General features: G+C 44.3%; 5 protein-coding genes across 7 annotated transcripts; 3 read left to right on the forward strand and 2 right to left on the reverse strand.

The window, feature by feature from the left end:
- Nucleotides 1-18,833: 18,833 nt before the first annotated feature.
- papss1 (3'-phosphoadenosine 5'-phosphosulfate synthase 1) lies at nt 18,834-31,822 on the reverse strand. The gene is made up of 12 exons (XM_076147970.1): nt 31,621-31,822; nt 30,910-31,024; nt 30,586-30,821; nt 29,366-29,504; nt 28,320-28,438; nt 27,927-28,040; nt 27,656-27,767; nt 25,969-26,174; nt 23,484-23,619; nt 22,784-23,052; nt 21,454-21,683; nt 18,834-19,413 (listed from the first exon to the last, which is right to left on the reverse strand). The coding sequence occupies exons 1-12, from the start codon at nt 31,678-31,680 to the stop codon at nt 19,275-19,277; spliced, it is 1,875 nt and encodes a 624-aa protein (XP_076004085.1). The 5' UTR covers nt 31,681-31,822; the 3' UTR covers nt 18,834-19,274.
- A 1,555-nt stretch (nt 31,823-33,377) lies between these two features.
- sgms2a (sphingomyelin synthase 2a) lies at nt 33,378-41,830 on the forward strand. The gene is made up of 6 exons (XM_076148024.1): nt 33,378-33,451; nt 37,138-37,636; nt 38,152-38,269; nt 38,774-38,927; nt 39,397-39,563; nt 40,670-41,830. Exons 2-6 carry the CDS (start codon nt 37,188-37,190, stop codon nt 40,853-40,855), a joined length of 1,074 nt encoding a protein of 357 aa, XP_076004139.1. The 5' UTR covers nt 33,378-33,451; nt 37,138-37,187; the 3' UTR covers nt 40,856-41,830.
- A 794-nt stretch (nt 41,831-42,624) lies between these two features.
- On the forward strand, nt 42,625-46,436 carry cyp2u1 (cytochrome P450, family 2, subfamily U, polypeptide 1). 2 transcript variants are annotated; one of them, XM_076148227.1, is made up of 6 exons: nt 42,625-43,015; nt 43,118-43,162; nt 43,798-44,448; nt 44,559-44,720; nt 44,893-45,060; nt 45,149-46,436. In XM_076148227.1, the coding sequence occupies exons 1-6, from the start codon at nt 42,742-42,744 to the stop codon at nt 45,334-45,336; spliced, it is 1,488 nt and encodes a 495-aa protein (XP_076004342.1). In that variant the 5' UTR covers nt 42,625-42,741; the 3' UTR covers nt 45,337-46,436. The 2 variants fall into 2 exon arrangements, with proteins under 2 accessions (XP_076004342.1, XP_076004341.1); XM_076148226.1 differs by having other exon boundaries at nt 42,625-43,162.
- Nucleotides 46,437-46,514: 78 nt separating this feature from the next.
- Nucleotides 46,515-51,683, forward strand: hadh (hydroxyacyl-CoA dehydrogenase). Its single transcript, XM_076148010.1, has 8 exons — nt 46,515-46,718; nt 47,361-47,489; nt 47,609-47,766; nt 48,359-48,485; nt 49,608-49,697; nt 49,795-49,867; nt 49,974-50,090; nt 50,278-51,683. Exons 1-8 carry the CDS (start codon nt 46,602-46,604, stop codon nt 50,394-50,396), a joined length of 930 nt encoding a protein of 309 aa, XP_076004125.1. The 5' UTR covers nt 46,515-46,601; the 3' UTR covers nt 50,397-51,683.
- Nucleotides 51,684-52,007: 324 nt separating this feature from the next.
- On the reverse strand, nt 52,008-89,772 carry lef1 (lymphoid enhancer-binding factor 1). 2 transcript variants are annotated; one of them, XM_076148009.1, is made up of 11 exons: nt 88,825-89,772; nt 87,061-87,127; nt 85,729-85,856; nt 68,476-68,608; nt 66,351-66,441; nt 64,694-64,813; nt 63,743-63,905; nt 62,821-62,928; nt 61,153-61,201; nt 60,620-60,661; nt 52,008-52,708 (listed from the first exon to the last, which is right to left on the reverse strand). In XM_076148009.1, the coding sequence occupies exons 1-10, from the start codon at nt 89,026-89,028 to the stop codon at nt 60,627-60,629; spliced, it is 1,098 nt and encodes a 365-aa protein (XP_076004124.1). In that variant the 5' UTR covers nt 89,029-89,772; the 3' UTR covers nt 52,008-52,708; nt 60,620-60,626. The 2 variants fall into 2 exon arrangements, with proteins under 2 accessions (XP_076004124.1, XP_076004123.1); XM_076148008.1 differs by having other exon boundaries at nt 85,696-85,856.
- Nucleotides 89,773-120,500: the final 30,728 nt, after the last annotated feature.

Raw genomic sequence — 120,500 nt, forward strand, 5'->3', positions numbered from 1 at the left:
CTCAAACTGTACATGATTGTTTTTGCAGTGTTGTCTTCTGACTTTCTTTTTCCTGATTTCTGCATCAGGAGTCCATTGTGTAATATAAGTTAAAGGATGTGTAAAACGCCTTTTAACACAACGCATAAGCGGAATAATGACACAGTCTATAGACGCAGCCCCTCACATGCTGCCTGAAGCCCCTAAGTCTTCACATCATATACAAATTCTGGGAATAAGGTTAAGTCATAGCGGTTTGGGATCCTTTGATGTAATTGAAGGTAGTGTAAACCTTCTCACTGTGGCACAAAATGGTTCTTATTAATACATCACACAGTCCAGGACTGGTTTCACCCTCCTGGTTGACCACCCGCAGCCACGCATCAGTACAACACTTCAGTCAGCCCACCCTGACTCTGCCTTTGATTTGGGATCGGGCAGAAACAGGGGTGTTTATGTTCTGTGCAGAATTTGGGGTTCCCCACAGTTGGGACCCAGCAAGATGTGTGTAAATCATGCTTGTTAGTGCGGCGGAGCTCAGTGAAATGCCGTCTTGCTGACTTTCATGTGAGTCATACAGAACATGCGTACAGGCTACACCCTCACCAGACGATAAACAAATGATCCAAGAGACTGTGTGTGTGTGTGTGTGTGTGTGTGTGTCTTCTTCAGCAGATGACTCCCTCTGCAGACGGCACGTGTGAGCTGGTCGCCATGACGGCTCAGCGGGCAGGTGGCTGAGCATTAGAGCGAGTGGCCGAGAGGAAACAGGTCTGATTCCAGAGGATCAAGTGTTTGGACGTACTGTGTGAAAAACATATTTGTTGAGAATTGTTTTGATTGGAGGAGCAGAATATGCTGATGACTGTTTTCCTTTCAATGACTGGAATTTCTGGGGATGTCATTGATGATGGTTTTACTGGAAATCGTTTTCCATTAAGACTTGTTTCCAAACATTTGCTTACTTGAATGATATTTCATTATTTCCCCGTAAAATCCTAGATAAGAACGATCATTTAAAGAGATGAGCGAATAATTTAAGTGTTCTCTTTCAACTCTTTCAAATCTCTCCAACTCTCTCCGAATAAATTAGAAAAATATCCAGGGCAGATGTTTGCAATAAATGATGGGCCTTGTGGAAAATAGAAGAACGTTCTAGAAAAGTTTGGGATGAAATGATTCAGGCTCGACTATACAGACACATTGGAATGATACATTTTGGACTCTGATCACTACATGGATCTACATGGAGCTCAAACACACTACGGCTCACTTTTAAACCTCTGTAATTATTAATTGATTTCACCTTTTTGGAACTTTAACAGCAGAAAATCCATATTAGTGGGACATAGATTAACTTGTTTTTTGTTATACTTACAACCAAAGGACATAAAATACTGAAAGGTGAATGATTACAGCGATGATACGGTCCAGGAAATTATTTTGTCATTACTGCGGCATAAATTCACATTAGGTAATCTCTCCCATATGTGTGTGTTCATTGGTTATGAATTAAAGTCAAAAGCTTTAACCAAAATCTTCCAGGAGTTTAGGAATCGTTCCCTCCTGTGAATGCTGAAGTGTTGCTCCAGTGGAACTATAAAATTGAATAACTTCCTGAGAAATCAAACGGTTCATTGTTCCAGCTCAGCATGTCTATTCCCACTCGACTTCCACGTCCATGTCCCCCCGCTCTGATCTGGATCATTAACAACACCACTTTAATCAAAGGTCCAGCATGGCTTTCACAACTTCCAGCTTCTTTCAACTTTACATTCCATCCAGATGAACTGGAGGCCGGAGTGGCGGGCACGACTTTGTTTAAAGAGGAGACGTCGCTTGCCAGATAATTGTTTCTCTCCTCTTCATTTCCCAAGAAGATGGATTAGGCCATTTCCGAAGAGTCAGGCCTTCAGTTGGGAACATGAATGCACCCTGTTTCTGCCTTTAACTGACTCAGATTATTTAATCGATAACAGTGACCCTTCTTTGGCAGAATGCTGACCACATGAAAGCACGCAGGGTTCTGGTAATCAAGGGCCCAGAAGGCCATCCATGCCTCTAAATCAAACGGTGCCTTCTTTGCCTCAGGCTGTTGGAAGTGGCGACACACAGAGGCGCACTGTCACTGGTGCCTGCTATTTGAAGTCCTCTCCAAAGATGTGGCTGCCTGTCCTCCTGGAGTTTCACAACTGATACCAAAGAAAAGACATCTTTGGTGGTGGCGCATTCCACCATCGTGCCTCATGGGTGAGAACATACAGGATACCAAAAGACATCACAGCACAGGTATTACACTACGCTTTTGTTCATGCCTCACCAGCACAGCCAATGCAATAATACGGCAGTAGAGAGCATTAAATATAGTTGTCCGTGCTGAGGTTGACATATTTGAAAAGAAAATTTCAGCCTGTGGTGGTTCGGACTCGGCTGAACCATGAATAACAAGCACCAGGTACGTATTCAACAGAGCAGAATGCACTGGGGCCAGAGTCTGGCAGCTTGTGGCCGGCTCCCCAAATGAGATTTATGATGTGCCTGACCAATATAGGCTATAAATACCATGTTCTCATGATAAACTGTGATTTTCCAAATATTCCATTGAATCAATATGGTAAACCAGAAAATTAGATAATACCGTCTGTGGGATTTTAATAGCACAGTTAGAGCTCTGCAGTGCGTGGACAGCACAGATAAACGTAAGCTTAATTATTGCTGTTGAGATCCATATGAGGAGTGTTGATTAGGTCTGACAGTAATAGAGTTTTAATTGAAGCCAGCCCTGGCCACATGCATGTGAGGCTGGTGGTATACATGCTATGTCTGGCTGAAGCATGGACTCAGCAGTTTACCCTGAAGTGCTGCTTTCAAATGTCTACAGCAATTACGGTGGCGGACCATTTTGAGTCTTTTAACACGCAGAGCCGTCTGTCTACAGCCACACAGCAACAGTGTTTGTGGGCACTGTGACTGAATAGCTGTCTCAGAATGGCTGTTAATTTATATCACTGAAATGACATATTTTGTAAATTGTAGTCACACTCTCTGGCCTTAAAACCTGCAAAAGAGTTCAGATACAAGCAACAGAAATCTACAAAAGTTAAAGGTGCTTCAGCTCATTTTTTGACTCCAGCCTGTATTATTTTATTCTTGATTTCTTGCCTTTATTGAAGTTTACCTATATTAACTGCTGAATCTCCTTTAGCTGCAATATCCTTCACCAAACATTCCCTGTAGCTGCTGATCAGACCAGCACAACAGCCTGGAGGAAGTTTAGAGCATTCCTCTGTATTTCTGGGATCTCTTCAGGTCATGCCACAATTTCTCTCTTTGGTCTGGACTCTAAGTCTGGTCGGTCCAAAATACAGATTTCCTTTGTTTTAAATCATTCTTTGCAGATTAACTTGTGTATTTTCTGGGGTTACTGGCTGTTTCAGGTGCCCAACTGACACCCTGATCTTCCCCTGAAACATCAGATTTTTCAACCCATTGTTCCCTCAATGGCTGCAAGCTGTTCAGGAAGCAAAGCCGTCCCAAACCATGATGCTCCCTGCACTGTGCTTAGTCTCCGGGACTTTTGGTGTGCAGGCTAAAAAGTTCAGCCTCTGTCTCGTCTGGAGTTAAAACATTGTGCCATTGTTTTGTTTTGTTTTGCGAACTTGAGACGTGCAGAGATATTTTCAGTGCGTATTGATGAACTCTCAGATCTTCATAGACCAATGCATCACTACACTGCACTTCACTCCTCTGGCGACGGTTCACACACTGGCAGGGCACTTTTACAATCCATTGATCAATTGGCATATTCAATAATGACAAGAGCAAGCACAATTGTTTCATTTTTTTTTTTTTACACTCATTTGATGATGCAAGAGAAACCAAGACCGGAAAAGTGTGTTTCTCGGTTCACAACTTCTGAGAAATTCCCTCTCCAGCTCTGTTCAATCAGTGTGTGTGTGTGTGTCCGTGTGTGTGTGTGTGTGTATGTGTGTGTGTGTGTTATTTGGGGCTTTACAAACTGCCTTTAATCTGACTTCAGATCTGCCCATCCTAAGGTACTTCTTTGTTGTTCCTACAAGCAGCTGTGGTGACATCATTTTTCTGTGATCACTCGCTATCAGTGTTACTGCGTAGTACGAGATTGAATGACTGCCACACAATGCTCCATTGTCCCCAAACCTGTGATGTCGACACACAGGAAAGTGGCGGAGGTGGACCCCTTCAGATTTCAAACGTTGCTGTCTACGCGCTGTAATTCTCGCTCAGATCTTTTTATCCCTGCACATTTGTGACCACATGGCCCCTTATGCAGCGCTGCATACTTATGAAATCCAGGGCATTCCCTGCCTGCTTTGTTTTTCTAAGTGGACCACAGGATTCACTTAATCCGGGCCATTCCTCTGAAGGTAAAATTGAATTTACAGCGATTCCAGTTTATGGTTTGGAATTACCACGGTGATCTCAAGATGTCTTTGACTCTGTAGTCACTCACTGTTTTGGCAGAGCTGGAAAGTAACTGAGTACATCTGCTATTATGTATTAAGGACAGTGAATAGTCTGACATTATTATTTACTTGTATACACTCCCATAATTTTTCCCTTTATTTGTTTCTTAATTATTTCATAATCATTTTGAATGCAGAGCTTTTTTGTCACGTAAAGGATGTGAATACTTCTTCCTATGCTGTTTTGTTGTTTCAGAGGCGCAGGAAGTTGTGAGGGAGCTGCTGATGTTAACGGGTGTGTCACTGTCAAATTTAGAAAATGTAAAGAGGCACAAATTCATTCCAGAGGAGCCTCGGGTGTCGGGCGAACACACATTTCAAATCAATATTCCCAATACCACCATTCACCGCATTCCCACAGACATCTGTGAATACTCTTGTCTTAATTTTAAATGTGTTCCGGTTCAGTTATAAGTCGCTTAAATATGTTGGCAAATGTTTGAATATTTCTGGTTTGGACAAGTGTAAAGATATTGTTAAGACCTTCCCGTCGTAAAGCGATCACTCATCTCAAAACATGCAGGATCCTCAGTGTGAGATGGGACAAACTACTGCGTGAGCCAGCATTCAGTCAACACCAACACACACTTAGTCACACAGGAAAAAAACGTTCAACCCACATTTCCTGCTCCCACGTCATCCTCATTCCCTCCTGACACACACGATGATGATGTTTCAGGGCTCAATCTCTCAGGTCCCCCCCACACATGATGTAAAGAATACTGTGATTAAGAGTAGAGTCCCTGTGATGGATGGCAGATGTATGCAAGACATTTCAGACACTTGTAGCTGTAACCGCCATTTGCAAGTCTTCAAACTGCGCGTGAAGAGTTGCAAATGGCAGGGAGAGGAAATGTTAAGAGTAGGGATGGTTTTTGTTATACAGTGCAAAAATCCCCCACTAGAAACGAGCTAGACATTACGCAATCCAATGACATTTCCCAGTATCGATGTCATGTTAAGTGTCAAAAAATAGAGGCAGAAAAAAAGAACGATTTCTCAAAACTGCTATGAAAGACATCCACAATAAACGAGAAAAGTCAAATGAATACTGAGTGAAAACAGGTCATTTTAGGTGACTTTCAAAAAGGAATACCTCACTATTACAAATCAAGACCCGTTATCCTTAAAATTCATCATCTGTTGAACACTGAATGGTGCTTGTTAGGAATTCTTTTGGGGAGAAATGACTTACTTGTTAACGAGAAGGAGAACATGGTGATGACGCAACATTAACATGAATGTACTGATCACTGAAATAAAAACTTAATGTCGTGAATTTCACTCTATGGTCACTTGAATGCCAACATGTTTATACACGTTCGCCCATTAAGATGGAACAAACAATTATTCCAACTTTCTGTGCAGGAATCAAATGTGATGCGGAAATCTGACTAAAATTTTACAAAAATTCAAAAACTTTTTCAACAAACTTTTGACAAAACTATCATCAACTAGCATCATGTTAAAACACTAAAAATCTTTAAATTTATGAGTGACAGAGACAGAAGCTAAAGTGAGAAATCCCTGTCAGAAATAATACTTCCTGTTAGCCTCACTGTTTCATTTGGCCGCGTGACCCTGGATTGAAAACTGATCTCAGTTGCCATAGGACGTATGGGACCTCTGGACCGGTATGGCTCTGGGCTAACACTTATCTTAATATAATAATCCTACTGGAATTTTTGAGGGCCCTGTCCAGCTGTGGTCCCCTACAACTGTCATGACCTTTCACCCCACAAGCAGCAGCACTGTCCCACAGGCTGGGGGTTTAACCTCTGGACACCTTCCTAACTGCAACAGCACGTCCAATACCCATGCATCACTGAAAACTGAGAAGAGAAACGTCTGGGTGTTTTTTTCATGTGTCCAGGTTCAGGTGCTTTTGATGGTGCGTCGATGTGATGGATTCAGATGCCTCTAGGTGTTAACTTTGACCTGGAGAGCTTGTTTTGTCTTTGTCCAGGTTTAAAAAAAAGAAAGCTTTTATAATACAGCAAAGATGAAGCACATTCCTGTGGTATGTTTCCAATTTCTCTACAGTGAAGCTAAACCAAAGCAATTTGTATACGCTAACAGTGAGTAAGTAAAAACCTGGCAACTTTTGAAAGGCCATTTCTCAGAGAAAGGGTCCTTTCATGTGTCCTTCACCAATTATTGCAAGCTAAGTACTCAAAGACGTTTCTGGAACAACAAGAAAATAAGGGACAGTGGTCTTATTTCTAAGCCATCCACTCAATCCGTGGTAAGGTGCTGCCTCCCCATATACAATATCACAACACATCGCACCAAGTCCTCCATCCAAACACCACCCAGCTGGTCCACACATCAACCCTGGCACGGCTGCAAGATCTGGATGCCTCAAAAGATTTTCTTAATTGTACAGCATAAACCACAAGTGTCAGATTAGCCATCTTTGATCACACATAATTCATATAATTCACTGTCAAATGTGACCGGCTGCTGGTACGAATAAAAACAGGAGGTTGTTGTGGAAGATGGAAGCTGTGTTAAATGATTCTGCCGTCTCCATCTGCACTGTTGTGGGTCTGCGCTTGTCTCATCTCACTCTGTGTTTGTCCTGTGGTGCAGTAATGTGGTTTACAGGCCCAATGACCACCGCTGTTCAACTGGCACCTACAATCTTTTGTTCTTTGCAAACGGCGTGCACACACACTCCATGCGGTGCGGTTTCTGTTTTCACTTGTGGAAGTAACGGCCGGAGCACATGGCGCTTCCAGCAACACCAGTGGTTTCAAACAGCGTGTCACTGACAGAAAGACCTGATGAAAAAATTTAACCCACAGATAAAGATGAAAAGGATTGTTGACTCCACTTTAACAAATAAGATCCACGTGCGAGCAAGGAGGTTGTGACAGCTAAGACTACACACACTCTGATTCAGTGCGTGCACGCGTGTTTACGTGCCGGGTTTGTGTGAATACAGTGTGTGCTGTAATAGAAGCCAGGTGGGCAGCCGCTCTCACATAGAAGAGTGATTAAGTGTAAAGGAGCTGAGCGAGTTTACCTGGACAAATGAGGGGATAAGCCGGAGACGTGCCGGCGATGCAGGTTTGAATAAGACAGCTGCCGTGATTGCATGAGATGAGACTGCGAGAAGATGAGTTATGAAGTGGAGCCGTGTGGGGCGAGAGTATTTACATAGCAGATGTGCGGCTTCACGGAGGTCTGCTACTTGAAAGACCATCCAGTGATTTGCGCTGACTGCCTCAAAGACAAAGGAAAGACTCCAAAAAACAGCGAGTCAAACCAAATAAAATGGCAAACGGTTAGGCTGGCAAAGAGGGAAACATAATCCCATCACCCAGAAACGGGGACGTTTAAATTCTAATTGAAGAGAGTATGTCATGAATGCAAGCTAGTCTTCTGTGAGATTTGGTGAAACATCAGTTGGCCCCAATTGTTGGTGCAGAACCACATTTGACATGGTGGTTTTGACACTCATAGGCTAAAGGGGTCTTGGGAATTCTTCTGAAAGGCGTCTTGACCTGTTGCTTCCCCCAGAGAGTTGTCGGCGGTAGACGTGATGCATCGCGGGAATGCATTGTTCCTCAGTCACCGAGTGGAAGCCTCGGACATTGGTTGGAATTCTGCCTTGAGAAAGTGTCTGTGGTCAGTGGAGAAAACCGCGGCTCAGAGAGAAGGACCTATTCAGAGAGGAACAAAATGTCCCTCTGCTCCCATGGAAATGACACTCAAAACACTTCCCGGAATTATTTGCATCGACAGTTTAAAGACGTGATGTTGTAGCTGAACGTATAGCTTAAATTTTAAGCTGTACGTTATTTACTCTCAAGCCGTTTTGATGTTTGAAGCCTTAAAACGGCTTGAGCGTAAAATTTAGTAAGGAGGTTGGAATTGTTGTGGCACAGACAATCAAGTAACACGTTAAACTACCTGTTCCTGTTTCCCAGAGCAGAGGCGAGGAAGAAAAGGAACACTAAAAATACAATGTAGAGTTACCAGACATGTAACAGTGTTATGAAAACTGACTTTCATGTTATCTTAACTTACAAAGCTTGCCAGTGGAAGCGGAATTACAGGGCAGACACAATAAACATCCTTTTATGGTGCAAACACAGTAATTATGAGTGTAAGACAGTAGATGATACTGTGTCAGTGATGTTACAGGGAGGTCAACTTACTGTAAGGGTTGATTTAACTCCAGGGTTTATTGTAAACAGTGGCTGCACCGTGAGAAGATCGGTGCTGAAACAAGGCTGCTCCACTGCCGTTTGGATTCAGTTTACACCCAGCCAATACGCACGTTGTCTGGATGAAATGACATGAATGCAAAAATGTGAGTTTGTTATTCACCAAGCAGACACAAGGGTTTTTATGTCATATGTAAAATAGATGTTCGTCAGGTGAGGAAACGAATGCAGAGGTGGCTTACTGCAATTATAATGATTACATGCCTTGAGAAAATCAGTTTATATTTGCATAATCTAGGTTAGTTTCACTATAATTATGGCATTTACATGACGTTTGAAAAACACTGATTTATTCCCTTAATCCAAGTTTTAACATGCATGTAAACATAATCCCTGTAATCACTATAAAAACTGCAATGAAATGGGCCACATTCATAATGTTCATCTCTAGATTAAAGTACGTTTGAAGCTCTTTGGTATTCAATAATACTGCATAATCTCATTATTTTGATGGCAAAACAGCAGCTTTATTTATTTGAACGTCGGATTTGACAGCTCAGTGGCGCAGAGCGATGGGCTGAATGATGAGCTAACATCTTGGCGCCCTGCTGGATTTGACAAATGAGAAATGAGAGAAACCTTCTTTACATTTGGGATTCCTTGCTGCGACGCTCTCTGCAGTCTGTCAGAGCTTGGATGTGAAGAGATTAAAGATAAAGATACAGATAAAAACACAAGCGAAATGAAACTAAATGGAACTCTACAACCTGTAAGAAAAGACTTTACAACACAGGCAGCGTTTGCATGTATGAGAGGAGAGTCAGCAAACTGAATGAATACTTCATTTATGTGTCGCTGTGGTCATGTTTGTTGAAAAACGCATCAAAATGTTTGACGTTAATACTTCATGTATAAATATTGTTCAAACCTTGGCTGGAAACACTATTTTCATGAGAAATGTTGTCCTTTGGTCAAATGTGAGTGTATGTAAAATACCATAGCGTAGCAGATCCGTTTCGGAGAGGTGCAGTTGGCCAGAAGAAGAGAGAAGACTTTTATTCTTCTAAACTAATTCAAGAAAGTAATGTTGCGCCTGTATTTGATGTAAAATTTAGAAAAAAGGAATGTCACCACATTTCAGGAGCTAGAAAGAGAGTAAGCTAACAGCGGCTAACAACACTGAGTCATGGCTTTGGAGTAAATGGAACAAACTTAAATACTGAAACAATGCTGACTGACACAAAAACCTCCATTTCCTCCAGCATCCCAGCTCATGGTAAGGTCTGTTATTTGTTTCATTAAAGCTAAATGTTAAAGGTAAAGGTGCCAAATTTGCAATACACACCAAATTCGTGAATGGAAACATCTCCATCATGACTTTTTGTGGCGATAAACCAAAACTTACACAGCTTTCTCCGGGTTTGTCACCATCACACATGTCGTTATATTGATAAAAAGTCATTTTTTGATGGGAAGGAGGCAGCAAAAATAGAGGCAGCAAAATACACAAACTTTTCTTTCGCGCATTCTCATTTTGTGTCGAACAAAAAAAGCACAAAAAGTTGAACGGACTCTTGGTTATGTTGCAGATGTGCCTTGTGGGTCTGTCTATGTAGCGCCGTAGACAGTATCATAGACAGCCTGGGCTGCATGGTTTCATTGTAAATGTTGTGTGTTGCCTCGTTCCAATGATTCTGGCTGTAATGTTATTATGGTTTAACCCTCATATTACCCAGATACAACACAACAGCAGACTTTACCTGATATTCTGACACCACGTCTGAGACAAGACTGAACATTTCATCGGGCAAACCTGTGCCAGAAAAAGGGGACAAACTTAGAGGTGTGGAGGAAAATCAAACAGCTCTAGCAGCAAAACAGCGAAACAATTTAGAAAGAGAGATTTTTAACTGTATACACACTGTGTTGGGTTACTTTATATTTGCAGTTACGGTAAATCTACACCCCCAGTTAGGGTGCGAGTTTACTGGAGGTCCTTATCCGCAGGCTAATATAATAATGTTGAGGTTTAGGCTGTGATACCAGAGAGGACTGAAACAAACTCAACCTCAGGCAAAATACTCCAACCACAAGGCCATTGAGTTTGCTAAGTGCTGACTGTACAGGAAATAGCAAACAAAATTACATTTCTACATGAGGGGGGCATTAACTACACCTTGTTTGATATGCAGCATGATTAATTTGGAGGTTGTTTACGTGACAGTTGGGTTTCAGATAATACAGACAATGTGGACTGTGGATTTGGTGTGGTTTGGTTTGGTTTAGTGGATTTTATAGCGCTTGTGCCATATTTCACACACTAACTAAAAAGGGGACATGAATGCAGTTGAACACATTGCTTTGTGACTAAATATAGAAGCTAAATACAATTTTGCTTTGTTTACTGTCACCACCACTGCAAACACTTTGGCATGGTTGGAACGCTTTTGCGAAACCAAATGTGGCAAACAACCCTCAGCTGAGCCTCCATTTGAAATCAATTTTCAGGCGAAGGCAGAGTTGACCTGCAAGAACGACTCCAAATGTACCCAGCTCTGGAAATGTCAAACGCATTTATGTAGAACAGCACTTTTCACTCGCAAAAGACAGACTAAACCATTCTGAGGTAGATCATTACATGTTGGCATCTTAACACACCACATCATAAAGTAACAACCTCCCTGGGGATACACATTTGATACTGTTGGTGGGTGCATATTTCCATCGCTGATTACCAAGGATGTTTTCCAATAAGAGATGTTGTGGAAATCAACAGAAACCAAGTGTTGCTCAACTCACTCAGAGCGGGGGCTTGATTCTGAAATCACATTCAGGCTTGTTTTTGGATTCCTGGCAAAGATCTCCTCTGTCAACTCGACTGAAGCACAGCCTTTGGTCAGGATTACCCGTAATCTTTCATAGACTGGACTTTAAAGGAGTGGAGCCGACACAGAGCTGCATTCTTGAATACTTAAAATTGTCCGTTTTATCTCAAGATGACCATTTTCCAGTAGCTGTAGTGAGGTTGCAACATTAGTGAAATCCCAGTCATATCTCTGACATGAGATCAGGCTCATGGCTCATTCAGTGGCTTTGAAGTAAGTGAATCATAGATATGTGGATAGATTAGACACACGTCACCTGTTACAATTGACTTTTTAACCACCAAAATTGTCCAACATTCATCAATGGTGATTGCTTTACAAAATGTCAGAGCAGGGGTGATGACACCACACTGCAAACATCCCAGAGAAGAAACAAGATAAAGATTCATTAATCTATGCATTCGGTAATTTTGTAGTAAAATGTCAGCTCCATATAAGAAAGAAACCTTAAATAAGTTAGTGCAGTGGTTCCCAAACTTTTTTTTCGAAGTATCGCCTCATTCATTCAGGTGGTACTTATTCATATCGCTCCTCTTCCGATACCGTGCCACGCCCCCCCCCCCCCCCTGCAGTAGCTCTGCACCCTCCCTAGGGGGCGCACCCCCACTTTGGGAACCACTGATTTAGTGCTTGAAAGTTAGTGCTTGAAAATACAAGATCTTTTTATTTGTTCTTTTTCTTTGGCCCCATGACAATCAAGTCAATTCCTTATAATACTTGTTTGTTATGTAGTTATATTAATATTTCAACCATCCATCTACTTTTCAGACTTGTTTGCTCTGGCTGAGAATCGAACTCAAATACTTACTGAGACAAGTCAACACCAAGTTGTGTAGTACATATCATTTTCCTTGGATAATAATACATTTTAATCATCGTCAAGATTTGAAGATTGTGTTGTGAATTCGTGTTTTTACAGCCCAGGAACTCAGAACTAATCGTTGTTGCATGTTCCGCCATATTTGTAATGGGGCGTAGTGGAAAGTTGAGGATGATGGTCGCCCAGCGCCTGAAAGAAGTTTGATCTGTCACGACTCAATGTTTTATGGTTAAAAATAGGGGATTTCTGGAATTTCTGTCACCATATTTTTGAATTACCACACTGAGGTTCCACTGCGGCCTGATTTGTAATAATTGCCAGAGACAGAGGTTGACAATATGCAAGCCGAGTATGACAGGAATTCTAATTGCTAAATGTTATCATGGCATTCATGTTTGTTCCCTGTGGAGAGGAAACTAAAAAGACGCCATTTTAAGCACTGCAGATGAAAGCCTATGGCAACTGTGGGGTTAATTATGTGGCCCCTGTACTATTCAGTGACCAAATGAGTCACACAGCCTGTTGTTAGTCCTGATTGCCGCTGTTTTCCAGAGTCCATAATGAACAATTCCCTGCAGTCACGTCTCAGGTTCTGCTCATTTATTTATTTGTGCTTAGAGACATAAGAGGATAAAAGGCAAAGGAGCAGGTAGAACAAGATCCGGTTCAATTACAGAACACCCTGTTTCGTTAACACATCCAGACCTGAGTGATACACAGCTAAGTGGCTGCACGCTGGTAGCCAGGCAGCGAAGTGCAATGTGGATGAAAAACATAGAGGCTGCATTTAATTGGGCTATTTATTCTCTCACTGCTGCACCCACACTGGCTTCAGTGTTGGTACTTGTGTACACACTGGCTTCTCCTGTTCCACGCTTTGTTTCCAGAGGGAAGGATAAGGCCCAGGGTAATTACTGCAATTTATGATCAAAGGTAGAACAATGTCCAAGACAAATACAATCGTGGCATCGGATAGCAGTACATCTGATGATATGGGGGAACTTGAGATTGCCTGAGAGTGCTTTGCCAGGGAGAGGCTGAAACCGCATCACTACACTTTTTTGGGAGCAAAAGAAGCTGGAAGTCAATCACAGGTATTCATTATTTTTTCATCTATGAGTCTAGTGAACTCCGAGTGAACTATATCACATGATCTATGTTTCACAGAATATGATAGGGGACAATAACATACAAATGCTGTATTGTACAAAACAGATGTGCTACAGTATAAGCAGCTACAGGTACGACATATAAGTGGCAAATGTGCTGATAACAATAATGAACGTTACTCTTAATATGTTTATAGATTTGCACCAGGATAGCGTTTTCATCAACATAGTCACTCAAAAAACTTCTCCCATCTTTCATCCTCAGGCTTCATTATGCATTTGGCAACTGACTACATGCTGAATGCATTTACATAAATACTAATATTGCGTTTTTGTTGGCTTTAACTTCAGGTGCAGTGAATTTATTTGCATTAATAATGACATGAGTGTTACTAAGTGAGGCTCATATGGCTCACAGCCACACGGGTTTGGTTTCACCACCGAGGCACAGTGAAGGAAGTTGGAGACATGCAGTCCTCTCTCTGCTACACTGGGCTAATAATGACTTTTTGAAAAGAACATGGTGGTATATCTGTTGAAAAGAATGTGTCACTTGCAAAGTAAAATATTGGCATTTAACCCCACATTTTTCCATAGCCTATACCATGGATTGCAAATTGCCTCCAATTTTCAAACAAGCCCCAACAAGTCCTTTGATTCAAATGCTTTGGTTTGCAAAGGTGGTTATGATTTATGGCCAAGTTTGGGATCTGCTGTTCCCAGGGAAGGAGGCAGGGCTTTGTCTCCATCTTGAGCAGAATCGCTGCCCAAAAACTGCAATTGCAGCTCTGGTCAAATGTATGGTAACAATTAAATAAGAAAGCCTCTGATGAGTGTAAGATAAGATAAAATAAGATCAAAATCTTTCATCTGGATTATAACAGCTGGTGTGCGAGTTCAGTTAGTTCACTTTCGAGAATGACTTTACAGATTCACACAAACGTCTTAGACTAAGCTTACCAAATTAAACATCACACATCAGACGCTCACAGTGAATATGATGAGAGAATACGCTATGTTTGTATGTTGTTTTAAAGTTGGAAAGACATCTAACGTCCGGATGAAGCGGGCTATTGTTGTAGTTCATGCTCATCCTCTGGAGCTGCTTGTAGATCTCACATGCTTGCCAAACAAATAGAAACATCTTTCAGCCTTCTATGTTTTTCCTCCGATCAGAGGCCAAGGAACGCTTTCAACACGGAGGTGGGAACTACAAATTCAGAACAACCGACTTCCGACTTACAATGGAACCATTATTTGACTGAACTGTAACAAAATGAGTGCTGCATGTGTAAGTGTATGGCGTGTCAGGGACGCCACAGCTCTCCCAAATATTGTCGTCTCACACTGAGATGCTCTGCTGTTTAGAGAAAATGATTCCTTGGTCTTCTTCTTCCTGCTGTGCTTATTCTACTGGACTGCACCTGTAAACACACAGTATGAGGAAAAGTGTATGTATAATTCCTGCTTATGGCACCAGCGTCAATTTTAAATATACAAATTTAGTCCAACGGAGAAACTGGCATTCAAAAGCAGAATTTAGAAATGTTCTAATCCAGTTTTTGTTATTCAACGGCACTGTTCCAAAGATGGAACCCAGAGTAACCAAGATGACGTGTGATGCAGTCCAGAGTCAGAACCTTGAACCTCTCCATAATAATGAATCTGAGACACAGCATGAATGCTTTTCAATACAGAAATGTGTCCATATTACTTTAAAGTTACTCTAATGCCAAACTATCATCACTGTCTTCAAAGTGAATGTGTTATTCATCAGCCATTGAACAGTATGTGTGTGTGTGTGTGTGTGTGTGAGAGAGAGAGAGTTTGTGTGTATGCTCATGCAGTGATATTTGCATGTATTCCTGTATCCAATCACAACAGAAAGGTTTGCACTCATACATAGTGTTGTGAAGTCAAGTCCATTTTAGCCAGGGAGGGCTTTACAGGCTCTGACTGCAGTGAGGAAGAAAATGAACACAAAGGTTAAACACTGTTGATGTTATTCTGAGTGAGGATCACAGACACAGGATTTATATTTGTGGGTGATTTAAATGATTCATCCTATTGCTCTTATGTTATACGGTATGAATTGCTCAAACACAATAGGAAACTTATCTACCGCATGACTCATTGCAAGTAAAGCTCTGAAAGACTCAGTGTCAGAGCCTCTCCTGCTTTCTATTTACATGCTTCCACTTGTCCAGACATACGGCCATTTTGCGTAGGAATAAACTTCACTCCTGCCCACCTACAGCTCACATGAACAACCTGATCTATGGTCTATGGTTACAGCCTGTCTGGACTGGCATTTCCTCCTTTCTGGGTTTCGAAATAACGTGTGTGGCTTGTATTTGTATGAATGAAATAAATATTATGTGACCTGTTGAAAATAACCAATTCACGTGTCAATATCTCATGTATTCTCTGATTTTCTTCATCATTTCTGTTGACAATGTGGACATAAGCAGTGTTTCCTGTTGGTTGGTGACAGAGATATTGTTCTTCTCTCTCAGCGTCTGTGTCCTGTAGGTGGGACCCTCAGTGAGGAGGGCCAAGCTGTGGAGGATGTGATGGGCTCACAGCCCACCTTTTGTCCCTGACAGTTTATCTGCAGTATGAGAGTCTGGCATTCCTCCTAGGCTGAGTCGTCCACTATTGTGAAACAGATGCTTTCCTTTGATGTTCTCACACATCATCATTTGATGTATGATCTCCCTCCTTCTGTATGATCTCTTCATATTGAGCCTCTGGCTCCTGAGGTAATGTTCCCGCGGCTGTCTGGCCTCATTCTGACATGGTTCACTGACAGGGGAGTCATAAAGCACAAGGATTTATCAAGGTATAGTAATCTTGTAGTAATGAGTGTCTTTTGTGTCTAATATCAATGGCATGCCTTAGGAGGAAATACAACTTACACGATCGTGGCGTGACTAATGATTTATGACGATTCTTTGGCCACCATCATGCAATGTACATAAACATCAAGGGCTATGTAATACATCCATTCATCCCTTCCTCTCATCACATCATCACTGACATCAGGTCATTCATATACCTGAAAATATCAAATGGGTTTAACAGCTAATTCACATGAAAACAATTTAGTTGAATTGGCTTTGCACAAAAAAATGTATTTTATCTTGATTAATAATCTTGATTATCGTAAAGATGACAAGACATTTCTTACAGAAAGTGAAATTGACAATTCCTCCCACTCCTCATCACTGAGGAAGGTGTTAACACTGTATTCTTTATATTTGACCATTGGTCCTGTATCGTTGCGTTGCGTTGCGTTTTCAAAGGGAAGCCTGCTTTTATCGTGACTGGCTTTGAGCACAACTCAAACCAGATGGAAGGAAATTGGAGATAAATGCAGCTGGAGTCCATGTACAAGCAGAAACCTTTAGTGGTATGGGATGAGACAGAGATGATGTCATTGGAGGCACTATGGTCTGTGTATGCAGAACAGTCACTTTTGCAATACAGGCAGATAAGTGTTTAATTCTCAAATCTTCAATAAATGACAACAATAAAACTGACAGATTACCAAGTATGTCACAATATCAACCAGCAAGAGTAATATTAGCTTGTTTAATCAATTTAAAAATTGCGTTACATTTATCTCTACAATAATACTTAACGGTGAACTCTTGATATTTGTAAGTTGTGACCTTTAAAGTCTCTATCGTCTCCAGCGGAGTCCGACTTACGCTAAACATCCTGAAGTCTAAGTGCTTGTGACGAACAATATTTGTTAATTTAAGTTAATTCGGTGAGGTGGTGCAAGTGAGGGAAGGCCTAAGTCATGTAAACAGTAGTCAGAGCATTTCAAGGCCTCTCGCAACCCTCCACCATTTTGTTCTGGCGCTGTGCCATAATGTAACCGTATCCTCAGAGGGAGGACGAATTCAAAGCAACATCTGATTATGAGAAGGGCAATCTGAAAATGGATCTGAAACTGGAATATGAAAAGATAACATTGCAAGGTCAAGAACACACACAACAACCGACACCTACACTAACCACAGACAGTAAAAACAACACATTCTGAAAGATTCAACCCATTCCAGCCTGTTTTGATCACTTTGTGGTGTTTTTCTGAAGTCGTGTCCAGGGCCAGACTTCATTACCATTTGCGATTAAACAAGATCTGTTGAAAAGGAGAAAAATTGCTGCCGGGCAGGTCTCCTCACGACATTTTTGGAGTTGGATTAAATGAAATATCCAGCGTATTTCGGACAGAGCTACTCTTCTGGGCGTGGGATTAACCCTGTGTGTTTAATTTTCCCTGCACCACTGCATCTGGGAGCCAGCTGTAGATCTGTGTATACAGTGTGATTGGGGTCACTAGAGGGTCTGTCTCATTCAATACACAGCTGATTGACCAGGTGGGAGGTCACCAAAGTTCCAACAGGCAGGGCCCAAGAAATCAGAGACATGAAGCTCTGAAGAGTCACAAAGACATCAAGAGATTTACAACTATTGAGAGGTCAGAACACAAAGTGCATCACGGCGAGATCACAGGCAGCTCAGAGTCGATGACATCTCATCAATGTACGTTTAGTTTATGAAATACATGAAATTCAAGGCTGTCATTTTAAATTAGGTCAAATTCTTTGGAAATGTGTTGTGAGTTTAAAGATTCTTTGGTGTGGTAACAAAGGGAAGAAAGAACACTGCAGTGAAAGTGGAGTCAAAGATTAGAGAAAGGATACAAAAACAGATTGTTCTTTGTGTTAAAAATGGTTTATTGGACCAAGAAGATTACAAATCTCATCCCACGCTGGTAACCATCAAATTAATTGGACAGGCCAACACTTACAAATGGAGAACCGCACAAAATATCAGGGGACAAACGGCGGGACAACAAATATCAGAATCACAACTAAATAGAGCTAAAAAAAAATGAGGCATAAAGCTTAAAAAAAAAGGAGAAAATATCAAATGTTAGGACAGAATAAATATAAGATTTGACAAAAAAAAGAAAGATGTTATAAAATGTTGTTAAAAGTATAGGCAGCGTTAGGGTTGCATCTCGCAATAAAAACATCTCTTACAGTGCTGATCTGGTTTGCAGACCGTCCCATGATTACAAAGGAGACAAAGTGAGACAAGAAGCAGGTGTGTGTGTGTGTGTGTATGTGTGTCTTCTAATTCAAACAAGACATCATGTGAATCCACTTTCCGAAGATTTGAGAAAGACCAAAGGCACTCTGCTTTTACATCAAATACTTGTGTAAACCAAATTTTGCACCGCGCCACTTGCAGATACAACACAGCAACTGTTTGTTTGTGGTTCAAGTTATGAGTTTGTGATTTGTAACAGGTGTACCAGGTAGGAGCAACTTTCAGTCTCCGCTGTACTGCTCAACAGTACTTCTCATGATTTTGTGTTTTTTTTAAAAATCCATTCTCTTTTAAAACTTTTTTCCAACAGCTTATCAGAAATATTAGTTGGGGCGTTCATGAGAAACACAAACACCAAGTTGAAAGAAAAGCTTTTGTTGGTTTTCTTGAAATGGCGACTCTTTGCTATACTGACTCCTCCCACCACCTTTTTACACTTAAGGTTGAGGTAAATTAAGTACGTACAGTTAAAACACAGTAGTAAGTGTGGTAAGACTGAAAACGGCCCGACAGCAGAATCATCACTGAGAGCTGAATGTACATTTAAAAAGTGACGTACAGACACAAGCAGGAGCGTTTCGTTTGTAGCCGAGTGGTCCCCGCATTCGTCAATTTGACCTCCAGTAGAAACCACTGTGTTCCCCCGTGTCTTTCCTCCTGAGGCTCCAGCTTTAGGCCTTCTCCAGCGCCTTATAGTATTCTTTAAGCACCGCCCAGGCCCTGGGTGCCATGAAGCCGTCGGGAGGATTCTCTCCCTCGCGAGCCATCCGACGCATGCGGGTGCCCGAGATGAAATCGTAGTCTTGATGGCTACGATTAAAGAAAAGAGGCGAGGCGTGAGTGACAGTCAGGTCCATTACAAAGAAGACAACCAGCTTAAAACATCACGCACTCGGGTCGTATCCCACCCAATGAGACGCAATGATTGTTTGTGTTGGAGAATATTAATCTTAGCAAGCTCACTTTCATATGCTGAGCGTTGCTAGCAGCTGTTTATTAGGTGTTCCTCCCAAATCATCTAAATCGGCTTTATAAACTTGCATCTCAGTCACTTTTAATGTTTAGGAATGTGAGAAATTCGGCAGTGTTAGAAGTATAAACAAACTCTTCAAACAGAAAGCCTAAATGATTGTAAGGACGTGAGGAGGTTAAGCGTGAGGAATACATGACGACTCCATTCTTTGAAATAAGCGCTGGGCTCACGTGACGCCGCTCTCTCCCACGTTGAACTCCGGCATGGCCCAAATGAAAGCTCATCGTCGGATTCGTTCACATGTAAAGGGGCCGTCAGACCCCGCTCACGTGATTAAACGTGACTGCGCGTCTTCCTTTATTTGTAGTATTAAAGTCTCAATCTGTGATGTAAATGTAAACAAAGCACAGCCCCATAATGGAAGCCAGCTTGGACTCCAAAAAAATAGGGACTTGTAGGCAACATGTTGAGTTAAATTAGGAATGTTTGCCGATGTCGTTTACATCAAAGTTTTTTAACACGCATGTAAACGTACTAATGGCTAATCTTGGCTCTGTAAGGCGTCTTGTTTGCAGAAATAAAGCACATTTTATGGCCTCTTCCTTAAGCTTATAGTTTAGAGAGCGGAGGCCATTTGGAGCACATCTTGTTGTAGTTTTGAAATATTAAAATTGTGGGTGAGGATCACCTCGCATTTGTGGCGATGGCGTGAGGTGAAGGAGCTGCGAGCAGATTGGAATAGAGAGAAAACATTTCTCATGTAGGCGTCAAATTTGAAACAGCTTGCCGTGATTTGAGCCATTACACTTGAGAAACAGACGCAGAGGGAGATCAGCGGTGATTAGGTTAAGCATCCATATTCGACTTGGCACGATGACAGCGAGCCATTAAGCACGAGAACCGCGGAACGCCAGAAATCTAAGGGTGTGACGACTCGCGTTTCCTCCTGAGCATTAGAAAAACGATGGAATCATAGGGTTAATACGGTTCAATTTACAGATATCACTTGTTGGTTTGACGTTACTTGTTGTAAACCGGCTTTATGGATTGGTTTCAGTGTTTCTTTGCTTTCTACACTCTTAAATGTAGTTATGTCCCACAATGTTGAACAAAAGGAGAGATTCAGTGCGGACCAGTAACGACCTTGAAACAGTTCTTCCTCACCTGGCGCCGGCGTCGTTTTACAGCCAGATGAAGTTCAAGTAGTGAGATTTAAAAACACAATGGTTTTGGCAGCGCTGTTGTCCGTTTTCACTCAACTATGTGCAGGTCTTGATCAACTAAAGTGCTTTGGACTCAATATCATAAATATGCATCATGGAAAACAAAGCAGATCTGGATGATTCTGCCCATATTTAGTCAGACATTCCTCGCCAAACCCCGGCTACAGTTGCGTAACCCGATGGTGGAGAATGCTGAGAGGCGGCCAGGTCGCACGGTTTTGGTTCATCGTGTGCAGCGTCCTTACACACGCTTTAATTAATGTCAGCTCTCTGTAATTGCGGAGCGACTTCAAAGCGTGTAGAAAAAAAACCCACAAAACCTTTAACGCTATAAGAAAGACAAACTGTTCCTGTTATTCTTGGTTTGGCATTTTTTACTGTAAGATAAGAACAGAAGGGGGGAAAAATGGATGACAGGGCTTTTATTTAAACAAAACGAGGTTAATAAATGGTTAATTTAAGACCGTGCAATTCCCCCTGCGGGCTGCTGAGTGTAATTGGCGTAAATGTGAGGCATTACTCTGGACTAAATCTACAAACAAGCGACATAACATGCTGCTGTTTCACATTCAGACCATCAGTGTGTTCCATTATCATAACAAACCACCAAAGACAACAAAGAAGAAGGAATACACAACATGGACAGTCACTTACTTGGCGGGATCGTAGAAGTCCATGGCCCTTTTGACCTTGTTGTAGGCCGCCACCTTGAAGGGTACAATCTCCAAGGTGATGAGGCCCGGCGCCATGGTGAGGACCTTGGCGCCGTGCGAGGGCTCGTACAGGTCCTTACCCGTGGCCGGGTGGGGCATGCCGGCAGGGTCGCGGCCCACGATGTAGAAGTTGGCCCCGGCGACCATTCGAGCCCTGCAGTGCCACTGAACCTGCGGACGGAGGAGGAAGAAGAGGAGGAGGAGGATGAAGATGGGGGGGGAGAAACGGCGGGAAAGACTTGCGCGTTGATTCCGTAGCGGTTTAAAAAGACGGTACGGCTACGGAGCGTCAGTGATTCATACCCTGCTGCAGCTTTCTATGTAATCTAAACGACTGGGGAGCTAAATTTAAAAGTCTGTAGCTTCGATTCACTTTCTTCCACTCCCGAGCTCCGAGTTCCTCTGCAGGAGTTGAAACAGCTGCAGCCTTTTGGGAATCTGCAGTCATCACCAGCATTCAGGCTCTTTTTCTGTTTCTCATTACCAGTAATTGCTAACACTCCACATTACTGCTTTACAATTACTGATACCGCTATTAGAATAATGTTCTCACTGGTGTAGTTTATGTGTTTTAGGATTTAGGATTTTTAGATTAGATTTAGGGGGGGGGGGGGGGGGGGGGGTCGGTTGCAGCTGATGATGGAAGTAGCGATCTCTCAGTGTGTTACTCAACATCCTGGCTAAGATGAGTGCTGGCTGGCTGCACTAAGTGGAAAAGTTGGTTGTATAATCTGGGGCGTTAGGAAGGCTGAAGATGGCTGTGGATTTAACCGGTAAACAAGGTCAGAGCTGTGGCGTCCAGGCCGGGGGCCCGAGCGCCGAGGCCGCCTGAATCCACCGCTCGCCGTTACAGATTGAATTCATTCTTTGCCAAACATTCATCGGCCTCCAGTCTGCTCTTGATACATTTGCCATCAACTTCACATAATCATGAGTGAATGATTCAAAGACTGGACTCGCGGCGACGCGGCATTGCGCTCTGCGACAAGGAGAACTTTATGTCGGGCATGGAAACACTAAACAGTTCCTCCCGGCGATGCTATAGTGGCTTTGGAGCCGTGGTTCTCAAGGCTGCAACATTACTCCCACAGTACAGCAGACAGGGTAGATGACACTCCTCCTCCTCCTCCTCCTCCTCCTCCTCCTCCTCCTCCTTAGCCTGTCTGCTGTTATTGGTTCCCGTCCGTTTAAAAGAAACATGTTTGTTTTGGTTTGTGTGAGATATTTCATGCATGTAACAACAAAGACAACACCAACTTGATAATCATTACCTCAGTCGGTCCTGCATACATCATGGGTGATGGAAAGATGGCCACGATGGTGGACTCTGGATTGAGGACGCCCTCCTCCAGCACGGCGGCGTGCTGTTTCATTCTCCAGCTGAGCGGCACGTCGTCGTCCTTGGTCCATCCTCCCAGTGGGTGGAGCAGCAGCACGGGCCGGCGGTAGCCTCGCTCGATGAGCCGCTTGTGGGTGTCCTGCATCAGGAGAGCGTGGCCGTTGTGCACTGGGTTGCGGAGCTGAAAGGCAAACACGGCATCTGCACGGAGAGAGAGTGAGTGAGAGAGAGAGAGAGAGAGAGAGAGAGGGAGGGGTGTCTGTTAAACTCTGACCAAATCTAGTCAGCCATGCTTTTGCTGTACCAAGACAGAAAGACAGAAAGGCCACAATCTGCCCAGAGATGATCAAGCAGCTTCAACATCCGCCACTGGAACCACAAACCGTACGTGCCCTCAGTTGAATATTTCGAAATCTCAGACTGACTTCCCTTCTTTCTAAAGTCCTTCTCTTCCAAAGTCAAGTGGAGTGCTAGTCTCCTTTAAAGAGCTTTCAACAGTAGAACTCAACCTCTGCTCTATCATCTCCATCATCTCTCTGAGTCCTTCAAAATCCAATTTATTGCTTGAAGTTTGTTTAAAAGAAAAGTTCAGATGTCCTTATCAAAGCCCCTGCGGCACTCCAGAGCCACACCTGCATTCATTTCTTTGAACTTCTGTTTGAGCTCGGTGGGTGTGAGTCGGTACTTGTCCAGCCCGTCGTTCCAGTAGATCTTGTCCAGAACTTGCAGGTCTCCACCAACCAGCCAATCTCCACTTTCCATCACCATCTGAAAATAGGAGGAAGGACGACATGACAACGACAGCTCAAACACACTCCAGACATGAGACACTGCGGTCCGCAAAAATCATCAGAACCGTGCTGGAATAAAGCTCTCAGTTATTACACATTTACACCGGGGACACGTGGGGCAAAGCGCTGGCATGTCTGCTCCCTCACACAGGCCACATCTACTTTAGAGTTTCAATAACAGAGCGCAGAGACAAAATCCGATTGTATTCCACAATAAAAACCCGGCGATGAGCTCATGACCGCATTGTGGAGAATTTCCCCCCGCATGCTTTATTCGAATAAAGTCACCAAAGTGCTCAGGATCCAGGAAAAAGCAGCTATTGTTTCCGGCAATATCTTTCTCCCTGCCTCTCGTGGCGTTTATGAGACCGTCGCTAGAGTTACTGAACACACAAGGCCTGTGCAGCGTTAACGTGATACAGAGTGACAATCCTCTACAAGCCCGGCAATAAAGAAAGAACAACACCGGCGCCGAGTTACACGGAACCCTGAAGGCCACAGATGAAACCTCAAACGTGTCGTCATTAGGAAAAGCTGATCTGGAAGTTGCGATAAAAAAGGAAAAATCCTGCCTGTGGCTTTGATTTTTTTTTAGACGTGTCATTTATCATGTGAAGGACTCTAATGTCCATACTTTTCAGTTTAATCTGGCAAACTAACCCTTAACTATTCAAACATACTGTAAGTCAGTGTTACAAATCCAGATTGTGTCGGCTTGATGTGAGACACGCTCTCATTTGTCCCGTTTCTCTAACGTGGGCCTAATAATAGTCATGAAAGAAGCTCGACAGTCTTACTTTCTTAGCGAGATCGACAGCGCAGACGAGATGGAATTTATTTTCTTAACGTAAGCCGGGGCGTTGAAAATACGACGTGGGGTCAGAATCGATAAAGCGCCAGGAAGCGGCCGAGACGTACACATGTGCTCTGTTTAACCCATTACACACACACAGGCCCCTCCGCTTCACGTAAGACCCTGGCTAAATAAACACTCGCTACACCGTCGTTTCCGATGAAGGGGGGCCTTGTCCCGCTGACAGACAGGTAAACAGGAAAAAGTGGATTAGCTGTGTGTAATGTGGAGCGGCTCGTTCCTGGTGGGAGAGACGACATAAAAAGTTGTAGCCGGCAACACGGAGGTGCGCTGACAGACTGGCTCCAGCATGGGGGGGTGGGTTAAACACACACACTTGTGTATACACGCACACACTCCTAATGAGTGACACCTTAATCAACTCAAGCTGAGCACATTGGCAGTGTGACAGGTTAGAGTGGATAAAGGATGATAGCTAAGGTCGCGTCACGCCAGCCACTCAGCAGACGAGCATCAGGTCCCGTCTGTGTCTATTACATGTTAAAATGTGTTCACCAGACACACACACATTTGGTCGTGAATACAAAGAAGGTACGATACAAAACTAAAGCTCAAATCAAGCGGCTGCAAAATGTTCAGACAGCTGACGATTGGAGCATTAGAACCAGAAGTAAAGAGACTGAGAGTGAGTGACAGATGTTCAGCCTGAGCCCTGGCTGTTAAAATAACTGGAGCCCAAGACGGCGAATATCACCTTTTTCATTAACCGCTTCGAATCTACGAGTGTGTGGCCCGACTGCCCTAATGCTAGAGAACGATGGGATTCGATATGAAGCAGAGAATCAAATTTCATGAGCCTCAACCGGGCTGCAGAGGGTTTTTAAACTGTCGCCTCTCGGTCTGTGACGGCAGACGGTAGATTCTCCTTTTCCGGGTGCGGAGTCAGGCCACTTCAGCAGGCCGTGCGGGATCATTTCAGGGCATTATCTCACTACTAAATCCACCTGAGCCTCACAGCGGGCCCACTGGGGCAGATGGAAACATTTGTAGAGGGGCGTGTGAGCAGGAAGGTGGAAGCTAGCGAGGATTCCGCAGCCAGCTGAGCGGAGTCGTGCAGCTACGGTACAAATTTCAAACACATTTGGCGAGACTCAGCATCCAAATATAACACCTGCAACAATGAGGCTGGACCAAAGGGATCAAGTGATTACACTGGGCGCCCGGACAGACTGTGAGAAAAGCAGCACTCCTCCTATTCAGTCTTTCCGTACGCCACAGATCTGTCTTCTATCAACACAAAATCCAGAGAGGCAGTTTCCTTTCGCGTGGAGCGTGTGTTTATCAACCAGCGCACAGAGACAGACTCTCTGGAGCTCAGGCAGATGCTTCGTTATATATATATATAACCTTTCCAAAATATGAGCCCCTAGTCTAAATTCAGTTTGCAGGGAACAGACTGCTTGGCTACCGCGATGCCCGTCGAGTCCCGTCCAAGTTATTCCAGCCCCTGACCTTGATGTAGGGATGGTCCTTGCACGTGGTTCCCCACTGGCGAGCGCAGCGCTCCTCTTTGCGATGCTCGTAGAACTCCGGGTTGCGCAGGATGGCCACTCGTCTGCCCTCGTAGACCAGAGCGATGGCCGTCACGCCGTCCAAGCGCTCTTTATCGGCGGCGGACAACGGCAGCACCACAGGCACCGACAGGTTGATCACGCCACCTAAGACCAGAAAGTGACAATTCATTAAGAACAGATGTCTTATTGAAGCAGAACACGAATACCGTGTGTATTACCATCAACGCAGCTCTGTATTAGGAAGAGATGAAGCACTGAAGAGGATCCCCGGGTCCTCTAGGAGATCCTGGAAGCAAAGCTGGATTGTGACCCCCCCCCCCCAGCCCCCTCCTATTTTATGATTGAAGACTTTAGGGGCTGCTTAATGCTGGCTTGTTCACTTTGCCATGCAGTCTGACAACTAGTAAGAGAACAGCACGCTTTTCACATCGCATCAGATCAAACAGTACTGAGGTAGCAGGGGGACGCTGGCTGCTGCTGCCCCCCCCACCTCACACACACACACTCTCTGGTCCTCTCTGTGCTAGTGTGGCGCCTACAGCTGCTTCCAATAAAAACACACCGAATACTTTGTAAAGTCCGAGCGACGAAGGACTCAAAACTTCTACGATTAGTGGAAAAAGGGCCGGCTTCTACTTCCCGAATCCGGCTTTACAGGACGCCTGATCAATCCTTTTATTCGCTGCGATATCTTTTGTTTCTTCGTCAATTCCTGGAAGGAAGTTAGGACGGACAAATAGTGGTGTGTGGTGTCAATCAATACGGGAGCCTCTTCTTGTGTGTCCCTCTCCCCCAGGACAAACAGAGGAAAGTGGAGTCAAGACTTTGCACATCAACATATATTTCTGCTTCTGTCCAGCCAGTTCAAATTCTCTGGCTGTGGAACTTTCTGGGCCCGGAGGATTGGCTGACACTTTAAGCAGCACAGGATCTTTCTCCCAACTAGTAAGAATTTGATCGTTTTCTCCTTCACCGAGGACAGCAGTCTGTAATGTAAACCTGTCAAAATGTGCAAATGGAACACAGACTACATTATATGTGTCGTATTCTTTTATGTATTTTTGCGTTTTACTCGGTGGGCCGAAACAAAACGTTGGCAGCCAAACACACGGCTGAAGGATGGGTGGTGATGTGTGTCATAAAAGTTAAAAGGACGTTTTTCTTAGAAATTCAAACAAAACGTTGTAAATTGCTGCAATTAGGCAGAGACACTCTACTCCACTCTCGGTGTAAATCTTTTGTGTGTTTTCCACACGTGTCAAAAGTCCCCAGCATGTCTGAGCACCGATATGATTGAAAATACCCATTAAAATCAATTAAACTTTTGGTTTACGATCCATTTTCACATGTCAAGTTTTAGTATCACATCTTTTTTTGCAGCTTTTGTGCAAATGATATCATTCTTGTTTTTTATAAACTGTGTAAATCATTATTTCACTGCAAAAGTTATGGCGATATTATAAACTTTGAACCTGCCTGCTTCTATGATATCAAACTTAACAATAAAGTGCTTACCAACCTGACATTTGCCTTAAACAATTGGTCTTAGAATTATGTTTCCCCAAAGAGAAGCATCATAGTTTTAAGACAGAATGTAAGAGTTTTAGATTCAGACAGGATCATACCATCTAGTAAACAGTCGAAATGAAGGCACTGCAAGAATTCCCTCTCCCTCATGAAGCCGTTCAGAGGGGTCGCCCAGCCCTCAGCCAGCACCTGCACCCACTGCATGTCCACCTACACAACCAGCAACACACACACGCAAATACAAACAGAATTAATAATCAGCACTCGTCATATACCGTTTGTGTGTCACATTCAAAAGATGCAGGTAAATACATGAGTGGGTAGAAGACACAGTGTAATGTGGAGGCTTAATCAGAACTTCAGCAGCACCTTCCCAATCTGTACAGCAGGGAGGGTCTCAGCATCGGCCTTAGCCAGGTCCAGCTTGTTCTCCTGAACATACAACTCTTTAACTTCATAAGAAGCATCAACTGGAACGATATCCTGAAGAAAAACAATATTGCCAACATAATCAAGATAACATTAGAAAATGTGCTGCGCAGCTTTGGCAAAGGTTTGCTGGTTGATAAAGTACGGATTCACAATGGACAACATACTGTAGGCAAAAGTCATGATCCATAAAAAATGAGGATCCACTGCCCCCAAGTGGTGAACAGAAGAATGACAGCATAGTCTTCCAGCAGTCTAGGGGACAAAGCCTCAAAAACTGATTTGAAGGGTGTCGTACTGGTGTGTACACCTGTGAGTGTTTCTTCCCCTCACCCTCTCCTGAAGCAGGTCAATAAGCTGTTGTATGCACTCATTCACACTGCAGGAGTCCGTCTTCAGCACCAGCTCTGGGGCCTCGGGCTTCTCATACTCCGAATCAATGCCAGTGAAACCTGATCAAATAAAGACAATTAAATCCAAAGTTCGGGGTCTATCCTCTGTGTCAAACACACACGTCAACCAACCAGGGCTAAGAGTTGTTTGAGGAGTGGGAGCTCAGACGAGCAGCTGTCAAATCATGAAAACAGCTGCACAAAACAGAACCCTCATACTGTGAAATACAAGTTCCTAAACTTGAGCATCCAAACGAATTAGACTAAGAGAAAAGAGGGATTTGCTGCAATGATGGCCAAGTTAAATAGAAGATTGGAGGAGGGGGCAAACATTTCTTGGACATAAATAAGAGGAGCTGTCCAGCACTTCAGTCAAATTGAATCCCTGCAACTAACCAACATGACAACACATATTTAAATCTCCATCATTTAGCTATTTAATCTAACCCACAATTGTTGCCAAAACAAATATTCAATTCTCTTAAATCCCCCCTTGATAAATGTGCAGGTGATTCCATTTAAAACAAATAACTTGAATTACAGCGAGACTGAAACCTATTAGAGGAAACTGAATCTGTGACTCTGTTGTAGACGTGTTAGCCGTCTGGAACAGGTTAAGAAAGATGACTCAACTCAGGACTGAAGAGAGGTTCAGCTCTTAAGGCTGAAGAACCCTTACACCACAATGTGATCAAGAGATAAGAAACACTTCCTCTAATGTGAACAGAGATGAATTAGTCATCATCGCTTCATTTGACATACTCTATATTACAGACTAACAAAGAGTTCAAAGGGGGAAAGATTGTATTGATAGCAGAAGTCAGACTGCTGAAACTTTAAATCTTTGCTAGCCAAAGAATGGCTTTGAACTTGTACTTACTGTGCAATAGGTCATGTCCAGAAAACTGATGATGACATACAGAGTAGATAACAAAGGGAAGGACCTGCATCTGATGTAATGTTCAGGTAAACAATATGAAAGCATACCTCTGATCTCCCCGGCCCTGGCTCTCTTGTACAGTCCCTTTACGTCCCTCTGCTCACACACGTCCAGCGGAGCGTCCACGAACACCTCAAAGAAGGGCAGGCTGGCAGCCTCGTGGATCTTCCTGGCATTGAGGCGATCCTGGCAGACGACAAACAAAACACGTGAGTGAGACACAGACGTGACCGCACCGACAAGAGGAGGTTTTAAAACGCGGCTATTGCATATTCAGAAACGCTTCATCTCAGAACTCCTGCTGCTGCATCATCAATTTCTGCAGGATGATCACAATCAGTAAAGTCAGAATGATGAATCTTCTTCTTTTTCTGATAACGGAAGTGAATATACAGTTGAGCACAGAGAGACAAAGGGATCAGAGATGTTGCTAAAGGGTTAAAGGTGGGTTCCACTATGTTTACACATCAAATTCATTTTATTGGCCATGGGAAGCAAGACTCTGCATGTTAAAGCAGCCAGCTGCACAGCAGGCAGTATATAACAGGCACATGGGAGTCTCCCGGGACAGAATCATGCCATTACCACCATGATCCACCCTGCGTGTGGTTCAGCCACCCAGAAGAGTTACGAGTATGTGAAACCAGGCTGGTTGGTAAACACTGCGGGCTTTTCATACACAACTAAATCAAGTGTGATGTTGTTTCAGCAATGTCAAACATCATGTTCCGCTATACACACTGCTGCTAGAAGTGTATAGTGGCTGTTGTGGCTTTAGAGGGTGACAAGAGTGACTTTGTGTTTCTAGTGAAGGCTTCGTGTTTCTCTCCCTCGTCTCTGTATTGCATGCTACTTCCTAATGCATGACTCTTTGTGTGTAGTGCTTTGCATGCCTTTCCTGTACCTTTGTACAGAAAAGGCACAATTTTCCTGATCTTGTGGGTCTGTAAAGCCCTTTGGCTATACAAATAAAATAGACTTGACATGTTTGCAAACTAAAGCCACTCCTCTGGCCTTTTCACATTATGCACTAAACCTATACACACGACTTTCCTGCTATAGCACGTCACAAGTGACTTAGGAGAGGCACTTCACAGTTCTGCACAACACTAGAATGCTGTTCATTTGTTTCCAACCTAGAGTAGAACATTAAATAAACACCCCCCACAGGTAACTCCTGCTAATAACTGAATGATGCTAAATGATGATTGTGTGACTCTGCTCTCATCCCTTTCTCACTGTCAAGCTCTGACTCTTCCTCACTCACCCTGCTGTACGGGGAGATGAAGCTGGCGAGGCAGACTAGCCCCGCATCAGCAAAAAGACGGGCCACCTCAGCAATGCGCCTAATGTTTTCTTCTCGGTCCTCCGGGCTGAAACCCAGGTTCTTGTTCAGCCCTTGACGGATGTTGTCGCCATCCAAGGTGTAACATGGGATCCCGTGACACACCAGGTACTCCTCCAGAGCCATGCTCACCGTGGTCTTACCTGCTCCAGACAAACCTAGTAGGAAAGTAGGAAAACACATTATTGAGCATCATTAGAATGACAAAATATAGACGAATGGAGACCTTTAGAAGCAAAAGCATACCAGACAACCAAACAGTACATCCTCTGAATCCTCCTCTTGTGCCCACGACCTGGCCTCGCTTGTTTCGGCTGACGTGGTGGGCTTGATAGGTCACGTTGGTGGCTCGTTGCATTCCCTAAAATAATCAACACTTACTGTCAATTCAAGCAATGAGCTGCTGAAATGATGATGTAACAATAACAATGGTATAACACTGTAAATCAAGCTGTACACATTGGCAAAACAGTTATAGCTGGCAACATAGGAAGGAGGAAAATAACACGTCGTTTATTTTGAGTTAAGAGGTTTTGCATATCCTGTGAATATCTTAATAACAAGCAATTATGAGATTTTACATTGAATCTCTTGATGTAGCTTTTCTTCATTCATTTTGGGAGGGGCAGCTTTTAGTCATCAGCGTCTGCCTCGTGCTTGTTACCGTGTATGACTGTACTTTCTTTAAAAAACAAGACTATTATAAAGGAACATATCGTCCCTTTACACGACTTAGCTAACACTGGCGCTACAACCATACATTAGCTTGTTTAGCTTGTTTAGCTCGTCGTTTCACTGCGTTAGTCGGGGCTTTAAACGACGAGCTTCCGCATGTAAAACGTTAAATATCCAATATTTGTGGTCGGAACATCTGTTAGCTCGCCGGCTGGTAGGTGTGGGGGTGGGCAGACGTGGCAATACCGATGTCGTGAATACAATTTGGCAACCCAAACTCACCCAGTTCTGAGCGGCGTTGCCGAGCTTCTGTTTCTTGTTTGAGTTGCCGTAAGTCTCCATGTCTGGCAGCAGTCAGCGGCGTGCGGAACCGACTACCTCGACTTCTAAACGCCAGAAATACAGATACGAGCTGAGCTATGTGCTACAGGTATCGTTAGTTTGCGGCTCAGGTATGATACCCGCTGTGAATGGGGCAGCAAGAGCCTGGAGCAAGACCAAGTGTAACGTATTAACTAGTGTCCGTGTTATCTGGTGGCCTTCTCCGGAATGCCTCCACGGTTTCTTGGTATGATGACCGTATTATTTCAATACAAATCTTCATTCATTCTGTAAACATTCTAAGTCCGTATTTTTGGTATTGTGAAACAACACGGAGGCGTATATTGAGTTAATTAAGTGTTTTGAAAAACACTATATTTTACAGTTGAAAATATGGAGAGATCACTTAGCTGCCCACGTTACTGCCTGTCCATTTCTTGTTATGACACAGATTCATCAAAGTTTTCAAACGCTGCACAGATTGATAGTACTGACGTTTTTAAAAAAAAATACATGACAAATTAATAATAATAAAATCATTTGGTCCTGTTTGAAGTATCTGCCGTCTCTCCTGCAGCCACCGACGCTTTGCACGCTAAAGTCATCTGTTAACATGGTCACTCGTTAATGCAGCACACCTGGAAGGTTCACTCAACAGGACCGCCAGTGACGCACTTCCCCCCTTGATAAGTAACGGTACTATCTGATTTATCTCATCTGATCTTGTATTATTTATCGTAAAATACATGTTTTCCTAATGAGAACATTCCATTCCATTTTCAATTGTTCGATTTAGTTGGTAACATAATTACAAATACTAATATTGGCGTATTTGTTATGATTTGTTTCAGAAATCTCGGATCGTTTGGACTCCTTAAGCATCATAAACAACCACAAATAATTATTATTAAAGTCTCGATGTACACACTTAACCCGTGTGAATTTTTAACCTTGATGTGAAATGAGGTATGTTTTATTTTCTTGTCTTTTTATTTATTACAATGAGTTGTCTCATCATCTCCTCTATTGTTCACATAATTATCTGTCTGTCTGTTTATTTTTGTTATTTATCTTATTGTGTTCTCACCGCTTTCGTTAAATAAAGTTCAGTGTTTAAAAAAACAAACACCTGATCTGAGGTCAGTTCGGTGTCTGAATTGTCTCTGAGCTCCTCAGAGACTTAACCGACCTCTAACCAGCTGTTTTTAAGCTCCGTTTTAGCAATTATAAGGCAACATTGAGTTCTCATTAAGATGTATTATCATGTGCGTAAGATTATTTTACGTTTTGCTTTTTTAGAATGTCTCGACAATCTAATCGAATATTTTATTACCATGTTCGATATGAATATGAAAAGGCAAATATTGCGACCCATAGAACAAATACATACATTTTGCCTTAGATGTTAAATGTAAAGCTTTGGAGAGTCACCAAAAATAAACCTCAGCAGTAATCCACATACAATATAGTACAAGAATAGAGGCTGCGGGTTGAAGATTGCAGCTGAGGAGTTACTTGAGAGGCATTTACGTGGGGATGCTTACGGTGATTACAGGACAGATCTATTGGATTACAGGGGTCTGTGTGGATGCCGGGGGGGCTGGATCCTCGGGCTGAGAGTCCATCTGGGCTTTTGGGAGGAGCACTGCCTCCACACGCAGGAGGAGGAGGAGGTGGAGGAGGAGGAGAGGCATGAAAGTGAAACAGTACAGCCTGAGCACCGAGCAGACAGGACGCAGCATCTGGATCCTGCAAGTACAAGACAAGACACTAGGAGGCCGGAGCCAGGCAGGTAGGATGCTACACACACACACTGTGCAACATGTGGATGACAACATAGACGCATCATCCTCTCATCGGGGTGTTGTTCATTGTTGATGGTGTTATGAAGTGTCCTGATTAGCTCTGTACAGCCGTGTGTTTTTATAGCTGCTCCCGATGACCGTCAACTTTTTCATCAGCCCTGCGGGCAAGATGTGGACGTGAGCTCATGATGCATTTCACCTGACTGATGCTGCCGCTGCTTCCTGTTAAAGATGATAGCTTTGTATAATTCCACGTTTAAAGTTTTTCAACGTACAAGCTACTTTCTACGGTGGTGTCAGTGAACGCATCATTTCCCCTAGAACGGGATACATTAGCATCATAAACGTTATAGATGAAGGAGCATGTCAGCATTGTCAAAGTGCCACGTGTAGCCTAATGTACAAGAAAAACAAAATATACAAATCACATGTTTCTGAATTATTAATAAGCTTTAAGGCTGTTATCTATGTCTGACTGTCAGTAACACTGTATCAGCTGCTTTAATTCTAATATAATCCTCCAGTTGTCCATTTCCAACTGCAATAGCTTTGAAAGCAGCGTGGGCCTTAATTCCAAGACATAAATTAACTTGTTGCCCCACCCAGTAGCCTCAAAGGGAACATGGTGTTTAACGTTGTGTGGGGCCACTTTGCTACACCCCAAAAGTCAACCTGAAACCGTTTACATCATACCCATATATGACAGGCAGCCGCCCTGTAATATAGCAGACATGGGAGCCTCCCAGTACTGAACCTGACATTACCACCAAGATCCACCCTGCGTGTGGTTATGGCACCCACGAGAGTTACGGGCACACAGTGAGGACAGGCTGATCCATGAACACTCTGAGCTTTTATACGCTACTAAATCAGTTGTGATGTCATGTCAGTGTTGCAACCTCATGTCATGTTCACAGAGAAACTGCTAGTTTTTGGTGATTTTGAGTAGTCGGTTTGGTAACACAGTCAGTAGTATACAACAGCTGGCATGGAGTCAAAAGAGGAAGTTAACAGTGATAAGGCAGAAGAAGTTCCTTCATCTGAGCTACACAAGCACCACTTTGAACATGGCTAATTCTGCAAAAGTTACTCTACTGTAACAAAAGCAGCTTCTATTAGGAACAAGTCAAGTTAATAATGATAAGAAATAGTTTTAATAGTAATTATAATACAGCTAATAGTACTTCAATTCACTATAGATGCTCTAATTCTGTGACACTATTCAACTCAGTACCTAGTTACAAAGGCACCAAAGCTTCTGTGAGTGTCTTGTTTCCAAATCACTTTTTGCCATTAATAGATGTTAAATGACAGAAAATACAATAAAACTAAATAATGTGGAAAAGACATCAAAACTGAGAAACCTGACCAAACGCCCTTTAAAGGCGTGTTTGACTGTGTTCACCCCTTGCTGTGGTCTGCCCAGTTCCTGCAGGGCTGGACCACTTCTGGTATGGCTTATTTTTAACACACTCTTTGATCGTTACGTTTTTTTTTTACTCCGTCCAAAGAAGAAAATGAGCGGACAGCGATGTTACCATGTTATTACCAAGGCCCCAAAATGGAGTCACTGCCCTGGTTCCCCAGGAGTAAAATACAGCTTTCCAGGCAGCCGGGTGGCTTCGCTTGAAATAACTTGGCTGAATGGGGATGGCCAGGTTAGCCATTACTGTCTGTGACCATGTGGGATAGTTTTCTTTCCTGACGGTTTTCCATCCCACCCGTCCCTGCAGAGCATTGGGTGCACTGGTGGGAAAACAGAGTGCACGGTCCACCAGGGAGCAGGAGACCAATGGAAAAGTAGTCTAATGGAGATGCTTTGCTGACCTCCCATGTACAGTACACAGTCTGCTCTCATGGAGCACACTGGAAAATAACATCAGTCTCTTTTGTGCTGTAGACGTCAAACTGATTTGCTACAGACTAAGCATCGATACGACGTGGCTGTTTTCTCTGAGAGTGAAATCAGAGCGTCGAGACTTCAGGCTGTCAAAATGGATCATCTGGTGTCACCCTGTCAAATCTTTAATCTGATACATTCAAATAAGCTTTATTTCAATGCAATTTACAACTGTGGAACCACAAAATATTCCCGTATCCCTGTAAAAAACTCACGACTGGTGCTACTGTTGGTGAAGCTGCTCTTAGATCTGTCTCCAGAGGAATCATCATTACTGTCTGTCTCCTGTCTGATGCTCCGCCTAAGGACAGACTAGTTCAAAAATCACAAGCTAAAACTGTGCACAAGTTCTATTTTAGGGTGAGTGTTCCCTTTAATTACAGCCAAATGTGAAATTGGGTTTACAGGACACATTCACGATCTCACACGTATGCAACCTCTATGTCATATCAGCAAATGAGTTACTGGTCCATAAATGTCCTTGAGACGCGTAACACGGAATGACTAACCGCAGAGTGGCAGAGGAAGAAGTAACATGATCTCACTAACAACATAAGGGACATAATATTGTAATCGGCTAATGTCATTTGTCTGCTCTCATTGATCTTATTTGTCCTCTTGGTCAGTATTAATATACCTTGTAAAGCTTTAAGCTCCATCCCCAAGTCTGTCAAACTTTGTGATCTGTTGCCATCCATCAGTCACAAAACAAAGGATGAATCTATCCACGAGTGCGTCAGAGTGAATTCGACCATCATCCTCTCTGCACTGCAATGTGTCTCACCAAGACAGATTCAGGGAATGGGTACCTTCAGTGGCACCTTTGTTTAGAGCAGACATACTCTATTTCTAGCTCGTTCCGCTGGCTCTGGTGCCGGGTTTTCTCTAAACATACCATCCTGTGTGTATCCCAAATGACGTTTATTGTGATGCATTTCAGGGCTGATAGCAAATACCCTCAGATCCATTAATGGAGGGCTGTTAACGGCCTGGAAACCTTTTAAACATAAAGGAATGAAAATGGTCATTTCTGTTGTGCTCTCTGATGTGATTAACTGAAAAAGGCTCAACAGGAAAGGGGGATTACGCAAACAGCACCATAGTTCACTTCCGGCTCTGCTCATGTTCCATTTTGTCAGTTCTTTAACACAAAATGTCACTTTCCATAAAGGAGAGCAAGATTGAGTTTATTTTTGGTGTTCACAAAGAGCGACCTTTAGATTGAAGTCATCAAGAGCAGGAAGATGGCTCCGTTTTCACAACAGATGATTATTGACCATAAGTGACCATTAGAGCTCACTGCCGAGGACAGTAAACCTCTCCAGTGAGGGAGAGCAATGTGTCTCAAGGCCCAAAATACAAGTCTGACTGAGTGTTCAAACAGAAAACTGTCACAGTGGCTCTGGTGAATGTCCCCTGGAGGGAAAATGGATCACACAGGTTCAACTCATAAAACCACAGTGAAAATACAGTAGTTCACTATTATAAACGCCAAAAGAGCTATTCATTCTAAATGGACATTTTAGCCAGAAGAAACAAGAAGGTTTCATCTATAAACATTCCATCCTTTGCTTTCCAAATAGAAAGAGTGGAAACAAAAGTAAACATTTCTTCCCTGCTACTCTTCACCAAAATGTCCTAATAAGCCTGAGCCCTTGTGTTGCAACTAAGTGCAATACCTATTGACTGACGTACTTTTCTACCTTAAGCAACACGTCAATTTGGACCCGTACAGTTTGTTAGATTTCACCCTGTTGTTTTGTCCCGTGGCAGTGTGAAAGAGGCTTGACTGAGAGGAGGCGACCCGTGGATGGACAGCACCCATGGCGTCCCAGGAGCTCGTGGGTGATAGAGAATCTGCCGCTGATAACCTGAGCGCGGAAATGGAAGGTGGCGCTCAGCCAAGCACCGGTAAAAGTTGCCCGGTCCACACTCCTGGCAAGGAGGATACCAAACGAGGCTTTCGGAAAGGCATAGGGAGGCACAACGACTACGTGAAGATCTCTGTGCCCGAGTCCAAGGCCAATCGTCTGCCCATGGAATGGTGGAAGACGGTGATGGCGTTCTTTTATGCTGCCATTAACTTGGTTCTCACTACAGTTGTCATCACTATAGTCCACGAGAGGGTCCCACCCAAAGAGAGCAGCCCGCCGCTCCCTGATAAGTTCTTTGACTATATTGACAGAGTCAACTGGGCCTTTACAGTGACAGAGATCAACGGCATGGTTCTGCTGGTCATCTGGATTGTGCAACTCTTCTTCTACAGATACAAGTAGGTCTTTGGCACTGTGCTGAGTTAGCAAGAAGGTTTATTTTAGAATAAGCTTAGCTACTACAAATCGTGGAAAAAAATGGAAGTACGTTTAATGTCATTTCAGCAAAGACTTTAAATAGGATAGTGTTTCATTCAAGACACAATGTAGCACAAAAAGAATCAACCCTGCAGTATTTTGTTCATGTTTCAATGCTCCTAAAGTTTTATTGTAATGTGCCCTGTATGTCTCCATCCATTACTCTGAAATTGTTACTGCAGCCTGTAGATGAAGCAGATAAAAACCTTTCCTCCTTAGAGCTCAATTGAAACTCTGACTGAATTGAAAATGCCATCATATAACTTTTTCGTGGCTCTGCTGGAAATATTTCTATATTCAGTCATTCATATTTAGCACAAATGAGAGAATAGAAACAAATTTATAAAACATTTCCCATTGTTTTAGGGTGAATTTCTCATTTAAATTACAGCTTTACCTGCTCGACGCTGTGAGGAAATTCAATGTCTCTTTGCAGGTCCATAGCAAGCAGACGCTTCTTCTTCCTGATTGGCACCTTGTACTTGTACCGCTGTGTCACCATGTACATCACCACCCTGCCTGTACCTGGCATGCATATGACTTGTGCTCCTAAGGTAAGCAGCACTCTAAAATGAAAGGAGGCATCAGCTGTCGTTGTTCAGCCGTGCACTCTTGTGCACACTGGGACTCATTTTGCACAGCCACGTAAAAGAGGCAGCTATAAAAAAGCCATTTTGATTTTTACTGCTCCAGGACAGCAACATTATGGTGGTGCATCAGTGTTTGATCAAAAATATGAGCTCCTGGCAGAGGCTGCACAGTTTAAATGTTGTTTTGGTCCCCAAGAATCTGAAGAACCTCAGGCAGTCTGAAATTCTTGCAAGGAACAACTTTGCCCCTGTAATTTAAACACCAAAAGTACACTAAGATTTGCTGGCCTGGTTCAGGATCCCTGCTACGCTGTTTTGGTTTTCCTTCTTCCACCCCTCTTCCAATAGTTTGGTCCAAACAACTATATCTCTGTGCTTTTCCCTTTACTCACTGATTCATATTTTATCACTAATGATCCAGTCTGTTTGTATTTTACGCTTTTTCCTTCCACTGCTTTTCTCCGCCAGCTGCACGGAGACTCCCAGGCGAAAGTTCAACGCGTTCTCCGGCTGATCTCAGGTGCAGGTCTGTCCATAACAGGCTCCCATCTCATGTGTGGAGACTTCCTCTACAGTGGCCACACTGTCATGCTCACTCTCACTTACCTATTCATCAAAGAGTGTGAGTATCCTAATCAATACTTGTAAGGCATTTTGAATTAGATTTGTCTTTCATTTCTCATACTACCCTGATTATTGTATTATACAGCTACACATGGATCATTCAGTGACTCATGCAACAAGCTGACAGGCACCGACATTAGTGTCACTGTAATTACATGTTGACACTGGAGATGATGTGAAGCGAGAAGGGTGATGGTGAATTATGATGAAGTTTTTCACTGGATATGTAAAATCATGTGTTTTGGGTGACATTTTACAACCGGAGGTTCAAACCCATAAACTTGACCTTTAATGTGGTTTTTGCTGTGGCCCTGCCTGCTTATGTGCTGCAAGGCTTCTACTTGTTCTTCTCACAGTTCCTTGAGAGGCTACATAGTGCTGTTTTACTGTCAGTGAGAATTTTAACCAGAAATGGATGCCAACTTGTGTAAGTTTGTTATTTGTGTCTCTCTTATCCTCCTCTGAAGACTCTCCTCGGTCGTTCTGGTGGTACCATCTGATGTGCTGGTTGCTGAGTGCTGTGGGTGTGGTGTGCATCTTAGTGGCTCATGAGCACTACAGCGTCGATGTGGTAGTGGCCTATTTCATCACTTCTCGTCTGTTCTGGTGGTACCACACCATGGCCAACTTACAGGTTTGGATTCAGACTTAAATACTGGGTGACTGTGTGTGCGTGTGTGTTTGTGTAATCCTTGTAACAACACAGTGGTTACATGAGTCAGTTTGCATGGAGGGCTTTACTCTGCCTGGTGACACATGGCTGTGTTCAAAGGATTTGCCTCAACGACCCAAGCTGAAAAGAAATACAAGTCAACACCACAATTCATTGCAGTTTGAGCTTAAAGTAAAGTGGTCCGGCTATATATTACTGCCTTTGTAAACAGACGACACATATTTTTGGACCATGCGTCAAAACTTTGGATAATTCCCAAGAACAGGCAGAGTTTACAGGGTGGCTAGTTACTCCCTCTACTGGCCAAACTGTATAGGGTACTGTATCTTTGAAGGTAGTATTGCACCAAAAGAATGTGGTCACTGGAGATGCTGTATGTTATATATGTTATCTAGTTCCCCTTGTCAGACTACTCCAGTTAAATATCATAACGCTTGTGCTGTCTTTAGAATGTGTCCACTCACCTCGCCACATCCATTTGACGTGATGTTATATTTTGTAGAACATACTCTCTTTTCCTCTGGGAACGTCTTCGTTTCAGCAAAGCAATTAGATGCCCTTTTCTCATCCATCTAGATGCGAACGCAAACACTTTGGGTGGCTGCCAGAAGGTAGATAATGGTCAATAGCAATAAATCCTGTGGCAACTTTGCCCATCAAAGTGCCAGAATTATGAAAGGAGTTTCACGGGTAATGTTTACTTACGCCATGGTCAGGAAAGGTACTTCTTCCTGACACCTCAAAAAGTCCAGCCAACTTAAAAATCACCAGAATTATTCAGCTTAATAATAATAGTTTTTATTCAACTATAGATTCATACTAGAAGCCCACCATCTAAACTGTCTCTCTCTCTCTCTACCCATTTTGTTGTTAAACTAAACGTATACAGCCAGCAAATGAGGGACAAGAAGGCTGTAACTGTAAGACCAAACTATTTCTCTATCATTGACACCAAGAAAGGACATCATAAAATCATGAATCATGAAATACATTATGAATATTTACAATGATGGAGAATTTGATGAATTCATCTACTGTATTTCCTTTTCTTTTCTTTTTCTCGACAGACGCTGAAGTGCTCACCCAACAACTACCTCACCAACACCTGGTGGAACCCGATATTCAACTTTCTGGAGAGGAATGTGCAAACTGCAGTGCCGTGCTCCTACAGCTGGCCCATCACCTGGCCCCCTGCCTGCCTTAAAAACCCCTGTAAGAAGTACTCCATGGTACAGAGCACACGAGAGGAGTGACAGCACCCAGAGGCCCCACCAGTGTTGTTTCATCATCTACTGGATTTGTATTCATGCAGTCTGGTCTACTGTACCGGAAAATAGTTGTGTTACCCATGTGAATGAAATGATACGGATAAGTTATAAAAAAATAGTTTTACAGCAAAAATGTGCGACATGTATTCAGAAAGGATCATCCAAACTGTCTTTGTGTGTTCTTTGCAACTCTAATTTATTGCTCCTCTATTTAACGTCCTGCAAAGTCGTCAGTGTTTTTCGTAAATGGTGCTTGTGTTTGCTCCAAACGAATTTCAGACAGTAACGCATAGTTCATGCTCACTGTTTTGCAGGTTTGCTGCAGTATTGGCGAGACTTGATTTTTGATCTGTTAATCCAGGTTTACCTCAATATCATGTCAGTGTGCTCAAGTCACAAGGTGCCTTAGAAAACAGTGTTAAGTCTTAGTATGTGTAAGAATGTATACATATACAGTATATACCATATACAGTCTTGTTGTAATTTTTTTCTATAAGTTTTTTAATCGATTTTGTATTAATTTTAATAGCATTCAATGTGCATATAGCCTATACATAGCTGTAGTTTCAGCAGTAAAACTTAACAATATGGAAGTTTCAGTGTGTCTTTTTTTAAGGGGGCAGAACTGTAGGTTGTAATATAGGCATGTATATGATGCACATGATTCATGGGAGTCATTAAACCTCATGTCTGTCATTAGGCGGAGTGGCACACAGCATTACATTCAGTTCCCCTTTAGTATTAGTCAATTTAGTATTAAACCTACATTAAAGTAATACTCCTGTGATTCCACAAAATGTCCTGATTTTCGGGTCATTTACAAAAGAACTCAGTTGTTTCTATTTTTACTTTTGTAATTTCAAAAACAACATCAATGAACAGTATTTTTTGTAACTTGTAACATTCATGGAGCTGTTTTGTGTTGCCTTACCAAGTCTGCAGGCCTTTGAAGGGGCCATTATGGAACCTCGTGCTGTTACTTTAACAGTACAAAGATGGAAGCTATGAACACCACAATAAAGCTTAGAGTATCTTCTAGATTCCCCAATAGATCTGTGTCATGCTATAATGATGGAAACGCGTTGTGAAAAACATTTTCTATGGGTACTATTTCTCCTTGCAACACCCTGTTAGTCTTTCTCTGCAACACTCTCAGCTATTTCACATTACAAATACAGATGTTTCAGGGTAAATGGTCATTCTGGAGGCACAGTGAACATATTTGTATCTAAATATAACTATATAATTATAGCTTGATTGTAGCTTTTGGACTATGTTCTAGTTTTCTAGCACATGATTTCATAAGGGCCCATTTAAGACCTTCAAAACGTGGCAGTGACCTGGTTTGCACATGACCTGACAATCGTAAGGTTTTGTAAACGTTCAATAATTTGATCAAATATCTGCCTAACAAAACGACAATAGTTGAAAGACTGTTTTCTTTCCCAGAACGTAATTCCGATCCGTTTTTATAACAGAAAACAGAAAAGAAATATCTCCAATGTATTTACAATTCAATAACTGTTTTACGCCCCTTCATATTTTCCTATTTTCTCCTTTTTTACGCGTGAAGAAGGCGAGGAAGAGTCTGTAAAACAGCACAAGGAGATAATAATAGAGAAATCACGTCAAACGGTTCAAACAACGATTCCTATTCGTTGTCAAATCCGCCAATCAAACGAGACGCCACATTGCCAACCAATAGAAATCGAATCCCAGTACCACGCGGTCCTCTACAACGTCATAACAACAGGAAGCGCATGAACAGGGCTTTAAACATGTCTGTGCCTCCTGCTTATAAGAGCTGTAATTTAGCAAAACATCATTAATAAACCTAAAACTGGATGACAGACGGTTAATTTAATGACGTCATGGATCCCGAGTGGGTAGAACAGCTCTGCGGCTCTTTAAACGTGGCAGTGATCGCGTTCTTATGTGTGTGTTATTATGCTTTTATTTATATGAAACGTCGTAACTTTGGAAATATTCCTCCCGGTCCGAAACCGTGGCCGGTGGTTGGTAACGTCGGCCACTTTCTCGTCCCTTCTTTCGTCCAGAAAAGGTTCGGAGGCGGACGCGAAGCGGCCAGCAAGTCCGAGCCGGTATCTCCTCAAGTTATTTTAATGCAACGGGCCAAAGTTTATGGTAATTTGTACAGTTTCTTTGTTGGGAGTCAGCTGGTCGTTGTGTTGAATGGATATGAAGTCTTAAAGGACGCGCTGTCCAATCACGCTGACGTGTTTTCAGACAGGCCGGACGTTCCCATTATCACCATCATGACTAAACGCAAAGGTAAACAGATACTACATGTAAACAAATCAATGTGCTTAAATTCACAATGATTATTCAATGAGGATTATATTTTTTCACCTCCCACTCTCACACAAGAGGTATTGAAACTAAAATACAGAAGTAACTCTCCCACAATTTAACAGACATAAGACTTCAAACAGGAATCGTGTCTTACATTGAGGAATTAGAGACTTGTCTATTTTTCACCTAGGACCTTTGAGATCCAAGGTAGGATTCTGTAAAAATAAAAATCTGTAAAAATTTTAATGTTTATGATGTGTGATTTTTACATGAAGACAAAAACATAACTATTACTCTTGTATATCTTTAATATACATATTGTGTCTTAATGTGCAGTTAGTTAGTGTGTGAGGGATGGAGGAGCAGGATTTGGAAGAATGATTACATCCTTTATTTGTAAGACGTACCTTTAATCATGTATTTAAAGGTATGTCACAATTTAAAGTCCATGCTGGAGACAGGATTGAAAACCAGCCAAGTTGTCCATGAGGTGCAGTGTTACTTCTGTCCTTTCCCTGATTCCAGATGTATTATCATAACATTATTGTTCATTTAAGGTGTAATTGTTGATTGTTAACCTGACCCATTGTTGTTCTGTTTTGACTGAATTCCAGGAATAGTCTTTGCACCTTATGGGCCAGTCTGGAGGAAGCAGCGTAAGTTCTGCCACACCACACTCCGAAACTTTGGCCTGGGAAAATTGAGTTTAGAGCCCTGCATCCTTGAAGGCCTGTCTACCATCAAAACAGAGCTGCTCAGACTCAGTGAGGAATGTGGTGGAGCTGGTGTCGACATGGCACCGCTGATCGGCAACGCAGTGTCAAACGTCATCTGTTCAATGAGCCTGGGTCAGCGCTTCCATCACCAGGACCGTGAGTTCCGCACCTTGCTGGACCTTATGGCGCGCGGGCTGGAGATCAGCGTTAACAGCCCGGCAGTCCTCATCAACATCTTGCCACTGCTGTACCACCTCCCGTTTGGGGTCTTCAAGGAGTTACGGCAGGTGGAAGGAGACATCAGCGCATTTCTGAAGAGGATTATTGCAAGACACCGGGATACACTGCAGCCTGACAACCCCAGAGATCTTATAGACATGTACTTGGTGGAGATCCTGGCCCAGGAATCTGCTGGAAAGAAAGACAGCAGCTTCACAGAAGATTATCTCTTTTATATAATAGGGGATCTCTTCATTGCTGGCACTGACACCACCACAAATTCGGTATTGTGGATTCTGCTCTACATGGTCTTATACCCTGATGTCCAAGGTAACAGGAGCATTCACTCCATTACCCAACTGATACTAGACCAGTGTGTAATCTTAGCACTTTATGGAGTTTGCACATGGATTACATGGTTTGTACTGTTCTGATCTCAGAGACGGTCCAGGCTGAGATCGATGAGGTGGTAGGCAGACATCGTGTGCCATCTCTAACCGATAAAGGGAGGCTGCCCTACACTGAGGCCACTATCATGGAGGTGCAGAGAATGACTGCTGTGGTTCCTCTGGCTATTCCTCATATGGTGTCAGAGACAACAGGTGACAAACACTCACGATCTTTCCCCCAGTTTTTAGAGTCCACTGTTACTGTTAGACATGTTAGACTCGGTTATTTAAGGTGAGTCAATCAGTAAACCTGGACTTTGTAACATGGCTGTTCAAAGTAACATCTCAGGTTATGTCATCGTCATGTTTCTTTGTCCTCTAACAGAGTTTAGAGGCTACACTATTCCCAAGGGGACAGTTATTGTCCCCAACCTGTGGTCCGTCCACAGAGATCCCAGTGTTTGGGACAATCCAGACAGTTTTGACCCAACACGCTTCTTGGATGATGAGGGGAAATTGCAGAGGAAGGAGTGTTTCATTCCATTTGGGATTGGTATGCCATTTTTTGTCAACACGCCTGACATTTGGATGTGTGAATTTGCTTCAAAATTTGCATCTTATGATTCCCTCCTCTCCCTCAGGTCGCAGGGTCTGCATGGGCGAACAGCTGGCTAAGATGGAGCTTTTCCTGATGTTTACCAGCTTAATGCAGGCCTTCAGCTTCAGGCTGCCAGATGGGCTGCCTCCTCCTCCCATGCACGGACGCTTTGGCCTGACGCTGGCACCCTGCCCATACACTGTATGTGTGAGCCCACGCAGATCAGCGTAACACACAGATCCTCTATTAAAATCGATTGTCTACTAACAGATTTTCTATAAACAAGAGTACCAAAGGCCATTCAGGAGCATAAAGAAGTTATTCAAGGCCACCTGGAGAAATAATGTGAGGATGTGTGGAAATATATGAAAGGTTTTTGACTTCTGGTTCTCCCACATGTACAATATGCCTTTGCACTTTGAAAGATACCTCACAAATGACTCAAAATATGTATTTATTTACCGGTCATTATGTAATCAGTGGGCCAGGGGTGCTGCCCAATTACACTCTCGTGGCTTAGCATCATTTAGCTTTCAAAATCCAGTGTTAATATATCAACATGTGTTAATATGTCTCGCAATATTAGCATTTAGCACTTTATAGGACAATCACACCCAGAGCCTCCAGACTCAGCTGTGTGACTGTGAGCACAAGAAGTTGTCCATGTCATTTCCTTTAGGGCAGTAAATCTCCTCAACAAACTTGACTGTTCTGCACAGGTTATTCTCATCCAAACTCATGGCATTGTATTTTTGTGTGTTTTAACATTTCAATGTTTATTTAAGGGTCTGATATTTTAGATCTATGATCATCAGGGTACGATCGAACCTGTAAAGAAGGAATTCTAATTACTGACATTATTTTGCGTTTGTGTTGTTTTATGCTGTATGATCATTCATCTCTATCTTTGTTCGCAGCCAGTGGTGCAGAATTAAGTTTTGTCATTTCAAACAGATTCTAAATTGTCACTTTGATGTTCTGTCTCTTACGTTGTCCAGTGTTTCTTGTTGTTATACACCAGCAAAGGCATTTAAGAGGTTCATTCTTCTTTGTAAGGTACACACATTGCATATGCTGTGGAGTTATGTTACTGTATATTCAGGGTACAGGACGTGTACTGAATTAGATTTATACACATTTATTAAACTAATAAATAGATGGTTAATGCTGAGTTTGCTTTCTTCTTAGTTTCCTTCTGTCCTTACTCTTTTTTACTTCTTACTTTCATTCATTTTCTGGAATTTGAATTGTTTTTTGTTTGTACAAGCTGTAAATTATATATTTGCGCAATGTAAATCATTGTTTTTAGTAGTTTACTGAATAAACCTCATCCAAAGGAACATTTTGTCGACCTTTGAGGATGTGTGTGAAAGGTCACGGGAAACCTAAATGACTACGTCACTGTCCGACTGTCGACCTTCCGCAGTGTGTCAAGTGTCTTTGGCTCTCTCTCACACACACACACATAAACACACACATACATACACACTCACAACATGGCGTTCGTCACTCGCCAAATCTCCAGGACTTTCTCCTCGTCCGCTGTCAGGAATGTTGTAATAAAGAATGTGACCATCATCGGGGGAGGACAGATGGGCGCAGGCATTGCACAGGTGAGCGCACGAGCCTGCACGGCGCTGCGCGAGCGTCCAAGCTAACTGAAGCTAACTGTAGCTAACCGAAGCTAGCATGCTAACTGGTAGTTCTAAACTACACTAAACTAACGTACTGGCAGTTCGTCAACGTAAACGCATATTAAATAACGCGTAATGTGTAGGGGTAGTTGTAATTGTAATTCATTTTACACATTTGTCTAAGTTTCTTTCTTTTCCTCACAAGATATAAACTTAGAACAGTCAACGGAACCACACACATTTTAACACAGGGTGTCGCTCTTGCACCTCTGACCTATACAAACTGCTGTAATGAGCCGTGTAATTCATTTTGATTTGCGAGTTGAACACATTTGGATAGATAATATTCTATTTTTAACAACATGTATAATACACTAAAAATCCCAAACAACTGGACGATGTAGACGCTCCTCTAAACTGGCTAGTCAGATATTGATATGACATACTGTATATATATTTATATATTGATATTTTGCATTCAAATGTCAGTGGTAATGAGTTTTCAATTGGAGAAGGAACACATTCATGTCATGTCTTTATGATGAAATGACATGTAAAGTTTAATTTCTTATCCTAATTTCTTTATATGTTTAAATGTATCAAATTACACTTTTTTATAAGGTTGCTGCATCCACTGGCCACACTGTGACACTGGTGGACACAAATGAGGACATCCTGAAAAAGTCAGTCAAAGGAATTGAAGGGAGCCTAAAAAGAGTGGTCAAGAAGAAGTTTGCTGACAAGCCAGAGGTGAGACAGAGTCCATTGTATGTATTTGTAATCAGAGGAAATGACAAATTAGATTTGTTTAGAATTAAAGGATTCTTGGCTAATGGCAGGAATATGGGTTTGCATTTGATGTGTTTCAGGCAGGTGTGGAGTTTGTCAACAAAGTCCTGCAGAATGTTTCAACCTCAGCAGATGCTGAATCTGCAGTGCAGAGTACAGATCTTGTGCTGGAGGCCATCGTGGAAAATCTGAAAATCAAACAGGATCTCTTCGGCCGACTGGACAAGCTGGCACCAGCGTGAGTCCTGGCCGCAAATCTGAAATCTGTCCACAAGAGGTCCCTCTCCTCTGTTGCAGCATATACTGTGTGTATTAGGGGCTGTTTGCGCTCATCATTTCATTCTCATACTCACTAATTACATATATTGGTGTGACCTAAATGTGGCAGCTTTTTTCTATTACAAAAAACTAAAAACAAATGATCATCCCCATACTCGAGCTGGACATGGCGATGATGCAACGCTCACTTATGTCCTCTGGCTCACAGTGGACAGTCCTGTCCCAGCATCTGCCAAGAAGAATTACACCAGATTTCCAGTGACTTTTCCCATTTGCACTGAAACTTCCTTGCAATTTGAAAATGTATTCTTCAGACTTGGGGAATGATGATGGAAATTGACAAATCTAGCCAGAACATGAGCTATTTTTCCTCTTGGATGACCTTTTTGTTTCATCTTAGCTAGTTTAAGATGTCATCCAAGTGATTCTTCAGTGATTCTTTTTTGTTTGCGTCACATTTCACATGTTTAGTTCACAGTACTGCAAAGATTTCTTCTCGACATATTCCACAAAATGTTTTTCTCACTGCCTGTCTGCACCTCTTGTGTCAGACATACCATCTTTGCGAGCAACACGTCATCCCTGCCCATCACTGACATCGCCAGCTCCACCGGCAGGCTGGACCGCTTTGGTGGCCTTCACTTCTTCAACCCCGTGCCTATGATGAAGCTTGTGGAGGTACGTCTCTGCACCTGCTCCTGTTTCTGCTCCACTGTCACAGATCGCCTCAAACATGCTGTTCATTGGTCTGAAAAACCACAAATAAAACGGCCAAACAATCGTTTAAAAGAGACTCCTAGGATTGGATTGTGTCCCTCTGACAGAGTTTTGTCAGGTTCAGATTCAAAACTCTTGTGTTTGTCTGAGCTGGACACAGATTTGTCAGACTACAATCCGGTTAGGTTTCAGAACATAATGTTATGTGTCAGGTCGTCTCAGGCGGCACTCTGGGGTTACAGGTTTGGCTCTAATCACATTGTTATTGAACTGAGCTTTAATATGCACAACAAGACCCACCTGAGCCCCCGGGCACAGCTGCTGAAGGGGCCACTGTCATTTTTTTAAATTGCTCACATCACTTAAATTGATTATTGAATGAATTAGATTTCCTTGTTCATGAGAAAAGCACAAATATGAAATTCATTACAACTGATTACATTGGTGCCACCTGGATTCTGCATGTGATGTGTGCTGTCATAAATATTCCTCAGAGGAAATGCTACAGTTTGCCTCTGTAGCGCCTCCTACTGAAGGTGAATGTGATTTAATACCAGCATGCACCACAAGGGGAATCGCCACCTCGGTTGTCACTCAAGTCTCCAGTTCTCGGGTGGGAGGAGCGGTGGAGGAAACCTGATGTGACCCTGAGGTTTCAATAAGCTGCAGACTGACAGCCAACCAACATCGCAGCCTTTTCCCCTTTTTCTTTCTTCCTTGCTTCCATTTCCGCCTGCACACGTTTTCATCCTCTCCCAAAGCCTCGCACATGCGCAGCCGCTGCTTTCTCCCATATGGCTACGCGGACATGGAAAGCATAAATCGCTCTTTACAGGCTGCTGATTTTCAAATGTCACGGCCCTGGGTGAAATTTAGACGGGCGACGGTTCGTTTATGTGCTTGACTGAGCTGTGTCCCATTCCTGCGTTGTGTGTGTAAAGGGGTTGACACAGTGATAACACAGGCCATCAAATTTAGTGCGAAAAGCCTGTCAGGCAGATCAGCCCCGTGGTGAACCCTCATGGAAAAGGGCCCCTACCATTTAACATCACTTCCTCATGTCTTACTACATGTTTTTCACAGGTTATCGGAACCTCAGCAACAAGCCAAGACACTTTCGATTCCCTCCTGAACTTCAGCAAAGCACTTGGAAAAACACCAGTATCTTGCAAAGTGAGGTTTACTTTCTGCTCGTATCCTTCTTTGAAGTTTATTAATCACCGTTAGTTTTGTTGACAGGACACTCAGCATCCTGGATCTCTTTGTGCAGGATACACCTGGGTTCATTGTAAACCGCCTCCTTGTTCCGTACATGATGGAAGCTGTCCGGTTGCATGAGAAAGGTATGAATAACAATAAGTGTCAAGATGTGATTGTTGTTATAAGTTTTAGAAATGAGTGGCGATGTTGTGGGCCCGGCTTTCATGTTTACATTTCTACATTTCTCAGGCCACGGCTCTAAAGAGGACATCGATATAGCGATGAAACTCGGTGCTGGATATCCTATGGGACCCTTTGAACTCCTGGATTATGTAGGACTCGACACAGCAAAGTTCATTATTGACGGTGAGTAAGATATTATTCATAAAAGAAGCCAATTATAAGACTGACTTTCTTTCCTCGCCCCCCAAAAGAAAGAAAGAAACAAAGCAAGATGAAAGGAATCCACTGGAACGTTTTTAACATATTTAAACATCTTCAAAAGTTCAATCTCGAGTTCTTGTCTTCTTTGTGGTGCTGCGTCTCTCTTTAGGCTGGAGTGCGATGGAGCCGGGGAATCCACTTTTCGCCCCGAGTGAAATGCTGAACAAGTTGGTTGCAGAGGGCAAATATGGCAAGAAGACGGGAGAGGGATTCTACAAGCACAAGTAAAAGTGACGCATCCACAGAGAACAGTGAAGAAAAGGATAATATGACTGTGCTGCGTCATGACTACACAACATTATTGATCATAACAACCTGTGTGCCTTCTGCATCAAAGGCTGTTTTTTGTCTTTTGTCCATGTTGTTGTGGATATCAGTGAACTAATGTGAGAAATCTGATTAAACTGAAATATTTTCCAATTGTTTGTCTTCATTATAGGTGAATAATGTGGATTAAAGTATTGATCCGCAGCTATACTTATGCATGAATGGAATTTGATCAAATTCACACACATAAATTAAGTAAGATGCCAGTATTTGTACAGATTGTGAGAATGTTGTGGATTTGCATTCACAAGCAATTCAGGTGGATTTCCAGCCTCAGCACTTGGTTACCTGTGAAACATTATGTTTAAGGAACACAAGGTGGTGCTGTTGCACTTAAAACAGGTATTGGAGGGTTACTTTGAAGTTGCCTATAAATAGATATTTTTATATGCGTCTCTTGTGGTGAGAATGTTGTGTGGAAGCGTATTTGTAACTGTGGCGTTCAAGAATTTACTTCAATTGATCATTTTTACACTGAGGGACAAATGTGCATCTGTCTGCACGTGAAACTGTTTTTCATTTGCAAGGTTGATGGACTCTTAACCTTCTTTTTCCATCATTGCTATAACGCTGTGTGAATGCGCCCTCGGGTGCTCCAGGCTTTCGCAGTTTGAATTGCTTGTCAATATTGGAAGTTAATTTTGAAGCCTCTACTAAAGCTTCTACATTGACAGTGCCGTACGCTACCAGTAGGTGGCAGCACTGCCCATGGCATCTCCAATGATGACACACAAACTTCCATGTGGCACTTTCAGCTCTGTTCTCCCCACCACACAAGTGATCAAATGAGCCAATGGTGCCTTTTTATTTTTCTTAAAAAAACATATTGAAACAGATCAAATATGACCACTTGGGAAGCAAAATGCTATGCCAAGATGACAGTGACCCAAAATATAATAAACAATAAAAAAAGGAATTCATCAAGTAATACTAAAATAGAGCATTAAAATCAAATTGTTACAGAGATGTTTGCATGGAATAAACAACATGGCTAAAGACCACACTATTAGCTACCAGAGAGAAAAGACAAAGGTCCATTGCAATAAAAGAGACTGCCAAGTGCTGGGGTAAATATATATATATGCTTCATTTGTCATGATTTAGAACAATAAAATATAGGCCTCTGAGTTTATCACTCTTGCCTTGTCCTGATGTTGCCTGCAAAAATACCAAGAAAATTGACATATCCTGACAGTTAAAAAGTACACATTAAGCATTATAAGCATTATTTTACATTTGAGCAAGACTTGAGGTCACTATTTGTTACAAATAGTTATCAAAAGAAGCCTTAAGTTTTAATTTTCTGCAAGATGCTTCAACAAGAAAAATGGCTTTCCTGTGTCCAAAGCTTATTTTCATATATACCACTATATAAAAAAAAACAAAAAAAATCACTAAAATATACACCGAGAAATTGAAACAGGAGTTCAAGATACAAAAAAAGCATTCAAAATAAAATTCAGTCTAAAATGAAAAGCAAATCAAAATGTTGATCCTTTTTTGCACCAACTGGTCAAAGAACAAAATGGCATCTTGAGGACGTTTCTTAGACGAGATGAGATCCCTCCATCTTCCTTAGTGCAGTCTAAAAAGAGGTGTTTGGTCAGTGGTTGAAACCCCAGATGGTCTCGAATCCAGTGAGAGAGGGACGGCGGGGGGGTGGGGGTTGGTGGAGGCGTTGGGGCGAGTTGAGTGTGAGCCTGATGAACTATACAAAGGAACCAAGGTGACAAATAACTTAGAATAACTTAGAAACAGGTGTTTTGGGCGGTGCCAGGGAGGAGTTTGTGCGCATGCCAAAAGATTTTGCTGCCGTTTTTTCAGTGCAGTGCCTTGGATCACGATAAAGCTCATTGTAAAGGAAAAAAACTGAGGGAAACGGACGTCAAATTTGATGTTTTCTGGGGTCGGGCTGCATTGGGGTGCTCCTACCAATCGTGATTGTCTTGTTCAGTTCAGTGTCTTTACAGCAGGCGCCTTCAGGAAGGACGGACAGTCGGACCGGGATGGGGTCTGTGTTGGTTAATGGTGGCGAAGTGTGACTGTATGGAGAGGGGAAGGGAGTGGGGGGGGGGGGGGTCCTCTGAGAAGTGGAGGCTTCAGTTTGGGAGAATTGAGGGTCTTCATGGAATCTTAACAGGCCTCCATCTCGAGCAGAGGGCCCGTAGCTGCTGCCTTCGCTTTGCATGTGGAGAAATTATTCCGTTTTCCTCCTGCAAGACAAAAAAAAAACCAGACACGGACATTTAAACTTCTCTGCTTATACATCATCAGAAGTGGAGGTCAAATTGGGACATGTCGACAACTCACAACAAAGCAACGGTCACATCGCCGTCGACCCCAAACACACACGCAGCTACACGCAGAGAATGGTGTGACAGGGAAAACAAAACGCTCTGATTGGTTGAATTGCTCATCTACCAACCAAGTAACCAAACAAGATAGAGTGGAGGAACACTCGCTGACAAGGTTCAAACATTTATATATATATGAGGTCAAAACAATGGAGGTATGAGGGTGTTGAGGAAATGAACGTGGAGACAAATTACTCGCCATTTGTCAACATTATTCCACAGATTGGAGGAGAATCAAAGCTTTATCCCAAAGTATCCCGCCATGCAAAAGCTGACGACTGACTTCCCACTTAATCCAAAGACATTTCTCTCTCCATCCTCTCCAGTAAGTAATCAATCAGCAGATTTTCCTGATTGCGTGGACGCCTGCTGAGCCGTGTGCAGCAGTGTTGAACCGACTGAACAGTGTGCTGAAGTAGCAGGGGGGGTTACAGGTCAGTGACAGGATGTGGGCTGGCCGGCTTTGATCTCCTCTGACACGGGGGGTTGCTGTGACCCAGCTGGCAGTTGCCCTTCTCCGACTCGCTCCTCCCCCTCACCTCTATCAGGTCCAGCACCGGCACGTGCGGCTCGTCTGTTGACATTTAGGCCGTCGCTGCAGGTGGGTGATGGGAAAATAATCAAAAAACGATCTGCTCCCGCTCGCGGAGGAGGATCGCCGCATCGATCCGGCGAGTTACGCCAGCGCGGTGCCACAAAGTTGATTGGTAATTACCTGAACCGAGGCTGTTCAGATTGTGTAAAGACAACAAAAGTTACCTGACAGCTCAATTCACTTTGGCCTTGGCCCCTCTCGCTGACGGAGAAATTGCGTGTCAAACCACCAAAGTGTTCTTTCTCTCTTGTGATCTGGGCCTGAGCTCACGTAACAAGAGTTAGCTGCCGCCGTTGTTGACAAGCCAAGACGAGTTATTTTAGACCGAGCATCAAATGGAATCTGTGATCAAAGTGTAGAAGCGGGGAGACAAGAGGTGGATGGAAGCCTCCTGTGACTAAAAGATGAATGCTTGTGCAGAGGAAAAGGGGAAAAGAAATGGTACTGGATGGCTGCTCCCTTGTGGTGACGCCAGGAGTGTGTTTTTGTAGGAGACGAGTCAGCTGAGCCCTGCCGCTCGCCGCATCCTAATGCTGGAGTCTTATGCACACATACGAGCCTCCGCTTCACATGGCTCGGCCACATGTGGATAAAAGGGAACGGGACAGAGGCGCCTTTTCCCGAGGAGAGCTGACCCCCGAGAGAGAGAGAGAGAGAGAGAGAGAGAGAGAGAGAGAGAGAGAGAGCCTGTCGCTTTTATTTACCTCGACCGGCCTCCCTCTTTTCATCCCAGGATCTCAAAGCGGGCCCGCACGCTCGCTGCTGGGGAGCATTTTTCCTTCCCCCCACTACAGACATGAAAAGCGCCGGCCTTCCTGCCTGGGGAAGAGGCCTGAGGGGCTGCAGGCAAGTTCTGTGCACGTATATGTGTGTGTGTGTGTGTGTGCCAGTTTTTGGAGCAGATGAGGAGGTGGTAGGAGCAGGAGAGCAAAGGGGTGTGTGCTGCGGTGGTGTGGTTGTAGGAGGCAGCGGGCCAGCGCTTCACAAGGTCCAGCCGACACACAAAAACCCAGATTCAGGAGCAACTTGACCTCTCCTCTCGCTCTAACCTCCTCCTCCACATTAGTGCTCAGGAATGCCGGCTGGACTTATGCGCAGGAAATGAAACGCTCCTCTGTTCCGACGGATAGAGAAGGTTGAGTCCGTCCTCTCCCCATCCTCCCCCGCCCCCCCAACCCCTACCCGTCCCTCTCGCGCGCTCTCCCCCAATGCCTTTCCCTTTACGGGAGAGGAGGGGAGGGAGCGGGACAAGCTTCCCAGTGAGCGTTTGAAGTGTGGGAGGTTAAGATAACTGGCACTGCCTCACGTCTCAATCGCCGCTTTCACCTCCCAGGCCAAATCAAAGCGTCCGCAGCTGGGGCCCGCCCGCGTTAAAGCCCCCTGACCTCCCGCCCACCCTACGTGCTCGTGAGTCCCTCCCTGTGCTAAGCTCCAGGGTTTCTTTTGGTGCCATTAAAAAGGAAAACACCGCCGACAAATTACTCCAAAAATAAGCCGAGTGCAGCGAGAAGGAGAGAGAGAGAGAGAGGGGGAGAGAGAGAGAAAGAGAGAGAGAGAGAGAGAGAGAGAGAGAGAGAGAGAGAGAGAGAGAGAGGCGTCTCCAGCACAGGCCGAGGCGCAGAGACTTTACTGGCGGAGAAACAGAACGCGAGGAAAAACTAAATGTTTCGGGGAGGAAAGCAGGCTGAGATTTTTTTGGAAATGGGTTCAAAGGTGACGGGGAGCTAACGAAGACCAGAACGCAGTAAAACCAGTCGCTGAGCTTGATTCAGCTCAGTCTCGGTTCGAGTGAAGTGAAGTAAATGTCAGGACGTTTAGGCCCGTGACCCTGGAGCGTCTCGGGCTGTGACCTTGGCCCGGGAAGCACAGCTGGCTTTGGCGACACCTTCCAGAGCGGCCTCGCTTCAATAAAACGGCGGCGCTGCTGCTCCAGAGGGACATGAGGGAAGAATAAAAACGAAACGGGGCAATAAAACAACAAAAAAGCACCTGGAAGCGATGTCTGAGACGGAATGCTTTTTTTGCGTGGTCAGCACTTTCTGCTGGCGCTGAGACGCTCGACACAAAAGAGAGAAAACAGAAGGCTTTAGAGGCTTCTTAACCTCCAATCAAAAGGCAAAAGGCTCCGGGGTGTCGTATCGAAAAAACTGACAAGTTAGTCCGGAGGGAGGAGAGGGAGGAAGAGGGAGGAGAGGAGGGAGAGGGGGGGATAGGGAGAGCGGCGAAGACTCTGTGTGCAATATTGAGGTGGAAGGGCGGGGCTTTGGCTGTGGTCAATAAGGGGGAAAAGGAGAGGGGGAGATCACCCAAAACCCCAAAACCTCAGGCATGTGTGGGTGAGAAGAGGGGAGTGCAGTATGGGAAGGTCCGGGAGGTGTGTGTGTGTGTGTGTGTGTGTGTGTGTGTGTTGGGGGGGAGGAGGGGGGGCTGGGGTGGAGGGATTGCCCACATCTGAGGCGGCATCGCTGGGGGCCCAGGCAGCTGAAGTTTGGCCCGACGCGCACAGCACGGCACAGTCTGAGCTGCTGCAGGCTGGTGTGTGTGTGTGTGTGTGGGGAGAGGGGGGGAGTGTCTGCAGGGGGGGGGGATTGCGGCACATTCAAAGAGGCCTGCACAATGACTGCTCCCTCTGCTGTGGTCTCACTTCAAAAGCCCCGGCCGCCACTCGCGCTCACCATCAAGGGGCGGGAGAGGGGGGGAGAGAGAGAGGGAGAGAGGGAGAGAGGAGGGGGAGGAAAAGGGGGAGGAGCGGAAGAAGGGAGGAAAGGAAAGGAAGGAGGGGGGAGGGAGCGTACGAGGTAGAAAACGGGAAGAGAAAGAGGAGGATGAGGATGGAGGGAAGCCGGAGTTGGAAGTTTTGCACTGCATTAACAATGGCCAGACTGACACCAGTGAAGCAAAAACAAACAAAAACAAACAAACGGGAGTTCCTTTAGTCGACTTCCTGTGTCTGCCCCGTGTTACCTGGGGGGCCTTTACGTTGGGAGATACACATCTCTCTCTGCGGGTGCGGGAGGGGAGAGGAGGAGGAGGAGGAGGCGTTTTATAAGGTCACATATCTCAGCCTCCTCTGAAAAACTACAGCCCAGAGGAGAAGGAGGAGGAGGAGGAGGAGGAGGAAGTAGAAAAGACATCACAAAAAGTGGAGAGAGACTGGACCCACATACTGTTACTGCAGCTGGCCAAACCACAACACAATAGGCCTGTGACTCAATCCAAACAAATTTCCAGCCCCAGTCTAAACAATAGGAACACTATGGCTGCCTTTCTAACGCGTAAACACCGCCACTTTTGAGGGGGGCTTTAACCTCTTTAAGCATCATTAAGTCGTTATGAAGTCCAGGATCAGGCGGTATTTTCATAGTAGAAGACCGCTTGGCCTAAGCTCGCCGCACACCTGCGTGCCGGAGCGTTTGACGCACCGCCGCCCTCTGGAAGTTCACGTGCGAAGTGCTGAGACGGCCGTTTCTCCTCACAGACTGGGCTTTGTGGAGGCCGGAGGAGACGGCGAGCGGGCGGGAGGACTGTGTGGGGGTGAACGTTTCCGATTCTATTTCCTACCCGTGGTAACATTAGCCCGGGCGTCGCTCTGATTTATGCCTAAATCCTCCCTCCTTCATTCCTCATCCCCCTGCCCCCTCCCAGCCCCTTTTTTTTTGTAAAGTACAGTTTTTAAAAAACATCCCCTCACTGCCCGTTAGCAGCTGAGAGCCCAGACGGAGACGCTCGCGATCCGGATTTCATCCCCCAATTATCCCAGGTCACTTACAAGGCGGTGTGTGTGTTTGTGTGTGTGTGTGTGTGTGTGTGTGTGTGTGGGTGTGTGTGTGTGTAGACTGGGCTGTGCCACAGTGGCCTAGAGGCTCTGGACCAAATTGAAACGATTCAGGAAATAGAGGCAGACATAGAACCTTGCCTAATTACATCTGGAGAGTGTGGCTGGCTGCTTGTGTGTGTGTGTGTGTGTGTGTGTGTGTGTGTGTGTGTGTGTGCGTGCGTGTGTGTGAGAAAACAGTATACAGAGAGTGACGGAGCGTCCAAGGAAGAGGATGAGAGTGGCTGAGTGGCAGTGGAGTGAGATGTGGTGAATCCAGAACTCACTCACTCTCTCCCTCCACTTTCTTCTTCTCCGCTCGCCCCTCAAAGTCTTCTGACAGCTGACTTCTGGCTGCATGCATTGGAGGGAGCGGAGACAGACTGAGCAGCCACCAGAGCTCGTTCTTTTCCCCCTACGACACTTGGGACACGTGGTTAGAAATCAAACTGCCGTGCCGCAGCCCTCTGCCAGAGCTGTTACAAAAGTAAAGTATCGGTCTAAAGAGCTGAGCTATTCTGGGCAACATTGATACTGGATGACTCACGCTGAGTTTTTATGATGGTTTGCACATGTGTGCGGCTGCGTGGCCCTCGCTCGCCTGATTAAAAAGCCACCTTTGTTAGGAGTGTCTCCCCCCTGTGAAAAAAAAATAGGCAGTGACTGAAAAGGAGAAAGCCTGGAGGCCGTGTGTGTGTCTCAGCCTGATCACTATCTCAAAGGCCCTGAGTCAGCGGGCTTAGTCAGACAAAAGGCCGACAGGAAAGAAAGAGGAGAGACAAAATAAAGATGCAGGATTCGGGAATTAAGGGGAGAGGGAACATTTTTTAAGAGAAATTATAATTAGCTGGCAGTCAAAAGTGAGAGAGAGAGGGGGTGAGGAGTGGAGGAGTGAGAGGGAGGAGGCGGAGAGAGAGTAATGGCCTCTCAGATTGCTGTGGTGAGAGCCAGCTGTGTGTCAGACTCAGTGTTTGACACGCAGACCATAACAAAGAGGACCAACGTCCAGCTATAAAACAACCATTTGGCCAATCAGATCCCGGCTCTCCTCCCTGGCACCAAAACTCTGAAAACATCAAAAGTTATGGGACCATGTCGTTTATCTGCTGTAGTTTTGGAGGGCCTTTTGTTTTCAACCTAAAAGTAGCAGGAAAACATATTTTAGCTTAAAGACACTCTGTCACTTTACTTGATCTCATTTGAAAATCAGGGCCTTTGTAAAATCAATCATTTGTTGTGGTTTTTCGATTTTAAAACAAGAAATATGTCAAAGTTCAGCCCTCATTTAACGATCCCGAATTTAGAGATTAGAGATATTTGAAAAATTAGAGATTAGACACGAGGTTAGACACGACACAAAGTAAACCGTTAAGACTCCAGATAAGTAATTAGTTTTCTTTCTTCAAATCCTGCTGTTTGACTTTCCTAAGACAAACCGATGAAATGAAAAACAGAAGAAAATCTCTAACCATTGCACCGAATCTTCAAAATCACCTAATTGACACAATAGAACAAATGTTTTTAAAGCTCTTTCCACGCTGGGCAGTGACAGATGGTATGGAAGCTCAGCCCCCGATGAAAAGAAATAAACAAATGAGTTCATTTAAAGATGTTTTTGGCGTCTGTTGCCCAGCTAGCCTCAATCCAGCTCTTTGGGATCTGCATAAATTGAGGGCTTGGGGAGTTGTGGCAGTATTCTCGGTATTATGCATATTAGTTTAAGGCTGTCACTGAGAATCAGCGAGGGTGTCCATCCTGCTGCGGCTAGGCGCTGCTAATTATTGGATCAGAGATAAAGTGCTTTTTAGCGCTCGCTCTCCGCGCCTTGAAAAGCGGCTGGGGACGGGAAAAAAAAAAGAAAAGCTGTCCAATTTCGGGTTCGGAGCGAGCCACCGGGTCAGGAATCGATCAAGTGGAAAACCTTTGTCTGCTTGGGCCGATTTCAGCCTAAGACCAGCTTTGTCACATCTGCCCGGCTTTTTATTTTTTCTTCTTCTTCTGCCGCTGAAAGAGAGCGGAATAACAGGATGCTAGCAGACGAGCGGGAGAGAGACGGAAAGCCGAAGTTCCTCAGACAGTAAGGGAGACTGAGAGAGAGAGAGAGAGAGAGAGAGAGAGAGAGAGAGAGAGAGAGAGAGAATGGAGATGCCACAGCCACACACTGGGAGCGCTGTCCTTAATCTTTCTCCCTTCAAAGAAACAGCAAAGGTGACAGTTGGGTGAGGATTTGACGTGTCTTCTGAATCAATATACTTCGACACATCTTTGACATGCTAAAAAGCTACGCGTCGCCTTTGTTATGAAGGTATTATAGAAAACCCAAAACCCCCAAAACCTCAGATACCATGAAATCTTATTAAGGTATAGCATCTCATTAGGGTTCCCGAGCCAAAACAAGCTGCCGGATCTGCTCCCTGCTACATGGAGACGTCGAGAGACAACACATGTAGTCCATATGGCCGAGCTGAGAGCCTCGCCTACACATACGGCAAAACGTGGTCTGGGCCAGTAAATGGCTTTAAGATGTGATGTGAAGTTAAAATAGAGAGAGGATAAGATGTAGAAGTTATTAAACTCTATTTTTCACAACCTTTTTTTTGTTTGGATGTCAAGGTCGGGCTACGCAATTTTTAGTTCAGATGTTCCAGTCGCACACAAATGTTTCTGATCTGCGAGAAAGCTCCAGGTCGGGAGCCAAATTGCGGCTGGTGCCAATCGCCCTCAGCCGTTACAAACTAAGCAGGTCACTGGCGAGTTGGAATGATTGAAACAATAACTCAGCCCCTGCACAGCCTCACTTCCAGCCTTTCCCTCCTTTTGTTCCGCGCTAAACGATGCGCGCGCAACTCGGAACTTCGAGCGTCATCTGTGCGCCTTGTGCAACATCGTAAACACCTCCGATCACGGGAATAACAGAGAATAACATCAGAGAATAACAAAAGTGCCGACTCAGCATCTGACCTTTCATCCAGCAGAAGACCCAACAAGAATGAACAGGTTCCACATGCGTTCACATCCTCATACATCCACACACACACACACGCACTCACACTCACACACACACACACACACACACACACACACACACACACACACACACACACACACACACACACGGCAAATTGAATGCCTATTGTGTCGAATCCATTCAGCAAACGCCACACGCACAAAGCGCAATCCCTCTTTGGGCCTTAACACCGCTGACACAATGGCGATGGTGAGGTGAGGGTGGACCCCTTTAGGATTAGTCTGTGAGTACACACTCTCAAGTCGGTGTTTAGCAGTTTAAAAAAGACTTGACATATATTGAAGGGAGGCAGACAGAGAAAGGAGGGGGGTGGGGGGGAGTGGGTGCTCTTACCATTCTCTCAGATGTACGCCGTTTTCATTCTCTGGCCTGTACCTGCAGAAAATTGCATCTTTTTTTAAAATCGGAGATACTTTGGACGGTGTAGACACCGTTTAGATTTAGAAAAAACATTTTGACTTAAGATGTTCTCAATGAATTACAGGTGCGGTGGCGTGGATAAGAAGGAGGAGGCTCAGAAGCGAACGAGGTCAGCAGAAATACACAGCAGGCAAACAACGAGCAGGGAAAGCCCAGATCGAGGAAAGCAGTCGTATAGAATGGACAGACTAATCCCAAAGTAGGTGTGAACATGTGAAGAGAGGGATGAGGGAGAGGCGAGGGTCAAAAAGGGATGGAGGGGTGAGTACATGGGAAAGCGGGTGACACTAGTGGAAGAATGTAGCTACAGCTTTACAGAGAGAGCATCAGCAGGAAAGCAGCTTTGCAACCTCAACATGCAACAGACACAACAAAAAGAGTTGGAACTGAAAGGGTGTGTGTGTGTGTGTCAGTGTGTGTGGATGTGTGTCAGTGTGTGTGCTTACCCGGGGCTGTTTCCTGCATCTTCTCCCTCTTCCGCTTCTTCTTCTTTCCCTACAAAATATACAGGGGAACGCATAAAGTGTGGCTCCAGCACTCACGCTCACTAGACCACTCTGATATCCTGCTGCTGACTGCCATGTTCACTCATCCCCTGCTGGACATTCGACCAGCATCCCCTGGACTCCGGCCCGCCGCTTTGTGCCACGCTGAGGGGGGACAGACCTAACACCTCTGCAGTCTGCTCCCATAACTGTCCTCTGTTTGGTTCTCTCTCTCTCTATTATTCGGTGGAATGATTTCAGGCTTTAGTGAAAGTGGTTGTGAGTTCAGTCTGTGTCACTTTCCCCCCCGACGCTGCTACCTGACTGGGCAGCTTTGAAGTCCTTCTTGTGGCAAACATTATCGTGAAGTGCAATTAAAAACGCTCGCTGTAATTAGGTCTCTGCGAGCTCAATGGCGATGAAGAGCGAGGTGGTGGGAGTGTGTGAGGATTTATAGCTCATGCTAAATCCCCAGGGGGGGAGACTATAGGTATAGATAGCAGTGTAGAGTCGCTCTAGTCAAATATGAGCAGCACTTTGGTTTCCTGCTGCAAAGTCTGCTAATCCACTTATTCATGAGCTAATCTGCCTTCTACTGCTGCGACAGACGGGGAGAGGAGAGACTAAGTGAGAGTGGGAGAGGGAAGCGATGATACACCGCAAAACTATGAATGCTGCACGCTCTCCATGCCAGCATGTGCCTATTTTAGGGTTGCAGGTAGGATAGAGTGTGTTGACTTAGTTTGTGGGAGGGGTCACAGAAAGATGCTGTCCCCATCATCTGAGAAGTGAGGCGCATTTAGCGTTTAAACATGTCGTTCGCTGGGAAGAAATTCCTCAACTGCGCCTCCTGTGTTTTTCTACCTGTCAAACATGGTTGTACTAACAGAGCTTAGAAAATAGACGTTTAAAAACTGGAACTGGGCTGTCACTAGCTGCTGTTGTGCTTTAGCGGGAGCGGCACAGTCCCAACCCCCCCTCCCCCCCACAGCGAGGCATTCTGGCAGCGGAGCAGCGGAGGCAGAAGGAAGAGGGGTGCTGTCGGTGTCCAAGGGGAGGCAGATAAACACCACAAAGCGCTTTGGTGGTGGAGTGAATGTGAGTGCTGGAGCCACACTTTTTAATAGAGGCAGGCGCGCTCTCACCATCTCATACACACACACACACACACACACACACACACAAACAAAACAATCGGAGCATCCTAAATGTGCCTCCTAAATCCTACTAAAATGTGCAGCTGAGGGAGCAAAGGTTGACGCTGCTGTGTTGTGTTGTGTGTGCGACCCTACAGCTCAATCTCAACAACACATACGGTACATCAAAGACTTGCATAACTATTACCTGCCACTTTTCCCTCTCTATTACAATAATAACGTCTGTGATACTACAGTCCATTTGAATGCCGATGCTAATATAAGAGTGAATCAGTGTTATGAATTACACATTAGGCCAAAACAAAGGCGCTGCCACTGAACCCCATTAACATGGAGCAGACTAGTGTGAATTAGTGTGTGTGTCGTTATTGTGCACCGTTTCCAGAATAAAAAGCATGCGACACGCAGACATAAACAGACACATCGTGCGCGCGCACACACACCTCTGCCAATCTGTTCTGTTGATACTTACATAATTGTCTCGAGCAGACCAGCCTGGGTAGAGCTGCATGTGGAGCTGCCGTTCCTTGCGGGCTAACTCATAATACTTAGCTTGCTCTTCCCGAGATAAAGCGTGCCACTGTTCCAGCACAAAAGAGATTAAGGGGAGGAGGAGGGGGAGAGGGGGAGGAAGAGGGGAGAAAAAAAAATAGCACACCGTCAATTACTGGCATGCACGTGCACGCTCGCCGCATGAAGTAGTGTGCTAATGTTTTTGCTTGAAAAAAAAAGAAGGAAGAAGGAAAAAAGCCGTTTCAACTTCCAAATGTTTGTTGTCGGGGGTAAAAGCGAGAGACAAAGAGCGAGGGGGGAAACATGATGAAGAGATTAACAAGCGCAAGACTGAGCGAGAGGGAGAGAAGCTTTGATTTCATATCAAAACACTGGTTCCAATTTAGCAGCCCTTTTTATTCAAACTATGTCAGCGGGCAATTACCCTTTGCGGGCCACAAACTAGGCTTTGCTGTGGCTGGCTGCCTCAACCACCGAGCCTATTCGTTAAGGCTTTTAACATGGCTCTGTGGTGCCACTCTTTTCCCCATCCTCAAAAGGAACAAATTTTGTCATTTCCAAGCGTGCCATTATCCAGGCATATTTTATTAAAACCAATTTGATTAAATGTCAGTTAGATAAGCAGTCCACATCGCTGCTGTGTGAGAGAGAAGTAATTGGCTGGCGTAGTCATTATGGCAATGATCACAACCGGTCCATCAAAGGCGCTATGATATAGAGAGAGGGAATTTTCTGTACTTTTTAAGCTAATTGGGCCGGGGAAGACAGTACGTGAAGGCTTTTTTTCAAAGCATAGGTTGGAATGTGACCTCTTACAAAGGTCATTTAGCGAGATAAACTGGAGCGAGTGTATCAGGACGTGGAAAAGTGGTGGGACCTACCCTCCGCCCCAGGATCTGATTGATGGCAGCGCTCTCCTTCAGCGTGCACTCGGCAACCACATTTGCACGCATCTCTTTCATGTAGAGCATGAAGGCGTTTAGCGGCTTCTTGATGTGCGGTCTTTTGGGCTCCTGCTCCTTTCTCTGTTCGTGCTGGGGTTTCCTGTCAAAACAATAGTAGAAACAAAAACAGGGAGAGAAGTAAAGGCGCGGAAAAAACAAATTGTTATAAAGTGGGAAAATAAAACAGTGGAGGGAAACTGTGGTGGTTCCATGGCGACAGCAAGCGGCGAGGGTCTGGCTGCTCTCCGCCAATGGCGGCACAGCGTGAGAGGGTTTGCCACGCCATGGGCCCCTGCCCCGGCTCTTTAATCATGTGCAGTTGTACAGTCGCAGCCTTTCAAGCGCAGAGATTACTTTACCAGTAATGGTTACCAAACCTTCTTATCCACCGCACATTGGCAATCACTTAGAACCAAACGCTCACACACTCACAAGACACCAGGCTCCCGCTTTTGATTTACTTTCTAATAACAACTCTGAAACTAATACAGTCTAGCCATGGAGATGACCATGAATAAAAAATATCGGCCATAACCGCCACTTCAGGGCGCTTAAAGCACTTTCTACTACACCGGGGATGTAAAATCTCTTCATCCAAGCACTAATCTAGGACCTCTATCTAGTGCTAGGTGAGTGTGTTGTGATCCCTGAGGCCAAATGAAGCATGGGTCGGTTATCAGCAGAGCACGGGCCCTCGCTGCTTATCTGCTCACATCAAGGGAATGGGAACAAGGCCCTGACAGAGGGTTTGTTCAGTAATGGCCTGCTGCAGCGGTGGAGTGCACCAATACCTGGAAGTGTGTGGTCTCAGAAAATTGCTGATAGGAACGTGGACGGAGAGTTTGTGTGTGCGAGGTTTGATTAAGGCATTTCGTTTCAGGGACTCACATGTGCATGATGTCTGTTTCGTGAGGCGGCTCATGCTTGACCTGTGGGTTGACGATGGCTGGGTGGGGAATCCCTGTTGCATGAGGCCCCGGAGGGCCCGGCACCATGTGATGTGAAAACCTGCGATAACAATCCATCATGTACAGTCTGATTAGACAAAGAGGAGAATCGGCACAATGCTAAAGTAAGAGGAAGAAGTGTTGTGGCTACAGGACATGAGTAGACTACAGACATGAGGAAATACCGTGTTCACTCACACATACTCACACAACAGTATCATCTTGAATAATGATTATAATTGTACTTCAACCACAAACAATACCAGATGAATAGAATGCTGTGAATGGCATCACTGGCTTAAATTCATTGTGTGAGGCTTGGGGGGAGGCTGGGCAGTAAACCAAGACCATGTGGACACTATCCCTCTATGCTAAGACGCTGAGATATATCAAACGTTGACTGAAGGCAAAATACGTATGTTTAGCTTTATGTGCCTTGTTTTAATGCCAAATTCTGCAAAGCACAACAAATCTCCAGACAGTCTTTGTCTCTCTGTTCTCTGCTTTGGGTGACTGTGTAGGAATGACTTCACAACACATCTATCCCGAGCTACTCTGCCGTTCTTTGGGGTCAAAACTTTAGCCAGAGGAGCAAAAGTCGAAGCTGTGCTCGTCAGGTGGGAAAGGTTGGTAAAGCTTGTGAGACAAAGTTCCCAGATTTGCTGAATGAAAAAGAGGAGAGAGCAAATAAAGTTAGTGGGACTGGAGGGTTCTGGTGAGGAGGGCGGGACCAGACCTCCGGGGGCTTGAACAGTTGTTTCTTTCAGCATTTGCCTGAAGCGCTGCCTTCGCTGACATCACACTAGATAATGAGGACATGTAAAAGTGTGAGGAAATACAGTATTTAAGGAAAAGGCACCAAGGGCGTAAGTGACAAGGGGGCACTGAAAAAGGCAGAGAGAAAAGGAGGCAAGCAATTATCAGAGGCCTTCCACGAAAACATGAAGTGATGCTCAGAGAAGTACTTTCAGAAATCTCTGCTGAGCTTTAAGCAGCCATACTCTTATGCTCGGGCACGTATGTGGTGATGAGGGGACGTGCTGGGCTGACGGCAGAGCGCTGTGGCTGGGGGAGGCAGACCTCCCTCTGTAGGCTGGTGCAGCACGTCTGCCTTCCTTCATGCAGTCAGTCAGTACGTCCACAAACACTAAAAACTCAGGAGTATTTGTCCTTACTGCGATTAAAGGTAAAACTGTGATTAAGGCTCTTTACATTGGTCATTCCAAGGTCATATTTGCCAGATACAGCTACATTTGGAATGGTTTTGAATCCATTTCCTATACTTTTATGTGGCTATTTTTATGCTACACGTTCCAGCGTAGCACTGAATTTGATTGCGGCATCCTCCAAGTATACATGACGTATAAATGGATCCAGAGGCGACACACGGCTCAATAAATGGATTTACATTTACGTAACCTAGGTCTGTTAGTCGGAGTGAGCACACTTTTATTTGTGCCAACTTCAAACCCATTTAGGTGTGTGTACATGACGTCTGCTAAAGCTCATTTCATGCCTTAATCGCCATATCAGTGCATGTGAACGTACTGACTGAGACAGGGTGGTGGCTGCTTCGTGTTTACATGCATCGTACTCACCATCCCAGTGGTGGCGTGATCTGCCCCACTCCTCCAGGAGAGAGGGAGTAGAAGTTTGGCATGTCTGGTCCGGGGTGATGCCTCGGCATACCTGAAGAGATAACCACATCACTAATACCGTATTCACCGTTATTCCTTCCCTTATTCCTCATAGTATTACGACAAGGGCAACAAAACGACAGGAGGTTGACCTTACATTATCAACAAGAGAAAAGGATGACATTTTGCCTGCTTAGCTCTGGTTTTAAAGCTGGATAATTGAGGCTGTGTCTTTATGGCAGAGGGTGCAGCTCTCCCTGCAGATGTGGGATTGACTTGGGCTAACTGTCAGAGGATCTTCAGGACTCCATCTAGCCCGGTCCTACTGGGCTTCAAGGACGAGACTCTCGCGTTGTCCAAAAACACACACATTTTAGAATGTGCCAACACATGTGCTCTCACACACACACGCGTGCACACACAGAGAAAAAGAGGGCAAATGCATCCAGATTAGCACCGTTTTCTAATCCCCGCTGGAGCGTTTTCTGCCTGCTTCTATCTTTTCTCTTTCTCTTTCTCTCTCCAGGCTGCAGTCTAAAGGGGCCTTACTTCCTCGGAGAGGCAGGGCGAACAGGGGGCTTATATCTCCAAAGCCAATGTTGCAACGCTGGATTCACAGCACGCACAGCGCTACCCCCTGCCCACTAATCCACCACCTCACTTTCCTTAGGGCAGGAAGGGAAGGAGGCAAAGGGGGTGAGTCGGGGAGTCGGGGAGGTGCAGGGAGCTCCGGCGTGTTAACCTTGTCACTCACACCCCTAAGGTGCATAATTACTCGCTCCCCCAGTTCACACGTCCCCAACACCCCGTCACCCTCGCATTTCCTCTCACAACGGGGAACACCAGCTACATTATTCTGATTGTGAAACCTGCAATGATTTATATTTAAATGACTCTTCTATTTTCCACCTCTAATTTTTTTTAAGTAAATACAATGTAATGGTTGCAATGTAAAATGTTCAAAGGCCTCCGCTCAACCCTGGGTCCCACACTGCAGCCGGGTGCATATTAAAGCTCATAATGAGAAAATCCATGATTGTTTTTCACAATTAACAAGCAGATCAAAGTCTGGAACCCACTAAGGGAGGCAGGGCGGCAATTGGTCGATGAGAGAGAGAGGGGGGGGGGGGGGGGGGGGGAATGCTCCTTTTTAAGCATCTTCAGCTAAGCTTTACTGGTATATACACATAAATGTGCCTGGGGAAATCATTTGCAGCTAATTCTTCAACTGTATCGCTTGGACATGGATTTACTGTTCTGTTAGGCTATGAGAGTAAGGATCAAATACAGTAAAAAACATAAAAATAAAATAAGGACCCCCAGGAGCCCTTCTGTGCTCTCTGCTGCTGGGCGCCTATGGACCGGCTCAACCAGCACCAACGGCAAACCTGAAGTTAACAACATGACAGCGTATTTCTGAAGTCCTGTCAGTTTATTGCTTGCTTCTGTGTTGCTTGGTTCCTCCCTGCTTTCATTAGCAACATATCAAATGAAATGTGTCGTCTGAACGACTGGTGTGACAGATGTGGAGCGGTTCCTTTTAGAAAAATTTCCTTTCGCCCCGTTCTGCCGCGTATGCTTGCGTTCAGTTCGACGCTGTTATTTATAGCTCGTCCCTCAGAACCTCCCAGACTCGTCAACATCATCGCCTACGTCGTGTCTGATCCCGCGCCGCCTTTTCAACTGACAGCCGGAGGAGGAGAGAAAAAAGGTGCGGGATGAATCTGTTAGGTCTTTTCACATCTGTGAGGAGCTGCCAGAGTCTCCGCACTGCTGAAGTTCTTCGGTGCAGCTGTCAGAGCGGTTGCTTGATGTTACGGAGAAAGGAAAGTGTGCCGAGGGAGAGGGCAGCGGAGCTTGGCGCCGTCCCACCGGATGCCTCAAACGAAGTCATGTTTGAGGAGACGGGATGGACGGCGGTTTGTGATAATCTACTGATCCTCTCTCAGTGTTGGCAGATCGGGATGCAATGATAACACAACTCTGGTACTGGTTCAGTTCAATACACAATACTGAGTACAAGAGCCCTGCAAATCTGTACAGAGTATCAACATGCAATTCAAACAGAAATCTTGTATTTCTTTACCTTGTTTGTTATTGGCATCCTGGGGGTGGTGGCCGGAGTGTGATCCCGGAGCAAAGTGCTCGTCGCTGTAAGTGATCAGCGGGGTGAGCGGGTGAACTGCGTGGGACGGCTGCACCACAGGAACTTTATTGGACTGAGGAAATATAAAAATGAAAGGAAGACTTCAAGACAATGTAACAGGATGATGACATCATACTGTACATGAGCTTTATGTGCTGGGCAAAGTTTCGGCCACACGCTTGGAAAAGGACAACACACAGTTCAAAGCGTGGCTCATAGCCTCTGTATGAATGTGGGTCAAGCTTAAAAATATTGTTAAAAATGTAAGTAGCTGAAACATTTCTACCATTTCCTCCACAGTCCAACATATCAAAACGTTGTTTACCACAGGTCAACAAGGCCGAACCGTTTCCCCAATGGAGAGGGGTAAAGTAAATGAAACAAACATGAATGAGCGTACATATCTGAGACAGCAAAAGATAAAAAAGACAGGAGGAGTAAGAGCGAGCGAGTGATAGAGCGAGAAAAAGAGAGAAAAGCGAGTCACACAGGGTTGAGTTAGAGCAGAGGTCTTAGGCAGGAGATCAAAGGCAGTCATTAGCTGGTGAATAAGGGGAGTTCATTACAGAGTAAGAGCCGGGGGAAGGAGAGACGAGGGATGGAGGGGAGGGGAGGGGGAGGAGGGAGTGTTGGCTGTAGAGAAAGGGAGCGAGAGAGCGAGTGAGACAGATGTCTGCAGTGGTGCTTAATGCAGGGGTAATCACGTCAACAGTGGCCTGGCCACAGGCCCCCCACCCCTGGCTGACTCAGAGACCTGCCTCCTGACAACTAAAATAGCCGGAGCCGGGCCCAAACCCCAACCCCAACCCCCAGCCAGCAGCGCTTACATGCTTCAGCTACACTGAACACATGGTAATGCTTAGACATGCTAAATCTGCTATTCACAACCCGAGCCCAGAACTGAGCTGGAGTCAAAACATCACCTCCACAGGATACATGGCTCATCGCGGAGACACCGCTTCACCTCTGGGTGAGAAACAACCTAAAGGGTTCTGACAAACTCAAATGTTTCATGAAATTGTAATCAAATTCTGACACACAGGAGCCATCAACATGAGGAATGTTGCTGATGAGTCTAGTTAGTGTGAGCACAACATCACACTTAGTATCCTCTACTGAGTGCTTTGCCTTAATTCCCACTAGTGGGGCCCAGTGACATGTGGGCCAAGGTGACATTTCTGTAGTGGTCACTGGTGCCCCTCCTCACCCCACTCCCATGACACACACGCCTTCACACACACCCAAAAACCCTCTGGACATAGAGGGGGAGGACTGGAATGTCTGTGTTCCCTGACCCTCTCGCAGACTGGCACAGCTCTCAACTTAAGACCCCCTGTCCCTCTTCACAACTTCTGAGAAATGGTCCAATCAAGCGTGTGTGTGTGTGCGAGTGCCCTGGCCGAGGATCACAGTGTCCTAGAGTTTAGGAGGCATCACCCAACCCACCCACAGACATTTGACAGAGAACCTTGTGTTGATAAGCAGATTGAAACTGAAAAAATGTGTTGAATGTTCAGGATCCTTTCCTCCTTTCAGTCATCAGCTTCAGTCCTGCACACGCACACGCACACACAACACACACACACGCTCACCCTTAAGACCTCCAATCACTACTGTGTGATTTGGGGCTTTCGCAGATGAAACTTAACCCTTGTGGGAGAATTTTGAGACAGGTGACAGAGATCCCGGAATCAAATCTCTCAATCTTCCTGCTGCTCCCTCCCACGCCTGTAGAGTGATCCCAAGCCCATGACGCATTTCTACCTGCATGTAATCTTCTTTTCTGCTTGTCTCGCCGCAATTCACCAGGCATCTATTGTACAGAGATTCTCAACTTTGTGTGGTTTGATCCTTTCACAATTTGACAGTGCAAAGGTTGTAAGACAGCCGGGAAACTAATTAAGCCACACTCTTGCTTTTAACTCTGGCCCAGGTGAGTCTGCTTGCGTGACCTCGGTCAGAAAAGGTCAAAGGTGACGGGATAATCTGTGTGTGAGAGTCTCAGGCCCCCCCGATCCTACCACAGGGGGGCTAATGGCAAGAACTTCTAACCCTCAAAGGAGGCCAAGTCGGGACCCGGGCAGCCAGGCCGTGCCTCCACCAGGGGCTAAATGACAGCTCGCATTCTCGCCCATATTATTTTACGCCTCTCCACTCCCATTTGTTATCCTGTGGGAATGAGATAAGAAGCTGGAGGATTATCATTTAGCTGCAAGTCTTTTCCAGCGTGTAGCAGAGGGAACACAAAGGAAAAGGTGCGGAAACAAAGGCGTTCTCGTACACACACTTGTTCGCCCGTACAGAGACTATGATGGAGAAAGAAGGTGAGGGTAACTGACTCCTCTGCGTATAAGAGAATCCCTCCTTTGTGCTTTCACAGTTACAGCTGTCAGACCCCATTTTTCTCAACTTCTTAATAAACGGCCGGCATTGTGACGAAATCCACCGAGGAAGAAAGCTGCAGGCCTCTGTGACCGATTCAGCATTAACGGGAATTTAACTGCACAGTCGCACAAACTACAAAATGATTTAACTTGGTGAAGGAAAGGTTCAAACAGGGCCATTTATGTCACGTGCCAATTAGACCAAACCACATTTTCCCATCTTAATCGCTCTGTGTACATTTAAACATGCTTTTCATTGTCAAAGTGGCAGTTGTTTGCTGTGATCAGGTACCATGAAGCCACCATTTCAACATATTGCCGCCTTGCTATTTCCCACTCTCCCACAAGTTTACACATAGAATGCGTCCGCTCTTCCTCAGAGGAAGGAGTTGCCCAGGCTCGGCTGACCACGACCGCGAGGTTAACGCCACGTCACAGCAATTTCATTCACTCTCATCACCATCCTGATTCCTAAAGCCCTCAGTGCCGCCATATTGGAGGTCCCTTTATTATACAGGAGAAATAATAGGCTTAGGATCTTTTCTATTCATATTTTTCAGGCAGAGTGAAAGAAGAGAGGCGGTGCGGATTGAAAAGAAAATGTTCCATTTGGAATTTCATATGCAGGCTTGGCCAGCCCTTTAAAAGCAGCCCTCAGATGTGGTTTTAAGAGAAATTCATTGTGCGGAACTAGAACTGGCAGGGATCCCTTCATGGAGGAGACACTCCAGTGTGTTTTAGCACAGAGAGCCAATGATTTGGCGTACATTCTGAAACTGCGGGTGGGGGAGGGAAATGGGACGTTTTGTTTTTTTGTTTCTCTTTTTTCTCTTTCTCTTTGGTGGCGGCGGGGTGTCAGGCTGCCGATATGTCTGACCTTGTATTCTGTTATTGGACGTGTGTGTGTTTCTGTTTGTGTTTGTGTGTGTGTGTTTGCCCGTGTGGTATATAAAATAACTATGCCTTTTTAGCATTTCTCCCATCTCCCCCCCCACAGCATGGCTTTTTGTGTTCCACTCAATTATGCCACTTCTGTAGAGTGGAGTGGAAAAAAGGGAAAGCGGGAATTTTATAATAATCACTTCCCACTTCTGTAATTTATATGCAATGAGGACTCTCTGCGCCTGTGGCTACAATCAAGTGTGTAGAAACCACATGAGGTGTTTCACAAACAGTTGGGGCGCTCAAGTGGTGGCTATGGATTCCCATGCTGCTGAATCTCTACACTCAGAAGCCTCTCGCTTAAACTCGCCTCAAAAAACCAAAACTCACCTGGTCAGAGGATTTCCTTTAGGTTTAGAGGAGAAGAGAGAAGGGAAGGGGAAAAAAGATGAAGGGCATAGAGAGAAAAATGAAAAAAGGACGTGAGAGTTGGGAGGAAATGTGTGTGTAAGAGTTTGATGTAAGTCATCTTTCGCAATTGAGGAAATAACTTATTATATAAGTATAATTAAATATAATGAACTTTAATGACAGCATATACACCCAGCCTGGCTAGTGTTGCACACAGAAGGCCTCTGTAACTGCTCTGTAAAGGGAGAGCGAAGCGAGGGTGTGCCACACTGCTTCATTCCTATAGAGCCACCCACAGACCAGGTGTTCACTCTCTTGTGTGTTTGTGTGTAATTGTGTCTGTGTGTGGTTTGCACAAAAGTGAGTAAACACTCTGTCATAGCTGTTTTACAGTAAAGACAAGAAAGTGACTGAGCCCTCCCTCCCTCCCTCCCTCCCTGCCTCCCCCCCACCCCACCCCCTCACCAAAACCAGTGGAGACCAACCTGAGGAAGTTTAAATAAATAACCAATTACCATTCGGTGAGCGAGTTGAACCCCAGCAGCTTTGAGTGAAGCGCTAAAAATGGAATGTTTTATTAGTAGGATGGCCCTTTGGCCAGGGGGCTTAATGTAACGAAACCCAATTAATGGAGAAGAAAGCCAGGCTGCCAGCGAGCAAAGGAGCGCCACGTGCCCGGGGTAACGAGACAAACAAGCAGAGCCAACCATAGGGACAGGAGTGGAGGAGGCATTGAATAACAGAAAAGGCCTGGAGAGAAATTTACATCTGTGAAGGCCCTAATATCTCCCTGTCGCACTCCTCTGCTCCCTCTGCCTTTCATTTCATCATTCATTCCCCAAATACTGCAAGCTGGTCAGAGTCGCCTGCTTGAAGGAAGCTGTGACACCAAAGCCCAGAGCCAAAGTGGGAGCTGAATGTTGTTTGATCGATAACTTTCCTGACAGGAATAGACATGAGGTAATGGCTGCGTTGCACCACAAATTTGCCATGCGGGTACATTGTCATGTCGTCCTTTCAATACCCGCACCCCCACACACACACACAGCCCCTGCGTCAAAGCCCTTATAGTAACACACAGAGGGGACGACACATGACCGACACATGCCACCATGTAAACGCGTGGCTGTGTGCAACATCCATCAACTCAAAGGCTTTCTGTAAAATATGGTCATGGTACACGGCGAGGGGATCAGAGGCACGTTTAATGAATTTAACACGTGCATGCTACACACAAACACAAATGCGCTATAAACAGCCAAGCCTCATCTTTTCCTCCCCGTTACCACCAGCAGCACTGAACAGAACAAGGTGGATTACACAGCATCCATCAGTTGGCATGAAAAGAGCGCTTGCTTGCTTGTGGCGAACCAATAGCGGCGCTCATGCTGACATTTTAATGGTGCAAAGGAGATAATTTGTGTGAAATATGCCCTAGATGAAGATTCATCCTGTTCTTACAGTTAAAGAACTTCTCGTCTGTACGTCGTGGAGCTATAAAAAAGACGGAAGAGAAGTGAAACATTTGCTATATCCTTCCCTATTAAGCCTGACTAAGTTCAGATGTAAGAGCATGACAACAGCAATGCCTTTATTCAATTTACATGAACACTATACTGGGATATTTTTGTCTGTACTGCAATTAAAGCAAAAACGCAGAGTAAGACATACACTATACATGAATGGAATACATTAGATTCCATCATTTACTGAATATATACGATCGACGCCAAAGAGGTCCTCGAGTTTTGTCCATGTCCTAGTTGATGTTCTCTTGTCCAAGAGCATCTGCTTTTGCATAGCATCATTTTCCAAACGGCATACATGGCCCTTGTACCACGTTCAAACTTTTTGAACGTGGCAGAAGTCTCGAATGGAGTAAGAGCTTGTCATTTCTTTGCCACCCTAAACATTGATGATGAATGCTGAGTGGAGGTCAGGCCTTTCGCTTTAGTGAGGTAGCGCATGCTGGAGGTGGGGGTGTGTGTGTGTGTGTGAGGTGGGGGGTGGGGGGTTGTCGCTGCAGCTCTGGCAGAGCCCTGGGCAAACTGCAGGATGTTCACCTTGCGGCGGGGCACAGGGCTCATTATCACAGCAGGACCTGGTCACATCAAAGGACTGAGGAAAGGGCAAACATTCTGCTGAAGTGCCACTGTCAGCAGGCCTGCGAGCACACACCGACACAAATATAGACCGCACACATACACACACACACACACACACTTGAGCACACACGAGGCATCGACATCCTCGCTTTTACCTTCTCGCCTTGGTTACACTGAGACGTGCCAACCAGATGACAGTGGTCTTCCAAAATTGTGATCTGCATCAGCATCACACGGCACAAAAAAAGAGCAGCAGCGATACGTTTCCATACCGATGCTGTGTGTAAAATTGTCACAAAGCTTTCAGCCCAGTCAGTACTTTTACATTGCATTTATAAACCTTACTGCGGTTGACACTGGCACAAATTGACGCACGCTTACTCTGAGTAACAGACATGGATTGATTCAGGCATGTAAACGTCTTGATCAGAATTCCTCAATCAGGCTGCCTAGCTCATACTGCCATTACGCCACACGTCATGTTTACACGGCAGAGTCCTGTTGATTCCGTGCATGTATGTGAGCACTCAGTGACAATCATCACACATGTATAGTAGCGGGGAAACGTTGATGTTAATGGCGTTGAGCGTTTGAGCTCCACCCATTAAACTGACCACCAGCAGGACATTTTGGAGCACGCTTTCCTTCTCTTCCTGAATCAATCTGCCAGCCTTATTTATAGCCGCCCCAGCTGCTGCATTAACACACTGCATGATTTATCATTAGAAACCAGCTTTGGTCTGCTGAGTAGCTGCATTCATGCCAGACGGGGCGCGTTCGTGCCAGCTACAGCGTTTCCGACGACAACAACAACTCAAAGGCCCTGAGAGACGAACACAAATAATAACGCAGCACAAGCTAACTTTGTGCAGCTAGTGTTGCTAAAGCCTTAGCCTTCACACAAGGGCAGAAATGAGGGGAAAGAGAGGAAACGTCATGCATAATAGAGAGAGAGGGAGGGGGGGGGAGTGCTGATGAGTCGCCTCACGCAGACGCTCCATAGATCCGTCAAACAAGAGCGGATTTGCCTGCTACACCTAGATAGTGTTTCCCCCCCTCAGCTTTCGTCCAGGTATTCTGGGCATGAATGGCTGTCAGTTTGGATTTGGGAGCTCAGCGTTGAGGGGGGAAAATAGAGTCTGGTGGGGGTCTTTGTGTGTCTCTACCTGTGGAGACAGAGCGGAGAGACAGTGTTCTCCTCATTAAGACCTCCGTAGCTCCGACGCGAACGTTACCCATTACATGTCGTGGAAAGGAACGAAGGGTAAATATTAGCACCTGCGAAGCTAGCCGGCCAGGCGTGTTTGTGGGGAAGGTTTTTGGAGAGCGCACGCTGGGGGGAGACGTGCATGGGGAGGTGATCTGAATGCGAGCTGCTTCTGCCTGAGCCGTGGAGAGTACTGACCTAGTTTTCCTCCTGTATTTCGCACAGACACACGCGCACCCTCCCACATATGTATATACATAGACAGCACGGAAATACGAACAGCTTAGCGGGGCCTGTACCATTGATAAAACGTATTCCAACCACAACAAAAATAGGGGGAAATGTTGGAATTTTATCAGCAAGCTGTATTTCTCATGAAAGCTTTAGGTTATATAATGTTTCGACAGCAGCGGGTCACAAACAAGCTCTTTTTTGCCGCAGGTGTCACAACACCTGTGTCCTTGGCCTCGATCTGAACTTGCGTCACGTCAGCGATGCTCTCTTCACCTCAATGCACTGCTCAACAAATTTCCTTCTGATTCTCCTACTGCCGTCACATACAAAACAGCCTTAGTGGTCCCAAAAAAGCAGCGTTGAGTGTTGTTTTCGTCCTGAATGATTCATGTAATCTGGGTGTATATAAATGAGGCGAGGTTCAAGCCACTATTATGGTCATGGGTCACGTTGCAAACCTTTAGGCGCAGTGTTATTATGGACTATACAATACCAGCAGCCCACATTGTCAGGGATTAACTGATAAAGACGACCAACAACTGCCTTTCAGCCTTGAACTAGTCATTAATCAAACCACACATTTTAGGGTTGTTTTGCTAGCCAGACACGCACACTTCTCCAAAGATTTGAATGAAAGCACAAAGCATTTAAATCTGATCCCCTCTGAACAAACAGCTTTTCTCCATCCCCTGCCGAAGCAAGGGACACTTGAAGAACCTCTCCACGGAGCTGCACGGTCAGGCGACAACTCCGCCCCGTCAATTAGCTTTGTGGAGGGGTTTTGTACACGTTAATACAAACAAAACAATGTCCGTGCACAATATGGGAAAAGACCGCATCTGCCCATCCTTTGATACCTCTAAAGAAATGGTAATAGTGAAATTCTGGAGTACAAAAAGAACTCCTTAAGCTGGATGAAGCTCCTGAAGCTCAATGTTACACTCAAGCACCTGATGCCACAAATCTGAAATGGGAAAGCCAAAGAAAAGAACACAGGATGGATCTAAGCTTTGGATCTTCATTACAGACTGCTCGTACGAATGTAAGCTCATTAATTTGGGGCATTAACTCAACACAATTAAGATTCACAAAATAATTTCATCACTGCCATGTAGTATACCTGACTTGCCCAATTTGACTTAAGTTTCTATTTGGCAGTAAAATAGTATTTCAAGACCTGCAAATACTTAAAGACGCCGAGATGGCATTTATTTCACAAAATCACAATAACCTAAGGCTAAATGAAGATGGGCATGATCAGCTCATCATAGTCCATGTGTATGTTTTACTCCTCTAAAGTAACGTTCACACATCTTTAGGTATCAGAAAGAACAGAAATGGAACTGAAATTGCGAGCAACATCGATTACAGTCGGGTAACTCTAACTACTAACCTATTTTCACCCTGTCGCACCAACGCTTAGGAGGGCTGCACCCACATAAAACCCCAGGTCAGGTAACCAACGCTGAATTGTTCACAGCAGACAGGTTTCTGCTGTTTCTGCCGCTTCTTTAGTATGAAAATCAGAGAGGGGGAGAATGGAGGCGGGGGATTGAAGGGTGCGTGGGTGTGACAGCCACTTGGATTTCAGTATCTTTTATCTCAAAACGAGATAGGTGTGCGGTGGGGGTGGATTGATTTGATATTTTGATGCATTGTTTGATGATGGGCAGCTCAAAGTGGAGGATGCCTCTGTGATGTCTCTCCACTGGAGGACATGAAAAGCGTCACCTGGCCCCCAGAGCCCAGGGTTATGGCTGCTGGTGGATTTAAAAGCCCCCGCTGAGCTGGACGGTGGCTCCATTGATGCCACATAATCCATTCTGCGTGACCTTTATATTTTTAGAGGCAGCTCCGCTTCCCTGTGAGCTCGCCTTGTTCAAACTATCGCAAACATCAAGGTCCTAAACAACTACATAGTGCGATATGTGTTGGATATGTACAGTATATAATTTACTTAATGTGTACACGCCGTATGGAAAATAAGTGCCTTCCATCAACGGGAGAGGAGTATGAAAGATCAAAGGAAATATGGAGCACAAGGCAAGCTCATCAGCCTAACAAACACGTTCTTGCTAGATATCGTTGTGGGTTTCATCATCCTGCACCAAGTGACTGCTGAGAAAAAACAAAGCACTCTTCTCTTCCCAGTGACATCAGCACTACAGACGCAGCACGGAGGAAGAATCAAAGCGAGAGCGAGCATGTCTTTCCAATTAAAAACCCTCATCTGATCCAATGATACCATTCTACAGTTTTGCCTCTGCACCACTCAGTTACCCGTTCCTTCAATCACGTCAAATAAAAAAAAACACGTCTTGATCTCAAAGTGTACACGACGGCGTATCGGCTCAGAGAGGCGCTCCACATTTGACTAAGATTGGTGCAAACAAAATTGGGATAAATGTCTTCGGGAAATCTTTGGGAAGGAACGGTTGAATGTTTAATTGTTCCACTTCTGCGAGCGAGTTGAGACACTGACACAGTTTGCACAAATCAGACGGCTGCAGCAGCAGAAGAAGAAGACGCTCATTCTGCTGTGACTTGGGGCCACTGAGTTTTTCTCCAGCCGTGGTAAATTGGGCGCCTGGGGCAGGAAGCCTTGACCGAGCTGGCGTTCGGGAGCCCACAGCAGAGGGCATGAGGGATGAAGATATGGCACTGGAGGTGGAGTGGGGTGGGGTTGTGGGGGGTAGAGGAAGACGCGCAGGGGAGGTGACATTACACACATGTTTGAACACAAAAGGGACCCCGCATCTTTAGCATACTAGCTAGCCAGCGCCATGGCAATCGGCGCCCTCCTTTCTCTCCGTTCTCTCCATCCACCTCGTCATAAATATGGCTACATCTGCAAGTGTAATCACTCTATTGTACTCTGATTTTCTGCTCTGCTGGACAGCGGCATGGCGGCCTGCTTTTCAGCACCTCTCCCCTCTTCATCTAAACCCCCTCCCCTCCCTTCCCTTCCCTAAAAGTGCCGCCGCTGCCACCCGTTCCTGTCCCCGGCTACCCCTCTGCCGACGAGGCCGGTGTGTCTCGTAGATTACAGAGCCCCGGTCGCTCAGGTAACATGAGTCACTAATCTGGCCGGGGTTGAATTACACATAATTGCCTCGGCACCGTGATTGATTTCAGCCCTGGAAAGGAAAAGACGATTGGCTCCCCCCCCTCACCCCCAAACACCCCCCTCCCCACACACACACAGACACATACACACACGCCGCTCCACCTCCCTCCCTGCCTCTCTCCAGTGCTCACAAGCGGCAGCCAAGACTCTCCATCTAGTAGGAGGCAGGAGGCTTTGAAGAGATCAAAGCCAAGGCTGGGAGCAGTTGCGCGCCCTGGGAATACGGGAGAGAGGCTTTCTGCTCCTCAGCCCTATTTTCTAGCGTCATGTCGGATTGCAGCTGTATTGCATTTCGCCAGTTTTCTTAATGCTCTTGGTTTTGACTTTGACATCAGTGATCCCCCCTCGGTTTCTTCAAAAACAAGAGGGGGGCGAAGACGTAAGTGAGGGAAGAAGGGGAGAGGGAGAGAGAGAGAGAGAGAGAGAGAGAGAGAGAGAGAGAGAGAGAGAGAGAGAGAGAGAGAGATTGGGGGATAAGACAGGGAAGGAGTGAGGAAGAAGGGGAAAGAGATCTACAGACTGATTTTTATTTTCACAACTCCATAATTGGGCAGTTCAAAGGCACAGAAGGGGAGAATACAGCATTTGTTTTCAATTCCGCGGCCGATATGAAAGGAGCGACAAACTTTTATGGGTTTCCCAAAAATTAAAGTCAGGCTTTCTTCACAGTCAAAGAACAGGGTGTTTTTTTATGGCCCGGACCACACAAAATGAACTGATAGCAAAGCCCTCCTTCTTGTCCTCCCACAGAAGGCGCACGAATCTGCGCATGAGTGTGTCTGACACTCCTTTGGTGTGTGTGTGTGTTGGAAATAGACAAAAAGAAAGCGGTTTGATGTTTAGTGTGGAAACACAAAGGACAGCGTGAAGAAACAGTCCTAGCTATATCCATCTATTCATTTAACAGCTTGGCTAATAAAGCCTGGTGGCGAGAAGGCACCCTTTGTACTGTAACTATGCAGGCCCTATACCAACCTCCTACTCTGGGGACCATTAATATTTCAGCGCTGTCAGATACACATTGCATGTGAGCCTCTTTAGCACTCACACCCACAGCAGAAAGAAATAATGAGCCTCTGAAAAATATGAAACAGCAAAAGGGGGGGTGCAAAAGACTGACCAACTTCATACAACAGAGCAGCTATTGATCATAGCTCTGTTCCTTCGATGGACAAAGTGGGGGCTGTTTCAGTCTCTCTGAAGTCTGGAGAGCCAGCAGGATTTGCGCCCATGTTCACCCCTGTGGTCTTATTGTTCCCCTTTGCTGCAGTTTACTAGCAGGAACACTGCTCGCCTCTATACGGACCTACTAGCTGTCAGAATGAAGTCAATAAAGCTATTCATGTTTTAACTCATTTTATGGCTGTATCAGGGAACAGTGAGGTACTGTGATCAGCTTTTGGGGACTTCAGTTAGAGTTAAGCTTCAGTAAGAGCTCATAGACTAAACCGGATCAATTAAGCAAATCTTGCGCTGTAGACGCCTGTATGTAGCACATCAATCAAATGTGCAGATAAATGAGACTGAGTCAACTGATTTCACCCAGTCAAGCTTAATAAACTACTTTCCATAGTTGGTGAGAGCACGAATACAGCTGTGTTCTTTAGCTTTGACGGGAGTTATGCTGAGGCCTGTTTCACAACAACAAGCTTGAGTGATGACAATTGTGCACAACAACTCACATGCATACACTGCCCTCTAGCCTCTGCGTATGACCCACCCTTAAAAGGAAGCCTGTGACCATTCAAACAGAAGTGGGCATAAGGGACATCTCTCCATTGACCCCAGAGAGCTGTGGCAGGCTGCTAGTGAGGAGTGATGACCTTTGAGCAGGTGCTGGGGGGGTTCAGCGGTGGTCTATCCATAGACGCCTGGACGGCTACACGCAGCACAGTTCAATTGTATCCAGTTCAGTGAGAGGATGGGGAGCAGAGAAAGTGTCATCATCCATGAGTGCTTTGCTGTGAGCATGAAAACGAGCCACAAATAAACATTGACGGGGGTTCAAGTGTGTGCTGGCATGTCACGCTCAGTACCATGGTGCTCCCTATTGATTTAATTTAACACACTGTACATAGAGACGCACATTCAGTGCTGTTGATATATATAAACAATAAAAAACAAAAGAAGCACCAAGGTTTCTCATGACGGTCTCATGGGTTTGAATGTACATTGAACGCATCAACATACAATCTACATACGAATCTACTTGAGACTCTAGAAATACAACTCACTCAGGTCAATCAATGACATAACAACACTACTAAGAAAAACATCATCATCCAGAAACCTCATCCTTGATTGTCTCAGTTTTGATTCTCTTCTTCACACAAGAACACATATATGTTGGTCCAAGGATGGAAACAGGCATGCCGGGCCCCATTTAACACGACGAAACATACTGATAAGGTAATTGCAGCCACATGGAGTCATTAGCACTGTGCATATGGAGTAAATGTGTCAACCAGCGTCACCACACAGTGAAGGCTGAGGAGGAACCGCGGCGTTAATGGTGCTGTTTATAAAGCACACGGGGCCCGGCGGCACTACAAAGAGCCCAGGACGCGAGTGTTCCTTCTGTGTGAGGTCCCTGTGCTGTCCTTCATGTGCACACATGTTACCCTGTTTGTTAGAGCTAGAGAGCAGATGACATCAGTGTCAGCGTGGCTCTTTCATACACACAGCGCCTGACTGAGGAAAATGACTAATTTGGTAGATCCAGCATAAAATGAGCCAATTACACTGTTGTCCTTTGGCGGTTGCTATTTTCTTTGCATTTCTTGACACTGTGATAAGCATATAGACGGTGCTTAACGCAGAGTATTCAGACAATGAAATGAGTTGACAGCGGGATGGGCAACATGGGATCATATGGAGGCCAGCTGGGTAATGGCAAAAAAGCTCCAGTTAGGTTTAGTAAACAGCAGTTCACAACATGTCATGAGTTCTAACTACACAAGAGGCCATAAGCTGCCATCTAGAACATTATGTGTGAACATGGAGGGCTGCTGGTAAATGTGGTGCTCTCTTTAACAGGGATCTTCCACAGTAATACTGGGGGCAGCGGCTCAGGACACACATGGCACTTGAGGGACGTGAGAGCACCCCTGCCAAATCCCGTTAGGTAAGCCAGGGTTAGTGATTCCACAGTGTGATGCAGATCCGTCACGTTCCCACTACATCAAAGGAAAGTGCAGCAAAGCAGCAGCACCCCCCCCCCCCCTTGCAGCATGAGGATCTGCAGTGGAGGGTCCAAAGGGAAAAGGAGTGCACAGTGAAAAGGAAGAGGAGCGCTATTAACTCCTCCTCCCCCAAAAGCAGCAAAACTCAGTTTAAAAATCACCGATTCTGTTTCAGTCCGTGCCCAGGACCATGAGGCCGCCCCAACGCAGCTGGGGACCACCAGCACATCTGCACAGCTGGGTATCACCGTTTCAGAAACCAGGAACCACCGTCTGTTTCATCTTGTCTGCCATTCCAATGGATTTTGGTAAAGGTTTTCATGATATAGAATGATGCGATCCCTTAAATGAGTTAAGTACTAATTAATAAATAATGGAAGCTAATTTAAGTATTTTCTAATATGATAACAGCAATATGATCGGATGATGGATTGGTTTAAAAACAGACTCCTCATGTGTGCGGTGACCTTTATCTAGTAGCTAACCATTGCAAATCCTTGATTGTAGAGCGCTACAGCACAACCTAAATATCCTCCAAGCCATGAGCTTCTCTTCCTCTACACATAAAGCCAAGAGTGTCCGCATTCTTCATGGTTTGAAGATCAAATTTCTCCATCATTATGGATGTCATTTTGATTATGCTGACTGCAGTTATTGAAATGTGCTGTGTTTGTCAGTGTGATAATTCCAACAAATATGAACCATCAAAAAAGATAAAAGCCTTTTACATAATCTACTACCTATCTGAAATTCTTCAGGTCAAGCAGATGAAAAGGACCAATGAGTCGTATCTTCACTACAGATCCAGCTAATGAGGCACCCACTCCTCCTCTAAAAACACACAACTACCGTCATATTTTCACACAAATCTCAAAACAGCTATAAGTGTACGTGCCCATCCGTTGTGACTCTTCAGCATGTTCAACAGTGGTTTCACTACAAAGTAACCTTAAGCATCCATGGCACATACGCCAGCTTCACAACAAAAACCCTAACACTTGTTGAAGAAATGAGCTACCATACTCAAACCCCCAAAAAATCTGCTGACAATCAGCAACTCCCAAAAGCTCCATCATGACTGGACAGCATGTGCAGGAATGTCATGGTCAATGGAAATCAATCTAAACTGCTGGGATTGGGGGTGGTGGTGGAGCTGGGGATGGAAGAGAATGAAAGGGAGACCGTGCCTTTGATCTCAGTGAAAACCGATCCCAGGCCTGCAGATACTGTGGCTGCGGTGGCCAGCAGCAGAGGCAGTGAAGCTGACATCAGTGAGAAAGCCAGAGGACTCATGTTCCGTGATCCCTCCACCAAACCCCGGCTCTTTTTATTGGATAAGTGAGAGAGACGTATATAAAATGACTACCGTTTTATTGAAGACAGGGCAAGGGAGAAAATTGGGTGAAAGAAAAGCAGCCATGGTAAATGAAATGAAAGAGAGTCTTTAAAAATTTTGGCAGCGAGTACGCTTGCCTTACTGCCTGGCCTAATTCATGTGCACTGAGGGGTAATTTCCTCTCATGCAGTCAGCTGGTCTCTATACAAACCTCTACAAGTTTGCGAGTGCATATGACGGCATAATTGATCAAATTAGGCAGAAAATATGCCACTAAGACAGAATTTGGAAAGCATTTCACAAGTCATTTTATCTGTAGAGGAAAGAGGGTAAATCATAAGGTAATCAGGTTCAAGCTTTCTTAACAATGTCACATACTTTCACCCTCTGCGACTTTGGCAGAGGGAAAGCAGTGCAATTTTAACATCATTCCATGATAGAGTTGCGTGTGAATGAAGATCCTTTACACACAGCATGTGGCATCTGCCCCCCAACAATCACATGTCTCCAAAACAGAACTCATATTTCACAAGTGATGAAACAAACTCAGATATACATGCAAAGACAACCCAGGGCTTTCGGGCCCACAGAGTCCCTGTGTGTGTGTGTTTGTGTGTGTGTCCCCCAGTCTGGAGGCTAGTAGGATGTATGAACAGGCTTTTGGAGGCACAAAACCAAAGCCAGACTGGTGTCTTCCCACGTGCAATACAGAGACACACACATTCACAAAATAGGATTAGAGTGGACAGCTGCTAGTGTGCCCTGTGTTTTATGTGTGCCTTACAAAGAGAAATTTGCAAACGGGACAGACACAGGAAGCCGCCAGAGAGAGACCTGCAGCTGGCCTGAAATTAATACCGTAACAGGGACAATATTCGCTTCAACATACGCCACCCCTGGTCAGTACTGTAAACGCCTGTGCAGTGATGTTGTTGTTGCTTTTATCTTACAGAGTCATGCTGGGCTAATTTAAAGGCTTACATGAGCCATGTAGACATGCATCACTACAGATTTTAACAAGATGAGGAACACTGTATATCTCATGTTAATCTCCTGGAAAAAATGGCAGACATTTGGTTTCCAAGAGACCCGTATGGTCGTCAAGGGGACGTGTCACAACAGTGCTGGTTCATAACATACACAAAAGCAGTACACGTAAGAAACCTGAATATTAATTAGGACGAGATTTGCGCAGAATGCTGAGAAAAAAAACTCATTCATCATCACTCACTCTCTTTGTTGCGATGTTCAGCTTGATGTTGCTCGATTGTTGCTTTTATCAGATCAATAAAGGATTTTCAGCACAGATATTTCATTAAGCTTTGATTCCTCTCAAATTAATGTGGTGGTTTGATAGTGAATCAAAGTGAATAATAGAACAATAACGGTTGGACTTCATTTCGGCACAAGAGCATTGCCAAGATATTAAAGTTGTATAGAGATCCTTACTGCTATGTCTATGAAACAAATCAAACGTAAGTCAGTAAGTCTTAAAATTAAGACCTAAAGGAGCAAATACCCTAGCAGGGCTAATGACTGTATTCATTTGTTTGACTACTAATTATGTATTTTGATTAATCGATTAATCATTCAGCCTACGAAATAAATATGGCAAAAGCCAATTAAGTCTTAAATTTAAATACACAATGACAGAAAAGCAAAGCAAAGCGAAAGCAAAAATGATGTTGATAATGATCAAAATGAGATTGTAAGGACCTCCCGACATCATATTGAAGCTGTATATAGTCTATGGTAGCAGCTACTTTATTACAGTTTATATTACAATTTCTGATTGAAGTGTTTTAAAATAACCGTTATACCTTAGAATAATTAGAGGAAGCATTTCTGAATCTTTTGGGCAAATAAAGCAACAGGTTGTCTCTTTTCTTTGTCCTTCTTTCCTCTGCATTAACATTGAACCAGATGGTCCACATTGAAAAATTGTGAAAATTAAACATCTGTAAATCTTTAATTAGTAGCAGCAAATCTCGGGCTTGACCTGGGCAAGTGTACGTTTATCATCATCCAACATGTTTGTTTTCGCGTTCCGTCCAACGTGCAGTCCTAAATTATCATTACATAATTCCTAAATTAATTATATTTTAATTCGATTTTTCTGTTGTTACCTTATAAATGAACGGGCTTACTCATTTCAACACTCACCAAAAGCACCCTGCTCATGTCACAGTGTGATCAACATTTCATCTGTATTTTATTGTTGCCTTCACTAAGCGACAAACCATAATAATGATATTGCAATGTCATAAAAAAGGAATGAAAAATTGTATGTACCATATGATATCTGGAAAGTTGGTTGGCACTGACCGTTCTGGCCATGGGCGGCGAGAGAGAGCCATTGTTCATGTAGGAGTCGTTATTCATGTTGCCCATCATGATGTAGCCTGGGTAGCCTGAGTACTGATGGACTTTACTGTACAAGTCTTGGTGCTTACCTGATAAGAGGGGGGAAAGAGGGAAAACAAATCAGTGTGTTATTATAAATTATTAGCTTCATCAGATAATATTTCACAGGCCAACACTCAAACTCTACTCTTAAATTCAGGGCTTTAAATACAGCAGCAAATCTTTTGTTAAAAAAAATGGCACAAATTCTCAATGAGTTTCAGGTGAGAAGTAATGACAAAGCAAATCCCACAACACCATAGTTTACCTTACTTCTGTTGTGACACGGTAATGATATCGCTGTCGAGCGCTTTAACCCGTGCCCTATTTTGCCTCGGCCTTTTGTCTGTACCCTTTCTTCCCGTCTTGGGGAGGAGGGTCGTATTATACAGAGGAACAATGAAGCCCCTCTGTGCCAATTAGCACCAATTAGAAGAACATACAGACTGTGTCAAAACAGGAGACGCCCCAACTGTTCCTCTATGCCTTTGACCAAAGAAGGGGGCCTTTATACGAGAGGCCTCAATGCAACGCCACTCGCCACTCAAATGTGTGCTGGGTAATAAGACTGTCAGGGGGGAGGTGGCGGGTGGGGGATTGGGTGTGTTTGTGGTACAGCCTGATTGAAACATGGATCTTGTTGTGGGAGAAAGCCTGTGTTTGGTTTGAGGGGATTCTTTTCGGGGACTGAAAGGGGAACAAAGGGGAGACACACTCCTCCTCAAAGCCCTAATGATGACCTGCAGCAGCGGGGTCAGACTACAAAAGCCAGAGATCCAGCAGCCCTGAGCGGCTGCAACATGTTGCATGTGCATGTGCAACAGGTGTTCTGATAGATTTGGGTAAACAGTTTATTGAGTTAATTAGACAATCAGAAACACCAACTTCTGACAGACAGGGAATTTTGACTCATTTCAAACAGCAGGAGTTTCTACTTCTCCAGTAAAGCCTATTCCCAAATCCAAAGACTGTTAAAGTGCATTTTTATCTTTGTTTTCCATTTCTGCAGGCACCATCATCTATGAGGTAGGTAAGCAGGGAGCTGTGTCCATGAGGGTAAGGCAACTCCAGACTAGACCTGGACTCCAGATTATCAGTCTGCAAGCAGCTCAAACAGGGAGTCTGACCAGCACAGGCGCAGCAAGACTGTGGCCCTTTAAGTTATATTGTCACCTTCACCACTGCCTCTAAAGATACAGCTCTGAAAATCTGTTGATCACACTGATCTGTCCTTCTTCACAATGAGTCACTTACCATCTTCTATATGGTCTCTGTGTTTTTCATGATATGAATCTTGCGGTATTTGGGACTGTCTAGCTGCCTGTAAAAAAACAAAACAAAAGACACATATGACACAGTTATACACACAGATACTGATCCGGTTACAGAACAAGCACATAGAACACACACACACACGCACACACGCACACACACACACACACACACACACACACACACCACTATCTATAGAGAGGTGATGGAGCAGAGCTGGATGCATCAAAAGAACACTTAATTAAGCTTCATGTCCTTAAGGGGAAATTAACTTGTTTTCCGTTACACAGGTCCACTCTCATTTTAATCCTGGTTTAAGCCTCCTTCTAAATTCAAATAAATAAAGGATATTTGTGTTATGAGTTAAATTCTCAGTGGAAAATGAGTTAAATCGTTGCATTAAAGAGGAAGTGGTTTCCCCCCTCAGAGTCCCTACACCTCACACATCCATTTCCTTTCTCCTTTTGAATCAGAATTGGGAAGAGGACCTCTTTTTTGGAGTTCAGACCCCTCAGGATAGCTTCAAGCTGAGTGGGGAAACTCCACTGGATTCCTAATTAACATTCAGCCGCCGTCTCATGTGTCCCTTTGACATTTGTTGGTGAAAACCTACGATCCAAAATTCCATTAACACTGCGGTTAATAGCAAATCGGTCTAAATAACTCTGCTACAGGGGAGCTGGAACTTGTACCTCATGATCAATTCTGAGGGAGATGATTTTATACAGACAAAAGAAAAGGAAAACATATTTTTACCTGTGATATTTCATTTTAACATTTGTGTGTTTAATCAAAGATGTCTACACAATTACAGAATGTTCAGCGTGGGATTCTCAGTAATAAATTAGGAGACATTAAAATGTAGCATTAACCTTAACGGACTCTCCATACACACTTTATACAATTTCTCTAAATAAACCCATTTTGCCACTTATCATTCAATAACGCTCATGATAAAATAATAATAATAAATGTTGTAAGGTTCATAAAATTCTCAGCTTACAAAGCAAGCAATTATAATTTGTGATTTAGCATTAATTGGCATGATAATCAAATTTTATTCAAATTATTGAATAGAATTGCATCCTTAAGTTTATTTTTTGTAGGTTTTAGGCCACATGTAGAGATGGATTCATGTGTTTGTGTTTACACCTGATGAGGTTAACGTGTCAGAGGCTGCTCACAAGGCCCGATTCTTAGACCTTTAAATCTCATCCTTTAAAAAAAAAAATCAAATGTCACGGATAGAGTAATAATCTACAAAGGTCTTTGAAACTCAAGCTTGATTTAATTATCTCTTATCAGGGGATCAGTGGGTGTTTGGATTGAAATTCCCCAATTTATCATTTTTGATGGAGGCGAGAGAACTTGGAAGACCCAGTGTTTACGATCAGCAGTGACATCACCGATCGTTTTCAAGAAAAGGAAAACACACACACTGACTCGGTATTAGTGTGTGTGGAAGAGGGGGGGGGGGGGGGGGGGGGGGTAAACTGATGTTATTTAAGAATGATGTAAAGCTTTATGCTGCATTATGAATCTGATCAGAAAAAGCTTGAGGTCAGGGTCAAGAAGATAACATGAAGGCCTATCGATGCATCTGTGCAAATAACCAATCCTATAGAAACACACAACTGAAATCAATATTAAAACAATACCAAATCTGATATTTCAAAGGGCTATAAAAGAACTTCAGTCTCGTCTCGATACCCACCTCCCCGCATCTCACAGGGACCATGTACTCACATCGTGGCCGTTGCTGTTGGGGCTGGTCTCGGACTCGTTGACCAGGGAGGACTTTATGTCCGCCAGGTCTCCCTCCTCTTCTGAGTGGCTGAGTTCGGCGAAGATCTGCTCCTTGTGCGGGTCCCCCTCGTCTTTGAACGGGATCATTTCATCTGTGGCGCAAAGCTCCGGGTCTCCACCGCCGCCGCCTGACAGCTGTGGCATTGTTCAACTCTGTTAGTTTCACCACCAAAAAATGGAAGAAAACACACCCGAGGTTTGTCCCGAAACTATACGGAGAAACCTAGCGAAGCCCCCAGACCGACCGGGAAACGTTCCCTCTGACGAGGGTTTGGCTGGGGAGTGAGGACGCGGCGTGCACACACACGCTGCCGGTGTGTTTTCAGTGAAGCAACAGGAGTGTGTGGCTTCTATCTGCCCCTCTGAATGTTAGTTTACGAGGATTTAACTCAAAATACGACTGAGTCTAGATGTAATAAATCAGAGTCCAGTGCCCGCCTCAGCAGCGGCACTTGTCGTGGAAGAGGAATTTAAAAGAGAAAGTTAAAACCTCATCACTTGTTTTCAGTCAAAACACCACCAATGACGAATATGGTCCAAAACATGAGGAGAAAAAAGTGGTTTTTACTTCAAAGAAATATGTCCTGGTTTCCGGTGGTCCTTTGAAAAACCGCGGCGTCCCTTTTGGAAATGAGAGAGAACTTGACGGAGAAGAGCAAAAGGTGGAAATGATGTGAAAGTCTGTATACGGAGGAGGATAAGGGGGTGGGGGGTTATAATTCAAGCAAATGAGTGGAAAGTGGAAGAATCACGACTAAACGTAAAAATCCATCCCGAGGCCGCAGGACTTAGAGGTGCCTGCTTGAAAATAAAAGTCAAAAACAATCAAAAAGGACAGAGGAAGAAACACCGTCGAACTGCCTTCCCACTGCTCTCATACACTGCTGCCACAGTATAATGTAAGCAGTGTGTGTGTGTTTGGTAATGTAGCTGCTCCTCTCCTCCTCCCTCCTCCCTCCTCCTCCTCCTCAGTCACAGGGAGGAAGGAGAGATGAAAGGAAAGCCGAGGCTCTGATTGACACCGCACCGATTGACGCTCCTCCTGAGAGAGATTTACACACGGCTCACAACAAACAGGGCAGACAGAGAGGGAAGAGAAACTACCATCACTATAACAAAAATAAAATAGAAATAATAATAACAATAAGGAGGAAAATAGAGAAGGAATAAAGAACCAAACCTAAAAATTTTAATTTATTTTCAACAGAAATCTATGGGCCTAAAATGCACTTAACAACACAACGTTAATATTACGGTTATATGGATTTAAACACACGCTTATTGTCGTAATTTTGAAGGAAATGGAGGTTAAATTGTTTTTATTATCAATGCGTGCTTATATAAAATCTGGTATTGAATGCAGCAGCATTTATGTTGAATAAAAAAACGTCGTTCTAAGCTTTCATAACGGAGTTCAGAACGATGACAATTATGTAAACACCGTGTTACGACTGTTCTTTGTTAGAGTGAATTAATTTATGATCTAACGTCGAATTTATTCAGTATCAGCTTTAAAAATGTAAGCCAAACTCAACACACACGCGACACACACACCCCATGCAGTCCCCAGAACTCGGGTCATACGAGTTACTTTCAGCTATACACACACTTCGTAAATCAAAAATGTACACAAAGGTATATTAGGACTGGGGGCTGTTCCAAGTTACTAACTTTTTTTTTTCTGAAAGTGTAAAATAAGGTGAAACAAGAATGAAACAGTAGACGGAAGTGTGGAGCTGTGAGGGATTGCGTGAGAATCGCAACCGGGCAGGCGGAGGCAGATCTTTATAAAGCGCGGGGGGGTGGGGTTAGAGGGGCGGAGCCGCGGATCCCTTTGATCTCGCGGCGGCTGGCTCTTTCATCCCCCCGGTCCCCCCCCTCCCCCCTCACACCCTCCACTCCAACCCCAGCCTCCCTCTCTCCCCCCCTCTCCTCCCTCCCTCCCTCTCTCCCTCTCCTTTGTATGACTAAATTTGGTCCGAGTGTGGAGCCTGGCCAACATTTCCACGTGTGCGTTCATCCCAGCTGAGAGAGAGAGAGAGAGGGAGAGAGAGAGAGGGGGGGAGAGAGAGACAGAGAGAGAGAGAAAGAGAGAGAGAGAGAGAGAGATAGAGAGAGAGAGAGAAGGGGTTTTCTTCCGGGTAAGGAGACACGAAAAAAAGGAAAAAAGATCAAAGGCTTTTGGGTTTTGGAAGCCGAGTGTGGATTCAAAAGAGCCGAGACTGGCTGCATTCCAGAGTATGGCGGAACACACACACACACACAGGATACACACACACACACACATACACACACAGAGGCACATGTAACTACACCACATTCTGAAAGAGAGAGAGAGCGAGAGTTAATTAGAAAGATTTCACACAGGCAGATCTGAACAACCAAACCTTTCATTAAGAAGCCTTTAACATTTTATTTCTTGTTTTCAGCCAAAAATATGTCGATGTGACACAAGGTATAAATCTGCCTGTTTTCCTCCCCAACAGCTACATGGTTCTACTTCATTACAGTGTTTTTTTCTAATTTAATTAGCCTTTCACCCTCCGCCCCCCTTACTTTATTTTCCGCCACTTTCTCTGGCACAATTTGAAATACCGCTACCTGCCTACGCCGCCCTGAAACCACGCCGAAAAGAAAAGAACTGCCTGCTTTTTCTGCCAATCTTTATTTATTCTGTGTCATTTCTGTGTTTCACCTATAGGATTTGGTTTTAATGAAACGAGGCAAAATCTGAGGATTCCACTATATAACAGACAGGCCTATTAGGCAAAAGAGCCAGTAAATCAAATACGCATATGCAACATTAAGTCGTAAATGTTTGCTGTTATTGAATTTATATTTACTCTGGCAGCATATCATTGATTTTGTATGTTATGTGATGTTGCTTTAAGGTTAAGCTACAAAAACATACAAATTTGCCATAACCGTCTTCAGGGTATGTATATAAAGGCTAAATTTGGTTATGAAATGAATGATTGTAGACATTTAGTTTGTATAAAGCCTCTGAAACAGAGTCCCTGAAACTGATATTGTAACCTTCAGGCATTGAGATGCTATTAAAACATCAATCTGGACCAATCAGGGCATCAAATCAATTTCTTTCCTACATGAAAATCTACCAAAATTAAATTTAACCCTAATTTATATATTTATATACATTTATAAAAATGTATAAGTATAGGCTTGGTTGAATGATTGTTTTGGTATTTGATGGCGTGATAGGAAGGCCCAGGAAAAGGTTGTGAGTTCACCACGCCTAAACTTAAAACTTATAATATATTGTCTTTTTCAAAATAGATGCGATTGAAATTGACTCCAATTAACAACCTTTAATAATTAAATCATCGTATAATCACCCTTTTAGTGAGGCATGTACACAGACTTTGTGATTATGCAACACATCATGTTACCGTATGTTACAGTAATACATGTATACATCACATTGTTCCCTTTAAACCCAGTAAGGAGTACTGAGTGCATGTACATACAATGCTACAAACTGTATTTTTGACTAAAATATAAGAAGAGTTTTTTTCCACTATTAGGACTTTCTGAAAGGAATATTGTTTGCACCTGGAGAATAACAAATTAGGAGTGAAACAATGTAGAAAATGTGTTTTGTTTGCTGTGTAATGACTGGAGTTCAGCGACTCCATGACAAGGCAACAAATGACAGACTCTCTAATGAAGGCTCGGCGCTGTCAGAGCCGCTCTACACACTTTCCCTTGACATTGAAAACGCATTATATTCTCCAGCGAGGCTCTATCGCAGCCCAGGGTGTTAAAATAACCAGGAAAGTTGGCGTGAAGAGAGAGATAAAACAGAGCCACATTAGCATTTCTCTCCTAATGAGTTCATCAGAGTGACCCCTCTGGATCTCACATGAAAAGGAAGATTTCCTGCTGTGCTGTGACCTGAATTCAGTTGTCTCTCACTTTAGATACTACCATTTTGCATGTTATATAAGGAAGGGATATAGCTATACACACGGCATAATTTATCATCAGTGGACTTCAGTGCCTCGCCCTCCCTTTTATTGCTGCATCTGAGTGAGAAAATGTATGTGAAAATCTTCTGTACAAAATGGTGAACAAAATGCACTTTTAACATCCTTTTTAATGGAAACGTTTTGCTCGGGACAGAGGATCAATTTAGCCCAGGATATGAATTCTGTCAAACAAAATGGCCTTTGTGAGAACAGCACAAATTTTCAGTTTATCAGTGAAGCTTCTCCTCAGATCTATAATTATCTCATCTTTTATCTGTTCTATTTTAATTGCAACGCATAACACTTCAAACAGAAATTAGCCTAATTATTTCCTGTTCCCTCTTTTTGTACTCTGAATGTGTGAGGTTCTGTGTCCGTGAATGTGTGTGTGAGTGTGTGTGTCAGGCTGTTTTTGATGATTTGTCAATATCAAATCCAAAATTCCTGACTGGCAAGTTCCTCCTATGCTGAGTATTCCACCTGCTAGTCATTCATAACGGCTTCCTTGATGTAGAAATTATACCCCTGTGCTGACAGCTATCTCCACGCAAACGACAGGAAACAAACATCAAATCCAGATGAAAAGAACTTGCAATTAAAGCTGAGAAAGACACCATTTATCAAACGTGCAAATCAAACTGGGGGAGGTCCAAGGTGAGTGATTATTTGTGCTGCTCTTTGATTGGTGGGAGATGAGTCACCGTCTGAGGGAGAGGAACGTGTCTTGGGGGGTAAGGTGAAGTGAGGAGGAGCGAGGACGACGCGAGCAAATGTGTGATCTGATGATTTATGGCAACCCCGTCAGGAGACAGTCTGAGACATGCTGTCATTAAAATCTAATTATGTCCTGGATGGAAACCAGGGGGGAAGACGGGGAATTTGTCAAGCGATATCTGTATATATTTTGGCCGCCATGAAATTAGGAAGGATACTAGAGTGAGTTTTTTGAGGAGGATCCACGCGTCCACACAAAGTGCAGCTCACCAAATCAACTCTATTGTCTTACTCACAGAGATAAAGAATGATTCATGCCGTGTGGCACCTGACTCCACCCTTCTATCCTCGCCAGGCAGTGACGCTGACAGAAAAGAGAGAGGCAGTGAGTAAGCTTCTCAGAGGGAGGCCGTGTGTGTGTATGCACGTGCGTGTGTGTGTGTGTGTGTGTGTGTGTGTGTGTGTGTGTGTGTGTGTGTGTGTGTTAGGGATCACTTTTCTCCAGAGTCTTGGCTTTCCCTCACAGGCGAGACGGTATTAACTTACATTCTCCAGTCTTCAAAAAAAGACTACATGCGTGCCGCCATCGCCGCTAGACAACATTCACACACACACACACAGACACACAATCTCACCCTCTCACCGCGCTCACACACCCAACACATATATATGTGTGCCTGTACAATCAGTCCTTCTCCGCTGTAGCCAAAAGAACTTATGAGGCATATAATATCATGACATGACGTGTGTGTGCACTTGTGTGTGTGTGCTTGTGTGTGTGTACGTGCAGTTCCGTCCCGCTGTCACTTGTGAAAACTAATGTGCAGATTAACTCTTGGCTGACCTGCGTGCCTCGAGGGAAACCGATGCTGAGGGTGTTTACCTACAAACTTCACCCAGCTGGGACGTCCCACCTTCTCCACCTTCTCCGTTTGCAGGAATGTTTGTGAATCTGCTGAGCTTGCCTGTTGGTACCAAGAGGTTCTATTGTTGATAGGGGCAGGCGTTCAACTAATCATGGCGGCCCACTCCTGCATGCAAAATAAATAATGATGATGAAAACATTCGAGGTCTGCAGAAATGTCTGGAAAAATAGAAATTGCTACTTGAGCAGTTTTTCTTCCTCTCCTATGTGGAAGTGAAGGTATGTCCTTCTGTTACGCTGTGGGAAAGGGCAAGGTCTTGACTGGTGTAATTGATCAGGTTAGAGAGGCATGACAAGACTCCCTCTGTGGTGCGAGGGACTACGTACATATGTCCAGAGGCTGGCCGCGCTTCACCGCCGGCCGTCCTCCATTGTGCGCTGCTGTGTTGTGCTACATTCTTCAGGTCCAAAGGGGAAGTGGTCTCGTCCTTTCAGTCCACACAGCGACTCCTTTCATCCCACTGTGTTATTGGAGAAAGCATTGAGGGTTGCGTCAGGGCCTGCTGTGCTCAGGTCAGGGGTTAGAGCTGACCTGCTAAGAGGTCGGGGGGCCCCCATCAAGTCTGTAATCAAGCACACAGCGCACGGCTGCCACCTCACTGACCCCGCTGCTCTGTCTGTGCCCATCACCAGGCTCGGCCCGCCATCGGCCGACTCACATCAAACAGAGCGCCGGTACCTCTGGCCCTGTGTTATCAGCCTGTATGTCTCATCACATCAACACGCAGGGCTAAACAGTAAACACAGACAGCCTGGTTGTACCCATGATGTGTGTATGCTTGTGTATGTCCTCGTGTTTATGTTTGATGCCCCTTTGGCTTTTTCATAATGTCAGTCCATTCTTCATGACATTCTGTAAACATCCAATTATAGCATGGATTCAGTCAAAAGTTCAGGAAGTTGTGACAAACCAAGACCGCCTGATGTGTCTGTTGTTAAAAGTTGTATTGGCTAACTGTGAAGACAAGACAAACTAAATCTAATCATTCACCATCACCATTTTAAAGTCACTATGAGTCTGTTTGTATGGTCTCATTACATACTGACGTTGACCTCTGATGCCAGCCAACAGTGTGCATGTTTGACATTTGTCTTCCAAGTCCAACTAAAAGACACCATGCAGTTTTCATTGCCTAAAACATAAACATATAATAGATATAATGTACACATAAAACAAGAACAATCCATTTAAACTGACAGGGAACAGTTGAAAATACCCAGTATGTTTACATTCACTCTATACTAAAGATGTGAATGAGACGTATATAATGACAGGATTAGTTTAATCCTGTGTGTGAGTGTGAAGAGGTTGTGTGAGGTAAAACAATGTACGCAGAGATGGCTCACTCTGATTATACAGCAAAGGATTGTTTACATACTTGAGTAAATCAATTACATGCACAATCCAGGTCTGTTACATCAGCAACATCAACTGAACTGATTATGTTGTTTTCACGATTTTTTATCAACTGATTCATTTTTCATAGTAACAATCAACATTTTAACACACATGTATTGCAACACACAAGTGAGGCCTCTTGCAAAAGCTGCAACATTTTTTCAGTGTGGTTTGAACTCCAATTATGAATGTGCCACATTAACCAGGCCGGTCACTGATTTCCTCTGTCCAGCTCGCCGTCAGGATATGAACCGTTAACCAGTGAAGTGTGATGCTCTCTCCCGCTGATTGATTCCTTCCATTCTCGCTGACGAAAGTCCACAAATCCCTGGAGGTGTTACCAGAGAGGGAAGCGTTTCCAGGCACAGACCCAAGCTGCCAATTTGCCAGGTTCAGTTAGGCACCCCTGCTCTGTGTCTTTGCTGTATTTAAAAAGCATCAGATGAAGCTGTGCTCTGCTCTGTTTGAGGGGAGGAAAGTGACTAATTTCTGTTCTTTATGTCTGAGGGTTTTTCCCTCACACCTCCCAACATGAAGACATTTTTGCGAATGAGTCATTTCTTCTTGGCCGGCCTCAGGCAAAGGAGCAGAAGTAGCCATCTTTACAAGTAGACACAGGTGATTTACTCCTCCTGTCATTGTGTTTAATTACTTTTTGATGAAAGTGATGGATGCTAATATTTCCTGTACTTTTTAAACACGTCGTCCGTAACTTTGGATTGCACTAACAAACCATTTTGGAGAGCTGTACCACACTGCACAGGGAAGATTTGAGAAAACGAGTCCCCAGGTTTAGGTTTGTATGCATGACTTCATGTGTTGGTAAATGACTGTGTTATTGTTCATGTGGGTCTGGGATGGAAGATCAAAGGCAGGCCGACCTCATCTGCCTGTACTGGACTTCATTTCTAGGCTCATTCAAAACTGGAAACGTCAGGTTTTCCCTTCCCCACTTCCTCTGAGCTACAACATGCATTTGCAGGTAAAATCTCTAAAATGCACGGCTGGGCAAATTTCCTTCTGCTTAATTCTAGCGTGTGGCCAAGAGAAGCATTTTAACCCTTGGCCCAAAGTGGAGCCAGAGTCACGAGCCAGTTTGGGCCAAATTTGAAACAGTAAAATCCCAGAGGATGTATATTAAAGCCGCTGTGCCAAAATCCTTGTTTCCCTGCCTCGCCCTGCCATCTGCTTCATAAAAGGCAGTCACGAAAGGCCTGTGAGAGGGAGGTTTAGTGCCACCACACCTTTAAGGAATTTAACATAGTACAGTACGTCCAGACAAACGAATTCTGCAAACACTCACACTGTTTTTCCAAATTTCCTCATGTAAAAAAAAATGTATTAGAAAGGTGTTTGACTCAGGGTGCGGTGACCTACTGCCTCTGTTGCTTTTTCCAGTGTTTGTGCTGCTCTTTCTGATTGATGATCTGCTTGACCTGCCCAGACTTTGACTCAGAGTAACGCTCATAAACAAGCCTCCCTGAAGGATTTCTCTGTTTTTTTTTATCTCCACCCAGCACACTAATCCAGTAACTACTAATATGTTTGCTATGCCTGGGATTGCTAATTCTGTAAGGGTCATCTTTCCAGAAAGTCAAAGATAGAGGTGAGAGAGGAAACCCGAGTAATGATTTCAGAAGCCAGGAGATGACACTCAAAATGCTCATGGGTTTCTCTTGACAGAAATCTCTCCAACCCCACATTAAACGTTTCCTCTCTTTGTAGACGGCCACTGGTTCAGGTTCAAACATAAAAGGCTTCCTGGTCTTTTTTTATCACGCCTTTGAGCTTCATTTCTATATCATTCCTCGCTTGAATCCAACACATTCACTGACTGCTCGGATGTGATGAGAATTCCCCAGGTCATTGATGAAACAATTGATATGGAAACATTCAGTTCCTAAACAATCCTACGAAAAGGGAAACGTGGGCAATGCGATTTTATCTGCCACCTCAAGAGATGCAATGATTCTATCAGTTACAGCTAAAAGACACTTACTAATTTACCAAGCTAAGGAGAAAAGACGATGTTTGTTTATAAACCTACATGCTCATCCTGGTAAGAAACACCTGGAACCCACAAACTGTATCCATCCACGGAAACATTTTGCCAAGATGTGAAGATTAAAGTGAGATTACTTAAATGAGCAAAAGTCCTGATGACCCTTAGATCCACATCATCAGTGTGGATGCAGAGTGTCAGTGGAACAACAGCATCAAAAATGAGTCCACAGAAAGAAAGACAATGACCTCAGAATTCTCTCTTGTCAAACTTGCTGAATGGAGACATTATCAAAAAGTGACACAGTTTACAATTAATGACTACAGCCGTTGCCGTAAGAGCGCAGTGCTGGTGGCCCAGCGTGTGTTGGAGCGTTGAATGTGTGATTTAGACACCCCGAGTGTTCCTTGGCTTTGACGCATTAGCAGCTCAGGCCAGATGCTCAGCAGGATCTGTCATAGGGGATTGGGTTTGGATCACAGTGGGTGAAAGCGAAATGAATCGCAGTCCAAGACGACATCGCCCCAACTGTTTCACTCTCAATTAGGAGAAAAAGGCAGAATGAGAAGAACAAGCAAGGAAAACAAACTGTGTGTTCTATACGGCTGTTTGATGTGAGCGTGTAAGAGATGAAATGTAAACAGACAGATTTTCAACTGATGCTGTTATCAAGACAAAGAGCAACATTCTCCTGGAGAGTCTAATTTATCTTTATTTTTTACCATGAAATTTGTTAAATATGAATACAAATCTGGCCCTTTAGTTGAGCATTACGATTTAATGAGTTATAAGTTTATTCCTTAGACAAGCACGGTTTTAAATTATTTAACGCAATTATTGATCAGAGGGGAAGAAAAATATAAATAGGATTGAATTTTGTTCAATCTGAATGCAGTTTTGGATCTGTGGATCAAATCTGAATCCTTTCAAATCCCAAATAAAGATAGTTAGAAGTTGAATACATAAACATTTCTGAACTGTATGCAGTAACAATAAAGCTTGTAAAAACTTAATATGAGAATGCATACAAACACGAACAAACTTTAATCCACTATTCGTCCTCAAAACACAAACTATTTCCAAACAACAACCAATGAATGATGGCACCTTCAAATATTTGCAACTAAAATTGTCCCTCTGTTCATAAGTGTGGGTCTGACGATGCAGAAACAAAGACAAGGTGGCACATAAATATTTAGGATACTTCTCTAAAACAAACCCCCCTCTGCCTTGCCTTCCTATTTTGAGCAGATGACATTGCCTTAGCATACATTTATACACGTACATTATCTTCACTAATCACTCTATTTGTGAGCGTGATTGCGGTGTTGCTTAAGATGGGCGAGCAGGGGGCTCCTTTGTGCCAGAGCTAATGATGTCCCTTTGTGATAGGGCTGGGTGTGAGGGTTGAGGACACTGGTATAGACTCCTCAGAGCCGCTGTGCGGGTCTTAGTGTGACTGGCAGCTGCAGTAATCCGTCCTTTGTGTCTTCAACAGGGCCCCACTGAGCTCCCCTGACAGGGACCGATGTTCCCGACTCCACTAGACAGCCCAGATGGGCCAGGAGAGAAGGAGAGAAGGAGGGAGGGAGAGAGAGGAAGGAAGGCAGAGGGTGAAAGTAAGAAAGTTACAAATCTGAGAGAAAAGTAGAAGAGAGGAAAGACAGGAGGGAAATAAACTGTGGCGGAATAGAGGCCTTTTTTGGTGACAGCTTGGTGGACTTTGGGTCGGGGCCCGCTTTGTTTGCCCAGTATTTGTTTTTTGTTCCTTTGCGGTCACCCTGAAGCGTGCCTGAGTCAGCCATCTGATTGGTGGAGGCGCCCCGACCACAGCACAATTAAAATCCACAGTCACACACGATTACGGCCGCACTTATATTCTCCCTGTGTGTCTCTGTCACTGTGTTTATTTACATTTAGTGGCCTTATCGTGACGTCTGATAGGATTAGACGTTTCTCTGTTGCTGCTTGTGGTTTGCGTTTGTCTCATCCCATTACTCTTGGTGATGTGGCATGTGAGTCTCCTCTGCGCAATCTAAGGGAACTGCTGTGATGTTTTCTTATGTCCGCCATGACCACATCCTGTTACGCAACATCTCCAGCAATCATTGACAGAATCAGATTTCTCACCAGTGTGTCACAAGAGAAAGAAATAGTTTCACTCAATACTCATGTTGTTTGTTTATACTGGAATCAAGGCACAAAATGTGAGTAAGAGAGTGAGTGAGATGAGAGTGAGTGAGACTTGGACGTGTTGCGTAATCACAGTATGAGGGGAGTCCGCCCATGTCTTTCTATTAAATATTTAAGAGTCAGAATAAATGCAATACAGTGACGTAACCTAGGTATGATACTCAGAGTCGTCTTACTTCACATTTAGCCTATTTCAATCACATTATGGTGTGTCCTTGACATTTAAATGAAAAAGATAAACTGCCTCAATCTGAGTATAACTGAAGTGTTAAAGTACATGTATGGCCACTGAACCATCCGAAACGTCCTGTCAATTGATCAATCGGGCAATTAGATGGACACGTGCCGACATTTGGGGAAAGCAACCATCTTGTTTTGAATGTACTATGATAGAGTAGAAATTGCAGGCTTTGGTTGTAAAGAGTTTGGGGTTGTAATGTGCAGCGTGAACATGTCGGTCAGTGGGCAGCAAGTGGGCAAATGAGCTACATTTACGCAAACCCAAAGTCCCACGCCATGATATTATCTGCACTTACTGCAACCACGATGACAGGACTTTGATTTGAGCGTGAATGAGACTTCAAACAGGAGCCGAAGCGATGGGGATTTGAGTGATAGGAACCCCATTGATCTTCCGCTTTCTTCTTAATTTATATTTAACCACTGGCTCAGCACCAAAAAAGATTGTGTTTATGTCCTTCTAAAATCTATCATTAATTTGTTACTTCTAAACCCAGGCCAAACAATGTCGTAAATAATGATAATCACAGCTGAAGCGGCGTGGCTCATCGTCGACGCTTTCCTCAAACAGCATCACAAAGTATTTACCAGCCTCCACGTCTTGGAACAACACTGTTCATGTTTAAGTAAATGTATGCAACGAATTACACGTGTTTATAAGCTGATAGTGACACATAGAGCTTTGATGGAGGAAGTTTGAGTGATTTGGAAAATGTAAATACAAACAAATAAAAAGTCTGTTAATTGTACGAATGTGTGCTGGTGTGTGACATGGCTAAGGCAAATTCATATTCCATTAATCAAGCAAAATTCATTCAGTATTGATTACAACTCAAACAGGAAGTTTGAGTTAAAGTCAGAATGAAACTTTATTTTGTGAACACTGGAGTAGAACATCATTTCAGTGAAGAAAGAAAAGCTTCTGTGTTTGTCTTTTGATGATGTTTAGGTGTAAATTGTGATTTTATTAACTTAATCACCATATAGGATGTGAACAACTCTGTTGCTTTTACTGCAATAAGTGACATTTATCTCTCAGGGGGATTCCAGGTGGCTTAAAAGTGAAGAAATGTAAAATTTAGATTAATAGATAAATGAAGTCTTTCAATTGGGCTCCTTTGCTTGTGTTCCCTTTTGTGTGTGTGTGTGTGTGTGTGTGTGTGTGTGTGTGTGTGTGTGTGTGTGTGTGTGTGTGTGTGCGCGTGTGTCCATCTGTACTTGCATGTACTGTATGTGATGACAGATGTATGAAATTAAGGCCAGTGAATGAACCAAATTGGACGCACTTGGAATCTGTCTGTAGATTTCACAAATTGGGGGCAGATTAGGCTGTGAAGAGCTGCACGGCCGTCCTGCTACCTCTGTGTAATTGGCACAGCACAAACCCCATAGAGAAGTCTGGCCACTGAACATCCAGAGATGGGTGTCTTTGCTCCCTGTCTTCTTGGATATGCAACTTTGGTGTGTAAATGTGGTGTTTGAGGTCTACAAATCAATAGTTGTGGAAAGGACAAAGCACAGACCAGGGGTACGATTCAAGATAATGAATCCCAGGCAGAAACAAGGGACTCACCGGAAGACATTTTGTAAATAAAGGAAGACCTGAGCTAACCAACTGTCTTCAGATAAGTGATACATAAATGTAATGGATGCAACAAAACTTTCCAGGGAGTTTTTGCTAGTTTCACATAAGTCATATTTGAGCTCAGTCTCCAGTGCTGCTGCTACATGAACATGATGAAATGGCCTTTAAAGTGCTCTCAGAGGATCCAACACTTCAAGGGCTTCTTAGAACCAGCACCATCGCCTTGTATCACCCCAGGAGAGAGGGAGCTAGAGATAGAGAGAAAGAGAGAGAGAGAGAGAGAAGAAAAGAGAAATAGCGAGAGACGTCAAGAGATGACGAGCAAGAGGGAGAACGCTTTAAAACCAAATGCAAAAGAGTCATGAGATGAGTGCAGAAGCTCTTACAGAGAGAAGAAGCACAAATATGAAAGTAAGTGGAGCCCGGAAAAAAGAGAAGTTCATTGGAAGCTGATTCTCAGATCAAGAACACTGGAAGTTCACTCTCTGCTTGCAGCTGAGTCCATGCGTATCTTTTTGCAACTAATGTAGGACTAAAAGGAGGACCAGAGGTAGAGGGAGCAAAAGCAGCATGAGCGTGCCCACTAGCTTTTAGTTGGGAAGCCTAATGAGTTCCTGTGGGATGGGGGCTGCCTGTCAATCATCCTCATTCTCCTGCAACGCTAGGCCGTGTTGTCCTGAACGCGCAGAACCAAGGGGCATGAAATAATTAGAGATGGCCAAACAGCCACTGTACCACGCTGTTTGCTCACTGGCTGTCTGGCAGAGGAAGGAAGTCACCTCACGCCTCTCACGTGAGCGATTTTGTGTTGGATTAATCGAGCCAGAGGACTCTAAAAATGTGACAATGAGGTAATGGTTTTACAGCATATTGCGTAATGTCGCAGCGATTCCTGACTTATTGTGGAGGCGATAAAGGAAAAATCAGCATGTGATGAAAGGGAGCCCCTGCTGACACGGCAGCTGTGCGTCTCGTCTTAAGGACACGAGAGAACGAGAGGGAAAAAGGGAGGATGAGTGAAGCAGAGGGAAATATGAGGCCTTTTGTTCGGCTGATGCTGAAAAGAGGGATGACACACACGCATAAACACAAAACGGATGGGGGGGATGCTGCACTTACAGCTCCACGCCTGGAATAAAATATTTATCAGTCATCATCTATACAGACACCCACGGCATGCAGGGGTTGATTATATGGAGCACGCATCCAATTAACATTTCTGTACTGTCCGTTTACAGGGTTTTGCTACAAAAGCAAACAAGGAGCATGAGCATTGTGTGTGTGTGTGTGTGTGTGTGTGTGGGGGGGACCTAAGCGAAATGATCCGGCGCTGAAACAAAAACAAGAAGAGGATTTAGTAACATCTGCATGTGAATGGATGCTACCAAGCGTCAGCAATGGCAGCGAGGGCTTTGTGTGTTTTCTGATGAACAACATCGGGGAGGAGAGGCCAAGAATGTATGGAAAGCTGGGGGAGGGAGGATTATGTGACAAGAACCATCTTTACATTGGAACCGGTGTCTCAACTGTATGACTTTGCATTGTTCAATTAGCTGTAACAGAATCGCCTCCTCACACATTACACTCACTGTGTTTACATGCTGTTATACTTATGCTTACTCTCATCACCCAAACCCAGATTATGTGATTGTGTATTGATTTATTTTGGCAACTTAAACTGTCTGAGTCGGAGTAAGGGCCTCCACCTCAAAGGTTTGCGTTCAGGCAGTAAACAAACATCTCTGGGTGGTCACAGTTGTTGACACCGTTTAGGATTCTTTCTGTGTGGAATTTGCTTATACAAAATATGTATGTTAATCACTCCTGCCAATGCCCTTGAGCAAGGCACTAGGCTGCAGATAGGGAGTAGGTAGTAATGGTTGTCCACTGCTCCTCATAGTTAGAATGGGTTGGATACAGAAAACGCTGCAAAAGAAAAATATTTTTTAAACTCTTGTTGTATCATAAATTATTTACATGAAACAAAACATGGGCTGAACTGAAAACAACTAATAAAGAATTCAATTCAAGGTTGTTTCGCTTCATGCAACACTTTAGAAGTAAGAATTTAAGAAATTATACAGTATTATTTGTCAATGTCCTTCTGGGGTTTGTCCTCCTAACATGATGTTGAGATCCCTTCAATGTTTTTTGGAGATAGAAGCTAAAATGTCAAAATATACCCACACATCTCTCCCAATGGTAAAGAAAATGAAAAAATAAACCCGTAATCCTGCTGAAACCTCTCAGACAAACTGAACAACGTGGAGGAAAACAACTGGAATAAGAGAACGTGAGGTTTCTGTAACTGTCATCTCAGGCTGAGTGAGCAGCCGGTAAGTCAAACAGGGTAATGGACGGCTGTTTCGTTAATTTAGCCCCTCTGGTGCACTGGGCAACACTCCTGACTGTTCGCTAATCTACCTTCTCTCTCTCCCAAGGCTTGACCCAAGGTTAAATGCACGTCGTCTCGTCACAACGGATGGTGGATGGCGTGGACTGGCGGGCAGAGAGGTGGGATTGGCTGTGGCCAGAAGAAGTGGAATGGAGAGTGGGTGTAGAGAGCAGCCAAGGTTGACCTACCAGGCAAGGCAGGAGAATTGGCTGTGGATCTAAAGGCAGTGGAGTGAGGACACTTGGGGAGCTCGAGAGTCTGTGGACATCATGCCAGCTGTGATCTACAGGCCTTCCCTGAAAGGAGAGGAGAGGAAATCAACTTGTTACAGGTACAGATTTTGTTTTTGAAAAATCTGTACGCTGAAACAAGACTCTCTATTTTAGCAAATTCTTCCACATTTGATTCTCATTTGTTCTATTTTTGAGTCCATCAGCCTAAATATTGTCCATTATTTACAGTGATAGGAGAAGATGTCCTATTCAGACTATTTGGAGTATTTCTGTTGGAGAGTTTCTGCAGTGTGGGTTAGTTATTTAAAAGAAAGGAGGAATTGTGAAGAGTAGATTTCGAAAGACTCAGCAGGAGGAGATAAAACAAAGTGTAGAGGAATCATCTTCAGTCCAGACCTGAGGAAGAGGCATCAGGACATTTCACCCCTATCAGCTGAAAGTAACTATGACATACTTATGAACATACTGAGGCTCACCTTCTCCCCCCCCCCCCCCCCCCCACCACCACCAGCCCCGTCCTCTCCTCCTTTTCAATTTTCTCTCTCGACTCCTTCCTCCTCTCCTCAGCCTCTCCTCATCTCCGCGCTTGTCCTTAGGGGGTGTGTGAGGCGGCCTGGGAGTCTCGCTGTGTGCGCCGCTGTCGTGGCCTGAGCCACCCCCCCTCCCCAACCCCCCGGTTGAGAATCCTTTGATGGTGTTGGGGATTATTGGTCCTGTTCATTGGGCTGCACCACTGTCACACAGAGACAGCAGCACATGCATTTTATAGACATACACACACTATTGCGCCATTTATTGCACCAGCATCTTCAGTGACTTTGATGTGAGAATTGCTGGCGACACTGCAAAGCTATGCAGCACTGCTGATTGGTTGTATTTCAAGAAGACGCAACAAAGGATAAATCAACATGCTGTACCGCTGCCACATACTTGATGTCTGAGCTCCCAACTGACTTTTCGGTGAGAACCCAACAACAGCGGTTGCACAGTAATTGAAAACAGTTTATCGATGAGCCCAAACAGGTTTTAAAAGTCATCCAGATTGCAGCTTTTGATCTAATTTAAGATACAATTTCTCTTTCTTTTGTAATATATGTTTTTTTTTTTAATTTACTGAGAAAATTTAACTTCTGCATAGAACAGACAAACCATTTTTATTCATTCTTTAAATTATGCAGTTCTGGACCAAACTGCTTTTACTGATGGTGATTGTGGGATAATAATGTCTGAATACTTTGATAGATTGAGACTGTTCTTCTACGGGGACAACAATCAGGTTCAGAATATTTTGATTGAAACTGTAACCTCCTTGGTCGGGGTAATGACAATTAATGAACATAACATCACCTGAAATGCCAGATTGATCACCTCTCTCAAGGCAAAGCTTTATAGTTTAACTATCTTGATATCCATATTATCATGTCCTCTCTGGCGTCCCTTGAGATTAGAGGATTTTATCCCTGTGAAGAGCGAGAACTCTTCAGGATAATCTCACTAATCCTTGTGAGTGTGATCACACATCCTCACCTAATTGTCTAAGTCTAGCTTGAGCAGATTCGTGACTGAGAGATAAAAATTAAATAAGGTGAAATCCTGATGCAATGACTTTTCCAAACCGCTTAAGCTGTTAAAAGGTTTCCAGTGTGTCATCAGCCCAAACAGCCGCAGCCAATGGTGTTTCACTTTGCTATGGGGGGTGAGACATGGTTGCACCTCTCTTGACACAGACACCGCAACTGCTGATGAGTGTTGGCAAAGATTCATGTGTTTAGGCGAGCATGTGTGTGTGTGTTGGATGTAGGGGTGGGGTGCTGGCAATTATGCCACTGTTCTCACCCCAAAGTCTTGTGCCTTTTCTATTTCTTTCCTTCAGTGTCCCCAGAGGAGTTTGGGAGCACTTCCTTAATGATCCTAATGGTGCGGCGGTGGCAGTGTGTGGGTTGGTGGTGCGTAGGCGATGGGAGACGGAGCGGCAGAGCTCCACAGCACCTCATTAGGCCCAGGACTCCCGGGTTGGAGCCACATTAAAGAGCAACCATGCCTTTCAACGTGTGCCGGCTGGTCTCCCTTCCGCTTTCCCCACTGCTGGAGCTAGAAATATCACACACACACACGCGCACACGCACACGCACACGCACACACGCACGCACGCACGCACGCACACACACACACACACACACACACACACAGACACACACACACACACACACACACACACACACACACACACACACACACACACACACACACACACACACACACACACCCACACACACAACCACACAACCACACACACCATCTTAGGAGGGATATATGAAGACAGAAGTGCAATATGGGAATCAAGAATCATGGCTGTCCTGTTGTGTTGTGTAGTGTAGTGCATGTGTTTGTGTGCGTGATATGTAGGGGGTGCAAGACAAATATCAATTGTGTGTGATTGCTGTGAATTGCATGCAAAATGACTAGAATAAAGACTAAAGAGAGTTTCTGTAACCTTGAGCATTCAGATTTTCATCCTTACGATCAGAAGCTGAACTGAAGCTCAAACACACTATGGCCAAAGTTTGCGAAAAAGTGGTACCAGAGGAACCATGATGGCTGCGATGGAGCCTCCTTAGCCTGCCGTTCAGTGTAGACGATCCCTCGCGTGTGCCAGCCAGGCAGGGATCGCAATAATCCGCTAAAGCCCTCCACCTCTTCACACACTTAACAGAAGTGGAGGGAGCTCCTCCTCTGCCTGTGAAGTTTGGCTTTGGAGGCTTCGGGAGGTCAGTCTGTTTTTATTGTTGTCATATTGATGAAACACTTGGGAGCAATCACTTTGCAACCCGCCCAGATCTCAGATCTCAGCTGACAGCCAGACGAGGGGAGAGATTAAGTTGTTCCCACTGCAAGTGCGGAGAACGAGTAAAAGAGAATTTTCTGAAGAATTTTCAAATTGCTGTGGGATTTTAATTTCTTATTTTTCCACGCATGTGTTTGCTATATGTGTTTACAATATAGATAGATTTTGCAGTAAACAAGAAGCCATCAGAGAGGCGTATGTATGATGTGATTAAAAGCACATCTCTTTTAACTGCTCAAATCAATATCCCATACTGTGTAATCATAAACACGACGGCATTAGAGAGTTCCCGTCTTGGTTGGAAGGCCTCATATTAATGCAGTTTAATTCAATTAACTCTTCGCTGGGAGTGCCATGGAAGCCCAGAGGGATATTTTGTTGATGGTATGCAGCATGCTGAGTGTTCATGTGAGCGGAGAGAGGATCGCTAGTTATGCAGATGATGTGATTGAGTTCAATCAGAGCCGTAACAAGCTGAAACTGAAACGTTTTGATTAAGGGCATTGAGATCTGTCACAGAAAATTACTTTTCAAATCTTATTCAACATGGAACCAACAACTAAAAAAAGCGTCCATTTCACTGTGTTTTGGTCATCGGGTGTGCAGAGAGCAAACACACTTTGGCCGCAAATCAACAGATTCCATCAAACCTCCTCAAAACTCGAAATCACGTGAAACCTCTCAAGCTCAAAAAAGGATCAAACGTGACTTGAGAGTAAACAAACATGGCAGAGGATGAGCGGGAGCAGTTAGCCATGTGAGATGTTGACGTTGCACTGAAAAAGAAAAAAAGTTGGAAGAAGAAAGTGAATAAAGTCATGAAACGTGTTGCTAAGAATTAGGAAAACATGATATCTTCTGTTTCAATCAGCTCAGCTCGTGATTGGCTAGGACACAAGGACACGCACTATCTGGCTCCTCTGTAGTCTTTCGGTATTCCCCCCTCGAACTACAGGATGTCAGGTAGGACAAGACCGCAAACATTGAACTTGGCAGGTCAGAGAAAGTCAAATGGACTCTGAACTATCCTCACACTGCAGGAGAATGTTGAGAAACATCCAATCACTGTGCCAAATATAGGCGACCTACTGCTTAATCGTAATTTCGACGCAAATAGCGGGCAAGTTAACATTTTATGGATGGATTTAGTAATCCAAACCAGATTCTGTGTAAGTCTGTACCAAACATAAATGCTGCACAAGCAAATCCAAGAAAGGCAGGCAGTGTCAACATATCAAATAATGTCAAACTACAACACAAAGGAGAGCCCATGGGTTTGAGTCCCTGTCACCAGTGCCATAAGCACTTATTTTCCTTTTTTTCTGCAGGTTTCATTTAAATTTCCATTCTTGTGTCTTAGAAATGAATATTTGATCTTTTCCCCCCCTGAACCTGTCACCAACGGGCCTTTGAAGCTGCGAGACACTGCATTGTGTTTGTGACACTGCTGGATATACAGGAGGGAAAGATCAAACTCCTGTGGAGAGGGGGAACATGAAAAGGTAAACAGTGCGTCCCTGGCAGTTTACCTGTTTAGAAGCTTTCTTTGTTTCACATGTCCTGACCACAGAAGTTTAAGGGCAACAGCCTTGTGCAATGTTTGCTTTTCTGAAAAATTATTTTTCTGTAAATGCTGCTGTGTTTGGCAGAAAAACTTCTCTCTGAAATCTTTCTGTGTTTGCCAAGTTGTGACTTCTTTGTGTGTGTGTGAGTGTGTGTGTGTGTGTGTGTGTGTGTGTGTGTGTGTGTGTGTGTGTGGTGGCAGCAGCTACAGCGGAGGTCTGTGCAGTAGCAGGGTGCGGAATTCCCCTCCCTGAGATCAAATGAAGGGGAAGATATATGGGCTCTCACTGCTTTCCAATTAATACTTCACCTGCGTCTGTGATAAGATGAAACGTGATAACAGCCATGTGGACACACAGACAGACAGACAGACAGAGAAACAGACAGACAGACAGGAATTGGAAGAGAGAGTGACAGACAGATGGGAAGAGACGGTTCCTGCTTTTCCTCTAGTTTATTATCAGGGCACTCCAGGACAGCGAGGCAGAGAGGAACTCAATGCACACACGAACGCTACTCAGATGGTAAATATACTACGAGGGGACGTGAGGTAACGGCTGCATTTACAAGCGGCAGCGGGTGATTTTATGGTGTGTGTGTGTGTGTGTGTATTTTTCCTCCTACAACCTTGGAGAACATTCCAGGGTCAAAATAGCTCCTACTCTTCTACAACCACCCTGCTGACTTGCTAATTTAATATCAATTCCGGATCGGCATCTTTGAGAATTCAAGGAGAAGTTGACCCGAAATTAATTTAGGAAACCGTACTGCTCTACACTAAATGTTGTGGGAAATGATTACCATCTATTTCCCATTTAGCAGAACAGAAACGTCACTGTTGGACAGCTGCACAGGTCTTAAATGAGGCGGAGAAACATTGGGTTAATGGGGCCTAAAAGGGGCCTGATTCTTGTAGCTCTTTATAAGCTTCTACATTTTAATGTTATTGTGCTGTGAATAACATAACTCTATTTTTATTACATACAGTCGGGGTGTCTCCCCCTCGCACATTGGTGTAATAAAGAAGATGAAGAAGAGTAAGCGTACTGTGGGAAATGACCAAATCCCCGCGGTCACTTGTCGTGATGACCCATGTGCTCCGATACGTTCAGGCAACAGCAAGCTCCTCGCTCCACCTCCGCTCACATCACCTCGGCTCGGCTCTGAGTGTCGTAGCTTAGCACAATTTGATGCTTTTCCACGTTTGAGAAGAAGATTTTACACTTTTAATCCGGAAAACATCTGTGCTACAACAGTAGTTAAAAGACATTAACATTTGTGTCACACAATGCGTTGTAGACGTGACCTGAAGAGGTTCAGAAAGGGAAAAATGTCAGAGTATTTACTTTAGTGTGGAGGAGCATATAATTAACTGATCTGAAAGCATGAAAATCTCCCAAAGTGGAGAATCTTCTATCTCTATTTTTGGATGAAAGACTTTAGAATTCCATTTTTTTTATTTAATTCCAACCTCTCTACAATTAGAGATACAAGGCTGCTCATAACAACTAGTATCTCCAGTTTTTGGAATTTTCACGACTGATGATTTAATCTAGGAGATACGCGTAAACGCCTCTTACTCTGACACTCGTACAGCAACCAGCGAGTACATTTCAGTGGCAATAAGTCCGTATTTTTACTTAAGCTGAATCTTTTATGCAATATTTAGCTTGTGATGGAATATTTTCCACTGCGGCATTAGTATTTGTAGGTAAACGATTTGAGTAGTTCTTTGTGCCACCGTTGCCAGTATATGAAATGTACTCGAAGGTATGTGACCAAAGTGTTGATTCTATGCTCCATTTTACAGGTCTATGTAAAAATAGAGGAAAAACATGATAAGCACGGTCTCATAGAAAGTGGAAATTGAGCACCCTAGTTAGTCATAATTGGCTAATTTTGTTTGGAAGGTCATGATAGCACTTAAAGCCTCTCTGGATCTCGTCCCGCAGAAATGCAACATGCAGCACAAGCAGCCCTTTTGTGTGCCAGCGAGCGCTGATGTGCTTTCTGTTTCCATGCCAACTCACTTTCATCTTTCATCTTTCTTACCAGCTCATCCTACGCTTCAGATGAATTAGGTTTGTTACAAATTCTTTTGAAGTGCACACGCAACCCCCCCCCCGCCCCCCCCCCCCCCCCTTAACCCACCCACCCACCCCTCCATACCACCCCACTCCAGCAAAACAAAACAAAAACACTGAGGAGCTACAAATGTAAGCCAATAATCTGGCTCGTTTCAGCTCCTTGGCTAACCAATGGCACCGCGGTCAGGATATTTCCACTTCATTTCAATTTGGAATACGTCCCTCTCTCCTTCCACCTCTTTCCTTCCATTTTCTGCTGTTGTGCCTTGCTCCGCGCCACACAATTCATTTCCATTATGGAGACAGCCGCTGAGAGGGCTGCATTGTGGCTGGGTAATGATCTTCAATTACACTGATGCCAGAACCTGAGGGGTAAAAGAAAGGTGGGGGTCTCTTAAGGATCAAAGGTTCAGACCTGAAGAGGACTTCTGTGTCCTTGCAGATGCATTTTCTCAAGATGCTGAAGTGAATTCTGCCTCTGGACACAGAAAGCCCATTTCCAGGCCCTGGGCTCTTTCTGTCTGTAATATCGGGGCTATAGGCCGGAGCTCTGGCCTTTGAGATAGCACACCCATGTGAAATATATACTGTATACATAAATAAATCAAACCCCCTTTCTTTTTCTGCATCATGTTTTATTCAATTTAGTGGCTTTCACAAATGAAGTATTTTTGCTTATTATTTTGGATAAATAAATGTATTGCTGTAAAAATCTAATTAAAACCATTAGGGGACACATTAGAGAGCATATAATGTTAGAATAATACACCGGCCTTTAGAGAGAGAACAACAATCATAAACATAATGTTTTTTCTGACTTTATCTATGTAACCATTACAGATACAGCATCAATGTTTGCTTTTGAATCAGCATCACTGCGGCTACACACTAGAGGTTGTTGGATGTTTCTGCTATATTTGTTATTTTACAATCTACAGTTCCTGAGGTGAATATGCCAGATTTTCCACAATAAGGTCACTAAATAACAGGCAAAGAAATTGACTATTGAAATTGAAACATCGGCAATGATTCAATGATGTCATTAAAGGAAATACCTCCACCAAGGCCGAATAAGGCAGTGCACCTATAGATAGTCTGTCATGGGATGAATATGACACATTTTCTTTCATCTTTTTACTTGAATTCACACCAAAAAAAATCCCATTCAAGATATTTCTGGATCCATTCCTGGATTGGGATCAGCACCAAGACGTAACCAAGTTCCCTCAAAACAGTTTCAGAACTCGATTTATCTTGCAAACAAACAAAGCATCTAAGCAAAAGACACAGGCTAAAACAAAACGTTTTCAGCAAAGGCAACAACACACACAGACACGACCATGAACTGTAATTCCTTGCACTGAACGGTCCTAGCTGGTAAAATCTGTTTTTGAAGCATGGAAAACTCTTGGAAACCAATTAAAAGAGCAATTAAAAGCCACATAACCAAGAGTTTTGTTTTATGGTAGTGCAAACAGGAAATTCATTGCCAGTAACCTCCTTTCCCACAGTCATCATTCTGAAGCCAGAGCAACAGAACACGGTCAGATCATTTCAGCCATCGTGTCCAACTTGGCAAATCAAGAAAACAGGAAAAACTCAATAAAAAGGTCAATTCCAACACAGAGAGACGGATTTGTCTCAAAAATGAATCAATATTTGTTCCTGGTGATATCAAACGTGCTTCACAGGACTGGTCGCTCTTTTGAAGTCTCAGGATTCAACGGAAATAAATAAGATGCTATCTTCATCTTTAGTTTGAGGGAGAACGTGAGGAAAGAAAGCTTTGGGTTACTTCTGAGGTTCACCTCTTTTTGAGCAAACGTGCAAAGAAGAAGAGTTGAAGAGAAAAAAGAAATAGAAACAGAAAACTCGAGAGATGAAAGGCTTTGTGAGTGTTTCTTTCAAAACAAAAGACCCACGCAGGTCGAGAAACATCTCAGAACACACTGAGACACGCCGGTATGGTTTTCTGGGGAGACTTGGAAATCCTCATCAATGTGAAGAGTGAAGAGTGTCGTTAGGCTCCGTGTTGGCACAGATGTTTGGATTACGGTTCAAGTCACTGGACCTGCCAGCCAGTGTGATTTGGCTTCTAGGTATGTTTTAAACCTTTGATTCTCATCCAATTAAGGCATTAAATCCATGGTAATAGTATGCAAACATCATATATGGAGTAAACCACCTTTGCATTGCCTCACCTGTTTCATTCTCTGGTTCCTCAATGCAGCAACGTATATTTAAAGAAAGGCGTACAAATGAAAGGAATTAAAAGGATTCAGTTGTTCGGTGACGTTCTTACAACTGAAAACCCACCAGGTGAGGAAATGCATACATACGGATTACTTACACCAATTACAAACCAATGGATTCTTTACAAGACTCACGTCAAAATGCACACAAAGGAAACGTACACACACCACTCAACCATGCGTGCTGCCAAAGCGTATTGCCGCTCATTCGATGCACGATTATGCCTGGTAATTTGTCACGAAAATTAAAGACACTGAAATTCCTTGGTCAGCCTTTCAAAACCGGGATAGTGTGGTAATTTACTTGATTGGAACACAATTTTGAGGTTCAATTAATTCCAAGCTGATTGGGAGAAGATGACAGGAAGAGTGATTTATTTAGGTTAAGCTTTCACTGGAGCCGCATGGAAACCTATCCAGGCTTTGACAGAACCGATGTTTCATAGCGCAGAAAGTGAAAAATTCCAAACCCTTGAAAAGGCGATAAAGGGACGTGAAAGGAGCCATGAGGGATACTGTAGCCGCACAACATTTGGTTAATTGGAGATTGGTCACGGGCTGTAATGTTTGACTGTAATCTGAAAGGCCTGAGAGAGAGAGAGAGAGAGAGAAGGAGAGAGAGAGGGGGGGGGGGGGTGGGGAGGGAGATCAGTGGGAGGGCCAGCTGGTGATAAGATTAAACTCGCTCACGTCCCCCATGATGAAAAATTAGAAGCCAGCACCGCCACCGTCTTCGGGTCGTTTCCACAGAAATAACAAAAGAGAAGAAGAACCAGACACCGGGGTACAGACATCACCGTTTCCATCAAGCAACATTGCCATGGCGTTCGTTGAAAGTGGCAGGAGGAGTCAGAGGTGGAAAAGCCACAGAAGCCCCCCCCCCAACACACACACACGCATGCACACGCACACACACACTCCCCCTCCCGCTCCTCTGCGTAACCAAACTGACTCATTATGAACTTCAAAGTCACAGATAGGAGTTTTAATTAAGAGAAATGCTGCGGCACAGTGAAGATAAGCAACTCCCCCCTCCTCTTCCTCCTCCTCCATTTTTGCTGATTTTCTCCTGCCCCCCCCCACCCCCCTTCTCAGGCAAATATCAAAAAAGCAGCCGAGCATCGTCCTGCCACGTGAAACCAAAAGCATCCGCATGGTGCTTGTGAGTGTGCGTCGTGTGTGTGCGTGTGTGTGTGTAATCCTCACATCACAGCTCCTTTGTACTGATGTAGGCCGACACTGTGCATGTTCCACATCCCAAACGTGAACACGGGATTATCTGGTGACAGCGGCACCACGTCCAGTATCAGTCAGCTGCGTGTGGAATGGCACCAGTAAGCTTGGAAGGCACACACAAGCGCCGATTCTTCACACAGCACACGCTAGACCATGCCGATCGTGTGTGTGTGTGTGTGTGTGTGTGTTCAGGTAAGGAAACTCTGTAAAGACACACAGGTCAATCAGCGTGATCAATATTCACACCTGATCTATGGTTCCCATTCACACTTGACCTGAAGGAGATTCAGGTTGGATTCTGATCACAATCCATTCTGTGTATTTATTTTAATGGATTTTTACATCTGAATAGTAAAGGGGACGGAGTCGGTTCATAAGTGCTAAAGTTTCGCGGACACCGTACCTTTTTTGGGCTTGTTTGCTCTCAATAATTTAAGATGATCCTCCAAATCACACAGTCAACATATCAAGACAGTTTGGGTTAGTAGTTCTGATCAGTTGTTATTGCTATCAAACTAATTTTGGAGAAAAAAAAAACTTCCTCCCAGCAGCATTATGCAAACATGCAGGTGGGCTGAAATGAAAACATGTCCCAACATCACTTCACTATTAGGATACTTTCTTTACATCGCGGCAAGACCACGCCAGGCCAGGTGTGTTGTGCTGGCGCCTCCCATGATTCCCAGTGTTCAGGTGGATCCGCCCGCTGCCTGTGTAAACTGGGCGAGATCTCAGACCGCCCACGGGCCCCCCGGCCACGCTGTGCGGCGGAGCTCAATAGCGGCAGAGAGAAATCGGCCCCCCTAGGGGAGGGCCTGATGTCGGAGAGATTAATTGCAGACTACGGCGCAGCAGCATGCAGGGAGCGCACATTGCTCGCAGGCTCACATTTATTCATGTGTGCACACACACACACGCAGGCACACACACACACACACACACAAACCTGGCCTCCCTCTCCCCCTCACAGGCAGGATCCATCAGCATGTTGAATCCCAGATGAACATCAACCCCCTACCCCCAGAGGTGCTGCTCTTTTGTCTCCAGGTAGCGTTCACTGGCATCCTGCCCACTGCCTCCCTCTTTCATGTGGGCAAGGGAATTATCCTCCCTTTTGTGTGTGGTTAGGTGTGTGTGTTTGCTTGCGTACAGCTATGTGTGCAAAAGTTGGAGTGCGCAGTATGGTTTGCACTAGAGTGTGACGCCTTCGCAGGTACTCGCCTGCCATATCTGTTTTCTGCTCTGGCGGCGAGCCAAGCAGCCACCTGTGAGGGGTCCCGCTCTTCTCCTCGGGGGCTCCCGAGCAAAGAGGCTCCGTGCCTGCAGCCAAACCAGCGATTACGAGAGGAGCGGCCAGAGGAGGGACCAAAAGTCTGCGACGGCTACACTTTAGTTAGTGGTGAAGGGTTAGGAAGTGGTTTGCCATGTGTGTGTGTAGTATCTGGATGTGTGTACCCGTACAGTAAATCACTGAGGCTTTTTCATGTATACAGCGTGCCCCTGAATCTAAAAGAGATTTTATGTGTGCTCATGCATGACTGCGTGTGTTTGCTTTTCCCCCATGTTTAGTTTTATTTGTACAAGGAGAAAAATTGAAGGTACAAACCCGCAGTGTGCCCTGCTGCTTATTTTGGGGAAACATAACAACTGGTATTTCCCACTCTTCAAAGAGAGCTGTATAATACTCGGTTTTGCAGTCTTCTGAGCGCGCTTTGTGGAGATCCCCACTGTGAATCCAACTTAAATGCTTTTCCATCCCGCAAACTCCTCTGTGAGCACGGCGGCTAACGGGGCCTTGAAGACGGCTCAAGAGTCCCAGCTAACTTTTCACCACAAAGATCACTAGAAGCTTTGGAATTACCATTAGGTGTGTGTGCGTGTGCGTGTCTGTGTGTGTGTATGTGTGTGTGCGCGTGTGCGTGTCTGTGTCTGTGTGCACGCGCGTGTGTGTGTGTGTGGTGATTGTAGGTGGTGGCTGCAGCCTCATCATTCAATAGTTTACTGGTACTGCAATTCTTTATTTAAGTAAAAGTAAAGTTTCTCTGTTCAGAATTCAAGGTCACTGTGTGTTACATTATTACTTTGTAGATGATTAGATGATATGAATGATATTCTTAACTAGAGAAAAATCTCCAGTTCAATCTTTCACTATAATCCATAAAAATGCATTGTTGACTTAAAAGAAGTCATATTTTAAAAGTGTTCAGTACTACAAAAGGGAAAAACCCAAGAAAGAGTACAAAATTATGCTTAACAAATTGACCTTTGACTTGATGTACATGGTTGCTTTCTCAACCATTTACAACACAAACTGATTCATCATGGACTCAGCCAAACGCAAAAGCACGATTACTGCCAAAACACACTACATGTAACTGTACTGTGATGATATGACTTCAAAAGGATCAATACGCTTCATAAACTTTGAGAAAATGATCTCAAAATGTCCTCTAATGGCCTCGCAAAGTGCATAAAACTGAGACGAAACGCACTTTTGTGCCAGTTCAGCCTTTTCCTGGCAGTGTGTGTGACTCACCATAGCTCCTCAAACATATACACACACACACACACACACACACACACACACACACACACACACACACACACACACACACACACACACACACACACACACACACACACACACACACAGAGTCTTGACTGGAATCTTGCAGAGCCAAACCTCACTCTGACCTAGGCTATCAGTACAATCAGCACCTGTGGGCTTAAGAACTGATCTGTGTGTGTGTGTGTATCTCATGTATGCAGATTCTCCCTGAAGTCTCAGTCCCTCAGAGGTGCAGGTATGTTTGTTCTGCAGCAGAATGGGCCTGCAGGGACGGGCAGCAGGTGTCCTCTGTCTCTGGTGACTACAACTGGGTCCCGTTTGTTGATACTGGGCCATAAGGAGGAGGAAGAGCCGGTCCAAAATACTACAATCCAGCCGCATTGCCTGTCACGGGGAATGATAGAAGACCCCAACAAGTTCACACACTTCTCCTTCCCTTTCCTCTCCTTTCCCTGGACCATTAATATGACAAATACATCATGTGAAATAGACCAGAGCACAAACCTCCAGAGCATATGAAAATAAAAGAAGCCTATTATTAGGGTTTGTCTAAACACAGCCTGTCCGAACCAACATCCATACAGTAGAAACTGGCTGTACTTGATTTTGCATTAAATAGCGTGAAACTCGTCTAATTCATACATTGGCACTGGTCTTACTTCATTATAGCTCATGATAGTTTGATTCTGCGATATCACACAGGACATGAAAAGCTGGATGCTTCATCACTCCTATGCCTTAAGTCAATATCTCGTCCAAAATAGAAATCCACCCCTGCCCCCCCCCCCCCCCCCCCCCCCCCCCCCCCCACACCACCAAGTTCCCCTTTGATGTGTGGGTGTCTGGGTCTTACATCAGACATCAGGGTCAAAGCCTGAAAAGCCGAGGCAATTTACAGACAGACTTCAGAGAGAGAGAGAGAGAGAGAGAGAGAGAGAGAGAGAGAGAGAGAGAGAGGGAGAGAGAGACAGTTCTACTCAGGTAGAACCAGGAAAGCCACAAACCTCATCAGCTGTCAAATTTGAACTGAACACATACGGAGACAGCACGGCTAAAGCGTGTTCATTGTTGGGTTCATCACACAGATCGATTTATAACAGCAACACGCACACACGCACACACACTGCTGGAGTGAGGGGTTGACTTTTACACGGTGTGTCCACCCCGCCGAGGTCTGCGTGTGTCGGCACATCAAAGAGAAGAGAGAGAGCTTCCATCCAATAGCCTGTAAACTGCTTCACGGTATTAGTAATTCACCCCCGTGCTCCTTTATCTTCATGGGTTCATACTTATCGGACCGGTTCATTCAGAGCGACATATGAGAGAGAGAGAGAGAGAGAGAGGGAGAGAGAGAGAGAGAGAGAGAGAGAGAGAGAGAGAGAGACAGAGACAGAGACAGATGACAGGAATGAAGCTAGGCGGCAGGTCGGACCACAGCGGCTTGATTCTGACCTTGATACAGCCTCAGGTGCGCCACACAAATACAGCAAACCTTGTTTACAAGCCTACGGGCGCTGTGGGGTTTAAGTGCCGGGTTTCACTCCTCTGATTTGATGTGCACGAGGAGTGTTAAAAGCAAGGAAAACATATGTAAATGTATTTGACTTTGAACTGTCCAGTGTAATATGCTGCGTCTTCCACTGAGAGGTAAATCGGACAGCAAAACGTGCAGAATACTTCAGTGTGGAATGTTCTCGTCTCCACAGCGCAGCTTCACGAGAACAGACCACGTTTCAGGGAATTATTGACTATTGCCTTGATCAAAGCCAGCTCGCGCTATTAAACGTGCATGTTTAAAAATCTTACAATCTCATTTAAGACAAGTTGAGTACACAACACTGCTTAAACATGCAGCATTTCACGTTACACACTCCGTAGTTTCCATGTTGGCGCACTGAGATGCTGTAACGTTTACGGGCTTCGCGTTTTGAAAAAAGCTCTCGTGCAGAATTTTTAATATCTCAAAGTTCAAAGCCCTTTTCCTCCGGGGTTCAAATGGACAAAGTTCTCCCTTAGCTGATATGAAACGAATATGTATCACTGCTGGCCTCTAGCCTCATATAATGCTATCGATTACCGTTAACTTCTGCATACTACTTCATTATTTTCTCTTGTTTCCAAGCTCAAAACATTTGATCTTTTTCACCGCATCGCTTATGAAGAAGCGGGGTTATGGAGCAACGCAAAGAAAAAAAAAAGGCCGAATCTCAAAGCCATAAACAACTCTCCCTGCTCTATATAATGACCTGGCAGGCTCACATCAAATACAAACACGGAAGAAAGACAGGGCTCCTGTATGTGCCGTTACACGCAGCAGAGTTCATTAAGACGAGCACGTGAAGAGAGATAAAGGACCCTGGATTGGGGGATTTCCCCTTGCTAGCGTACTGCCTGAACATGACTGCCTGTGTCTTTGAATACTGTACACATGCATGGCTGAGGGCGGAATCTCATCAGGCCTCAGATCCTGTCTTCTTTCCGCACACAGATGGAAGTTCCTTCTCTTTCTCTGCCTATTTTTTTTTAACTAGTATGCTAGTTAAATGGTACATACAGTGATTGAAATATGCCTTTGATAGGGATGGAGAATCGATTTATGGCCGTACTTTTATCACCGCTCACTCACAGCCCAATGCCCCCGAGCGTTCTATCCTGTGGAGAGGGTTTTTGGGGAGGAAACCACCTGCTTTGATTTATAACCCCAGCAGATTGAAAGTTGGAGTCTGGGCTGCAGTGCATGAAATCCCTGACATCTCTCCAAGGTTCAGCCTCACTGTTGGATGGCAAAGAGTCCAGGCGTTAAGCCTGATCATCTAAATGGCGAGCATGTCTGGAATACAGGCAGCTACCAACATACAGAGACAACAGGTAGCAACTATGTAAAGTGGAAAATAGTGATCATTAAACCGGATTAATACAACAAAAGATATCTCCTTTCACTGATGTACTAATATTCTGTGTATTATGAGGCGGGGGGAGATGATTTGTGCCACGTGTGGGTAAATCGACATCAGATTTTCAGCATCTGGAAGCACACATGTAGCTGTGTGACCCCGAAGGTTTCGCTATAAAACACGAATGTCGTAGAAATTACAGGCCAGCAGAATTCTGCAGATCAATCCAAGAGTTTAGCTCAACCAGATGCAGACTGACTGTCCACAATCACAACGACGGTCATGTGAGGTTTTAGATCTATTTCCTATTTCCTCTACATGTACTTCATGACTGGCAAAATTATTCATAGACAGATACATTTTTGTCATTAGTGAGGAAGTATTACAATAATCTTCATGTAAAAAGTCTTGCATATTTATCCCATAACAGCGACTCAATGGGTGTAGATATTACTAATTATTTTCTCACATATTTCCAAATACATTTCTCTCTCT

Source organism: Genypterus blacodes, unplaced genomic scaffold (genome assembly GCF_046128005.1).
Source record: "Genypterus blacodes isolate CSIRO-AG114 ecotype Tasmania unplaced genomic scaffold, CSIRO-AGI_Gbla_v1 ptg000039l_1, whole genome shotgun sequence".
Taxonomy (NCBI): domain Eukaryota; kingdom Metazoa; phylum Chordata; class Actinopteri; order Ophidiiformes; family Ophidiidae; genus Genypterus; species Genypterus blacodes.

Excerpts from the sequence above, each read along its gene's own strand:
- papss1 (XM_076147970.1), bottom strand. The coding sequence starts at position 31,680 with ATGGAGACTTACGGCAACTCAAACAAGAAACAGAAGCTCGGCAACGCC. Across the intron at positions 30,822-30,909 it reads ATGTACTGTTTGGTTGTCTG|GTTTGTCTGGAGCAGGTAAG; the intron begins GTATGCTTTTGC and ends CTTTCCTACTAG. Across the intron at positions 23,620-25,968 it reads AGGACCATCCCTACATCAAG|ATGGTGATGGAAAGTGGAGA; the intron begins GTCAGGGGCTGG and ends TCCTATTTTCAG.
- sgms2a (XM_076148024.1), top strand. The coding sequence starts at position 37,188 with ATGGCGTCCCAGGAGCTCGTGGGTGATAGAGAATCTGCCGCTGATAAC. Across the intron at positions 37,637-38,151 it reads CTCTTCTTCTACAGATACAA|GTCCATAGCAAGCAGACGCT; the intron begins GTAGGTCTTTGG and ends GTCTCTTTGCAG. Across the intron at positions 38,270-38,773 it reads ATATGACTTGTGCTCCTAAG|CTGCACGGAGACTCCCAGGC; the intron begins GTAAGCAGCACT and ends TTTCTCCGCCAG.
- cyp2u1 (XM_076148226.1), top strand. The coding sequence starts at position 42,742 with ATGGATCCCGAGTGGGTAGAACAGCTCTGCGGCTCTTTAAACGTGGCA. Across the intron at positions 44,449-44,558 it reads CTTATACCCTGATGTCCAAG|AGACGGTCCAGGCTGAGATC; the intron begins GTAACAGGAGCA and ends TTCTGATCTCAG. Across the intron at positions 45,061-45,148 it reads TTTCATTCCATTTGGGATTG|GTCGCAGGGTCTGCATGGGC; the intron begins GTATGCCATTTT and ends CCTCTCCCTCAG.
- hadh (XM_076148010.1), top strand. The coding sequence starts at position 46,602 with ATGGCGTTCGTCACTCGCCAAATCTCCAGGACTTTCTCCTCGTCCGCT. Across the intron at positions 47,490-47,608 it reads AGTTTGCTGACAAGCCAGAG|GCAGGTGTGGAGTTTGTCAA; the intron begins GTGAGACAGAGT and ends GATGTGTTTCAG. Across the intron at positions 49,868-49,973 it reads TGTCCGGTTGCATGAGAAAG|GCCACGGCTCTAAAGAGGAC; the intron begins GTATGAATAACA and ends TACATTTCTCAG.
- lef1 (XM_076148008.1), bottom strand. The coding sequence starts at position 89,028 with ATGCCACAGCTGTCAGGCGGCGGCGGTGGAGACCCGGAGCTTTGCGCC. Across the intron at positions 62,929-63,742 it reads ATCAGATCCTGGGGCGGAGG|TGGCACGCTTTATCTCGGGA; the intron begins GTAGGTCCCACC and ends GTGCTGGAACAG. Across the intron at positions 61,202-62,820 it reads GGTCTGCTCGAGACAATTAT|GGAAAGAAGAAGAAGCGGAA; the intron begins GTAAGTATCAAC and ends TATATTTTGTAG.